Raw genomic sequence first — 138,497 nt, forward strand, 5'->3', positions numbered from 1 at the left:
ACGACTTACGACTTTAGTTTCTTGTGAACTTAAGAGCTAAATTAAACACTATAACTCCTGATATTTCAGTCACATTAGGTGTTAATGTTTAATCCAGTAAAACTACACTATTTATGGACATAAACAATGAACCTAAAAACACAAAATACCAACAAAAAGTTAAAATAAAAAACATATAAAGCCAAGATTCAGATGATTATCAGAAATGTTCTTAGAAAATCCATCACAACCCATCAAACATACATCAAACAGAGTCTACCTGACTGAAATATAATCTATTAATATGATTGTTTATTCATATTTTTATCATTTCCTGGTTTCCCGTCCAGCCTTTTCTCGTACAGGCAGATTAATGTGTCTTCTGTTCACCCTCACTTGTCTGACACTCATGCATGTTTATTTTCATATGACTTATTGATTTACAGAGTCTTTCATTTTCAACAGCTTGTGTGCTTTATAGGCGAGAACATTAAACACTAACACTAAACAATAAGGTCATGACTATGACAAACTTAAAAAGAAACTTGTAAAGAAAAAAAAATGAAAGAAATGTTTCATAAAAAAAAAAGGAAATATTTTGGATTTTGCAAATGATTTTTTAGCATTTCATTTCATTGTCCAGTCTATTTGTATTTTGTGGATTTAGTGAAGGTTTATGACTCTGAACACTAGAAAGTTTTGCCGACTTCCTGCTGCTTCCTCCACAGATCATCTTATAGTTTTGTCACCTTACAATCAAAAACCTTGTTGGAATTGCAGATGATGAACCAACAACAGTTGTGAAACTCTTATCAAGTGGAATAAAAATGTTAAACAGTAAAAAAAATGCATTTACTCAAAACCCATTAAGTGTAACATGCATTTGGTTTCAATCCCTCTTTACTCTAATTCTCCAAAATAAAATTCTGCTACAGACAAATGCCACCTGCACAGTGAGAAGCTGATCTGTGTGTAAACTGACCTCAGTGTAAACGCAGCTCTTTTATGAAGGTTTGTTAGAGAACAAACAGCATCATGAAGACGAAGGAGCACAACAGGCAGGTCAGGGTTTAAACAAAACGAGATCTGAAGCTTTCAGCGTCCCACAGACCTCTGTTCAATCCTCCATTTTAAAACACAAAGTGTGTAGCAAAACTGAAAACCCACTAAGACGTCACGCTCGATTTCAGCTAACAGGAATTAACCAGAAGCACAGGAGATAAAAACTGTTGGTCCTGCTGTCCAACAATGAGGCTTTTTATTGAACGCAGCTCATTGTGACATGATTAACAGCATAAACAACGGAGGAACTTTATATACACAAACATTGTCCAACACACACCCAAAGGTTTGGATTCAGGTGTTTACAAATACACAATATATTGGGCTTGTATTAATTTGTGTTGTTGGCTGCTGTGGTTTCTCATTTTTCTCTCTTTCTGCAGGTGCAGAAGCAGACTTCTATTTTCTACTCTCCTTTTCCTTCTTCTGGACTCTTGACTAAATGTTTACAGTTGTTGCACTGGTGGGCTGAACTTTAATGGTTGGCTGATTTATTTATTTACATATTTATATACATTTGCTAAGTTGTGAATGAGGAAGAAGGATCTGGGAGGAGAGCGTGACAAAATACGTTTTGAGATTTAAGTGCACACACTACAAATTATTGTTTGTTCACATAGATAAATGCACTCTCATCAGTCGCACTGCATGCTCAGATTGTTGGCACAAATATAATGCCATAATTATCAGCAGCTTAATACAGAGAAATCAGACTGGAAGGGCAGTTTTTGAGCAAAACTGCAGGATCCCAGTTGGAAAATGTAAGTGCAGATAAAACCTGGGAGTGTGATGGCTGCATGCCGGCAGAGCACTTGATGTTTCAGATGGTTCAGGGAGCAATGCACAGAGAGGCAGGTGGCAAACAGAGACCAGGAAACATGAAGCAACCAGAGGAACCCAGCAGGGGGCGAGTGGTGGTGGAAACCTGGAAGCTTGATTGCTAGACAAGAAAACCAGAAAGCAAAAAACAAACTAGAAGAGGGCCTAGAAAGAACAGCAAGGCAGAAACAAAACAAGAGTTCAAAAGAAGGGCGACACAGAGACAGTCTGAACTGCAGGACCTTAAAGGCAGGAAACCCAAAGCCATGAAGTCGTTAAGCTGAAAGCACTTATTGTCAGAAAAATTGTTTTTTTTAAAATAGAATTTTAAAGCAAACTTTTGCCGCATTTTTAAATTTGAGCTACCGAATAATAAAACTATTAAAATTAACAAAAAGGTCAGATTTTTGAAGAAACTGGATGTGTAAATCATTGTAGATACAAAACATAAAAAGACCCAAAGTTTCTGAATTTCCTGGGTTGATTGTTTTCTTAAATGAGAAGTAAGATTTGCTTTTGAGAAAAAGTAGGTCAATGCTTGTGTTTCTAGTTAATCCAATATTAAAATAAATGCAAAAATCAAATTAATAAATTAGAATCTATTTTTTACTACAGTTCTAAGAAGATGTTGAAAATGTTGAAAAAGCTTCCATCTGCATCGACCGTCTATGCTTTCAGGCCGGATTTGCTCCATCTGGGCCACTCAAAATCCATCAGAGGGCTGCAAATGGCCCCCGGCCCACAGTTTGAACACCTTTGCTCTGGAGACTGGTGGCCAGTAAACCCAGAAGGTCGGATTTGATGGTTTGGAGACCGTCACTGGTTACACAGCTGCTTGGAGGCTGCTGATGCAGCAGACGCTCTGGACTGAAGATCAGGAGTTTGGTGTCTGCAGGATGTCGGCATCTTAGAGTTTACAAGCCTGCACCTGCGGCAGAAGGAAATCTATTGCCGGGACTTTACAGATTATTGTTTTTAAGATCATAATGTTCTTTGCAGGTTGGGCGTAAGCCTTTGTGTTAAGCAAGAAAAATTCAAGTGAATTATTATCTTCCACAGTAAAATCTTATGGTACAATGAAGCAGCTGACTGATTGATAGGCTGAAATTTCTTCAACAATGTGGCTATTGTTAAGTGGAGGAACAAGAAGGTGAGTTAAAAGTCACGGTCCTGGATCAACTGGTCCATCCACATGCCTGCTGTCATCTCATTAAATGTGGTTTCTGACATAAATGAAAACAATCACAAGAACAAACTTCACATGTTTAGAAAAACTTTGTCCATCCAGAGTAAAGCTTCAGCTCCATCTGTTTTAAACGGGTCAGTTTGAGAGTCTGGAGCAGATCCAGAACATCAATCCTGGAATGGGATTGTGGAAAATGTTGCTGAGCGACTGGGAAAACTTTACTACGAATAAATAATTTCTAATATCTCTGAATTAATTCTGTGAATTTTCTGATCATTAAAGTCCAAACTGTGTTCAGCTCAAAGCTTCTCCTAAAATCCACTTCAAGTTTATTTTCAGGTCAATTAAATCACAATCTTGGATTATTTAAACCGAAAATAATAATGTAAGCTGAATGAAATTAACTTAACATATAACTAGAGATCAAACTTTGAGGTTGTTCTTTAGCTCTTTCTGTTTTTGTGAGTATGCTTCTATTTCTGAACTGCAGATTTGACTTTTTCCAAGCATTTTAATTTTATTACACCTTTACATAGTTTCCAAACTAGCAATGTTTACTTTGCTACTCAAACAGCAAAGTAAACATTTCCATGAAACTGAAAATTTTACAACTTCCTCAATGTGATGGAAAAACACACTGTGTTGATCCAAGATCAATAAGATGTGTGACAGGTGATTGGTGCACAAACAGTGAGCCCTGAGGCACACCCAGCGTTCGCAGCGTTTAAAAGGCAGGAGGCTGAGCTCCTTCTGCATCCAGCCTCAGACTCCTGGACTGACAGGTAGCCTCCTCTCTGCTCACATTCATCTCCTCTCTTATTGGTTTAATAAACTGCATTTATGTTCCAAGACTTAAACTTTTAACTCAACAACAAAACTCTGTTTAGATTTGGATTTTTTCAGGTCAGAAGCTTCCCTGCAGAGGAAAGGCAAGATGTTTGCAGTTTTCCTCTTCTTCCTTGCCATCTCGATGGCGGCTGTTCCTCTGGTAAATTTGAAGGGAGAAAAATAAAACTAATTTGTTTCATCCAACACAGGGAAGGCTGATGTGTTTAGAAAAATTGGGTTTGTAAAGCAGGATCAACAGCAAATATCCAAACTGTTGTGAAACAGAAGAAATGTGTTTTGTCATGAAATGCTAAAATCTCTGTTTGTGTTGCAGAAAGCAGATGACAGTGAAAACCAAGTTGGTGAGTAGAAAAAATGAAAGAAACCTGAAGTGAACCTGAAATCTCTTAACGTGGGGATTTCTTCCTTCCTCCCGCAGAAGAGAGCACGGACGTCACGGATGTCATCTCCAAAGCAAACGCTGGAATAAGTAAGACAGCAATTTCACACAACCCAACAACTTCGAATGTAATTTCATATTTACAAGTCAAGAAAAAAAAAAAAAGAATCATCATCTATTAATAAATCGGCTGATTTATTTCTCAAAAATTAGCTTAATGGTTTGCCTTTGTCAAATCTTCAGGCATGATAAGAAACTGGGGATTTTTTCATCTGTATTTCAGATTAAAAATAAAATAGTTTGCATATTTTCCCTACATTTCATTAGTTACTTTATTGAAATATTAAGAAAGTGATCAATCTGTTTATTTGCAATCTGTACAATTTACTACCAGGATAGCAAAGCATTTTAAAAACATTGTAATAAGGGGAGGGTAAAGTAATTTTATTTATGCAGCACATTTTCATTAACAGGGCAGTTCAAAGGTCTTTACATGAATTAGAAACAAAACAACAAAACTAAAAGTAAGACAAAAAGGTAAAAGTATGAAACTACATATTGGTTCCTCATGTTTAATAAGAATAAGAATAAGTAGCAGTAAAAGACTTTGTAGAGTCCTGAGAGCTGAATACAGCCAACTGGAGCGCTTACATTGGCCAATTCAACACAGTTTGTCTTGTTTAAGAGGCAGAGCTCAAAGAAATAGGAGTTTATGAAAATGCTTTGGTTCATAAGAATAAGTGTTTATCACTCTTTTGTGGCTCTGCAGAGACTCCACTGATCTACGGTGACATTGCACCGAGCAAATCGAGGAACGCAGTCCCATGCACAGCCACCGGCTGCAAATGGCCCAAATCTGGACGCTATGTCTACATTCCCGTCTCCATCTCCTCCTCATACTGTGAGCACAACCAGCACCTGAATTCAAAACTTTAAAATAGAAACAAACTCTTACATGCTTCTTTGTGTTTTTGTCAGAAGACAGAGGGAACAGTAGATGATGTCTGTGTTTTGTAGTTAGGACGTTGGTGTAAAATGTTTTTTGTGTTTGTTTTTGCCCTGCAGCCTCAGCAGAGCGTGACATCATCATCCGAGGCCTGGTGAGCTTCCACTCCTCCACCTGCATTCGCTTTGTCTGGAGGACGAGCCATGTGGACTACCTTTACTTCTACTCTGGAACCGGGTAGGAACGCAGTCACACACTCACATGCTGTGATTTTTACTTCCACACGTTTCCACTGATCTCCTCCTGATCTCCCCGCCAGGTGCTGGTCCTACCTGGGCCGTCAGGGCGGACTACAGGCCGTGTCTCTGAGGAAAGATGGCTGCCTGTACCACTCCACGGTGCAGCATGAGGTCAGCCACGCTCTGGGCTTCCACCACGAACAGGTCCGCTCTGACAGAGACTCCTACGTCCAGGTCCTCCCCCAGAACATCATCCCAGGTCGGCTCACTCACACAACCGGGGCTTAATACTTCTATCTGCAGAACATCTTCAGCAAAGAGGAGAGCATATGGCTAGACCTGAAAACAAAAGTATTTTAAACAAGTCATAGATTTCTGTATTTTCCACATTTGGACAGAAACTCTTTGTATTTGAGTCCATTCAGCCATTCATAGGGGACTTAACACTTTCAAATGACCTAAATCAGACAGAGAACTCAGTGGTTTTTGTGTGGGGAGTTTGGAAACTGACATTTAAACTGTAAGATCACATTGCCTCATGTTCTACTTTTATCTATTGCAATGGACATTTTCCTAAATAAAGTGACAATTTACAAAGTTGCATGTTTTTCTTAACCAGGGAACGAACACAACTTTGAGAAGATACAGACTAACAACCTGGGCACTCCCTACGACTTCAACTCCGTTATGCATTACACCAAGTGAGTCTTTCTTCAAAATGACCTTCTGTTGTGCTACACCAGGCTTGTTGTTTTCAGCCTGAGTGCAGATGCATTCTGTTCATCACTTCCTCCTTCTTCCAGGTATGCCTTCTCCAAAAATGGCCAACCGACTCTCCTTTCCAAAGCTAACCCTTCTCTCGACTTTGGAAGGGCCACATCGATGAGCGCCAACGACATCGCCCGCATCAACAAGCTCTACGGATGCAGTGAGTAAAATATTAAGCTTTTTTAAAATTTCTCTAGCATTTCCAGGAGCTCGTGTCATTGACAGTACTTTTTCTCTCAGCTTAAATTTCAACAGACTAAAGGAGAAACTTCAGCTCGCCAGCGTTACCCGGCTCTGACCTGCTCCTCTCACAAAATCTCATCTCAAAGCAGCAGAAACTCTTTTTCTGCTGTCTCATTTACTATATATCTACATAACTACATAACTGCTGAAGACAGTTGTCTCTTACAGAAAGAAGCAGATTTTTGGATCAAATTAAAAAATATATACTACAGGTTCTCCTGCTGGACGAGTGTGGTATTACATCTCCATCTGCCAGCTTCAGAATACATATTGGTGTTTATCGGTGAAGGATTTCTTAACAAAAAAGTTTTTCTTTTGGGTTTGGATTGGCTTTCTTCTTCTTTTTTTGCATCTACTATAAAAAAGGAATGTTCCAATTGAAAATAAATCTAAGGGTAATTTTGATTAAGTAAATTATGTTGTGGCATAAAAACTGTGGAAGATGGATTGGACTGGTCCTAAGATGTCTCAATAAAAGTCAATTTTTCAAGAATGTACAATCTATGGGAATGCAAAATGTAAAAGTTCCCCAATCACATTTGACCTAAATAAATGTTTTTATCAGCATAATGTTACAAGAGCTCATCCCACATGTTTGGTTCTTGTGACCAACATGTTTGTTTTCTGAGATTTAATGTTGTTGTAATCCACTCAATCAAATACAAAATAAAATGTGATCATTCCAACATCAATGTTTCTTTTGTCTCTGTAACAGCCGAACATTAGGGACGAAGATCAGGGTTTCCTTTGTGCTGCAAATCCACCACAAAATAAAAGCCTCCACACATTCAGTATGAAATTGTTTTAAAAACAAATGTAATGTAAAGCATATAAGATAAATAAAATATATATACATAGCCTATATTTATGCACTTATACTAACCATAATCAAAGTTTTAAATGAGTTTAAATACAATGAAATGTTAATTCTTACTTTATTTTGAAGTAAGAATTAACATGTTTGTGACGTGTGAGACAGATGAGCAATGAAAAAAGAAATAAGTCCATCTACCTCCTTCCAGAGCTGCTATTGCCATCTGAAGAAATGTCCTGCTTCTGGTCAAAAACAACCAATCAGAGCCAGGAGGAGGGGCTTAGCGCTGCTAATCACCCTCCTGTACGCTGCTCAATCTGCTAATGGTGGAAAAACAACTTAAAGTTACAGGAAAACTGTTTATCTGCCGTCATCTGTGGCTATGCTAACTAGCAGGCTATGTTGTGGTGAACCAACTGTAGCTTAGCAAAAAGCAAGTGGATGAAAGTGATTGACAGCACTAAGACCCTCCTCCTGGCTCTGATTGGTTGTTTCTGACTGAGTGGTTTGTTTCTGCACAGGATCTCGATTTTTGCACAGATTATCTGTCTTATATGATACTGTCAGAACATAATGATAATATTAACAAATATGTAAAAATATTTTTTATATAAAAGTTACATTCTGGAGCCGTAAGTGATGAGTTACTGAAACTTTCGTCATGAATACTCATGTTAGAAAGGATGTAGCTTTTAATTTGCTAGTTGAGATACAGAAAAGCTGACTCACAAAATGCCACTGTGCCTCATAATATTAACATATTTCTGTTCTGCATATGGTTGATATCATGCCCTCCCTGCACAAATGGGGGTAGAATTAATAAGAGCCCAACTACGTGCAATGAAAGAACAGGCAAAGTAACAAAGATAAAATAAGCAATAAAAGCAGAACAATAGTAACACAGCCGTCCTAATCCTCCAGCTCCAAGACTTAAAAACAGGAAAACAAATGAGTTTTCAGAAGAGATTTAAAATAACCCACATTTCTGGGAGAAAACAGCCCAACATGTGGGAGAGCTAAAAGCATTTTGTTTTCAGATGGGATTCTGTTTCTTTTCCATTTTATATTTTATTTAGTGACTTTGTAGAAAAAGATCTGCTTCTTTATAAACAGCAGCTGGACATTCACATGAGCTGCATGTCGTTAAAAACTGCTACATTGTGCAAAGACAGGACCAAACAAACAGTAACAAATTTCAGCAGCAACTTGTAACATCATTGGTTTATTTTAGGAACAGATTGTCTAGTTCTGGATTGATCTCATCTGGATTAATGACGGATATAAAAAGCTTGGTCAGCGTTTTCTTGTGTCAGACTGGATCTGAGCCTCAGCTGCTCCTTCAGGTAAACGGCTCTCTGACTCTCCTTTAACTCTCATTTCTTTTCTTCATCATGCTTACATGTGTCGGCTTTTAACCTGAAACAAAAAGAAAACATATTTTCATTACGTTGAAACTTCAGGACCTTCATCATGATCCCGGTTTTTCTGTCCCTCCTCTTCATCTCAGTGGTTAAAATGGTAAGTTCATGACGTTTTACTGATTCACCTCACAGCTTAGATAAAACTGAAGATTTATGAAAGGCTGAGCTTGGTTTCAACAATAAGTTTCAACATTTAAAAGATTTAGAACAAAATGATTTTTGATTCATTTGCCAACAAACATGCAGCAAAGCGTCACCAAAATGATGCAGTTTTCTCACGTCTGTGTTCCAGAGTCCGGTAGTAGAACCGGCTCAGTCTCCCAGTGAGTTTGAAACAAAGATCCTTTTTATCTGACACATCAAATGCATAAATTTAACCAAAGGTTCTGGCAACATTTCTTTCTCAGAAGAGTTTATGGATGTCTTTAAAAGCGTCCCACAACTACAAGCTGACAAAGGTGAGACACAAGCTCACAAAACAAAAAAAACTAGCAGATAATAATAAGAAAAAATGATTATTTTAACAGTAATCCTTAAAATAGCAACAAATACGCATGTTTTTGATGTCAGATTAATTTGAAATTGCAGTCTTGTTTTTGCATTCCTGTCTGTGTCTGCGTGTCATTTGCTGTGTTGCAGAGCCAAAGCGATATGACGACATTGCTATGCCAAAAATCTTAAAGAGGAATGCTGACCCGTGCACCATCATAGGCTGCAAGTGGTTCAAATCCGGAGAGTTCGTCTACATACCGTTCTACATCGACACTAATTACTGTAAGCGTCATGTGAACAAGACAAAAAGACTTACAGATGAGGTCAAGTTGACCACACCCGCTGCTGAAACTTTATGCTTTTTCAAACATTTCCCAAGTGCTGTTAAACAGATCAATGATTTTTCAGTGTGACTTTTCCGAACATCCTACTTTTTATTTTGGATTCTTACCATTTTTTTTCACAAAAACCCAATTATTACCCCCCTTAAGAACTGGCCTTTTTATTTAGCCAAAGCGCAAACCACTGCTGTGAAATCAGGTGCTTTCACTTGTATTCAATCAATGACCAATAAAATTCTCATTAAGGCTTTGAGCCGTCACCTGAGGAAACATCGCGCCAAAAACAAAATAATTCAGTTTAGACTTGACAAAAAGAAATGGGTGATGCTCACAAAGCAGGAGAAGAAAATGTAAAGACTTGCTACAGACTACAAAACGTGACTGAATAGAGCAATGACTCATTTTGTCTGTGGAAGGTTTTGATTTTCAGGAAAGAATTTGGTTTCTGTGAGCAAAAACTAAATAAATGTAAGCATCCAAAATAAACAGAAAAGCTGAATTTAAAAACACATTTTTGAATCTTTGAAAAAAACTTAGAATTTCATAGGGTGCCTAATAATTTTGACCTTATCTGTATTTTTAGTAATATAGGGACTAAGTTTTTTTTTTTTTTTTGCAGCTCCGGCAGAGCGAAACAGAATCCATGGAGTTCTGGAAAGATTCAACAGATCCACCTGCATCCGCTTTGTACCGTTTAAAACGAAGAATTCTGATTACCTTTATTTCTATACTCGACCTAACGACGGGTAGGAACATGAACACACACACACACACACACACACACACACACACACACACACACACACACACACACACACACACACACACACACACACACACACACACACACACACACACACACCTTCGTATCTCTATTTTCTTTGCTGGGACTTTTACTTCCATTCATTTGAGCATTCTTGTTTCCAGTTTTGTTTGTTTCTTTATTGTTTATTTTATTGTTTAAATTCAGTTCTGAGTTTATTACTTTATCTCTTTGGGTGTTCACTTAGATTTTGGGTTATGATTTGGTTACTTCATTTAGATTTTGTCACAATCTTCATGTCCAAAATCCTCCAGTTACAAACCAAGCTGCTGTGATCGCTGGCATTTTTATTATCTCCATCAGATTCTGCTTATCGATGTTTCTGAGGCCAGATGAGAAACACGAGACGATGTTTCCCTTTTGTCCTACTGCTTCACTTCCTGCTCCTGTTTTTGCTTCATTCTTGTTTCACAGTCCTGTTTTATTTGTATCAGGAGAGGAGGTGATAGGATACGAGTTTCAAGTCATAATTCGGTTCAGTGAACCAAATTCTTCAAAAGACAAGATTATGACTAATAATTATCAAAAGGACCAAAATCATCAAGTCAAAAGCCCTCACAGATGAAGAAAAATAAATAAAATGAAGCAAATAAAGTTGTTAATTTTTGTGGAATTTTTTGTAGGAAATAGATGTTATTTATTGTCGATGACAAACTTCAAATTTTGCAAGTTTGCTGTGTTAAAGTAAAGACATGCAGTTTTCAGTTTCTTTTAAATTTATTCTCAGTCATAAAAACGGGATTTGGGACACTTTCTTTCAAGACTCTTGCCATATTTAGCTGAGTTTAATAGATTCAATAAAAGCTGATCTGGCTACCGCTGGATTGTCAGTAAAAGTCTCCAGACGCGGTTCTACTTATTATAAAAGTTTAGTTGTGGAAAAAAAACAAAAAACAAACTAAAAACAAAATATTTGTGCCATTATTAACATTTTCTGTTTAGGAAGATATAAACTTAGCATTGAAAACATCATCCTAAAAAAATTACAAATTGGAGTCAGGGCCAAACAAAATTAATACAAGGACGGCGAATGGCCCCCGGGCCACAGTTTGGACACCCTGTTCTAGAATAAACCTTTTAGATTTCTGACTTATAATGATCAAACGACGGCAGAAACAGCTAGCCATTAGCGGTTAGCGGTTAGCTCTGTGTGTGCCTGTGTTTGTATTCCAGGTGTTGGTCCTACATTGGCCGTCAGGGAGGAGGCCAGTTCATCTCTCTGGAGAAAAATAAATGTCTGCGAACCTCTACGGTGAGCCACGAGGTCCTTCACGCTCTGGGCTTCAACCATGAGCAGGTCCGCATCGACAGAGACCAATACATCCGCGTTTTATTCCAGAACATCAAGCCAGGTTGGTAACATCTGTTTCGATATAAACAGATGGTCCATTTGAATAAGTTGGTTCCAGTTCAGTTGGTGTCTCCTGTTTCTGTTCACACTGTAACAACAACATGAACTTTTCCTGTTTGCTCTTTCACAAAGAGCAAAAGTTTAACTTTTGGAAGGTAGAGACCAACAACATGGGATCTCCTTACGACTACAACTCTGTCATGCATTACAAGAAGTAAGTCTTTCCCATCATGTGAGGGTTTTTTATTTAAAAAGAAAAAATGCTGACACATATTTTCCATGAATGTTTTGCAGGTATGCCTTTTCCAAAAACGGGCGGCCAACCATCGCTGCCAGGTCTCGTCGAGTCCACAGCTTTGGAAACTCATACGGGATGAGCAACACTGACATCAACCGAGTCAACAAACTTTATAACTGCAGGGGAAAATAAAGCATAAACTTTTAACATTTCTCAAAACAAAAAGAAATATTCTAACAGAAGGTTTTTAACACTAATCATTTAACGTCAGTGTGAACCAGAAATGATCAAACTTAGTTTACAGAAACCAGGAGTTATTTTATCTTTAACTAGTTACATTTACTTTATTATGAGTCACGTTTTTGAAAAATTTACTTTTATTAGTATTTTTACTACACTGCACTTTTTACTTTTACTTGAGTAACTTTATTATGAAGTATCACTACTTTTGCTTGAATAAAATTAAGTCTCAAAAATAAACATGTTTTAAAATTCAGCACTGCAGTTTTATTAAAACAAACTGATTTGGATAAATGTTTTGTTGCCAGATTTCTTTTTGTTACTTATATGAATTATTGTCATCTTCATCCTTAAAATACCAAAACTTCCACTTAACTTTATACTTTGACCGTCTGATGATGATGTAGCTTAAATATGAAATGATTTGATTACTTAGTACTTGAGTAAACTTTTTACTTTTTTATTCTTGAGTAATTTCTGGGATGGCTACTTTTAACTTTTACTTAAGTAAAAATATCTTTAAATATTGCTTCTCTTACTTGATTACAACATTTGGGAACTCTGTCTCTCTAATCTGAGTTTATCTTCCATTTTTCCACAGCCTAATGCTGTGAAACATGTTGATTTTTCTGTTTTTTAGTCTGAAGCATAAATCATGTTTTGCATATATTTAATGCTATAGATATTTTTGAAGAGTTGTGTGAACAAACACATTTTGTGATTCTCATGCACTTTATTTTAGCTACATTCAGTGGAAATGCATCATATTTTCCTGAAACACATTTTAAGAAGGTGTGACACGACGTTCTCATCACTGCCTCTGATAACATCTTTGCATTAAAAAGCTATTTTAGTTCCTGTTTGTTTCAGCAGTTTGCTTTCTGCATGTTCAACTTCTTTCAACAGGGTTAGGATGGGATTTTTTTAATCAATCAAATTTATTTGCATAGCAAATTTCAGCAACACGGCAGTTCAAAGTGCTTTACATCACGAAAACATAAGAAAACATCATAAACACATCATTTAGTTGTGGAAACTAACAACAGACATTACATTTTGTCAGGCGTCGTCATTAAAATCATCATTACGCATCAAATATGTTGGGCAATGTTCCATTTAAAGCAGCTGGGCTTTTAGTCAGATTTAAAGGAATTCAGTGTTTCAGCAGTTTTCTGGAAGTTTGTTCCAGATTTGTGATGCATAGAAGCTGAATGCTGCTTCTCAACCTCTGGTTCTGGTTCTGGTTCTGGTTCTGCTCTGCATCCTGAGCCAGAAGACCTGAGAATGATTTCTAAACTAACAGTGTCTTAAAGTTTATGTTCTTTCTGAACCAACGGTGCCGCCGGTTCTGCTGAAAACCTCAGCAGCCAGCCGCCCTCGTCTTCTGGACAAGAACGAGTTTTTATTTTCTGTCCCTTTTTCATCCTGTTTTTGGACGTGTGGACATTTTGTCTTCACAGAGTGACTGCCAGTAGTTTTAACAAAGAGACTGTTTGTGTAATAATCCATCTGTAAAGTTGGGCTATTTTGTTAATAAATTCTGGGAGTTGATTAGAAGTAAGTGATCGGTGATCATTCCTCCTCCTGCTGCTGGTCTGAATTCATTCCTTAATGAGAGACTAAGACTGGCTTATGATGCCAGAGATTCTGGAATTAGTGCTTCAATTCAATTAAAAAAACTTGAACTTTATTACTAATTTAATTAATAATAAATTAACTGTAATTAACTGATTATATAAAGCAGACATTGATGAACTCTGATCCCACCGGGGCTGAATGTGGCTGCTGCTCTTTGTACAATGCTCTTTATTATTAATGCATTGTTTTAGAGTGAAACATGTTTGAATGGCTGAAAATAAGGATATAAACAATGTTAAGGTTTTTAAAAATACATACAGGACTAGATTGATTCAGTTAATGTCCCTTAATAGATTAAAAAATAATTTGAAAATGACTTTTTCTATTTATTCAGGTTATTTTCTTCTGATAGGAACATTTTATCTGATAATCAGGATTATTTAAGTGTGCTTAAAAAAGCTGTTTCAAAACAACGATTGGGAACAGATAGCTGAGTGTTTGTTTGTGTTTTTTACTTTTGTCTCTAAAACCCTGAAGTCATTTCAACACTTCCCTGATCTCATCTGGTCTCTGCTTAAAAATAAGAACTGAGGTTTTGTGCAGAAGTCAGAAGTCAATTTAAGGTGGTACTGTTGTTAGTTCAACTAAGTTTAAGATCTGCAATGAATAACATGCTTTCCCTACAAAAAAGTAAATACATCAAAATAAAATACAATAAACAGGCAACTTTATTTGCTTTGATTGTATTTATTTTGTCACTTTGGTCTGAAAGTACATTTGACTCGACTATTTTGGACCATGTGACAAAAGGTTTGCACAGCGCTGCTCCATGTCATTGTTACAAACCAGATTAACTTCTATCCAAATCTTAATGCCATCATTTAATATCACTGATTCTTTTTCTCTTGACACATCCAGCATTTCAGCTTCAATCATACAATCAGAAATTTAAAGGAAATTTACCAATTAGGAGGTTTTATGATGTTTCACAAGACTCTTTCTTACAAAAATCATAAAATCATAACTTCTGTAACAAGAAGACAAATATATGTCAACGTTTACTCAATGTTTGTTTTTTTTTTTTACTGGATGACAAAAGGAGCATTTAGTTACAATAAATGAAAAAATAAGATTTTTTAAATCAAATTGCTAAATTAGAATCATAAAAGTTTATTTCAAGTTGAAAGAAAATCCTTCGACTTTCCTCCTTAGACAAACTGAACTGAAGTCAGATGGGTAGCCTGAACAGCTTAAAGGGGATTAGCTAGTACACAAAATTCATATTTTGGACATATTTGTACTTCCATTTAGGAATCAACTGCTTCTAAAAATCAATCACTAAAAAATAAAACCCAGTGGTTTTATTGGTGATTATGTCTTTTAGTGTCTGTAAAATGAGCCCTTTTAAAACATCCCGATTGTTCAATCACAATTGATGGGCACTGCATCGTTACCTAGCAATGGGCACTGCATGGTTGCCTAGCAACCCAAGTGATGCCCCAGGCAGTTTCATCAGCTGGTTTTACTACTGTCTGCGCTGTACAATGGCTGCTGGAAAAGACTGTTTTTTTTGGTACTTACCATCCAGAAACCATTTGCTGCATCATAGTTGGTTGTACAGGAGGCCCTAGTTCTGCTTTTCAAAGATGTAAAGTTGTATTATTGTGTATTTTTTTTGCAGCTATTTTCATGTGTGAGTGTAAATGTTGAGTTTGAGGGCGTGGTACTTTAATTTAGATTTAAAGTGACAGACGCTCCTTCTGAATTGAGCTGGAAATACACAGAACTGATCAGATTAAAATCCCATTTCCTAAGAATAATTATGTGAAAAATGCAATGAAAATGTTTGTATAATGAATAGATCCTTCCTAACCTGTCCAAGGAAGCCTAATAGATGAAGAGAATCCAGAACTAAATGTAAATTCATCTCATGAAAGTTACAGTAGATATGTTTTTTTTCTTATTTTCCTAAATTATCTATATACATATAAGCACAGATGCCCAAACTAATCCTGAGCATTTTCTAATGACTTCACATTCACACAAAGACGTCTAGAGTTTGTTTAAATGTTGAAAGATTTTACCAGGATGGTGTCAAAGGAAGGAGTAACATTTAGTTTTATGTTATCACGTACATAAATGCAGAGTTTTGCCATGTAAGGTCCGAGAGGCGATTCACACACAGAGCAGGTTTCTAGTTCTTATGGAGCTCCAACAGTTTGTTCAGCATCAGCTCTGAAGGCCTTGGATGATTCCTGGTTTTAAATAGTTCACTGCCAGGCCTCTGCAGAACCGGTTGCATCATTCCTGATGATATACATTTTTCTGTACTTGAGTCTCTGTCTTTATCGTTACAGAGTCATACATCCTTCAGGGAGACATCCTGGTACCGAAAACCACAAACAAGAACGCAGATCCATGTGTTCTGAAAGGCTGCCTGTGGCCCAAATGTGGACGCTACGTCACGGTGCCGTACTCCATCTCTGATAGCTACAGTAAGACGTTTTGCTTGAAAAGCTTTTAAGGCATGGATAAAAAATACAATGGTTTAAAGCAGGGGTGTCCAAAGTCGGTCCTGGAGGCCCGGCATCCTGCACGTTTTAGTTCTCACTGGTTGTAGTAACAACCTCTCCAGCTTGTCAATGTTCCTCTTAAGGTTTCTAACGAGCCATCATTTGATCCAGGTGTGTTAAACCAGGGAGGGAACTAAAACATGCAGGATGCCGGGCCTCCAGGACCCACTTTGGGTACCACTGTTTAAAGGTATCACAGTGTGAACACAGAGAGTTAAAGGAGCTACTATTGTGCTCTTCATTAAATTCTCCTAGTGTATTTCTGCTATTGCGTCTACATACATTCTCTTAGACATGTTGCTCATGATTTACAAAATATAATATAAAAAAACCTGCCAGTTTCTCTGAAAGCTCATAGAAGGAACATCTTGGCTCCTTTGTAGACGTTTTTTAAAAACCTTGGTGTACCTGGAAGTAACCGACCCACGCCCACTTATTCATGTTTCATTAATCAATAATTAACTAAACAGATTTAAATGTTTTTGTAGCTCAAGAAGAACGCAAGACCATTCTTGGAGGGCTTCAGAGTTTTAAGCGGACCACCTGCATTCGCTTTGTCCCACATAGTAACAAGTATCGTGACTACATCCACTTTGAACCAAAGAATGGGTAGGAACACACTCCTCACACACATTCATGGAGTTTGCATGACTGCATCCATCAATAGTTGATTCTATTGGTTGAACATGTTGGCTTAAGTATGTTGTAATTAACTAAAAGTTGCTGTTTTGATACATAAAAATCTTATGTTATATTTTTCACCCATGAAACCCACCATTCTTCACTTGCACAGTGCATGCAACAGGTTGATGTTGCATTTGGGTTCCTTCTGTACTGAAATCTACAGAGAAAGCACAGGAAGAGTTGTTGTTTATCATATTACATTTGATTAACATCCTGCCTGTTTTTCTCTGGTCTCCATGTTGAACATGTCAGGTGTCTGTCCAGCGTGGGACGTCAGGATGGAGGACAGTTCATCTCCCTGGAGAAACCTGGCTGTTTGTCCCTCCGCACAATTCAGCACGAGGTTCTTCACGCTCTGGGCTTCAACCATGAACAGGTCCGCTCTGACAGAGACAAATATGTTGAGATTCTCTTCAAAAACATTAAGGAAGGTAAGTTTGAAGTTAAAAGAATCTGTTAATTCTGTACTGTATTTTTTTTTGTTTTAGCAAATCTGTATTTTTGAAATATTGGATTTATTCCCAAAACATTGAGTCAGGTCAGCGTTCCAGTTTAATTGATTTTACTAAAGTTTTCAAGCAACATAGCAAATATTTAAGGTTAAATGTTTGAAAATAACTGATAAATACTTTGTCTTTTCTTGACTACTGCACAGGAAAAGAGAGCAATTTCAGAAAAGTAGAGACCAACAACTTGGGAACTCCCTACGACTTCACCTCCGTCATGGAGTACGGAAAGTGAGTTGCAGGAAACTTCTCTCCCACAATGTGATTTATTCAAACTTATGAAATGCAGGGAGATGTAGCCCGCCATGGTTGATTAGTATTTCTGATTGAACTACAGAATAAACAGAACTATGGTGAAATAAACAGTTTAAGCTTCTTGAAGAATTAATCAAAATATTAAGTATGTATTTGTGTCTTTAAGATATGCATTCTCCAAAAATAAGTTGCCTACCATCGTTGCCAAGTCCGATCCTAAGTACGACTGGGGGCGAGCCACTAAGATGAGCACCAATGACATCGCCCGCGTCAACAGGCTTTATGGATGCTGTGAGTAATAAAAAATGTTTTAGTCTTAAAATTCTCTGAAACTCTTTATGTAGTCTCTAAATGTCTCTATTTTCTCTCAGTATAAAATGACTTGGAGAAATCAGCTCAACAAAAGCCAAGAATTGATCTGACACATTTTTAAGAAGGTCTGAAGCCACCTGCTGGTCAAAGGTTGCATTGCATCTCCTGTTGATGGGAGGTTCCTCAGCCAACTTCATGCAACTTTGATTTGAATTTGCTTATTGCTTTTTACTTTACATGGAGCCTCTATGTAAAAGAATAAAATTATCATTTTTATTAAAGTTGTATTCATTTCATTAATATGCACTGAGTTCCAACAGTACAAACACTGTGGATATTCTATAAATCCATATTTTAATGGTTATCATTGAACATTTGGATAAAGGCAATCTGCTTGACAGTTTAGTTTTCCATGAAAATCCTGCTTGCAGTGTCATAAAAACCAAGCTAGCTTCAGTTCACTAAAGTTCAGGTTCACAGACGACTCCATTACAAAGGTCCACAAGACGGAAGTTTATAGCCTTGTTGGTAAAAGGGACAAAAGCTGAAAACATCTCTACTCCCAGCTAGCTAAGCCAGACAAAAACTGGTTTATGAGATCATCTGTCTGCAGACCTTACCAAATAGTCACATATTTAATGCTGTAAGTGGACCATAGACAATCTCATTTGCTTTATTCTTAGCTAAATTCAGTGAAAATGCTTCATATTTTCACAAAATACCTTTTTAAAAAGTCAAATCAATTCAAGTTTATTTGCATAGCACATTTCAGTAACAAGGCAGCTCATAGTGCTTCACCTCATCAGTCACCGATTACGAAACAAGCAAACAAAATCAACCAAATACGCATCTGACATGTTGGTCAAAGTTCCACTAATCAAAGGCAACTCTAGTAAAGGTGTAGCCATACTATGCTCGTCGCTGGCTCTGTTAGCATATTCCCACTGTATCGTTGCTTTAGTTTTTCTACTTGCTTTCTGCAGGTTGTCCTTTGGACCGTTATGGTTTCCTGAATGTGGTTGCTGCTCTCTGTGCTTCTTCTTTACTGCTGCGCGTTGCAGAGTGACAGTCTGGGGTTGAGCCAAAGCACATTGAATTGGCTTAAAATATGAATGTTGTGCGAATAACAAAGAATGGCCTAGTCAAAGTAGAGATTTAAACCAAGTTATGTTGTGGCATAACCTTAAGCAGTACAATGATGCTCAAAAACCTTGTAATATGTTTCAGTTAAAGTAAATGAAAGAAGATCGGGTCAGTATTGATTAGTCAGTTATCATGAATGCTTGATGGCACAACCAGTCAACAGCTAAATGCTTTTCTGCATAGAGCCAGGTTGCTTTAGTTTGTCTCTAAAATTAGAATAAAATATTGACAATCCCTTGTCAGGTAGCAGACAGACATTGTATTTTATTAGCTTTTATCTTATGGACCAACACAGGAACTGAAGACGGCGGAAAATTGGTTTATAGTTTTCAGTTTTTATATCACCCTAAAAAACCCTAAAATTTCTAACTAAACGTCTGTTTAACTCTCAGTCCCTCCACAGACTTCCTGCTAAGATCAGGCGATGTTTTGAAATCGCCTTTGTGGTTTTAAGTGAATGAGAAAGTTCTAACCACAGACTGACACACTTAACTATCCGTTTGTGTTTTAAAGCTGACGTGTTTGCTTTGTTAGCGCCCTTAAATTTTTCATATTATTACATACATTTCAATATCAATATTGGTAATTTTCAAATAATGATTTTGTTTATTGACCTGCGTGTTACAGCAGCATTGCATGCACAAGCATATCCAGCACCTTTTCTGCAATCTGAAAGTTCCCGTAGCTTCTGACCATTACCAATAATGTGAGAATTGACTTTTAACCAAGCGAGACATTTCCTGCCACTGAAGTTATGAGTGGGTGTTTTTTCCTCTTATGTGGAAAAGACAGGAAAAAACAGCTGTGGTCACTTCTAGTGGTTGACCTGGTTATAAAGAGCAGAGCATCGGTTTCATGGAGCGTCAAACAGCCACTTCTTCAGGCCTCTCTGACTTCATCTCTCATTAGGTAATGTTGCACATTGTGAATCTGCACATTACTGGCAAAGAAAACATAATTTAACTGTTTTACTTTCATCTGCTCAGGTGTTGAGCTTCAAAGAAACTCCACAATGACTCCAAATGTTCTCTGCCTGCTCTTTCTTTTGATGGCCGACGGGTCTCTGGTGGGTTTTACGTGTGTTTTGGCTTAAAAATAAGCAGACTAAGGAATATAAATTGAGAGTAAATAAACATTGTGTGACTTTGTGTGTCTGTGTTGCAGAGTGCACCAGCTAAAAATGAGGATCCAGTTGGTGAGTTGAATCAAATCACATATTATTATGTTTGACCAGAGTTGGGTAGTAACTAGTTACATTCCTTGAGTAACTTAAAAAAAAAACCCAGAAAAATGAAATATTTTTACTACACTTTTCACTTTTTAGTAAAATTTTATTTTGAAGTACATCTACTCTTACTTGATTTTCTCCCCACTGAATGAAAAACAAAAATGTTTAACCAAAAAATTGCCAGACTCAGAAACACACTGGTAGTTTTTGTTAGTTTTTGGTGGAAATAAACTGATTTGGAACATTTTGTAGTGTTATTTTTTGTTACTTATATGAATTATTGTCATTTTGGTCCTTAAAATACCAAAGTTTCCACTTAGCTTTCTATTTTGGTCCCTATGATGATGTAATTTTTAAATATTGATGGTTGATAATTTGATGAGTTACTCAGTATTTGAGTTGACTCTCTAATAAATCCTTTTGCTCTTACTAGAGTTCAGTTCCTGGATTCGTCTCCATGTCTGTATTTCCCTGATGGGCATTTCAAACCTAAACTTCTTGTATTCTGTTTCCAGATAAGTCTGACAACATCCTCGAAGTCATCCCAAGACCCAAAGCTCAATTTCGTAAGACTAATATTTAAATGATAAATTCTGTAATGAGAAAAATACGTCAAGACTTAATTGTTTCTCATCATTGGGTGATAAATGGACCATTTTCTTGCACTAAATGAAAAGTGAAATAGCATTGGCTGACATAATGCTGCCAAAAACAAAATATTATCCTTCTCTTGCTATTAGCTTCTTACTTTTCTTTAAAACAGAAAGTGTTTTTTTACATCAGTTCTCGTGTCTCTTTGTGCATCTGCTCTGTTTTCTCAAACTGCCTGTCGATGGTGGAAGATGGCCGCCCGCGCTGAGCCAGGTTGTGGTTCTGCTGGTGGTTTCTTCCTGTTAAAGGGGAGTTTTTCCTCTCCACTGTTGCTACATGCATGCTGAGTTATCGTAAAGCCAGTGACTCAACGCCATCTGAGGGCTCCCTTAGATAGAAAACTAGAATAGATGGATGCATGATTGAATTGAAATATCTTTTTTTGTGAAGTGACTTGAGATGACGTGTTGTGATTTGGTATTGTATCATTAAACTGAATTAAAGTGAGTCTTCATCAGTTCCAGAAACAGTCATACTGCAAGGCGACGTGGCGGTTCCTAAAGCTACCAGCAGGAATGCAGACTCCTGCTACCTGAAAGGCTGCAAGTGGCCCAAACGTGGATCCTACGTCCGTGTGCCCTACTACATCTCTACTAGCTATAGTAAGAACTTCTGTCCCTATTAGCAGGCATGCTAATAAAATATACATATTCTAACTATCAAATAAAACAATGCCATATGTTTACGGTACTACAGAATTAATACAAAAATTTAAGAAAGAAAGGATGCATGATCTAATTCATAGATTCAAAGTGGAAAAGCTACAACTGTACATTAAGTACTTTTTTAATAATTTTTTTTGTTCAGCATGTTGTGCCCTAACACTACAATGGAGTGCTAGGGCCATACTTAGAAAAAATAAAATAAATAAAATTACAAACAAAATCATGAAATTACGAGAATAAAGTCAAATGAGAATTGTGAGAATAAAGTTGTACGATTCTGACTTTATGCTTGTAATAAACTCATAAAATTCTTGTGATATGATGAGTTTATTGTCAAAATTTTATGTATTTTTTATTGCCTCAGCATGGCATTAATAATCTGTTGTACCTTTTCTGTTCTTCATAAAATTACAAGAGTAAGAAACTCATGTTATCGTGTGTATTGGCTTTCTGCTGGCGGCTTAACCACTCATGACTTGCAGAAGATAATTTAATCACTGCCAGTTTTTCTGATTTCTCCTCAAAGATCCTTTGAATCCTCGAAACTGGATGTGGAAACATTTTATCTGCTTTGAAAATGCATTTTTTTAAACCTTGATATACTTGGATACAAGTTACCGGCCTATTGCCATTTATTAGTTTTTATCAGTCGAGAATGAAATGAAATAATTTAAATAAATGTAAAATTTTCTGCAGCTCAAGAAGAACGTAACGTCATTCTTGGAGGACTTGAGAGCTTTGAGCTGACCACCTGCATTCGCTTCGTCCCGTACAGCAGCAACGATCAGGACTTTATCTACTTCAAATCAGAGGAGGGGTAGGAACACACTGTTCTCACACACACACACACACACACACACCCACACACACACACACACACACACACAGGCATACAATCCTGGTACTTATATGGGGACCGATGACTTTGTGTTGACTTCTACTCATTTTAGTAACTGCATTTATGCCCAGTCATTTTCTCTAACACTAACCATAATGACTATTCCTTAAGGATTAATCAACCAAACCTCTAAACAATCTATACATACATTCTGGCTTAGAAACGGCAGATTGAGCCTAAGAATCACATGATCTTTATGTAGACAGTTCTGAACACACTTATAGCCACGCCCTGTTATGCATGTTACTGTTTTTCTCACTTTTTTGTGTGTAAAATAAGAATGTGTCTAAATTTAGACAATGCGGTTTCCCTGATGTAACCAGCATAAAAAGAAGAATATCAGAAATATTATGTGTTAGGGAGGTCTGAGGTTCAAAATGCAGGAAAACATTTAGAATAATTCTCTAAAGTAAATGGAGTAAAACAAATGCAAAACCATTAACATTGTGGGTTTTTTTGTTTTGTTCTCCATGGGGAACATGTCAGGTGTTGGTCCTTCGTAGGACGTCAGAGGGGAGGACAGTTCATCTCCCTGGATAAAGATGGATGTTTGTCCCACCGCACAATTCAGCATGAGGTTCTTCACGCTCTGGGTTTCCACCATGAGCAGGTCCGCTCTGACAGAGACCGTTACGTTTGGATTTATCCCCAAAACATTAACCCAGGTCCACACTCCAGTTTGTGTTTTTACAGTTTCCAGATAGAAAATATTTATGGTTAAATGTTTGAAAATAACTGATAAATACTTTGTCTTTTCTTGACTGCTGAACAGGAGCAGAGAACAATTTCAAAAAAGAAGTGACCAACAACTTGGGAACTCCCTACGACTTCACCTCTGTCATGCATTATGGAAAGTGAGTTGTAGGAAACTTCTCTCCCATGATGTGATTCATTCAAACTCATACAAAAGCTTGGAGATTTAGCCTGGCACAGTTTTTTAGTTTTTTCTGATTGGACAACTTTTTAAACTTTTGGAAGAGGAAGGCCTATCTGGAGAGCCATACTGAAATAAACAGCATAATCATCTTCAAGAATCACTCATACTTAATTTTAATTATATATTTGTATCTTCTTTAAGATATGCTTTCTCCAAAAATGGGTTGCCTACCATCATTGCCAAGTCCAATCCTAACTTTAACTGGGGGCGAGCCACTAAGATGAGTACCTACGACATCGCCCGCGTCAACACGCTTTACAGATGCAGTGAGTACTAAAAATAGTTTAAAAGTCTTAAAAATCTCTGAAACTGTTTTAGTTGTCTCTAAATGTCTCTACTTTCTCTCTCAGAATAAAATCTCCTGAAGAAACAACAACCAATAATCAAGAATCGATCTGCTGCAAGAACATAATCAGCTCATAAAAAGTAAAACCGCAAAAATCTGGCCGCTTTTTAAAAAGATCATCTGGAGCCACCTGCTGGCCAAAGGTTACATTGCATCTCATGTAAATGGGAGTTTTCTAACCCAGATTTATTAAAAGCTTTGATTTGAATTTGCTTTTTGCTTTTTACTTTGCAGAGAGGCTGGAATAAAATCATGGTTTTGATTATAAATGTATGTGTTTTTATTGATCAGTGTATTAACTTCATTGCATTATTAAAGGCTTCTAGACATGGATAAAATTAATAAATTTTTCTGGTTGTTTTTTAAGGTGTCAGTTGAATAAAGTTCAGCATTTGTGTTGAAGTTTCGATTATTTACAGCTAAGAATTAACAAAGTAGCCGTTTATATTCACACCCTTATTCTGAAGTGGGTGGAGACTGTTTATGCAGCATTTTTCATCCCCAAAAACCTTTTCAAACAAAAAATACAAGAATAACATCAAAACACAGACAATGGAGAACAAGATGTCAAATACAAAGTCAGTAAATAAGGGCATTACAGAATATGTCAATTGAATTTAACACATTAGCATTAGCTTCTGCTAAAAACCAGGTGCAAAAATGGACCAGGTCCAGTAAAACACATAACAGCAAAGTTCACATGGAACACCAGAACCAAACGATTAAAATATTGATCAGGAAATCAGTGTCAATACTTCAAACTCTCTCAGTCAAACTAGGAAACCACATCAAGATCCTGAGGGACTTTCTGGTTCTGACCAATAAACACATGATGCCCAAACAAACCGCAGGCGGCAGTGATCGACAGAAGAGTACGGCATATCAGGAGCATCGCAGATAGAATAAAAGAACAAAATTTCCACCAAACTCAGAAATTTCCAAGTGCTTTTTAAAGATTTCTCAGAGTATTCACAAAGTTTCTTCTAGCAAATTTTCAACTTTTCAAACTGAAATTTTCGCGTTCTGTACGAATGTCTTTAGATTAATCTAAAAAACATTTTTTGTTTCTTCTGAAATGTTGACTTTTCAAAAATTTCCAATTCTTGTAGAAAATTTCTGAGATTATTCTGAAAATTATTTTTTTCTAGCACATTTTTGACTTTTCAAACTAGTCCTAGTTTTTTTCTAGAAAATGTCTAAATGTCTCAAAATTTCTGAGTTTTGTGGCAGAAATGCACTCCTCCTTTATCTTCTAGAAAAGGAGGTCATTCTAACTTAAATGGCCTTAGCAATGGCTAACATTAAGAAAGAGCAACATCAAGAAGAAGCTTGGGAAATACCAAGAACTCAGAGAAAAGCAGGGCGTGTCTGACTGTCAGTGCTGGTGGGGCTGTTGCCCTGAAACTGGAGGGATTACTGCAGCATATTTCAGGAACAACCCTGGAGACCTCTGTCCAGAAAAGTGAAGTCTTCTTCCCCCCTGCTAATTTTTGGCTTTGCTGAATTTTCAACCTCATTGTCGTCAAAGCTGACAGGAAGGCGTTAGGTGGGGGTGGAAATGTTGCTTTAGGCTTATATGACCAAAACAAATAATCATGTGTTTCATTTTCTCTGGAACTGTCTAGTTTGTCTAAAAAAAGAGAGAATCAGACAGTTTTAGCCATGCAAGGAAATGAGACAGCAAGTAAAAAAATCCCCCAAGAATCAGGTTAGCGTGTGAGTAGGAGTGTATTTACAAACCGTGCAAAGACGATACTGTAAGGTTAGGAAACATGTGACTGCATTAGATGAATCACTGTGAGTCACTTATGCTGCCATCATCTCCTGCATGTGTCAGTAACAGCATTACTAGTTTACTTCCTATTTTTACTCTTCCTATCAGACAACGTTTTGGATTTATGATTGGCCTTAAAAGGACCTTAAGACATTTTCAGATGAGTTTATAAACTGAGAGGAGATGAAGATCAGCTAATTTCTGACTCCTGGTTCTTCAGACAAGCAGCTCTTTGTTTCTTTACTTCAACATAAAACTTGTGAGGATCATCATCATGACTCCAGCTTTTATTTTCTTCTTCTTCCTCTCAGTGATGGATGTCTGTCTGGTAAGTTTGGGATTTCTGGTTTAATTTCCTCAGCTGACAGAAACCAATTTGAAGCAAAAAAAAAAAAAGCAATTATTGACAAACATACCTTCTTTAAAAAATATGTTCTTTATTAAAGAAAACATTAAAGCAGATTAGTCAACCAAAAGTTTATTAACTGGCTGTTAATGTGTAAATTTGTGTTTATGTTGCAGAGTGCACCTGCTGAAATGAAAAATCAAACCGGTGAGTTGAAAACGAAGCTTTACTCATGTAAAACGCAAATATTTCAAACCTAAAAATTTTCTGATTTCTCCTTCAGATGAGTTCACAGACGACGACCCAAGGCCCAAAGTTGACTTAGGTAAGGCACAGATTATAAATAAAACTTCAAAGTACGCAAATTAAACATTTAAAGAGTGAGTGGAGAGAAAGCAAATAAAACTTCCATCTCTGATAAATAAATTTTACTTAGAGAAATTTGCTTCTGAACTGTCACTTAAAAACATTTAAGTAATTTTGTTTAGGATGACGAGTGCAAATGTCCCATTTCTGCTTTTAGACTTCATGGCAAACAAAACACTTCATATTAGATACAAATATTAAAAATTCTTATAATGATGTTTAATTTACTAAATTAAATTACATGTTCAGTTTGGCTCCATTGTCTGTTTAGTGTCATTGCACTGGTAGCTCTGAAATATCAAATAATTTTTTTTTTAATTTTTCAAAGTTACCGTACATGAAACAAATTTATTTTCAAATGATCAAATGGATCAATTATGCTGCCAATGGACATGCAGCTACTGACTGAAGCACTTGTCCGGAATAATCCAAAAGGTAAAACCAATAATCACAGCTAAAGGAAAAAACCTGATGAGCAGGAAGTAAAAGAAAAACTGACAGAAAGTGAAAAAACTTAAATTAGAATAAACTAACAACAAAAACTATTCAGGAAGAGGAAAACCAGAACAACTTATAAAAACAGACCTGAAAGAACAAACAATGCAAAAACTATGAACCATAAATAAATCATAACAAAAGCCGCAAAACAAAACCAAAACACAGGAATCATGAAAGTTTTTTTTTTACCATCTTATTTCTTATTTAATGGAAACAAATCAACTGCTTTCACAGTGAACATAGTTGAACAACCACAGCTGATCTTGCTGGATTTGTTTCTTTGTCTTCGCTGACCATTTTACAGATTAATTTTATTCCAGTGTATATTTTTACTTCAAATTTTCAATTGTACTAAAATTGATATTAATCTATTCTCTCTATTTTTGTTGCAGAAAATCTCGTTCTCCATGGAGACGTTGCCGTAACAAACACCTTTTTCAAGAATGCAGACCCGTGTACAGCCAGAGGCTGCAAGTGGCCCAAATCTGGCCGTTACGTCAGCGTGCCTTACCAAATCTCCTCTGAGTTTTGTAAGCAGTTTTAGCTTTAATTTACAAACAAAATGTGATCAAATCTGTTATTTATAGAACCAAAGTTTGAATGGATGTAACTTTTCTGTTATCTGCAGCCCAGCAGGAGAAGAACATCATCCTCAGAGCTATGCAGAGCTTCCACCAGACCACATGCATTCGATTTGTCCCAAAACGTTCTGACCAACGAGATTACATCCATTTCTTTTCTCAACGTAACGGAGGGTAGGAAACAAATGTTCATTTAAACTCTGCCGCTACAGGAAGCGGCTCCATCCTTTGTTTCTGCTCCAGCTGCATTTCCATTAACCATAAAATGGTGCAAATTGAAATTACGAAAATAAATTTGCTTAATGTAAACGCAGCAATTTTGTATTTCGCAAACACCGGAAACACTTTTATCACATCACATGAGTCACCTTATCAACAAGTGGATGTTACTACTGGAGCAAACTACAAAGAAGAAGACAACAGGAAGTAGTTGGAGGATGATGTCGCAGCATGATTTTAACATGAACAAGCTCACATGTGAATTTATTTATGTCTTACTTAATATACAAAACTGAGAACTTTGCATTTTCAATATTTATTGTTTTTGTTGCTCTCAGCTTGCAATGTTGAAACCTCTCTCTGTCTGTCTAAATATAATGGTATTTAAAAGTAGCAGTGTCTTTGTGCAGGTGTTGGTCCTACATTGGCCGTCAGAGAGGGCAACAGTACATCTCGCTGGAGAGAAGAGGATGTGTGCACCACTCGACTGTGCAGCACGAGATTCTTCACGCTCTGGGTTTCCACCATGAGCAGGTCCGCTCCGACAGAGACAGATACGTCCAGATTCTCTTCAACAACATCCAGCAAAGTTAGCAGCCAAAGTTTTAACAGTTCATTAAAAAATGTAGAGTAAAAATACTTTTAAATTCTGACATCTTTTAAAATTGTATCCTGATTCATGAACAGGACAGAGGGGCAATTTCAAAAAAGTACAGACGAACAACTTAGTAACTCCCTACGACTTTACATCGGTCATGCATTACGGCAAGTGAGTATTGCTGATTTAAAATACATCCCTGTCTGCTAAAAACGCTTTAAAAACAAATACCTTCATGTATGAAAATATTTCAACTTTTAAGATTTCTTCTTTTGAGTTAGATTAGGTTTCTCTTGAGAGGGTTTTCAGGTTTATCATGCATATACAGAATTTGAAGAGTCACAACTAAAATCGGTAAATTGAAAAGTTTGCATTTTTGGGACAGCAACACAAAATGCCAAATCAGTCTGTCCATTTTCCACTCCATCCCATCATCACTCGTTACCAAAACCCCAAGATGATTCAACTCTTCAGCTGTTTTACATTTTTTGATTAAAGTGGAAAAACAAATGAGTACAACTATCGTGTTTTTGTTTTGTTTGCTTGCTAAAAGGACTAAATCTTATTTGCATTAAAGGAAACTAAAAACCCATTCATGTCTTCATCTCTGTATTTGACAATATTTGAATATATTATGCTTTTAAAACTGTTAACCTGCAAATCCCAGATTCCACAATTTCGTTTGAGGCTGAGTTTATCTTTTAAATCCCATTTAAAAACAGTCCTTTTTACACTGACTTTTAACTCAAACAGTTTTATTTCTTTTTTATGTTACGTTATCTCCCTGTTTCAGACAGTTTTTCTTGTGCTTGTATTTATTTTAGTGATCATTTTATTGAATCATCGTCAATTTGTTTTTTGTTTTTGTAAAACTCTTTTTCCATGGTATTACTTTGCATCTGCTTGTGTTTTCTGTAAGATACGACTTCACCAGTAACGGACAGCCAACCATCGAAGCAAAATCAAATCCTAACCAGCAGTTTGGAAACGCCCGTCAAATGAGCGCCAATGACATCACTCGTGTCAACAGGCTTTACGAATGCAGTAAGTAAAAAAAAATTTTAAAAAAACTGTGCGTATTCTCCTTATTTGTTGTTCTTGTTTCTTTATGAGCATCTTTTTTTTCCCATTTAACCCAGATACCTCTCGACGGCAGTATCGCTACTGAAACACAGCGTCTCAACGCACCAAATATGGAGCTACACTTCTGCCAAGTTTAAGAATAAAATATTTTTAAAAGTCTGTATTTTAACAATCACATTTTTATAAAGAAAAACTATGGCAGCTTTTTAAGTTGATTCAATAGAGATTTATATGCGAGCTCCCCCTGCTGGATAAAGATGGCATAGCATACTGTAGTTCAACAGGAAAGGTTTAATAAATAACTGCTAAATGAATGAATAAAAACTGTTTTGAATTGTATATCTTTATCTTGTACAAAGGAATAATTAAATTTTGCATCACAACTCTAAAGCTCTTTAAGTGGTTTTTTAAAATATATGATTGTTTAAAGTGTGATGATTGTTTTTTCTTTTTTTTCCTGCCGATTTGAAGGACTTCGACTTGGCGGGAAATTTAATGTTTTTGATTCTTTATTCAATGTTACATAACTTTGTGTTTTTGTGTTTAATGATGTAAAGCACTGCATTACTGCTGAAATATGCTATACAAATAAAATTTGATTTGTTTTTGATTTGAAGTGACTCTATAAACATCTATAAGGAGTCAATATTAAAGTGATACTTTTATAATAATGTAGAACAAAAAATGACATCAGTGGTAAAACATAACTTGACCTTCCTCCAAAGAATGAGCATGTTTAAAAACTCAATGCATTTCTTAAGATGATGCAAGAGCACCGTTGGAACTGACAGTAGGTTAAAGTCTAGCCAGTACAATGCTTTAAATAAACAGTCAAAACCACAGAAATGATGCATATGCTTTGGCTTTAATTGTAATTTGTACAGAATAAATGATATAAAGGAAATGTGAAAGTGTAAAATGCATTAAAAGCCATTAAAACTATACCTAGTTTTCTCTCATCATCTAATACATTAGGTTAAATTTAACTGTTTACTTGCTCATATTTTTAACATAGAAATTAAGTGAACTTTTTTCTTTCAGTACATTTTCTTTTTTGTGACATAAAACATTTGGCATTTTTAAAATTAATTATATAGAAAGCCATCTAATATTCTATTTTCAAGAGAGAAGCTGTGTTTTAAAGCCAAATGTATATCTGTTAACTGAGCTGTTTTTCCTAAATACTGTATTAAATTATAAACAGGGAGGCTTAATTATTTATTATTAATATATATATTAATATATTTATTATTATTTATCCCACAAATTAAAAATAACTGAGTCAGATTTTCTGAATCAGATATGAAACATAAAATGGAAAATGAGAGGATTATAGAGATTCTGGCTTGAGCATTTCAGATAACTTACGCTGCAAAAGTGACCCAACAAACCTGACCTGCTTCCTGCATGAGGCGGACCAAAGAAACAATGTCTAATACATAACTTCTACTTTCATGAGTCAGTTATATATTAATAACCAGGGTAAATGTGATATATTTCTCTGATTGCATGTCATTTATGTCTAGAAGGGAAGTTGTTCATTTTTAGGATGTTTAGGCCTGGAGGCCAACCTCTTCAACCCAGGAAGTCCTGCTGAGGGAAGAATCAGAACCAAGTGACATTAGCATATTTGAATGTCAACAGCATGATTCATTTATGCATTGTGTTTTACTCACTGCATTCATAAAGTTTGTTGATGCGGATGATGTCATTGGCACTCATTTTCTTTGAATTTCCAAATTTAAGGTTTGGATTGCACCTGGCAACAATGGTTGGTTTTCCGTTTTTGGAAAAGGCATCACTGAAAATAAGGCATTCGGTCATTACTGGCAATTATCTAGTTTACTGTTTCACATTTATGCACTTTTCTCTAATTAGATGAAAAACAACAACTACACACAGCAGGAGAAAAGAAGTTAATTTATATTCACATAGAGCAATACGTGCATTGTCATAAAAACTCACTTCCTGTACTCCATGACAGAGGTGAAGTCATAAGGAGTCCCCAAGTTGTTTGTCTGCTTCTTTTCGAAAGCAAATTTATAATCTACATCAGAATTCAGAGCAGAGTTAAACCTTTATGCATCATTTTTACACAGACATGTGAGTCAATTTATTTTGTGTGTGTGAACTAACTGGGTTCAATGTTGTCAAAGAGGATCCTGACGTAGTTGTCTCGGTCGGACCGGACCTGCTCATGGTTGAAGCCAAGAGCATGAAGAATTTCATGCTGCACAACTTCATTGTAAACGCAGCCTGGTTTCTGCAGGGACAAGTACTGTCCCCCATTCTGACGGCCCACGTAGGACCAGCACCTAAAATGTAAAAAACCTAAATATTTACAGTTGCACAAAGTTTTGTACTGTCAGAACATGGCCTGCAGTAGTAAGAAAAACTGAGAAGGCGATACATCACCTTCATTCATTCACATTCACACAAGTAAAAGTAAAAAGTTCAGCGTTGTAAAAGTCCTTCTAAAAGTATATTTTTAAAATAGTTACTCAAGTAATTGTAACCAGTTGCTACCCGACTCTAAGACAAATAATGTCTTAAATACATGAAGTTTTACATTAAAGTAAAACTTTAAAGTAATATCACTTTAATTAGTGATAAGAAAAATCTTAAAACAATAAAAAATGTAGAGTTCATTTTACTTTATAGAGTGTGATGCAGTATTGGTGGTGTAGTTTCTATTAAGTGTGTGTGTGTGAACTAAGTTTTTATTCACTTCTAGGGACCTATTTAGTCTACAATGTGGCATTGTGGGGACCACTGTGTTTGTGGGGACATTTTCATGGGGTCACCACGAAAATGAATGGAAGTCAAGGTAAAGTCCCCACAAGTCATAAAAACATGACTGTGTGTGTGGGCATGTGCATGTGTGTGTGCATGCGTGTGTGTGTAGGTGTGCGTGTGTGTGCGTTTGTTTGCAATACCTTGTGGGGACGATTTTCCTGACATATACTACGTTGTGGGGACCAATTGCTCCTTGTGGGGACCGGAGCCTGGTCCCCACAAGGGGAAACCCTGTTTTTGGGTCAGGGGTCAGAGTTAGGACTAAGGTATGAATTGAGTTTTGGTTAGTGTTAGGGTTAGGTATGTGATGGTTAGGGTTAGGAAAAGGGTAAAGGTAAGGTTTAGGCTTTAGAAATGAATGGAAGTCAATGGAAAGTCCCCACAAAGATAGCAACACAAACATGTGTGTGTGTGTGTGTGTGTGCGTGTGTGTGTGTGTGTGTGTGTGTGTGTTCCTACCCATCCTTAGATTCGATGTAGATGTAATCACGATGTCCAGGCTTCCACGGGACGAGGCGGATGCAGGTGGATTGGTTGAAGCCCTGCAGTCCCCTGATGATGATGTCACGCTCTTCCTGAGCTACAGACCGGTGGGAAACATGGAACTTTGTGTAAAGCTACATGATAACAAAGAGAGCTAATTTTATATTTGTTTTCATGAGTCGAAGGTAAAATCAAAGATCCTTACAGAAAGTTTCAGAGATGAAGTACGGCACGTAAACGTAGCGTCCTGATTTTGGCCACTTGCAGCCTCTGTCGGTGCATTCATCTGCATTCCTGCTCAAAGTGTTCGGCACTGCGATGTCACCCTGCAGCATAGCTGTTTCTGCAACACAGCAAAAAGGAAATGCAACATGCATTATGGGGAAGTGTTAATGCTCTGCACTGTCTGCTTGTTGTGAAAAATGTGTCTTTTTAGCTGCAACATGTACTATTAAATAAAGCTAAACCACAAATTTACAAATTTGACTAAGCAAGTGTTTGTATCTGCAATCAGGTTCCTTTTATTGTGACTATTTTGACTTTCTGTTTTGAAAAAATTGTCTTACTCAAGTCAGCTTTGGGTCTTGGAACGATTTCAGAATCACCCACTGACTCATCTGGATAAAAACAAGTAAAAAAAACAACACAGTATTACAGAATTAAAGATCAATGCATCAAATGCTGGTGATTTTACTCCACTCACCATTTTCATAATCGTCAACTGGTGCACTCTGCGACACAAATAGAAACAATTTCAACAAATGCAAACTTTATCAGATCACTCTTTCTTTTAAAAAATAAAACAGATTAAAAGTTCCTAAATATTTTTGGTTGCTTCAAATTTTAAACTTTCCAAAACTAAACTCACCAAAGTGACATCTGCCACTGTGAAGATGAGGATGAAGAGCAGAGCTGGTGTCATGACGGTGACTCTGAAAGCCAAAACTTCAGCAGTGATGGAAGAGAGGCTGACAGAAGTCTGAAACTGTGGATCTGATGCTCAGCTCTCCTGCTTTTAAGATGTTCACTCAAATCAAACACAGACCATATAAGGCCAATCAGTCTGTGTCTTTATTACTGATAGGCTGAGTTAAAACCCACAACATGTAAAACCTCAGTAAGACAATGGTGCTGTTCCAAGAATCTTGCCCGGATGTTCAGGTCTTGAAATATATGTGACTTCACCTTTACCCTGAATGACTTTTTAAAGTTCGATGATTTTTCATACTATTCTAGCAGCAGCAAAAACGTTTTTCTGTCCTTACAGTCCAGACTTCTATACTTTTCAGGTTATTTGTCTCTATGCACCATTCACACCTCAAAGTCACATTTTAATGTCAGACAAATACAAGTATTTTTTTCTAAAACAAAGACATTTGGCCATAACTACCATAAGTAAAGTTCAGAACATTTGTTTTGTGCAGTAATGGCAAAATGCAACATTGCGTCTGAAACATTTCTACCAAGAATATCAAAATCTAAACCGTACAGGTCGGCCATGTTGATTTCATCACCACCAAACAGAAAGTTGATTTAGTTCCTGCACGAATTGTCTCATTTAAAGCCAAACATTATTTCAGCATCATAAGAGGCTTGACCTGAATGTTACTGATGCTGCTGTGATGCACAAGGTGCTTGGGGGTATAAGGACTGTCCAACACATAGAAATGTCTATTTTTTAATCAATGTGCATTCTTTACAGAACAATTTTCTCCTCAAAGCATAGCACTTCCTCCAGTTTGGCTTCAAGATTTTATTCATTTTGGTAGAATATTTGTGCAGTAATTTTCTGTAATTCTCCTCTCTACAGAAAACCTATAGAAATGGTTTTGCTGGACAATTGTTCTTGGCTGAATGCATTTAAATATATAGTCAATATGTTCAGCAGTTACTAGTGAGCTTTTTAAATTTATATATATATATATAATTCCCTTCTCACCCTCCGCGGGTGGTCTCTTTCATCCTCTGAGCTCGGGTCCTCTACCAGAGGCCTGGGAGCTTCAGGTTCTCCTCCAGTATCTTGGCTGTGCCTAGAACTGCACATTTCTGGACTGAGATGTCTGATGTTGTTCCTGGGATCTGTTTGAGCCACTGCTCCAGTTTGGGGGTGACTGCCCCGAGGGCCCCGATGACCACAGGCACCACTGTGGTCTTCACCTTCCAGGCCTTCTCCAGTTCCTCTCTGAGGCCCTGGTATTTCTCCAGTTTCTCCTTTTTCCTGATGTTGTGGTCACTTGGTATTGCTACATCCACCACAACGGCTTTCCTCTGTTCTTTATCCACCACCACAATGTCTGGTTGGTTCGCCATTACCATCTTGTCTGTCTGGATCTGGAAGTCCCACAGGATCTTAGCTCGGTCATTCTCCACCACCTTTGGGGGTGTTCCCCACTTTGACCTCGGGGCTTCCAGTCCATATTCTGCACAGATGTTCCTGTACACTATGCCCGCCACTTGGTTATGTCGTTCCATGTACGACATAACACATATACATACATACATACATATATATATATATATATATATATATATATATATATATATATATATATATATATATATATATATATATATATTTATTTATTTATTTTTTGTAAATGCCTCCAGTTGACACTAGCTATGAGTTGTTGGTCTATATAGAAAGAAATAATTGAAGTGTTGGAGGGTTTAACTAATTTTTTTAGTTCTTTACTCATTTGCAGCTTCCTGTTTGATGGTGACAGTTCTAAAGAAGCTGCACAGAAGGAAATACATGTAGAAATTCATGAAGAAACAAAATTATTTGGTACGCTAAAAATAAAACAAAGAACTGCTTCAAAAGATACTCAGGAAGAGGGGAAATGTTGTAAGTTCATAGACCTTTTTCACCTTATGTTATTAGATTGTGTTTTTTAGACTATATCCTTTTTAATATTAGTAAAAACATCAAACTGCAGCATTTATTTTCATTCATCTTTTGATGACTATTGCTTAGAAAAACTTGATCAAAATAATTTCAGCCCTAAAAATCTTGTTGATTCCGGTGACCTGTCTAAACTCTGCTGAAGGTTCTAGTTTCTGGTGAAACGTTATTAGTTCACTTTCATTATTAGTTCCCTGTTCTGAAAATTTTACTTTCTCAGTTTTTTTTTTGTTTTTTTTCACATTTTTTTCAAGCCTGTGAAAACCCAAACGGTGGAGTTCAGCCACTCCCTGTGAGCTGCATAAAAATGGAGAAGAGACGAACCTGAACTGCATCCTGCATCAAACTCCTGCAGCATCTGGAAGGTTCTCCGCTTCTCTATACACACCATGATAATGTCACTGAACTGATAGTTAACTGTTTTTGCAGATTCTTTGAAATGTTTTCCTATTCTTTGATGCATGTTTGTCACTTGGCACATCTTTGTGGATGAATCACTGTTTGTGATTTGCCTTTAGGTCACCTTCATCATGATTCCAGCCGTCCTCTTCCTCCTTTTGTTCTCAGTGACAAATGTCCTGCTGGTAAGTTTGAAATAATGAGGTAAAACTCAAGTTTACCTCATTAAAGGCAATGAGGTAAACTTTACCTTTAATGAGGTTGTAATTATTGAAAATGAAAGACTAAGTTAAAATAAACTGCCATCTGAACCTGGGAATGAAACTCATAGTAGAAACATATTGTAAATGTAGTGAAAGGGAAATCAAGGGTGAAAAACAGAACACTTCTGCTTTTAGTAGAAAAACTGCTAAAATTAGCTTGGAAAAATATTTTTAGTGGAAATATTATTGTCATTTTGATTTTCGTATTTTCGCTTGTTTGTGTTTTTGCAGAGCACACCACTTGATGATGACAATGAATCTGGTGAGTTAAATAAAATCTGGATTATTATATAAATGTTTAAATAATGTTATTTTTCTGCTTTTTCAGTGGCATCATGTCTTTATACATGAATAAGAGAGAGAATGTTTCAGCTTTGCTAAAAGATAAATGTGCAATGTAATAACTGAATATTCATAATTTAAAGAACATCACGTTGGATGTTTGGTTTGCAGCAGGAAGAACAAAACGGCTTTTGTGTTACGCAAAATGTAGAAAACACAGATGAACACGGTGCTTAATGGGAGATAATCTAAGCTTTAGAGAAGACAGTAGGAGAATTACACTAAAACAGTGCTAAAAGTTAACTTATGTAAATGTAAGTTAGTTGTTGGTTGGGCTTATTTAGGTAGTAGATGCACAATTAAAGCAGTAATTGTTTTAATATTGATGTTGATTTTTGGGGATTTTATGTTTGATTTGCAGTAGAAACCCCTAAGCTGCTTGATGACATCGCCATCCCCGACATTGAGACCAGGAATGCGGACCCATGCACCGCCAGAGGCTGCAAGTGGCCCAAATCTGGACGTTTTGTTAAAGTGCCCTACGTGATCTCCCCTGGCTTCTGTGAGCAGAACTGATTGGATAATTATTTACATTAAGCAATCAATGTTGCCTTAATATTGATTTCATTCAACTGACATTGGTAAAATATTCTATTGACTGAACGTATCTGTAGCAAAGAAACAACGCAAGTTCATCATTAATGGCCTCAAGAGCTTCCATGGCTGCACTTGCATTCGTTTTGTCCCAAAGAGATCATGTCATCGCGATTTCATCCGATTCTTTTCAGGCGACGGGTATGAACACACACACGCAAGCACACACACACACATGCATGCAAATCCATGCAATTCAAACTGTGGACTTTGTTTTAACTGCCATTCAGTTTAGCAGCTGTATTTATGCCTAAACCAGACATGTTTCCTAACCCTAACCTTTGCTAGTCTATTCCTAACCCTAACCTTAGCCCAAACTTAATTCACTCCATACCTCTAAATGTGGCTTCTCTGCTTAAAATAAAGCACGTTTAACATGCCAAAGGAAATAAAACCTTTTCAACAATATTAAAGGATAATTTACTTAAAACAAGCTCCTTCATTATGCTGAAATGTTTGTTTTTCTTATTTCAAGTGTGCTAAAATATTTGCACAAGAAACTCAACCAAAAATGCTTGGAAATATTTTATGTTTTTGCAATGTGCACATAAGAACACGGACGCACTGATCCAGGAAAACTTTCTGTTAGAAAAGTTATTCCAGCTCCTTTAGTGGCTTCATCGAGGAGAGAAACAGCTAAACACAAACAGGAAGTCACAGTGAAAGTTCAGCCAACAGCTTAGCAGCACAACCACAAATAATCACACCAGAAACAATAATTAAACTTCTATTGGGCCCCAGCCTGAGAATGTAATTATTTCCTAAAAATATGTTTAAAATGTTGCCTATATTTCAGATGTTGGTCCTATATTGGACGTCAGGGCAAAGAACAGAGAGTCTCTCTGCAGAAAATCGGCTGCCTGTATCGCTCCACAGTGCAGCACGAGGTTCTTCACGCTCTGGGCTTCAACCATGAGCAGGTCCGCTCCGACAGAGACAAATATGTTTGGATTCTCTTCCAGAACATTAAGAAAGGTACATTTGAAGTCAAAAGAATCCATTTCATTATTCTGTACTTCACTTACACAGATTAAAATAAAGGTTTTAGTAAATTTGTATCTTTAAAACATACTTTATTCAATGATGCAAGTCCAGAGGATTGTTAAACATTACATTCCCACAAAAAGTTTCAAATGTTTGTTAAAAAAAGTAGTGATGGAAACAGAATCACCAGGATCTCTTCACTCTGAAGAGCCATTCAAATGGTTCATTTGAAAATTATACATATTTCTATGAATGAGTCATTTTATCCCTGATATGGTTTAGATTTTCAGGAACCTGACATGTGAGGATGAAGTTCACAAAACATTTTAATCAACTGTGTCAAGTAAAATTTATATTTTTGCTCAAAATGTGCAAAATGGAACCAGTCAGCTTAGCAGAAAAATGCGTATGTATGTATTTTCATAATATTAAGTATATAGCATAAAAATATAAACATTAAATACCCAAGAAGTTCATTACTACAGGTTTTGTGTGAATTAATAGCATTTTAGTTCTATTTGTAATATAGAAACTAAATAAAACAAACAGAAGAGAAAAAAGTACACTTGATTCGCTTTTTTAACTGTTACATCAATCAGTTGACCATAAGTTTAACTAATAATTGTGACTGAATGTTTTCTTTGTTTTGAATCCCTGGATAGGAGAAAGGCACAACTTTGACAAAAAGCAAACTAACAACCTGGGGACTCCATATGACTTCACATCTGTCATGGAATACTCCAAGTGAGTCTTTATGAGCGTGCACGCAGTAATAAAGTATAACATTTCCTCTGCTTTAATCATCTTCACTGTTTTTGTTCTTTTAAAGCAAAGCGTTCTCCAAAAATGGGAAACCAACCATTGTTGCCAAATGCAACCCAAACCTAAAATTTGGACACGCCCAACAAATGAGCGCCAATGACATTGCCCGTGTCAACAAGCTTTATAAGTGCTCCTGGTAAAAACAACAAAGATAAACAACTCTTTATCTACATCAAATTACTTATTAGTTTTTATCTTTCTTTCGTTCGTTGTTTTTTTACCCAGAACTGCACAGACTGAAGAGGTCGACCTCCTGCTGCTGCTGCTGATCTGAGGCCTCACAACAAAAAGCTGAGCTAGCATAAATATAGAATATTCTTCTGTCCTTTTCTTTAAATGAAAAGTGGAAATCACTGTCCTGTCCGGTTCTGGAAGAAGTTTTTGTCAGCAGGTGGATCAGAATTTCATTGCATGTCAGCCTTGGTACTTATAACCACTGAAATAAACAGCAAGCAACTATAATAACTATAATCACCACTTTTATTTCCCTGCTTTTATGTTTTTGCTTTGATCATCAAAGAATATAATTAATTTGCATAATAAAGAAGCATATTTCAAAGAAAAGATGGTTATGGTGGAATCATTGTTGGGATTTTTGCTTGAAATACAGAAGAGGATTAGAGCCTCTGAAAATATATGCAGAACGTATATTTTCACACATACGCACACACACACACACACACACATACACACACACACACGCAGACACACACCCACACACGTTTGTATTCTGCATAATTGACTGTCAGAATGAGAAATTAAAGACAAAATTCTGCAGTGTTTTCTCATATTTATTTCATAGTTGCATGACAGTCAAAACACTCAGACACTTATTATATTTATTTACTTAAAAGTTAAGAGAAGTACATCATGTCAAGAGTACTTAGGTACAAAAGTAAAACCTATTCAACAAATATGTGGCAACAGTGAAAAAATACTTTTTAAAAATAAAATCATAAAAGTCCAATATATTTTTGGCCTCTTGGTTGAGTCAGGTCTGCCTTGTCATCTTTTCATTGGATTGCACAAGTCAAGATAGCTCAGGGTAAATTAAAAAGTTAGTTGATGCCTTTTCATTTACCTGGAATTACCTTGAATTACCTGGAATTACCTGTGTTTGACTCTGAATCTTACTTGCCTGTGAAACCTCCAGATATTCCTGTCTTCTTCTTCTCCTTCCTGTTAGCTTCTTTAAACTCAAAACTACCTGATTAGCTTATTTGAAACTCTAGAAAACTTTGATAGAGTGCAACTTATTTGAGTTTTCAAATTTTCTGTGTTTTCACTAAAGAACACAGAAGATAAAAATATAAATAGATCCTATATTAACCAAACAGTTGAGATCTTTTTACTTTATGTAGCAAAACTTTAATAAACTTGAAATCATTGCCATTTCAAATTTTACAGCACATTTTGCCTTAAAAATTAACTAACTTTAAAAATATTTATTATTTAATCTTTCTGTAAATTGTCACATAAAACATCAATAGATGGCAGTGGTTTCCGAGTGTCGGGATATTAAAATGAAGTACCCCGTCTATCCCTTCACAGCAATAACTCAAGAAAATTATTACACATTTTTTAACACATGCTTCTTTATTAGGCAAATTAATTACATCACTGCAGAAGTAATCACTACAAAGCAGAATTTCCTTTTTTCCTGTAACATTTCCCTCAGTACTTAAGTAATTTGTTAATTACTTAAATACCAAAGTAATTAATACCAAAGCAAATACAATAAAGCAGAAACATAAATGTGGTGATGCTTGCTGTTTATGTCTAAATGGTTATCAGTGATCCACCTTGTGGCAAAAAACCTTTTCCAAAACCAAACCATAATTTCCAGCTGTTTATTAAAGAGGAAGACATTATTTTTTTATGCTAGCTCAGTTTGTTTTTTGATGAAGCTTCTGATCAGCTGCAGCTTCTGCGGCCGGCGTCTTCAAACCATGAACTTCTGATTGTCTAAAAAACAAACATGAAAAATGAGAAGGACTTTCTGATCTACATGTAGACATGTTTATTTGTTTTTCCTTACAGCATTTGTAAAGCTTGTTGACACGGGCGATGTCATTGGCGCTCATTTGTTTGGCGTGTCCAAACTTCAGGTTTGGGTTGCATTTGGCAACGATGGTTGGTTTCCCATTTTTGGAGAACGCTTTGCTTTAAAAGCACAAAAACAGTGAAGATGATTAAAGCAGAGCAAACTTTATACTTTATTACTGCGTGCATGCTCATAAAGACTCACTTGGAGTATTCCATGACAGATGTGAAGTCATATGGAGTCCCCAGGTTGTTAGTTTGCTTTTTGTCAAAGTTGTGCTCCTTTCCTGTTCATGGCATCAGAACACAGAAAATATTGAGAACTCTTAACAGTCGTAATTATGTGATTGGTGATGTCATAACTATTTTTAAGCAATAAATTTGCTGAAACTAAGCAGCTTTATTTTTAAAATCTTATTTTTTTTTAATCTATATAAGTGAAATACGAAATAATGAAATTAATTCTTTTGACTTCAAACGTACCTTTCTTAATGTTTTGGTAGCGAATCCAAACGTATTTGTCTCTGTCGGAGCGGACCTGCTCATGGTTGAAGCCCAGAGCGTGAAGAACCTCGTGCTGCACTGTGGAGCCGTACAAACACCCGTTTTTCTGCAGAGAGATTTTCTGTCCTCCGTCCTGACGTCCGATATAGGACCAACACCTGGGAGGTAAACACAGAGTCACCGGTGGGAAATAAACACGTTTTCAGTTTAAATGTTGTTCGCCTAAAAACCCAGGTCTTTGCTGGATTAAAGTGAACTCAAGCAGACCGAAAACTGCTCCAAAAGCAGGAAGCGGGCAACAGCGCAGGGCACTCTGGGTAAATACAACCAAAACAAACGCACTAGCCGAGCGCTAGTGGGAGAAATGGCTCGTTTTCTTTTGTCAAGAAATCCTGTAGGATTTGTCAGAAATCCTACATTGCTAACATATGATGCTTTTGTTTACATTTTGTAAAGTAGGAAGTTTTGCTGATGTTTTCTTTGGGGTTTTTTGTGTCATTTCCTTCAGAATTATTTGGTGCATCGCCCCCACAGGCCAGGAGGTGAAAATGGTTGGTGTGACAGTAGTGTGAAAGTGAAACCCAGCAGTTGAAAATGTAAAAATGTAACAAATGTAACAAATGTTTCAATTTTGGTTCCCAATCAATCTGAGTCCTCTGACACGTTATTCAGTAATCACATCAGCTTAAATAAATATAAACTTAATCCGTTCTTTGCCAGATCCACTGGTTTTGATTGCAGGATTTTTTTATTTTTTTTTGCAGTGATTTTTGCTTTTTTTATATGTATATTTGTGTGTTTTGAAGTTCACATCATTTATGTGTTTGGCTGTTTGCTGCATGTTTGCACCTTCTTGTTTGTCCCTGTGTGAATGTTTATTCACACAGGGACCTTATCGGTCCATAAGGTAATTGGTTGGGGATAATAAAATAAACTAAAATGTGCTAAAATATATTCCTTCCAAAACAGGTTTTGCATCTTACTTTGGAGCTGTGTGTGTGTGTGTGTGTGTGTGTGCATGTTCATACCCGTTGCCTGAAAAGAAATGGATGTAGTCACGATGTCGAAAGGTTCGTGGGACAAAACGAATGCAAGTGAGCCCATGGAATCTCTTTAGGCCATCAATGATGAACTTGCGTTGTGTCTGAGCTACAAATTAATTAATTTAATTAATTAAATTACATTGAATTAATTGAAAATTTTACATAAATAATATTAAATAAATATTAATGTTGTTAATCATCCAGTCGGTTCTGCTCACAGAAGTCAGAGGAGATCTCGTAGGGCACGTTAACAAAGCATCCGGATTTGGGCCACTTGCAGCCTTTGGCGGTGCATGGGTCCGCATTCCTGGTCCGAGTGTCGGGGATGGCGATGTCATCAAGCAGCTCAGGGGTTTCAACTGCAAATCAAACACAAACCCCCAAAAATCAACATCAGTATTAAAATAATGACAAACCAATTAAATTAATTTGGTTTCAGGGAAGATTCAAATTAATTCCGATAGGAAGGAGGGTTATGGGATACGATCTAAACTTTTGAGAAGACAGTAGGAGAATAACACAAAAACAGTGCTAAAAGTTATACTTACATAAAGTATGTAAGTATAACTTACATAAATACTTACTGTTTAGGACAAAAACAGTGCTAAAAGTTAAGTATACTTTTAGCACTGATGCCAAAGTTTAGATCGTATCCCATAACCCTCCTTCCCGTCGGAATCAATTTGAATCTTCCCTGAAACCAAACTATTCAACTCATTAAACGTGAAACCATCTTCATCCGTTTTCTACATTTTACGTAACACAAAAGCTGTTTAGTTCTTTCTGCTGCAAACCAAACATCCAACGCAAACAAGGCAACCTGAATCTTGAGCAGTTTTGCCACAATGACTTCATCAGAATGTTTCTTTAAATTATGAATATTCAGTTATTACATTGCAATAAAACCTGTACATTTATCATTTAGCAAAGGTAAAACATTCTCTTTCTTAATCATGTATATTAAGACATGATGCCAGTGAAAACACAGAAAAAGTATTACGGTACATAATTTTTATGTTCGATAAACTCACCATCATCCTCATCATCAACTGGTGTGCTCTGCAAATTAAATAAACAAAAATGACAATCATGTGCCTGCTAAAAATATTTTTCAAGGCAAAAGATTATTTTTCTATTAAACAAAATATAAGTTATTACTGCTGTTTTCATTTTGCCTAAATTTAAAATAATTATTTATATTGATTAATTTCCAAGTGCAGATGCTAGTTTATTTTAGCTGAGTTTTGTAATCATTTTCAATGATTATAATAGTTTCACTGAGCATAAACTTGAGTTTTACCTCATTATTTCAAACTTACCAGCAGGACATTTGTCACTGAGAACAAAAGGAGAAAGAGGACGGCTGGAATCATGATGAAGGTGACCTAAAGGCAAATCACAAACAGTGATTCATCCACAAAGATGTGCCAAGTTACAAACATGCATCAAAGAATAGGAAAACATTTCAAAGAATCTGCAAAAACAGTTAACTATCAGTTCAGTGACATTATCATGGTGTGTATAGAGAAGCGGAGAACCTTCCAGATGCTGCAGGAGTTTGATGCAGGATGCAGTTCAGGTTCGCCTCTTCTCCGTTTTTATGCAGCTCACAGGGAGTGGCTGAACTCCACCGTTTGGGTTTTCACAGGCTTGAAACATTTTAAAACCACCACATTTTCAGAACAGGGAACTAACATCTAATGAATAACAGCAGCAACCAGAAACATCACCAGAGCTGGAAGATTCATGTCACCAGAATCAACAACAGTTAGAGGAGTGAAGTTAATATTAATATCAAGTTTGTCCTAAATGAAATCATCACAACAAGTAAGAAAATAAACATGCAGTTTGATTATCTAAAAAGCAAAACATGATTATAATCTAAGGAAAAATATCTAAAAGAAGAAGTCATAACTTGTTCATACTGCAAATCTTCCTGACATAAGTCAACGTTTTGGTAATTTAAATCTGATTTCTTTATAACAGGGGGCCCAAAGTCGGTCCTGGAGGCCCGGCATCCTGCACGTTTTAGTTATCACCCTGGTTGTAGTAACAACCTTTCCAGCTTGTCAGTGTTCCTCTTAGGGTTTTTAATGAGCCGTCATTTGATCCAGGTGTGTTAAACCAGGGAGAGAACTAAAACATGCAGGATGCCGGGCCTCCAGGACCCACTTTGGGGACCCCTACTTTATAAGGTCAATGTTCCAGTAGCTTTCTTTTTTAAAAGAAAGTCTCATGACCAAGATAAATGGAAAGTGTTGAGTTTTCTTTTATCATTTTGTATAGATTTAATGCAACTTCCTCTTTAAGCAACAAACAGCAAATGAATACAAGGAAACTAAACAGTTCAAAAGAATACAGAAGATCCTGTTCAATGCAATACTTCTGTGCCGGGACAAAATGAAAACATATATGTAGTATTTTTTTTATCAGGTTTTATTTATGTAACACTTTTAAATAGTTTCATTCTTGTATCTCTTACCGACATTATAAGTTCACAAAAAAAGGCAAGATGGCAATAATATTGTCAAAAGTCATAACAATAAACACAAAACAATAATGAAGAGAGATAAAAACAACAAATAATGAAATCTTTTCTGTGGTAAGACAGTCCACACATTCTGCTCATCATGGTATTTTTTACCGGTCATAAAGTGAACAGTGAGTATTACTGTGTTAAAAGGCCATGACTGGGCTCCAGCGTATATGACAGCTGGTTTTTAAAACCTTACAGAGGATGTGAGATAAAAGCCCCAAATGTTCTGGATCCAGGTGTTAAATGTGGGAGGCTCTGGTTTTAGCCTTCGAATGGTTGTGCATTTCAGTGTATAAGTAGTATTTTAAATCAAATCCATTCAAATTATCAACAACTTGGCATTATTAACTCAGCAAATGTTTTCCGTTTCTTTTTATTCAGATTCTGTTCCTTTCTTTAGGGTAATTTAAAGAAGCTCACAAAGGGAAGTTGATTTTATCTTTAGGAGGAACTTGGTTTGCTTTTCTTAGACTGTGCTCACCTCATTACCACGAAGCACATTTTCATCACTAGATGCATGCAACACTGAAGCAACATCAAGTCCCAGAACATCATCGACGCTTGGTTTCTATATGTGTGAGAAGAGATGTTCATGTTAAAGCCATTGCAGCAAAATGCAGAAGTAGAAGTAGAAAAATATTGTTGCAAGATTAGGCTTCTTCTAAAGCAGCATTTCAATCTGGTTGAGTTCTGGTCTTGAGTTCATTAAAACACATTGATTAAAGTTTTGTTCAGCTGTTCAGCTCTAGATTTGTTGATGTGCTCTGGATTATATTTCTATTAATGAACCAATTTGCTCTGAGTTTGGTACCAGGTTTCAGGTGTCTGTTTTCAGTTGCAACAAAAAATATATTTCACTGGAGTTGTGCTGATGGGTCAGCATAAGGCATTGCATAGTTGTAAAAGAAAACAACAAAGGCTCCCTCCTTTTAAACATGCCACAGTATGTTCACATTTCGCAGATTTTTCTTCTTCCATTCATGTTTCTACTGCTTCTAAAAACAGTCCAAACACTTGTCAAAAGTTTATGTTTTTTGAAGACTGAAAAATGACCAGTTTCAATAACCTAAGGAAGGTAACTTCACAAATCAGCAAGCCCAGCCTTCACCAAGCAACCCAAACAGATCCCCAGCCCATTTGGTCAGCTGGTTTTCCCACTGTACGCACTGTGCAATGGCTGCTGGAAAAAACAAGTGTTTTGTTGTTGACCTACCATCCAGAAACCACTTGCTGCATTCTTGTTGGTTGTGCAGGAGGCTCCACTTCTGCTTTTCAAAAATGTACAGTTGTATAATTGCACATCTCTTTGCAGCTATTTTCATGTGTGAGTGTAAACATTGACTTGGGGGTCATGGCCAGCAGTACCTTGTTTGGATTTAAAGTGACAGAGGCCCTAAACAGCTCATTCAGACAGGAGCTCAAAGTAGGCAGAACTGAGCAGACATACATCTCAATTTGTGCAAAAAATAAATAAATAAATGAATAAAAAAAATGTAATGAACATGTTTTGTATGTCCCATAAACCTATGCTAACCTGTTCAAGGAAGCATATGATGCGGTACCGTCCATTTAGTGCTTAAGTGTCTTTTGTGGTTTTTCTTGATATTTTCTCCACCATTTTCTTGTTATACTTCCCTAAAGCTCACACAGCTTCCTCTTAACCTGTTATATTCACACATTAAGAAAATGACAACATGACAACACCCAGATTAAAAAAAAAAAAATTGAACATGAAACCTTTTTTTTTTTTTTTTTTTTTTTTAGAAAACGGTCATGATAACAAAGTTACCATGACTCTCAATGCGGGCAGAGAATAAAAGGAAAGACACTCTGTGATCAGATATTTTGTTGTAGAGGTCAGAGTTTGTGTTTTCTTTTCAACTTTTGTCATTTTTTAACTGCATTTTTATGCTGAAGTTTTTGAACTTTAATTTGAGTAAATATCTGACTGAGACACTTTTACTTATAGTTAATTATCTAGAAAAAAAGCTGAGTACTTTGTCCACTTTGAATAAATGAATACATAAAGTGTGTCTGTGTATAGGTAGAATAAAGATTTTTAACAATTTTTGTGTCACCAGATGAAGAGAAAAATGTGTCCCCATAAACACACCAAAGTCTTGATGGCGTCATAAAAACAAATATGTGCGTGTGTGTGTGTGTGTGTGTGTGTGTGCGTGTGTGCGTTTGTTTGTAATACCTTGTGGGGACGATTTTCCTGACATATACTACGTTGTGGGGACCAATCGCTCCTCGTGGGGACCGGAGCCTGGTCCCCACGAGGGGAAACCCTGTTTTTGGGTCAGGGGTCAGAGTTAGGGCTAAGGTATGAATTGAGTTTTGGTTAGGGTTAGGTATGTGATGGTTAGGGTTAGGAAAAGGGTAAAGGTCAGGTTTAGGCTGTAGAAATGAATGGAAGTCAATGGAAAGTCCCCACAAAGATAGCAAAACAAACATGTGTGTGTGTGTGTTCCTACCATTGGCCTGAAAAGAAATGGATGAAGTCCCGCTCATTACATCGTTGGGTAAAGCGAATGCAGGTGTGCTGGTGGAACTCCATTAGGGCCATAATGAGGAACTCAAGCTCTACATCACCTGCAGATAAATTAAACTGATTGAAGTGTCTACTATTCTTAGCTGGATTAAATAACTGATTGCTATGGTGACATGGTTCCAAGATGCACATTTTAAATCAGATCTACCTACTGTAGTCATTGGAGAACTCGACGGGCACATAGACCAGGCTGCCTGTTTTGGGCCACATGCAGCCCTTGGCAGTACACGGGTCGGCATTCTTGACTGAAGGATCAGGTATGGCAATGTCGTCATGCAGAATGGGTGTTTCTGCAGCACAACAGAAAAGCACAGAAAAAAATCCACGTGAATAAGAAAAGCAGAAGTTATAAATAAACGTCAACATTCCTGTGCGAGGCAGAAAGGCGCTATACCTTGTTTCCACATTATCCACCTAATTAAATCCCATATTTGCACAGGCAAGTTAATTGGGACCGTTTCAAAGTTTCGTTTGAAAATGTGGAAATTTTAGTGATTTATTTAATCCATTCTTTTTTCAAACATGCAGCCAAAAAAAGATATAAGCCCAGATGTCTGAAAATCTTGCTGGATATGTGAGCCTATATCCAGAACCGTGCCGTCAAACTATGCTTGGGCTTTTAGCTTGCTTTCTTGGTATTTATGATTTCATGTGATCTATTTTTAAAACAATTTAATTTTCCTTTAATTTAGTGATGAAACTACAATAAATGGCAACAACTAATTGGAAAAAAAGAAGAAAACTTTCAAAATATTTTTGGATAAATGTCAGACAGGTCGGTATTATTTAACTCACCAAAATCATCGTCAGTGTCAACCGGTGCATTCTGAAAAATACATTAACTGCACAGTTAGCTTCACTGCTAATTAACTGTTTTAAAGCAAGATTTATGTTTCAAAGTCCCACTTTTCAGCTTTATTGTGAGCTACATTTAAGCTTAATATCTACATGAATTTGGAAGCTCCCTGTAACATCACTCATCAATCAGACATTTTGAACCTTGAACATGATTCACAGGACATAAAACAGAGCCCAAACTCACTATCCCAAACTTACCAGAGACATATTTGCCACTGAGAGGAAGAGGAAGAAGACAAAAGTTGAAATCATGATGGCATTCACCTATAAAGCAAAAATAATCAGTTTACTATCAGTGAAATGCATGTTTGGGAAATGGCAAGAGACTCTGAGGAGGCAAACTGTCAGGCTGCAAAGCCACTATGTGCTCTAACGTTTGCAACATCTCTATTTTCAGTGTGCATGGCTACCTTTAGACAAAAGCTGGTCAGACTCACATCTTCAACAATCAAACTGTAAGATGTCTGTTGGTGTTGGTGTACTTGGGGATATCTGTAATTTCTCTAAGCATTATTCTTATTAACCTTGGAGGGATTTTGCTTCAAAGCCATAGTGAGTTTTGAGGAGCTTGTTAAAAGTCTGAATAACCCAATAGGTATGTTGTTTTGCTAAAATGTATAATTAAAACATAATTATCCTTAGTTTTGTAATTGTGGCAACATAAGAGCGAACTCTAAATGCAGAAACATAACTGCGTTTAATGAAGTTACTAAATAAAGGTCAGTAACCAAAAAAAGGAGACTTAAGATAACCTAGCAAACAAAAAACCAGAACAGATAACATCTCGCAATGACAGGAAAGAAACACCCAAAAACCAATTAAACCTCTTGCAAAACAAGATCTAATGCAAACTGAAGATTAAAAAATCCCAGAAACCATGATAACAGGACTATACTGATTTCATGAAGGGTTAAACTACAAAACTTAAAAATACATTTTTACTCTGATATTCATGAAAATGCCTTCAGCCAGCCACTAACAATGCACACTAAAATCAACTAATTTTGACCCGAATGTTTACAGTTTAGATATTAGGGATCATTAGGTTCTAATAGGACATCAGAAAAGTTCAACTGAGGTTACCACATCTTCAACAGAAACTAAAACCCTAAAGACCAAAAGCCTTTAATCAGCCCAACAAAACCTGACTCATGTCACAGAATCACTCAGTCGTCACCGCACCAGTTTTGTGCTCCAGCATCTCCACACTTTAAAAGGCAACTTTTAGACACTGTTATCTTAAAGAAAATGCTGACTTTAGTTGAACATTTTAAAGTTCATCTGCAGGTTTACACAGTAGTGTATGATTTCCTTTCCAAATGACTTAATATTTATATGTTGTCCTGACTGAGCATCAAAGCTTAAAAAACAGTCCTTCTGTCAACGAAGGTCAAACTAGCAGCAAAAAGCCAATCTCATAAACTGGATCTGTTATATTGTTTATTTACTTTAAAGAACCAAATGAGTGAGGTGACAATATGTTTCTTTACCTCAATTCTTTAAACTTTAATTCAATTTATTTCAATTTATATCTACAGCCAATCCACAACAAATATCATTCCAAGTCACAATAATTAAGTCCAATTATACAAACAGATCTTAAGTCAGTTACTTACAGTCCAAGTAATCAAACATTACAAGCTCAGTTTGTTATTCTTGAGACTCTGACTTGCAGCAATAAATTCTCCTGAACAAGCATAGCAACAGTTACTATAGATGAAGGCCGGGATTTTAACGTGGTAATTTCAATTAATTAATAAGATGGTGTTAAAACATTTAATGCAACTAATCGCTTTTTTAAAGTAAAATTGTTTTTTTGACATACAAAGGTTCTGACCGGAACCTTTGTATTGACGTTTCTGGTGAGCCTGTAAATGTGACGGACGAGCAACATCCGGAAGCAACAGCGATGGACGACAAAGTCGCTTCTGTTAGTCCACTGTCAGTTTTTTCAAAAAAAGAAAAAAAAAACATCTGATTGGACGCTGGGAAAGACTATTGTTCTGTTCAAGCTGTGCTAAAAGGAGTTAGCCTATCAGCAAAGCTAAAATAGCACCTCAGTGCTAAAGACGTAGCAGCAGCATTAGTGTTTGCACCCACAGTCCATATTTCCAAAGAAGCTCCAGAATGATAAGAGATTCCTGAAATACTGGGTGGAATAGAACTGTGCATTAAACTGATAGTTAATCTAAATAACACATTAAAAACAATATATATCTTTAATATTGAGCTCATTCAATAATTTAGCAGCAAAAAGGTTGTTTGAATGAAAAATGTTTTTTGATTAAAATGCAATTTATTACGGAACCTGCAATTAACTCAGATAAAAAATTTTAGTCGAGTCCCGTCACTACTATCTCAAACTGAGCATGTATGTTGTGACGGCTTAACATGAAGAAACGTCCAGCAGAAGCAGAGCCTGGATCAGTGTGAACAGCCATCTGGGGTGTTGAGAAGGCGCCCATCTGTTTGCAGATGCTTGGGTTGTGGTTACCAACTCATGAAATGAGAGTGAAACTAACTGGGTACTAACCATTAGTTCACCATTATCTAATGATGAACTAATCATCACTTCTAGCTCGGTATCAAACTGTTGGGAAATACATGATAGTTTCTGAGAATGTCTTATCATTTGGACTCAGTATTATAATACTGTCCTACTTTCTGTTTTTCAGTGATTCTGAAAAACTACTCCATGCATTTGTTACTTCAAGGTTAGACTGTAATTCTTTACAACCAGGAAAATGCCATTAAAAGGCTTCAGCTGATCTAAAATACTGTAGCAAAAGCTGACAAAAATTAAAAAGAAAGACAATATTTCTCCTGTTCCAGCTTCTCCTTGTTGGCTCTTAAATTTAAGATTCTCCTTCTCATACATTGAAACCACATATTTATATACACTGGCTAAAGAGACACAAACACATTTTATCCTCAGTCTGAAGTTAAGCTAGACAAACCTTTTCTGATTTTGCGTAATTAGAACTAACAAATTAATTTTTAAATCCTAAATGCCAGAAAACTTGGCGAAAACATTTTTAAAATATTTTTTGTGACTTTTCTCATATTCAAAATTGTTCATGCCTTTCAAACTAACAACCTTTAATGCGGTATTAGTTTTTTTTTTTTATCAGGCCCAAATTTCTGTGTTAAAAATACTTTTTTTTATTGATCTCATTTAATTTTCTAATCTACAATGTTGTGTTTTCATTCCAGATTATGAAACCAATGAAAATATCAACTTGTGATCAATCAATGTGTTTCACTTTGACAACTGAGTTACTGAAATAAGTAGTTTTTTCTCTAATTTACTGAATTTAATAACTGATCAATAACTAGATAACCAGATGTATTATATAGATTTCTCTTCAAGCATCCATCTTTCTACCAGTAGGAGGCAGCATTGCTCCGCTGTTTTCCTTCTACACGGTTTGTGTGTTTCTAAGACGTGATAGTTGGAGATGAACCAGAGAATGTAACACGCCATAAACACAAATGATCAATTTAAGCAGCTGTCAGAAAATTAGAGTAAATAAACAACCCTTTGGAATTATATTAGTGGAACAAAATGAAATTTACTGGATCATAAAATTCACTTGAGTGGGAATGTCGTGTTCAAATAAAGCTAACTCTTCATCAGTCACGCCTTTCTGAATTTAATTTCTTCTCATTTTGTTAGTTTTTTCTCCTCCAGGCATCACACCAGCTCCTACTTTCCCACCTTCACTTTCTAAAGGTGACAGTGACTCAGTGTGTCAGGAGTTACTGCTACAGGGAGGAATTCATAGCTATATGTATCTGGGCCTGTTCTTCTGTGTGGACTGCTTTGACAAATGTTCATTATATTAGCACTTTTTCTCAATTTTTTTGAGTCACAAGAACAAAAACAGTGTAATCAAATGGGATTTTATGTGGCTAAGACACACAAATAAGTGAAAGTAAAATATCTCATGACTTTCAACAGTTATTGAAAGAAAAAATCTAAAAGTGTAGCATGGATGTGTATTTAGAGACATTTGTTTTGGTACTTGTTCTGGAAAAATACCTGATGGGAATCCATTTTGGAAATGAGGTTAACTAGAACAAGAGCACTTTTATTATCAAGAATGATAAAAAAAATGTTTTAACTGTTTCTTAACTCAGAGATTTACTGAGAGAAATTTGCTATGAATCAATAAAGTTTTATTTACTGACTGCACCAACAAACTCCAGGCTGCCGAATGAGCCAAAAAGTCTGATCTGTTCCTACTTATGTTGCTGCATAACTTCACATCTCATGGTTCTGATTAATATCAGTTCATTAGCATAAGGAACCAATGATCATGCAGCAAAACTGGGCTCAGATTTTTCTAAGCTTACATTTTCCCACAAATTGCCTAAAATGTAAGCATTTCTATTTCTTGTGAAATGTGTGTAGATATAATTTCCAGCAGCATCTCCAACATGTCGGTTCTTTTCAGCCTCTGTCTTTTGAAATGTCAGGATTTATGCACCATTTGAGCCATTTTGTAAAATGTAAGGTGCCTTTGCGGTTGGGAGCTGCGACTTGGTTTTAGGGGATCCTGAAGTTCGCCTTAATGAAAACAGGTGCAGTGGATAAATGCATCGGCAGACCCTCAGGTGCTGCCGTGGAGCAAACTGACGCTGAAAATGGATTTATAATCGTATAATTTAGATTTTTTTTAAAGACCCACATGTGGATGGATGAATGGATGAACAAACAAACCGACGGATGGATAGATGAACAGCAGGATGGACGGATGGATGGATGGATGGACGGACTCATGGATGGATAAAACGTGATAAACGGTTTGGGTTTGTTTATGTCTCTGTCTTCCAACTGGTTCTTGGACTGACTGTATAAAAAGTCTCTGTCTTTCCTGTTTGCTACTCAGTCTCTTCGCCTCTCAGCAGTTTATTTGACTCGAGTGAGTCATCTCTCATTGCGTCCCATCTTCGAGCTCAGCAAATTCTCATCTCTTCTCTGGTAAAACTAAAATTAGGAGACATTTTAAAGCCGGCAGACAGAGTAGCTTATTCTGAGAGGTGTCAGTTTAATTTAATGTGCTGCAGGCATCCTCAATGGGAATCAATGGGAATCAATGGAAATCAATGGGAATCTCATTATTATCAGTGGGAACCATTGAACAGCAGCAGTATTTTCTACCATGTCTTACTGACTGATCGCCTTCACTAGCCTTTTTTAATCACAAAAATTACATAAAAAAGTTTAGATAAAATGATAAACACTGGTTTTTACCTGCTATAATGTTTATTACAGTGTTTTTTAAGGAAAATACATCAGTCTAGAACAGCCCGTCTCAAACTGTGGTCCCCGGACCATTAGTGGTCCGTGGGCGCCCCCTAGTGGTCCGCAAGGTACTGCATGTAAACAACCGTTAATTTGCCGTGACGTCAGCTCAATGAGCGACGCTGCAGTTAGCTTAGGATTGTGTTGAAAACCAATATGGATAAGTCGCTAAAAAACCTGAACATACAGGTGGAAAGAAAACAACGTTCATACAATGGGAGGAAGTTAAGTCCTCCAGACTTTCTGAATCTGTAAATAAAAACGCAGAGTAGACTCTGGTTTTGTTGTGGCCAGTCACGTGAACAGAGAAAACAACGATAAAAGAGTTAAGAGACTAATATTTTCATTCAGGTTGTACATATTAAAATGTGTTATTGTGGAGAAATGTGGAGTCAGGTGGTCTGTGAGTTTGTTAAATGGGTTAAGTTATCCTCAGCCTGAAAGTTTCAAAAGCACTGAACTGGTGTAAACAAGGAATAACTAGAGACAAGAAATAATCTAGAATCCCTAAGAAGGACTGAACTAAAATAAAATGGAAACAAAACTGATCAGACTAAAACACAAAAACTAGGAAACCTCCACACAGCTCAGGATCCCAACGGTTTGAGCATCAGAAACAACTACAGTCTGTTGAATCTATTGTTTATCACTGTTTCACATAATTAATTACTGTATTATTTCTATGATGGAAAGCACTTTGAACTGCCTTGTTGATTAACTATGCTATACAAATATCTTGCACATTAATCTTGCATTTTGCAAATAAAAACATATTTCAGAAAACATTTAAACCTCAGATTTGTCTCTGGACAGATGGCAGATGGAAACCCACTCCTCACTTCCTAAACCTCAGGGGAAATGTATTCCTACCATAAGGATAACAAACCAATAAGGATTTTTATTAAAATAAGTAAAAGATGTCGCCGTTTAAATCGTTCCAGCTGCGCTCTGCTTAACACCGATATCTATATTTACATTTTCTGCAGGTTTCAAGAGGCGGGAACAGGTCTGCAGACACATTGCAAAACAGGTGACCTTTTGAGGTGTGAAGCTATGATTTATAGAAGTGTGTGTGTGTGTGTGTGTGTGTGTGTGTGTGTGTGTGTGTGTGTGTGTGTGTGTGTGTGTGTGTGTGTAGGTGTGTGTGTGTGTGTGTGTGTGTGTGTTTGGGGAAAAGATGTCTCACACACGAACACAGCCTGTTTGTGAGTGGGGGAGTAAAGATCTGCGGCTGGTATCATAGCAACAGCACGTTAACGGAGGAGAGGGGAGAATGCTTCAGTGATAGTAGACAGGATACCAAACTACTGAGAGTCTGCACACACACACACACACACCCCCACACACACACACACATTCATTCATTCAGTCACCAGAAGATGCAGATGTAACGGGTCGGTTTGCTGCCACAGCACTGTTTAAACTTTGTGATGTTATGTTGCATCAGTGTGTTTCTTTCTGATCTACTAAACAGATTTAAAATCTTCCAGAAGTTTTATTTTTCTGTTCCAAATCACAAAATCACAGCAACATTTTTTACACCATGCATTTCACAACACATGCAACTTTTAGAGCCTTAGCAGCTGTAAAATTTTTATAAACAGCAAAAAAATTATTGAGACCCAGAAATAGAGTCATATTCAGTTAAAAATTACATCAGATTCAAAACATTGCACCAAGAAGGAATAACGAATAAGATGAGTTAAAAGGCCTGTCAGTCAGAGAGCAGGGTTCAGGAAGGTCTGATCTGTTTTTAGCTCCTGGGTGAGAACGCAGGTGAACCCCATGTGGGAGCATTTCTTTCTGCTTGAAGTTGCTGCAGCACATTTATAAGGTTTTAGGTTTTAGAGCCGCCTGCAGCCTGTGGTTGATGGTGTAATCCTGTTAACAAACCGTGAGTGAAACTGGGGCACGTCTGGCCACTTTTTAAATCAAATGTGGGAAGGAAAAATATCATTTCTTTTCAGTTTGTTTGTAGAGACATCTGCCTCTGCATTGAGCTTCTTAAAAACAAGAGTATCTGTGTTTATGTGGGACTTACAGCCAATGTCCTGATCATGTTCTGCTCCAAATTGCCTTTGGACTTCCTGTTTCTTCCATGACCCAGCCTGACCGTTCAGTCTCACCCCCACAAACACACATCTCCTCTGAGGTGTTTCTATTTGCAGGGTGTGAATGGGATTGGCATCACCTGGGAAAAGGCACATGGACGGACGGGGAAATCTCTGCGGCTTTCATGAACAAAGCGAAGTGTGGGTGCCGTGAAGTCAGAGCGGCTGCAGCAATGATCTACGTCTTGAGTTTGATCTGATATGGATCGTTTTTTTTCTTTGAAAGCAGAAAGAAAAAACTGAACAAAAAGAAAAATTGCAGATAAAGGAAACTCAAAGAGAGTCTGAGAATGTATTCACACCAGCCCTGTTTAGATCGCTTTAAATAAACTCCAGTTGAAAGTCCAGTTCGTTTCAAGTTGTGTGAATTTATAATCAAACTCTGATTCAGACCAAAAATGAGAAATCTGGTTCGCCTGCAAATCTACCTGTTGGTTCAGTTCAAGTGAAATCTGGTGCGGTTCGGATACATTTGCGAACGCTAAACGGACCAGAGACCGCTCCAAAGCAGGAAGTGGACTACTGCGCAGGGTATTCTGGGTAAACACAAATAAAACAAACGCTACAGTCTAAAGCTACTGGGCGAAATGACTCGCTGTATTTTACCAAAGACAAAAGAAAAATTCTATGGTTGCTAAAATATGACGCTTTTCTATCTGTAGTTATATTTCCTGAAGAAAGAAGTTGCGCCCAGTCTCTTCTTCTGAGGTTTTTGTGTCATTTACTCCAGTAGGTCTTGTTGCAGTGCCCCCACAGGCGAGTAGGGGAACAGGATGGCAAAACAGTTTGGTTCATTTGACAGTGCAGTGTGAAAGAGAAACAGCAGCTGAAAATTTTACAAATGTTCCAATTTTGGTCCCCAATCTATCTGGGTCTACCAGACAATCAGGTGTGAAAACATCCTAAAATAAGAAGTCAGTAGCAATGTTGAATGAATCATTTGAACCTATAATGTTCTGATTTTTGCCTTTTGTAACTGGATATATTTTTGTTTTATGTACGTCTAGTTTAATTTCTCAGGTTTTCCGTTTCAGAACTAAATAGCAATAAATGTGACTTTGTGTCAGGTGTAATAAAAACCATTCTGGAAGCTTTACAGACTTTTCTCGTAATTCTCCTTCAGGGTATGTCTGAACAAAAATCAGAGCCTGAACTGAGGCAGGCTGAATTGTCTGAGCTTCGACTGCTCCTCTCCTGCTGGTGAAAAGTAATGACTTCCCTCCGTCTGGATCATATGCTACTTGAAATGCAGCAACAGTTTCACTTAAATTTCAGCTGACACATCTCAAACGTTGCTCTGCAGGAATATTGTCACTGCACTGGTCGTCTGATTGTTACATCGTGGTGTGAAGATGCAAACGTAACGACTTTATTCCTCCTTTTCTCTTCCGTTTCTCCTTGTTTTATTGTTTTATGTTGGTTGTAAAAGAAAGGTAATAATTCCCCATTTACTGGAAGAAATCTACACATTATGAGTAACATAACATAATAATAAATAATAACAAAGAACGATTTCTTTTTGCTGCTCTTCAAAATAGGAAAGTCAAGAGAACATAATTTTATTTGTCCCAGGATCCAATAGGAGCCATTTGAAAAATACTGTAGTCGAATACAGCATTAAATCTGAATTAGTGTTAATGATCCAAATGTTGCTGGACCCGTCCTTCTTTACTTATCGTCGGTCCAGATTTTGTCGTATTGGTCAAAACATGTGTCAAGAAGAGAAATAAAAACGTCTTCAAGTCACTTTAGACTTTACATTGCAGGACCAGATAAACTATGAAAAAATGTGGAAAATAGGCTGATAGTTTGTCTCAAAAGTGAATTTTGGCCATTTTTTGCCCAAAACGTTGGATCACCTCCTTTGGCACATAAACCTTAACTACATCCCATTCCTACAACAAATAAGCAAACTTCTTCCCATAACCTTTATCTACCACGGTATTAATAATTGTGGTCTGAACTGTTGCTTTGAAAAGCAGACAATGATTTACTAAATGCCTTGGCAGCAGACCTTGGTGTATGGCAGGCTTGTGTTCTGAGTCTGTCAATTTGTCAAAAACGCGCTGTGCTGTTCGCTAAATGGTGTCTGAGGCATCTGTTAACGGGGATGGAAGCGCTGAATGATGAGCGGCGCTGGTCGGGATGGAGGAGGAAAGGAGATGCTGGGTATCAAAGTGAAAAGAGGGGAAGGCGTGGAAGGAGGTTGATCAGCAGATGTGTTCAGAGAGGAGGAAGGGTTTTTGGCACGGAGCATCATCTTCCTCCCACTGGGCGTCATTACAGGCTCAGCCTCTGATCAGTGGTTTTAAAGACTCCACAGGGCCTCACGCTGTTAAGCTGATCCAAAAATACACAATGATGACGCGTGTAAATAAAAACAAAAAAAAAATAAACCTTTGTTTTTGCTTTTATCCTCTGAAACCTTTGTCCCTTTGTAACTTCAGTCAGTTAATCCTCAAATACGGAAACAGAAGACAAGCTGGTGTTACAAGTTTTCAATCAATCAATCAATCAAATTTTATTTGTATAGCACATTTCAGCAGCAGGCATTTCAAAGTGCTTTACATGATTTTCAAAACATCGTTTGACAAGGAAACAGTGAGAAAGAAAAATAAAAAGAAAGTAAAAAGAAAAGATGAAATCGTTAAAAAGATTAAAAACATCAAATACGTTGAAAGCATTAATTGCCATAAGCAACTCTAACCAGGTGGGTTTTAAGCTGAGATTTAAAGGCACCCAGTGTTTCAGCTGTTTTACAGTTTTCTGGAAGTTTGTTCCAAATCCGTGGTGCATAGAAACTGAATGCTGCTTCTCCTCGTTTGGTTCTGGTTCTGGGGATGCAGAGCAGACCAGAACCAGAAGATCTGAGGGGTCTAGACGGTTGGTACAGCAATAACAGATCTTTAATGTATTGTGGTGCTAAACCATTTTAGCTAAACCGTTTTCACATTAGCTAACTTCTGAAGGACAGATTCTTCACGGAAGAGCAAATGTTCACATTCTGACACAAACCCAAATGGACTTCAATCTTCAGACTGTTAAAATATTAATGAATCGATGTGTCTGCATTCAATAAGTACTTCTTTACATTAATAATATCAAACATCTCACATTGGTCAGTGCCTCCAGGATTTTGTTTGTTGTGTTAATTTTTTGCAATCAAAATCACAAATTTTGTGGTTCTAAAGTTAGAAATATTTGCAAGGCATTTTGCAGAATTTGCCCTTATGTGTTACGTCAAACATGACGTTTTGTTACTCACCTTATCGATCGGGACTGTAACATCACATAAGGCTGAGGCAGCAGAATAAATACTGCCACCTGCAGGTAAGAGTCATCCTTTAAACCAGGGGTCCCCAAACTACGGCCCGCGGGCCGGATCCGGCCCGCCTCCACATTTGGTCCGGCCCCCTGAACAATACCAGAAAGCATTCAGATTTTTTTTTTTTTTTCATTTACCGTATTTTCCGGACTTTTATATGTAAATTTTTCTTCAACCACCAGGGGGCTCTTTAGCAGGAAGTGAATCATTGGAAGTCTGGGTTACTTGCACGCCAACATTGAGCCCATAAGCAGCAAAATGACTAAGAAACAGATCAGATGTCTTTGGAAAGTTTCTTTACAAAGGGGAAAAGGCCCAGAGAAGAGACAGGAGGATGGATTTATCCCGGACCGGTAGGTGAGTCAAACATTACAAGCCGCTCTGCGTAACATGCGGCGAGCTGCTGCTAATGAGGCAATGAAGCTTCAAGCTGCTTTGCCACGTAGAGACCAAGCAGGCTGTGGATATAAGCAACACAGCTCGGGTGTCATTGTCTCCATCACTCCCTGATGTCTCGTTGCAGAGAAACAAGCTCAGGGCTCCGTTAGTCATTATCGTGAGTTAAAATTTTCACGAAAGTAAAATGTTCGTCTTTGTGGCGCATCTGTATCTTATTTTGAAGGGATATGTAAACGTTACCATAGCGACCAGAGTCAGAGAGCGTTTGGGCAGTGGTCAAGAGGAGATGAGTAGAGCTTGTGAGTCTTGCGCCTGGTTTAGACGGGAAGATTTAAGGATGGCGGCCGATTCTCCAAACCTCTGTGACCACAGAGCTGATAAAAGTACAACAGGTTTGTGTGTCCAAGGCAGGAGCAACACGAACCGATTCCAGTCACGAACATCCCGATTCCAGAAGAAAATCCAGTAAAACCCCCAATATAGCATACAGGAATTTAGAATAACCAAAAACGGATGACGATGTAGAAGCAATAGTGACAGTTTGTGGACTCATTTTAAGAGATAAAAGACGTAACAAAAGAAAAGGCGGTGGATAAAAGACAGCGGGAGCAGCCGCTCTATTTGCTGCACTATGATTTGGAGGTGACTGTGTTTTTTCATAGTTAACATTTTTAACTGAATAAACATAATAATGACCTTTAGATTTAATAATAAACATTTCCACATATCATCTCCGATATCCACCGGACTCTCAGTTCCGCGATATGTCAGCTGTTTGGGATTCCCCTCTGTTCTGACGTCACCGCGCTTTCTGATTGGCTACCTGTCACATTCAGCAGGTTGTATTCTCGTTCCCAGTCAGGGAAAACCCCACAGGCTGCGATAAAAGGGCCAAGACAACCCAAACTGGGTATATTCAGGATTTAGCGGGAACACCAACATGCAGAAGCCTTATCTGACGGTTCATGCCCCCCCCCCCCACCCCCCGGGCCGCAACAAAATGTCCAAGTCTTGACCGGTCCGCGGTAATAAAAAGGTTGGACCACTGATTTAGCACATGCTAGTAGCAGACACGAAGGATCAGCACTTTTACTGTTACCGTTCGGAAACTATGTAATAAGTTCTGTTAAATCTAAACTTGGCAACTTTTTATTTTTCAGCTATAATAAATGTGATATTCAATTGACCTGTTATGACTCAAATTTTGGGTCTCCGCCCCCCTCTGCTGCTGCTGCATCGTTGTGGAAAACCTGGAGCGGCAGAGATATCTGCGGTTTATATGTGTATGTTTACTGGTTTACAAAAAAAAAAAAAAAACTTTGGGGTTGTGGTTTATAGTCCGGTGCGGCTGATAGTTCGGAAAATACGGACTATAATCCTTACTGGATTTTTTTCTGTGAAGAACCCAGAGAATGTTATTTGATTGTACTTTTTAGAAAACTATATATTTTTACATTTAGGCAGTCCTGCAAACGTCACACTTTTTCTGTTACAAACTGACTCCGGCCCCCCACCAGAGAAAGGAAAAGTTATGTGGCCCTCACAGGAAAAAGTTTGGGGACCCCTGCTTTAAACCCAATGTTTTTGGCAGTTTTTGATCATTTTTGTTGAAAATTTTCTTCCACCACCTATGGAGCACCAGAGTGTGGGAGTTACATCCTGAACAGAGATCTGCAGAACAGCGGGGGGCTTCGAGGCATTTCCAAGCCAGACTTGATACGTAATCTCTCCTGTGAGTCCTGCTTCTGCCAAGAGTCCGCCTCCCACTGGGGGACGGCTAAAAGAACATTCTTGGAAGGAAACCAGAAGGTTTGCTAACAAGAAGCGCAAAACAGTTCTTACAGTGTAGCTACACTGCAAAAACACAAAATCAAGTATTGTTAGTCTGTTTTTTAGTTCAAATATCTTAGCAGACAAAACTAACTTACAAGCAAATTTTCAGCAGGACACAGGAGCTTGCTTTGAGTAAATAAATCCTTATTTTATATTGACGACAAGATTCTAGTCCCACTGGAAGATTATTTCAATTTTAACATGAGAAAAATGTCCTTTTACAAGTGAAATAACCTGCAAGATGTGGAATAATTTGCCAGAAAATCTTAAATTAAATAATGTAGCTGATAGCGAAAATTCAACCTGGAAGACTCCATCACCTCCGTTCGCCCATCGGCGTTATGCTCATCTCCGACCTCAGCTCTGGACCTCACCCGGCGTGTCAATCAAGCTCTGCATAAAAGGATCCACACGGAAGCCGTCAGCCGCTTCCCAGCTGCGTTCAACCCACCACCTCCCCTTCTCCACCCTCATCCTTCGGCTCTCCAGGATGGCACCCTTTCCAGACCTGCACCACCAGTGTCGGACCCTGGGGGAGAGCATCCCTAATCGGTTATCGGGATGTTCATCGAGTTCACATCAAATCTCAGCTCAGATCAGCTGCCGGGGCCGAGCGCCAAAGAACTGTTATTCATTGCTGTCATTAAATCTTTTAATTGTTCCTTTTTCTTCGTCTGAGTCTTTCCATATTGAAATGATATAGCAGAGTTTAAAGGGTGTTAAAACATAGAACCATTGAAATCCACAAAATAACTTAAATATCTCAAATATTACAATAACACTTAAGACTGATTTTTATCAAACTTTGTTGCAATTGTGTTTTTTGACTGTAACAACTATTATTCTTATTGTGTCAGCTTTAGATCTCTAATCAGATTTGGGAAGTTACATTTATTTGGTTACCTTTTTGGAAAAAATTAACAAAGGATATTTTTATTATCTATTAATAATCTGCTGCCAACATAACACTAAATGACTACTAGGCGTTAAAAGTGTTGCTTCAGTGTTGGAAAGCAGAAAATATTAGGAACCGTATTGTTATTGGCTTGGAGAGCTGAAAGCAGTTAATCTGGACACCAAATTCCACAGCAGACTCCTGCAGATCTGCTGACTGTCTTCCACCACGTCTCTAAATGGTTCTGTTGGACTGAGATCTGGTGATCATTGGACTACAGGGAACTCACTGTTGTGTTTAAAGCCTTTCCTCCATTGTCTACTCTCTCTCTAGGCGCTTAAGGTCTGTTTGGGTTTTAGCCAAGCTGGCTGTGTGTCCATTGGCAGTGTGATCCTCTACGAATATGGGAATGTGGGAATGTGGAAATGTGGGAACATGGGCAGGTGAGTGCGCAGGAACTGTGGTTGACGTCCGATGATGTAATTTTTCGTGTGTACCTTTGGGTGACCAGTTTCTACGAAATGTCTCTATGTTTGGTTGGTTGTTGCGGTTTGCCCCATCCAGGTGATGCTGTATGCGCTTTTCCACCACAACTGATAAAAAGTTTCGCCATCTCGCCAGCTGCTACAGTTCTGCGTGGAGTGAACAGTGATACTGTTCAAGGAGTTGAAAGTACCACCTTTGCTCATCCAGTGACGTAAACCCACAGGGCCAATCAACAAATTGACTCCTCTGCCAATCAAGTCACTGCAAATGCAGACGAATCCGACTAGTGCTGACTGTGGAAGAACCAGTTTAGGTCACCAACATGTAGAAGGGGCTAAAGAAACCAGTTTGAGATGATTTGATGCATGGTACACTGTAGCCATAAAGGGATGGACATGGTAATAAAGGGTCCAAAGTGTGCCTAGAAAATGTCTCTCTCCCCTGTATACCATTAAGACGAGGCAAGATGGATTCATGTTTCATGCAGTTTATATCAAAGTCTTAACCTAGCATCGGAATCTTGCAGATAAAATTGAGACCCATCCGACCGGCAACATTTTTCCAATCTGGTTTCCAGTTTTGGCGAATCTTTGGGAGATTTCACACCAATCCTGATTGGTTCGCTTTAATTGAACTCTAGTTTGTTTGCATGGAAAATTCGGTTTGCTTAGGGAGGAGTGAATGTGTGATCGAAAACTGAACTCAGGACCTCCTACAAACCTCAGTCTCAGTTTGGTTGAAGTAAACTCTGGTGATGTTTGAATACCGATCATACCAGAGACCGCTGCGAAAGCAGGACTACAGGGCAGGGCATTCTGGGTAAATACAACCAAAACAAACATGCAAGTTTAGCGCTAGCGTGAAAAATGGCTGGTGTTCTTTTACCAAAGTCACAACAGAAATCCTCCAACTGCTAAAATCTGACGCCACTCCATATTTATTTACATTTTATAAAGAAGTTATGCTCAGTGTCTTCTTCAGAGGTTTTTGTGTCGTTTCTGTCAGTGGTTCTTATTACAGCACCACCACAGGTGACGGGAGGGAACAAGTTTTTAATTAGGTTGGCTGGTTTGACACAGTGCAGCGTGAAAGCGAATCACAGCAGCTGAAAACGTAACAAATGTTGCAACTTCGGCCCCCAATCGAACCAAATCTATCGGACTGTCTGGTGTGGAAACATTGATGTTCTCTTCTCAGCAGACAGAATCGGCACCAGTGGATTCTATTCAACACATTTAGCTGGGATATGTTTTTATTGGAGCTTCTGCTGCTTTCTACCAACCAGGCTGTACAAACTCCTCAGACTTTAACATGGATTCAGAGCCACTTGAGTCTATATGATTGGTTGATTTGCCAATTTCATGAACCAGGGTGTTTTCATTTTTTTATAACCAATAAATACATTTATCCTGATATTTTTGATGTAGTTCATAGTATTTGCTGTCCAGTTCTGTTGTCGTTTGGACATTTCAATAATAGATATTCACAGATAGTGGATGTGTTGTCTTGTAGCATGAAAGTAAACATTGCATGGTGGATTTGTGAGCTTTAAAATAAGCTGCAGGGGTTAGTCGATAGCTTTAGCTGACAAATCTCATCTGAAGTAGAAAACACTGAATTAAGAATATTTGTTTTGTTTGTGCAGAGATAAGACTGTTGGCCAAGCAGTGGAAGCAACAAATACAAAAACACAACTGCAGCGAAAATAATTTTCCAGCTTCAGCCACATGATTAAATAAATTCAGTTTTGTTAATTAGACATCTGAGAGTATAAACAAAGCGGCAGCGGCACACATTAAATCTGAACAGAATCCTCTGCCTGGTGCGTGTGTGTGTGTGTGTGTGTGTCCAGGCGTTTCTGAAGCTGAGTTTCTGGGAGAGTCAGAGGGTGTCAGAGCGGGTTGGGAGGAGGTGGCTGGTGCCGACTCGATCTGGGGCTAAATCTGCACCACCACCCGTCTGCTCACACAACGCGCTGTATAATTGGACTCAGAGGAGCGAGGAGATCTGCCCACAGGCTTCAGATTATGCTCCAAAAAGGAATACATTGCCCTACAAACATTTGGTTCTTGTACTGAGCCCCAACCTATAACACCAGCAAAGCAAAATAAAGGGGAAAAGCTTAAAGGCAATTTGTTTAGGGAGGGAAAAAATGACTGATGTTGGAGATCTGGGACAAATTAAATTATAGCTGCTTGATTTCGATTGTAAGAAACACAAAAAAGCAGAAATTACTCCTGTGGGGTGTGATGAACACAGACAAGCAATCAGACATAACCTACTTGTGACATGACAACGATTTATGTTTTTCAGAATCAAAACAGAAATGCCTGAATAGTCTAAATAAGAGCAATAACAGGGAGTGGAGCAGCACAGTCCTCCAGCAGAACCAAAGGCGTGATTAAATTAAAATAAATTTCAATTATTGACATTTCACATGATTAAATTGATTTAATTAACAGGTTCACAAACAAGGAGCTGAAAATTCACTTGAATAAATTCGGATAAATGGATTCCCTTGAAAATTTTCATGGGAGAAAACGCGTTACTTTACCCTTATTTTATCTCACCTTTTTTCAGAATTCTGGCTTTAATCTTCTGAGCTCCAAAGTCCAAATTGTAAGATTAATTGGTTAATTGGTAAATAGTTAATGCTAATTCTTTTCATCTTTGAGATCATCTCCTTTGGTCTCTTTCCTGCAGTCGTTGCTCCAAGGATTTCCAGCAACTCAAACTCAACTTTACTGCAAAACTTTTCTTTACTGCCTGCAACTCCATAAAAAGTAGCAGAACAGTCACTGTCACTACCTGTCCACCCTCCACTGTGTCACATCCAGTACAGGGACAGAAACTCTCCATAAGTCTACAAACAAGTAAAACTATGTGCAACACGTACTGAGTTACTGGGAGATTTAGCTGCCTTCTCTTTTAGGCCGAACCGTTGCTTCAGTAAAACAAGTTCACTTCGGCTTAATGAACCATTTCACCTTGCTGAAGGTTTGTGTGGTTCTTCATCAGTCTAAATCTTATCAATAGATTGTGATCATGACATGATTTATGAATGTCGCCTCCAGTCATGGGCAAAGGATATAGCTTCATTTCTGCAGCATTTAATTTATGAAGATTTTATCTTCATCATTTATATTCATATGTGGAATTTGCAAGTAAAATGAAAAAGCAAAAGTACTCTGAAAGTTTTCAATACTCTGAAAATCCAGACTGATAATCAAACCCTCCAGGATGTTTTTATTTTTGTGATTGTTGCAGCATAACATGGCTGATTTTGTGGCAACCTTTTCAGAAAGTTTTTTTAAGCTTACCTGTAATCATCTAGCTCTCTGCAAAATATGGTACAACAGGGACATCAGTGCAACCCTTCGTCATCTGCAAGCGTCAATAAAAAGCCAATTTGCTCTTTAGTGAGACTTATACAGCGGCGTTGGGCTATTGTAGACAGAAGAACCAAACAATAGAAGAGTCAATTTTGGCAAAAGATTTTCTAGAAAAACACATGGAAATTTTATGAGTTTCTAAAGTCACAAATTTGCTAGAAAAAACTCAGAAATCGTCTAGAAAAAAACTTTGAAATTTTTGAACTTGAGAAATCAAAAGTTTTTGATTTTTGAAACTCAGAAAACTAGAATTTTTTTTATATTAATCGCAAAATTTCCAACTTTTTCTTGCAATTTTTTAAAATTTCCAAACTCAGCAATTTCAAAGTTTTTCTAGGAAATTTCTGAGATCAATCTAAAAAAATCTTAATTTTTCTACCAAATGTTCAGAATTTCAAACTCAAAGATTTCCTTGTTTTTCCTACAACAAAAATTAGATTAATCTCAACACTTCTGAATTTTTTTCTAGCAAAAAACTTGAAAATTCTGAAATGTTCAAGTTTTTCTAGATCTCTGAGATTAATCTAAAATTTGAGTTTTTTGGCATAAATTTATTCCTCCATTTTATACATGTACCTCAGAGGCCCTAAGAAGCCGCCGTAGGATTCCAGTGCCACGGTGTCGGGTTTTGTGTTTTGCTGCATTTACACATTAGAATCAGCTCAGGTGCCTGACAGTCTTGATGACCTGTCAGGTGAGACGTGCCGGGATCCGGGCTCAGCAGCTTTCTGTGTCCCTGTCAGCTCTGATCAGTGTGATGGAGCAGAACGCCGGCGAACAGGGCAGCGCTGAGCCTCACAGGTTAAGGCAGAATCAGGAAAACCAATATCTGCTTTTGCAGACTTTCAACTTGAGAATTTATTTCTTGTCTCCCGAGAAACACTTTTTGCTTCAGGTGATCTTCCAGTGATATCGGCTGAAGTTTTTGCTTGTGCAGGTTTGTGCTCTGTGGGTTGGAAAAAAAACAAGTAATAACCTCTTGATATTTGAAGAAAGTTGCAACCTGCAACACTTATTATAAAGTCAGCGACACTGTTAGAAGAAAAAGAGACCAAAACTGGGATGTTCTCATTTCCTGCCAGTTACAGTGAAATGTCCGGAAAATAATTAAAAAGTCAGAATTGTTTGTGTTTGGTTAAACTTTGTCTTTTGGAGTCTTTTATTACAATAAGAGTTCTAGAGAGATTCTGATATGCATTCATAATTTCTTGTAAGGCATCTAAAAATATATCTTGTTTTGGTTGATTTATAACAAGAGACTGAAAATGTGACAGAAACAAAACGGATGCAGTTGTTTCTCAGAAGGAAAAATTATCTCCTTTCTAAAATAATAACCAATGACATTTTTTTCCCATTTAGGGAAAAAAAGTCGCTTTTCAAACCATCATACTCATGCTACTTCCTGTCGTGTTCTTCAACGTTTCCACCAGTAGTATCATCAGGCTGTTGATCATGTGACTCGTGATGCAGAAAAAGTGTTTCCATTGCAGTTTTGCAAAATATATTTGTATCGATAGGGTGTGTTTTTTTTTTTTTTCAAAATTGCTATATTTCCATTAAGCAAATTTATTTTCAATTTGTGTAATTTTTTATGATTAGCGGAAACCCAGCTCGTGTTGCCTTGTGATGGCCTGGCGACCTGTCCAGGATGTATAATCAAACTCTTAATGTGAAGAGTAGCTGCTCTGTGTTTGTCAGTAAAGCTGTGTGTCAGGATGAAGCAGCAGCTCCTGTTGCACCGTTTGAAGCTTCCTGTCTTTGTTGCCATTAATTTCTCATGGTAACATGGTGAAGGTGAGCCAGCCTATCAGAGAGGCCCTGGAGAACAGCGTGGGAGCCGAGTCTTTGCTCAATGACACCAAGAGGCATGAATGCTGCGACCTTGACAGGACGTGTAAATTTAACTCCTGTTGGATGATTTCTGTCAGGATCTGCTCCTTCCTCTGTTTTCTGCCAAAGCGTCTCGGAAGCGTTTCATAAATTTATCATCCTGAAGTAGATTTGAGAGAGACATGTATTCACTATTCCATAAAATCCTTGCTCATATAAACTGTCTAATGGTAGCTTAGCAACAATAACCCTACATGGCAGCGTTATCAAGGCCTGCTCTGCTAACATGCTGAAGCAGCACACTTGGGGCTAAAATGAAACCCTAAGTAAAGGTTTACTGACTCATGCTGTTCTGTAAACTTGAATATTAGCATTTCAGATGATGTTCATTTCTGAGTGACTGAGAGGAGAATGTTTCTCCCATCAAGCACTGGAGATAAACACCATCCTGCCTGCAACATGCACAGAAACGTGGCAGATGGATGAAAGGAGTTTATTTTAGACCCAATAAATGGATAAGTATGTCCATGGAAAGCTTTTTGGGACTTCAAAGGCTTCATGAACAGGATTTAGATCTGCAGGAATGCATCAACAGCCAATCGGGTCTAACAACATCACATTTTCATGTTTTCCTTACTTTTCTGCACCAGTTTCTGTTGGCTGCTGAATATTAACACTTTCAATCAGCTGCAGATTATAGAACAATGGGTGTGGAGAGAGTGATGTAGCATTATACAGACTTTTACTCCAGTAAGAGAAGCACCACTTCAACTTATTTTTACTTTAAAAGTATCTCTCCAAGAAATTACTAGGAGTAAAAAAGTATTTGGTAAAAAGGCGACTCAAGAACAGAGTATCAAAAATTTTAGAAATGACATCATCTGACAGACCAAAATGAGGAAAAGTTGGAATTTTAAAGACCAAAATGAAAATAATTAACTGAAAATAAATCGAATCATTTTAACGCCTCACCATGTTGTGATCAGTTTTTATCTTAACCCGCCCTGTTTGTTGTGAATCTGTTTTTTGCGGATATTTTAGACTCTGCGTGCATCTTTGCTCCTCTCTGTTCCCAACGTGCTGAACATCGCCCCGTTTGGCATTTCCTCCTGAGTCAGGAGAGAGTTGGTGTAACACTCCTTCAAGGACCTGGGCAGAATGCTAAATCTACGCCACGCTCCAATCGCTGCTCGTTTTCACGCTGAGGGTTTGTGCTTTCTTTATCCCTGCTGCTTCCAGAACAAAGACAAAATGCACAGATATTCAACTTAGTCACAATTTAAAGGCTAATATTATTTCTATAAAGCTTTAAATTTCAGATATTATTTCCTTCTCATCCCCAAATTGATTAAAGCTTAAAACCTTTAAATATTTGCATTTAGGAAATACTTTGATATTTTAAAAAAACGACATTAACCCTGTACTATTTTGCTGCAGTTCTGGTAAACAATGCTTTTAATATTCCACTTTGCATAAATAAATAATGTATAAATATATAATCAACTTATCCTATAGTATCCTCTCACGGTAAGAAATATTAAAAAATGAAACTTTAATTTAAGTACAGTTATTCAGTTGATTCATGCTAAAAGCGCAATCGACCAAAAAAAGTGAAGTTTGGTCCATCTGCAAACCTCTGACTCCGTTCCATTAGCATGAACTCTGGTGCGGTTCAAATGTTTATGTGGATGCTAGCAAATCCCTCCAAAAGCAGGAAGTTGATCATAGTGCAGGGAATTCTGGGTAAATACAACCACAATAAACAAGAGTCTACTGGGAAAAATGTTGGGTCGTTTTTTACCAAAGACAGAAGAGAAATCCTCCAAATGCTAAAATCTGATGCTACTCCAGCTTTGTGTACATTTTGGTGAAGAAGGAAGTTAGGGATCTGTGTCTTTTTCAGAGGTTTTTCTGTTGTTTCATTTAGTGGTTCTTGGTGCAGCGCCCCCACAGGCGAGGAGGGGAACAGGTTACTCAAAGGGTTTGGTTGGTTTGACTCAATGCAGTGACAAAAAGAACCACAGCAGCTGGAAATGTGACAACTGTTGAGATTTTGGTCCCCAATCAAATCAAGTCTAGTGTGAAAACAAGCTGAGTTTGAAGCCACGGCTCTTTGCAAAAGAAGCATGTAAACAATGTCCCTTTTCTTTTTGTTTAATTTGATTCTTTAGTTATTTCAAACCAGCTTTTTTTCCTTTTTTCCTTTATAACAACTCGTGCTGTTTTAAGAACCGCCTGCCTGTTAATGAGCTGCAGGTACGGCATCCTCAGGCTCAGTATTCTGAACATCTCGTTCCTGAGCGTGCCTTTCTGCTGGAGCACCTCAAGCAAAGCCTCCTGACAGACTCATGTATGCAGAGCTGTAAACTCCTCTTTTAAGCTCTCCTCACTTCTCATGCCGTCTTCCTGACTCCCTGCAGGCACAAGTCAACGTCTTCTGCCTTCTCCGTCCGCATCCACCTCTGTAATGAAGTCCATCAGTCGGCCGGTCCAAATCTTCTTTCATCCATTTAGTACAACGGAGGCCCTGTAGAGGCTGGAGGCCACTCTCATTTTCCTTAATACCCTCATCATCACTAAACTCCAATATGTCTAAGACCAAGTGTCTGTTAGTGAGAGGATAATACTGCCGCCAAATCCCATTTGGCTCTTTGCTGTCAGATCAGTCAGAGAGACAACGCAAAAAAATAACCTGGCAGAAGCCCAGGGGAAATATCAGGATCCAACCTGAGACGTGAAGCGAGAGAGATGAAGTGAGAGACAGTCAATGGTGGCGAAACAGAAAGGTGTGAAATAAAAGGACAAGTAACATATTCAAGAAAAAAAGAAGGGATGAAGAATAAGAAGGAAGGGATGGAGGAGGAGTGGTGAGCACTGATGGAGAAATTGCATTTTGATGGAGGCAAATTGAATCACGTCTGCGATGGAGGCCTCAGGACATCCAGGCAGATTGAGGCGGTCATGTCAGCGCGGAGAGATTACTGCCACCTGTGTGATGCCATGATTGCCTGCCGTCAGCATCGGGGATATTTGCGCTCACGCTGCGGCAGTAACTCCGCCCACCGCCGGGGTGACTGAACACGCAGCCGGCATGACAAAAAGGACGGGAAGAAACTCCATAGCAGAGTCTGTCAAGGACAGGTGCATAAAACCCGACAGGATTTCCAGCTGAACCTGCATCAACCTGCGCTAATGGGATTATAGTTACAAGGGAGAAAAATAAAACCTGCAAAGTGGGTAAAAAAACATTTTGGAAAGTAACTCTCAGCACGGGGCGAATTCGTCTCCCATCTCCGTGGATGAGTCCACATAATCTGCTTTTAATTGACACATCCAGTTTTTAAAATGCATGATCTGTGTGACAAACAGCAGATTGCATGTTCCACAGGAACAATTTCCATTTCTGTCGGCTTCTTATTGTCACTCACAGCTCACATGAGTCACGAATCGACTCCGCTGCAGGCCGGGGTGTCTGTTTTTCAGGTCAGTGATTTAAAGTCAAACGTAGTCTGTGTGCAAAAACAAATGCAGAAAGATTTCCAAGCCATACGTGTAGGGCTGGGCAGTTTGGCTTAATCTCAAATTTTTTAATACCAGGTAATTTTTCTGGTACTAATCAATATTTTTCTTAAGCAGAAAAAAGAAAGAAATTACAAATGACAAAATATTTTCAAAAAGTTGCTTTTACCTCTTTGAGTTTTTAATGCAAGAATTTTTAATTATATAGTCATAATGTTAGCAGAGTAAAAACGCAATTCTACAAGAACATTTTAAAATGACAGCAAAAGTAATTTCAATGAGAAAAGTTTCAAGAGTTACAGAGATGCGTGGTTTTCTTCAAAATAGACTCAGTCGTTTGCAATTCCATACTGATGCATTAAAAGATCAAGTATTTCCTTATAAAACTGATGCCAAAGTATAACTTCACAAAAACGTTCCTTATTTTTATTTTTTATACTTTTCGTGAAGGAGTTAGAATAAAATTATTACCTCAGTCTCCTAATATTACCACTTTATTCTGGTAATTTTATTCTTGTGTTGTTATGACTGTATTCTCAAAATTACGATCTTAGTCTGGCCCTAATGTTTAATTACTGAGTTGACCTGAAGTCAAAACCCAAATAAATAAAAGCTGTAAAGATGTTTGTCAAACAAGATGGCCGCCTGGGGCGCGCTGAATTGACCAAATATTTCTGATTATCTTAATCAATAAAACCAGTTAGTCACTCAGCCCTACATAGAGGCAGTGAAGTTAATTAAACAATAAATGTCTGGTTGGACTGAAAGGAAAAGAAAAACATTTGAAACTGTTGAAGCGTTACAGTTACGTAGATCTCTGTTATCCTCAGTCCTTAACATTTTAATTCATAAATACACAACTGAATGCACAGAATATACTTCTACAGTCTGTTTTTTAATGTATCTAATTAAAAACACAACAAAGCGATGAAGGAACGGACAGAGCCACAGACAAATGGATGAATGTCTGTTCAAAGCAGATGGACGTCCAAATGAACCAAGAAAGAAACGAAAGAACAGATAAACAAACAAATGGTTGGATAAATGAACAAATGGAAAGAAGAATAAATGGATGATCCAACAAATGGAAGAACGGCCAACCAAAGGCAGACGGACAGACAAACAGATGAACGACTGGATGGTGAAACAAACCAAGACAACCAACCATCAGCTGGTCAGATGAACGAATAAAAGGAGGAATGAAAGACTGAATGAAAGGAGAAACAGATGAACAAACAAATGAACATATGTAAGAACAAATTCTCTAAGTAACTGGAAGATGAACAGAAAAATAGAGGAATGAAAATCAATCAACTAATTTAAAGATGTACAACCAACTTAAAGAGGCTAAAGAAGTAGTATCGTGTGAAATCCTTCATCAAAAACGTACCTGGAGTCTTTGCTTTGATTCTTTCATGTTTGAGAAATCCTTTAATCTCCATGGCAACCATTCAGCTGTGCAAAACACCAGGGTGGGTCGAACCACGCCTTCCAGGATGTAGGCCCAGTCTTCCAAGCTGCCGCCTCAGAGCAACCAGCCCGGTGACTGACCCACTGAGCTCCTTCAGACTAGCCAGCAGCAATTAGCAAACACCTGGTGGGACAGCGAGCTGCTGCTCAGAGCAACGCGCTGGTAAAAACATTAAAGGGCTAATGCAGGAGCCATGTTGTGTTGACTTCCTGAAGGCGGAGCCTCAGAAAGAACAAGAGTTTCTTAAAGAGACAAACACCCATTTAAAGGCATTACATTATAAAGTAAATTTTCTTTAAGTCATGTTTGATATAACATGACTTAAACAGAAACCTGTGGAACGCCACAAGAAAAGAAAAACTGTTTGAAGAAGCTTAAAAGAGTCAGTAAAACGTGACTGAAACCAACCTGAAGCTTCTCCTTTAACCTTTATTGGCTTCAGTAAATTTCAGGTTTTTACAAACTAAAGTCACTCAGGAAACATACTGACTGCTCGTTAGCACTCAGTTATCCTCAAAAAATGTGTGTTGAAATTCAAAAACCTGAATAATACATAATTATGGTTATTTTAAAATGGTTGGGTTTCAAAGAAGGAATTATGTTGTTTTCTGTTGGAAGCGATTTTTGAATTTTAAAGAAGCAACAAAGATTCTTTTTGTCATTTCTGCAGGGAAACTCAATCCACTGCTGCTATATTTACTGCCAGCTCTCCATAAAAAAAAGACCTAATGATGAAACTAGGGCAGCCCACGGCTGCAGAGCCCTGCTCAACCTGAAGCAATGCTCTCCACAGCCCTTCATGTTCATAATAACAAGTGCTTAAAACAGCAAAAAGGGTTTCTGAACAGCAGAGCTAAAATATGTTTCATTTGAGACGCAGGCTGTATCTTTTTCTCATCGCGTTTTCATATTTATGAGGCAGATGATGATTTATGGCTGCAGCATGACCACTGCTTAGTATGCAAACACAGCCCTAAAGGTTTGCACAGGGTCCGGTTTACACCTGGCTGCCATCTGCGTCTTATAGAGATCCAGGATAAAACACTGGATTCAGAGCCAGAATTTCTCAAAAGCTCCTCACAGATTAAAAAATCTTTAAAATGATCAAATAGTAAAACAGTAAGTGCAAAAAAATGACAAAGCAAACGAGAAATGACTTCATAAAATCTACATAATTAAGACGGTGAGGGCAGTGGGAGCCGTGCCTCAGAGGTCGGGTTGGAGTGTGAAGGCTGTGAGTTCTGCTGGATCGCTGTGATGAATAATTAACCAGAGAGAAATCAGCATCTCTTTAATGAAACCGGACTCTTTCAGCGCTGCGCTGGAGGAATACTCAATCATTTACTCATCCTCTTACATTCATATTTGCACACATTTCCACAGAGACTTCAGTCAAACGCGAAGGATGCGAACGTCTGAGTCATCTGGCTCGGTTATATAGACTTCCTCATTAAAAGAGAAATAAATGTCTCCAGGTTCTGTTTTCTCATAGATTCCAAAGAAATTTCCTGTTGCTATATAAAACAGTATATAAATAGAGAGAGCTACATAAACATGAACGTAGTGGTACATTTGGTCTTTAATTATTAAATAATTAACTCCGTTTGCAGGCCTCTGATACAAATGTAGCCGTTCTTAAAGAAGTTCATTTCTTTAAGGACTCTTAGCTCATACATTCACAACAAGCCTCATATTATCCTTCTTTAACAGGCAGAATAGGATGGAAATACCCTTTATTGTCCATCATTCACACAGAGATAAAGTAATAAGAAGTACGAACTTTACCGTCAGACTAGCTCATATTTACATGTTTTTGGAACAAAATTCACTCAAGAGGCCTAATAAAAACACTAAACCCTCAGAATAAAGCAAACAGGGCAACATTCAAACATTTCCATTTACCTTCTAATTTAAGATTTTCTCCTCAGCCATCTTCCCTTCCTACGTTTTACGCGTTAATAGTTAGCACCTTGTCTTCTTGTCATCCAAGGATCCATCCGTCTTCCTCCTCTCTATATTTGTCTGCCTGGGCGGCACGAAGCAATAACAACATAATGTGAAGAAAATTAAGATGTCATTGCATCGCTTTATCTCTATTTCTGCAGATGAGACGGTTGTTTTGTTTAATAAAGACTCTGCCTTGAGCTGCTCTCCATGCCGTCACAATGTGTCTAAGAAAAGATCTTAATTCTAATACTGGTAAATTAAAAAGTAAAACGATTCTGTTTGTGTTGATGATAAATTATCTCCAATATCTGCTTATAAACACAGCCTGTTTACACACATTTCAAAGGTCTTCCAGGCAGCCGCTGCATTTGCAGCAGATGCTTTTCTCACTAATTAATGCCAGTGAAGACAACTCTGACATTCAACAGAAATGCATCTTCTCTCTTTATCACACTTACACATAGAGAGAGCAAGTTTCTGCCGCTTCTCATCCCTCTGCCTGGCACATGCACACAAGCTATAGGTTAATTGGCTGATTCCCATGTGGATGGAGGGATTGTGATGATGAAAAGTCAGAGAGAGAGAGAGAGAGACCAAGTAAAAGACTAAAAATAATGTTGAGCGGGACAGGAGAGGAATGAGGGGGACACTGGGACCAATTTACCGTCTTCTCCCATCATTAACTGGGAGCGGGTCTGGGTCATTAGCTGATCTGTCCTGTAAGCCGCTGTCACGGAGCAGGATGGAGGAACACCTGCTGAAGGTGGCAGATGGCAGGAAAAAGAGCCAAGAAATAGGCGGCCATTAGAGGGAAGGGAGCTGATTCAGCTCCTGTTATATTTTTTCTAATTAATCATTTAAAAACAGTGTAATGTGGAGTGTGTCATCACTGACAGACGGGTATTTTAAGCCTCCAAGTGGGAGAAATTAAAACAGACAGGAATCTTCAGGATTTTAATAAGGAAAATCCAAAATATTCATACACATATATAGTCATTTTTTTCCCATTTTTGTCATATTTTTGTCTTAAATAATAAAATAATTTTAATATCATGACACAAAGGTAACCAGAGTATATAGAACATAGATCTGAAATAGTTTTCACATTATTATTTTGCATTTACTCAGGTTTTCTTTGTCTCATATTAAATTTGTTTGACAATTGGAAATATTTTAGTGCAACACAAAACAAAGAAACCAATAAAGAGTTACATACTTTTCACAACATTTTGGTTCTAATTGTGAACAAATCTCTGAATCCGTTGTTCATTTTCAAATCCTAATTTAGTGAGCTGGATTAAAGAAACGTTACAATATCCAAATAAAATGACGTAACATATTCAATAAATAAGAAAATATGTCCCAATGAGTCTCGTTTAGAAAACAACCTTTAAACAGGTTTATTTATGAAACCCACATTTTTGTTTTTAAAAATCGTTTTTTATTCATCTGATGTAATATTCTAACTTAAATGTCAAATGAAGCTCGAAAATCATCAATTAACAGAAATAGAGTACCATATTTTCCGTACTATAAGGCGCACCTAAAAACCTTCAATTTCCTCAAAAACCAACAGTGCGCCCTGTTGTCAGAACGCTGGTTTATTAATAAAGTTTGACTGACCTGTCTACCTACCGACCATCTAGAATCAGGTCGTCTGCAGGTCATTTAGCACCACGTTCTCCACCAACATGCTGTGCGCGAACGGAGAAGGGTGACCATCATCCGGCCACGCCCGGGCCCAGTCGCGGCCGGAGTCGGACTGTTTTGTTGACATTCCCTTTAGTGCAGCTCCATCTAGTGGATGCATAACGTAACTCCAACCTCTACTGTAGCGTCTATTCTATCCGCCTTATAATGTGGTGCGCCTTATGTATGAAAAAAGTTTTAAAATAGGCCATTCATTGAAGGTGCGCCTCATAATCCGGTGCGCCTTATAGTGCGGAAAATACGGTACTTGAAACATCAGTCTGTGTGTAGTTAATCTATACCAGGGGTGCCCATTACGTCGATCGTGAAGGGAAAGTGGGTAGAACGTGGCAGGGCAGCCAATCTGACCTCTGGTCAACCTTTGTCACCACTGTTGAAGAAGATTCTAGGTTATAATATTCTTAAGAAAGAAACTCTTTGGCTCGAACTTCTTCATCCCAGGTTCTCCCGGCGGGGCGCGTGTAGCCACACAAAAACAACAACGAGTGCAGACATCACAGAATTGCAGTTTAATCCAATAAAGACAACGCATAAAATTCCAACAGAAACTGCAGAACAACAGAGACATACATTCATTTACCTGACATAAATGGAAAGAAGAAGAAGGAAAGAAAGAAAAGCAAAGACTTGCAAAGACTTCTTTGGAGAGTTGCAAGAGCAAATCTAATTTGTTACTTCTGTGTAGAAGGTTTTATAGTGAAGGCGTATTCTTATCTTTAATTTATTCAAATAAGGCGTATCTTTGCTCATCCAACCAGCAGCTATCTCTGACCCTCTCTCTAAAGCCAGGAACTCCTGCTTTTATGGCTTTTCACAAATGAGTGTGAAAAGCTAGAACTTCTACTGTATTGTTTCCCCACACAGACAAAAGGCAGTTCAAACGATGCTAGCAAACCATCTACTGTAACTACAGGTAACATAAAGGTCAATAGGCCAGAATAAGTTACTGATTTCAAAACTATAATTAGGCTATTTCAATCAAGACATGTTAAGTTTTAAAACTAGCATATTTTAAATTTATTTTCTTAATGCCACCTTACGCATGCGCGTAATACCGTGCCAATAGTTAGACGAAGAAGAAGTAGTTACGGTGTTGCACAGCTAGCCGTTAATAATTTATTTAAACTAAATTTAAGAAAGGGTATAAACATGAGTGCCATAGCTGGTCCAAGTAAGAAGGCTAAAACCTACCACTTCCATGCTGAATGGGATTTTTTTTTTCACTATGTCATATTCGAAATGTGTTTGTCTCATTTGTCAATGTGCCATTGCTATTCCAAAGAAGGAAAATGTGGAGCGGCATTTTCGGACTCTTCATAAAAAAGCGAACTGAGAAGGAGAAGGTGAAAGAACTTAAATCCCAGTTGTCCGGACAGGAGTCATTTTTCTCACATCTGACCACAATAACGAAGGCAGCCACCGAAGCATCTGGTGAGTCACTTGATGGTTGAGCACAAGAAGTCCTTCCAAGACGGAGAAATGATAAAAGAGGCATTTGTTGAAGCTGCTGATTCCTTGTTCCGAGACTTTAAAAACAAATCAGAAATATCATCTCCAATCAAAGCTCTGCAGCTATCGAGGAATAGCTGTGAAGCCATGGCCGAGGATTTGACTCAGAAACTCTGGAAGGATATTGCGGACCGCGAGTGTTTCTCGCTGCAATTAGACGAGTCAACAGATGTGAGTGACACAGCCCAGTTGTGCATTTTTATTCGGATGGTGTTTACTGACATGAATGCAAGAGAGGAGCTGTTGACCGCACTGCCCATGAAAGAACATACACGGGGAGAGGACATTTTCCAGTCTTTCAAAAACTTTATTGAGAGAACCCAGCTCCCGGTGTTCAAACTCGTGTCCATCACCACGGATGGAGCACCTGCGATGGTTGGCCACTCGAATGGATTCATTGCTAAGTGTAGGGAGGATGATGCTTTCCCGGACTTCCTCAGTTACCACTGCATAATACACCAACAAGCGTTATGTGCTAAAATGCTCAACATGAAAGAGATAATGGATGTGGCAACGAAGATTGCCTGTTCTATTCGCGCCAGACCTCTTCAAAGACGACTGTTCCGTGCACATCTGGAGAAGGGTGACTGTGACCACTTTGAGTTGTTGTTACACACTGACGTGAGATGGCTCAGGCGAGGGAAATTCCTGGAAAGATTTTGAGAGCTCTGTCCAGAGATTAAGGAGTTTTTACTTGTAGCCAAACATGCAGAGTACAGACAATTAAATGATGACCAGTGGTTGCTAGACTTGGCTTTTTTAACGATCTGACCAACATGTTGAATGACCTTAACATAGAGCTGCAGGGAAAAGACAAAACTGTGATCAATATGATCAGCTCAGTTAATGTTTTCAAACGAAAGATGCAACATCTGCCCTCAAAGTTGCAGCGCCATGATTTGACAAACTTCCAGAATGTTGCATTGGAGCTGGAGATGCAGGGGAAGACAAGTGAGCAACTTGACAGTGCACGGTACACAGAGCAGATTGAGAACTGTCTGTCAGAGTTTGACGGACGGTTTCAAGACTTTGCTTTGCTACATTTGCTACAGTTGCTACATTCCTGTGCTACCCTTTTTGGGAAGATGCTGAGGTGGATTCATTTGCATCAAAAATTGCAACGATGTTTCACCTGAACTCATCTGGTGTGGAGAATGAAATTTTGACTCTACAAGCTGACATTGAGCTGAAGTCCTGGGCCCATGGTCAGTTCTGGAACTTGCTAACAGAGGGAAAATACCCCAACATGAGGAAATGTGCTACCTCCCTGACTGCATTATTCGGTTCCACCTATTTATCCGAATCAGCCTTTTCCCACATGAAGATTATTAAGTCCAGATACCGTTCTTCAATGACTGATGCTCATCTGGAACCGTGTTTGAAGCTGGCTATCAGCAGCTACTGTCCGGACTATGCAGCCTTGGCTGATGCCATTCAGTGGAGGTCATCAGAGTAAGGCAAGAACAAACAATGTACAGAGTTGTATTGAGTAATGTGGTTCATGCATTTATGCAAGACACACCAATATGTATTGTAGATGAAATTCAAATTCAATTAAAAATACTTTGTTTATCCTAAAAGGGGAAAAAAGAAAGAAAGAAGATACAATATTAATTAAATAATAATAACTTAAATAATGATAGTTTAGAATAAAAAATATGTTCTACATTTTATTGTAGGTAGATCTTTTAGACTTGGTCATCTTAAAAGTAGCTTGCAAGCTGAAAAAGTGTGGGCACCCCTGATCTATACAATGTGTTTCACATAGTTATAAATTTCCTAAAATAAATGGGTTTTTCAATAATATCCTAACTTATTGGAATGGGTTTGTACAATTTACAATCAATATGATGAAATATAATATAAACTTTTAACCAACAGCGTTTCTCTCTATAAATACAAAAAATTAGAAGATTGAGGGATGGGAATAAAATCTATAAAAATAAATATTTTGCATACTGTTTTTATGAGGATGAATTGCATCAACATCAACATGGTTGCTACAGATGATTCCATTTCTTAATGTTGCTGCTTTTTTATCATTGTTTGTCTGTTTCTTGCAGTTTTGTGCCTGTTGATTTGTCTCTACTTGTTCTTTGTCAAACTGTTCCTCTGCAAGATGTCACAGTCACAGAAAAGTAACCAGGGTGCTAATGGAGACGTCTCACATTCAGATGCTCTCAGATTACACAAACCCTCATCTAATGTTCTGCACAGAGATACAAACAGCCACATTTACTCTCTGCACCTCCACATAAACACTTTAACATGCACATGTTTGGGAAAGTGTGGAAGAAAGCGAGCATACGCACAAATAAAACATGAAATATCAACATGAAATAGCATGCAGAGTTAAACTACCAGAAATTCCTCATGTCAGTTTTGCTCCAGAAAAAAAATCTGTTGACATGGACGTTAGTCAACAAAGGAATATTTTATGCATGAAAAAGTACGGATCTGTTCACCAATCTGGAAGAATCTTAAGCCATGTGTAGAAAAATCCCTTTTGATCCCCAAACACGGCTTCTTTTACAGACTTCCAGACAGCGCTTATCCAGAACCATGTCTGACATGTCCCAACATTTGGCTCTATCTTTAAGCACACACATTTTTTATATTTGGTGCAGGAAGTCCTCACCAATCCTTCATGATGTAACAGGAAGTGACAATAACTCGGATTTGGCCCAACTTTTAAAACTTTCCAGGATTTCTTCAACATCTTGTGGCTTCGACTGTCCTGAAGCTACTACTAGCGATAGGTTAACGTGTTTGATTTGGTTGAATTATAAACCAGGCTGTATAAAATCAGTGGCAGGAACCAGACTACAGCACAGGGTATATATATATATATATATATATATATATATATATATATATATATATATATATATATATATATATATATATATATATATATATATATATATTCACACAATTTCATTGTAAAGTTATGATTTTGTTTTTCTTTATGGGCAAGAAGAAAAAAGTAAAGTGCTCTTGGGGTCCCCCTGGTGGCCGCGACAGGTAACGCTTCTCCGGTAATATCAGCTGCCGTTAAATGTCCGGTGCTCATCCTCTAAAACTCCGGTGGAAGATAATTGAGTGAGCTAAACAATGTCGAGAATAGAAAGAGGAGAAACAGAAAAACTTTAAAGGTTTGTTTTTATGTGTCTTGGTAATTTAATGTTTATCAAAAAGATTGTGGAGCTGCTAATATAAAATTAGCTTAATAGCGACCTTGAAAAGGGTAAGAACTGGAGTTCAACAGCCAAACATTTACGCTAGCCTCTTTGTATTTGTGTGAAACTGAGTTTTAACTTTAAATGGGTTGATTCTTATGATTGGCCCTAAATATTTCTGAGTTTTTTTGTTTTGTTTTGTGTTTTTTTGCTTCATAACGTTTGATAACAAGAATTAAAACTTCTTAATGTTTGACATTATCTAGCAAAATGTTTTTACATCAGGCTACATGGCTACTTTATTAATATATCAGTGAGCTACTCTATGCTGTAGTTGGTGATATGTTGTTTGCTGTTGATAATTTAAAGCAAACGTTATTTTTACATCAGCAGAATATGAAACTTCTCCAGAGCTGTTAAAATGATTTGGAGGCTCAGAACCAGCCTGGTACCGGTCCACATTCTCAGGTGAGACAGACTGACCTAATATAAATCACATTTTTAGTTGGTGTAATTACACCTAAGATAAATTAATTTAATGTAAGTATGTATGTATTCCATATAGCGATGCACTGATTGCAGTTTTCTGGCCGATTGCCGATCTTTAAAAAGCCTGACCTGCCTTCCAATTTTGAATGATGCTGTTTTTTGTCTGATTTGTCACTAAGTAAAGCCAGAAAGTCGCTCAGTTGGCAACAGGGGGGTGAATATTGTGTTAACTGCAAACACACAGACATGACCTGGTGGGGCGGTCTGCCTCTCACTGCAGAGCAGAGGAGGACGCAGGCTGATTTTTAACTCTTTGTTGCAGTAGATAAATCGGCTTCACATGTAAGTATCGGCCGATTACCGATCTCCCAAAATTCAAGAAATTGGTGCTGATACAGAGGACATAAAGAGGGTATATCCTCACGTTTAGACCGGTGTAATCTCCAGCATCACACTGTGTGACAGCAGCTTCACATCCAGACAATGAATACAGATTCTAAGAAGACAAACTTAATAGAGTAAGTTCTTTAATCCTTAAAACCTCAGAAAGTTCAAAAAGATTTGCTTGAGACTAGAGTTTATTCTGAAGATTATCCTTTTGGCTGTTTTCTTTTTTTCTTGGTTCTGTTTAAACTCCAAGAATGAGTGAAATGAGTAAACAGAACCTTCTCCCAGCGCCAGAGTCCTGAGCTCTGCTGGCTCCCCGGTCCGTTACCGTCCTGGTCGCAGCTGACGCACGCCACCCGGCTGACATTAGCCGTGTTTAGCTTTGCCGCGCTGCCCACTCTTTTAACTCTATATCTGCGCGTTGGCTGCGGCACAAAGAGCGCGGCAGCATGCCGAGAAAGTGTCCTGTAAGCTGGGATGCAACAGAGCGCGGCAGCCGGCCAAGAGTTGGCCAAGAAAAGCAAAACGCACAGGAGGGATTCAGTCAAGTGCTCATTTAAATATGAGTGAGCAACAGACTGTGGAATTTGAATAAGATTATAAAAGGAAGACCGAGTGGGATGAATTTCAGCTTTCAGAGCATTACATGTTTTGCCTTTCGTGTGTGTGTGTGTGTGTGTGTGTGTGTGCGTGTGTGTGTGTGTGTCTTCATTTCACCCAGCAGCCTCCCAGAGGTGAGATAATGACTCCCAACAATGAGCAGGAGGGAGGAAGTTGGCAGCCCGTCTACACAGAACGCTTCTTATGGCACGGCTGCTCCTCCCCACCAATTTAACTGAACACACACACACACACACACACACACACACACACACACCAAACACAGGTGAACACACACACTTGGATCTGGGTTAGCAGAGCGTTGCATCTAAGTGCATCTATCCTGCAGCGTCCACTGCAGTGCTGCGCATTGCACCTCATTGATTAAATGTACAGACATCATCAACATGCATGAACTGTGCGCGCATTGTGTGTGTGTGTGTGTGTGTGTGTGTGTGTGTGTGTGTGTGTGTATGTGTGTGTGTGTTTAGGCAGCCTTTGGGGATCTGTTTATAAATCTTCAAAGCCAGGATCAGCAGCAGGTTGAGTGAAGACACTGAAGGAGGGAGAGTGAGGCAGATGGAGAAGAAACGGTGATGGGGAGGGATCCAAAAAAAACACAGCATGGCGGGTGGGAGAGCAGATAGAGAGAGGGGAGTGTGTGTGCGTGTGTGTGAAGGGGAGATCCATGCAGTAAGGCAGAAGTTTCAGCTCTGCGCTCCACACACAGCCAGGACGGAGGACAGAAAGCACTAACAGGTGAGCCGCCTCTTCCTCGTCCTCTTCATCGTTCTGTGTGCAGAAGTTGTTCGGGTTCAGGTGTGAACGTTGACGCGCTGAAGTTTTGGATCAGATCAGACATGGGAGTGTGCAGGAATGCAGCATTTCTCTGATTTAAGAAGTGAAGGAGGAGATGTTCCAGATTTCTGCCGTTGTGTTCCTGATGCTTTTCTTCAGTCCTTTGTGAGCGCTGGCACAAAAGCATAATGCTGGCTGAGGATTGAGCAGTCGTGCTGCGTCGGAGCAGCATGCATTATTTATCCGCACCGATCTCCAGAAGCAGCGATGCCCCTCCGGGGGCAGTGGGGCTTCGTACACACTGCCGCGTCCTCACAGTGTCAATATCTGGGATGATTGTTGAAGTGATGAAGTGTTGTGTGAGTGGAGAGCAGACAGACATCTCTTACATTTCCTCCTCTTGTTTGTGGAAAACCTTTGCCCCGAGAGTTCTGTGTGTCAGGATCAGACATCATATGGATTATTAATCGTCATATGGATTATTAATCATCATGCATGCGGGAGACATCAGAGAATCCCTGTGAGTGATCCTGAGGCGCAGAGATGTCCCTTATCTCCAGGCGGGAGTTCCTCTCCTTTTGTCTGCAGATCCAGTATCTGAACCCAGATCAGTGTTAGCGCCGCGCTCCGTTCAGGCAGCGCAGTCATCGTGTCAGCACATTACACATTTGTAAGCACATATGCCTGTGTTATTAACAGCATCTGTAGGAGTGTGTGGGCGCGCGGGTGTGTGTGTGTGTGTGTGTGTGTGTGCGTGTGTGTGTGTGTGTGCGTGCGTGCATCCAGCTGCTTCTGAAGCCATTCCTTACTGTGGGCTGCTGGCAGCTGCTCATGCCATGAGGGCAAACAAAGACACCAAGATTTATGAGACACAAAACACACACACACACACATGCGCACGCACACACACACACACACACACACACACACACACACACACACACACACAGCATAGATGTAATAAACTTATATTCAGCACCTGAGAGCACAAGATGTGATTCTGAATAATCCAGACGAAAACACCTGCAGCAGAAGTAGATTTTTTTCATATAATATGTGACAGAATAGAAATATGTTTTATATTCAGATATTCAGGTGTATCATCAGTAAATTGAAGCATGCAGATAAACACAAACATAAAAAAATATGCAGCTCTGGAAAATCTGAAGAGCCCACTGCACTGAACGCCTTTGAAAACCTCCTGTTATTCCACCAAATGTTGATTCCTGATGTCTTCCTGAGTTAAAATGTTATTAATGTTGTTTCTAAATAAATATAAACTTGTTTTCTTTGCATTATTTGAGCACTGCATCTTTTTTGTTATTTAACCATTTCTCATTTTCTGCAAATAAATGCTAAATGTTTGCTTGGAATTTCAGAGACATGTTGACAGTAGTTCATAAAAGAACAATGTTCATTTTACTCAGAACATAGAAATGTAAAATCAGTTTGCAGTGGCCTCTTAATATTTTCCAGAGCTTTATATATTTCATATAGGATGTATATGTATAAGGGTTCAAAATGAAAAAATACACAATCTTGTTTCTATTAGAGTCTAAAATAGTTAAATTTAACTGAATATGCTGAAAGATTGAAGAAGCTGCAGGTGAAACGCTGATCCCTCAAGCTGCTTCCATGGAGCATCATGACCTCCATCAAACCTGTGATGGAGGTTTGAAAGTAGCAGCAGATGCTTTCAGTCAAATTCACTGTTTAACATGTCAACAGCAAATAAAACCACCTGTATAAATAGACGTGGTTTGGCTCGTTGCTTCCCAAGTCAGAAAAACTTGACCTTTGAGAAGCAATGATTACAGCTAATCAATCTGGGAAGGGTTATGAGGGCATTTCTAAACAATTAAATGTTCATCATTCAAAGAAGTTTGAAACTCAGCACAGCGCTAAGGGAGTGATGCTTTGGGCTTTTAGCCACAGGACCAGCCCTCTTCTCTGTCACTGAGTCGACCTTAAACTACCAAAGTGTTCCAGCGTCCATTATGTGAGTCCAGCTTCTCCCTCCATGGTCATTAGCTGGGAAATGATCCAGAAAAACAGCAGCACCTCTACAAAAATGAGGTAAAACTGAAATAATAAAGGTGATGACTGTCAAGTTAAGCCACCAACCTTAGAGAAATTCTGACCTGCGGCTTTCAGACAATAGAAACAAACAAACAACAAAACAACGTTGGAAGAAACAGTGAGCCAAACTGTTTCCACTTCAGATCAGATTGTTTTGAAACTGATTGTTTCTTTATAAGTAAACATGTTTTTTTCTGACAAACAACCCAAGCAGAGTGAATGTTGTAAAATACATTCACTTGGGAAAGTTTTAATTATGGAACGAATCGCTGCTTCATGGTCAGCCATGAAACGAGGGCATGGTGAAGAGACGTGAACACGCGAAAAAATCTGCATAATCCGGCGCAGACATAAAAGTAACAGAAACGTCTGATCAAAAGAAAGATGGGGCTTTGTTCTAAAAAAAGAAGTCAAGCTTTAACTTTATTTTTGTATCCAGCTGCTTGAACAAGAGACCCTAAGAAAGCGACTCCATAACCAGCAACAGACACAGTTTAACTCTACTTAAACTGTTGGTTCAATGAAAAAACAACATAAACAGTGAAGATTGTTGGACTTCTGCATATGTCCAAATCATGTTGATACTTAAAAGCTCTAATACAGACACTGAGATGTTGAACGCAATCATAGAAATGTGTTTTCTTTACACAAACTGATTGACACATTGTCAAAATGAGAAAAAAACTGTTTTCCTCACTATAAACAGAAACAGGTCTAATAAGAGCAACTTCTGCTGATTATCTCCCAATATCTGCACAGCAGATTCTGTTAAAATGTTCTTTAATCAACAGTTTCACACTCAGCATGAAGGCTTTTGTGAGCAGGGCTTCCTGGCCCTCTGCACTGCAGCAGTTTGTCTTTTTCAGATTTCTCCTCCAACATGTCTGCAGGAAAACGTACATAATGCCATATGTGTCACCATATTTGCTTTGCCGAGCAAAAGTGTGTTTTGTCAAGCTTTTAGCCATCATAGGAGCTCTGATATCTGCACCAGCATCATCTATTGGACACAAAGTGACCTGGATGCTGCTGTGCCGAACCGAAAACCAGCAGAAATTCAGGGATTTTTCACGTCTGTTTGCAGTTCTACCACAAAAAAATATGCTGTGCTGAGCACAGCAGGAGGAGCAGCTAAATGTGTCATGAAGGGTTTAAACGTAACATTTATCCAACGTCAAGAGGTTCTTCATGAGCATCCAATAATCTGAACAGCTGGTGTGATGGAGGGCTTCGTCTGCTGCTGCTGCACGACTTTCTGAAGTTTCGGACAATAAGTCGTGTTTAACCAGCTTCCTGCAGCAACAGTTACTCTGGCAACATGCTCCAAATAAAGCTGAATGTGGATTTTATATATATTTTTTTTTTTTTGCAAAGATGCTTTTGCTGATGTCAAGCACAGCTCTGCAAACAGCAAACGGAGCACTCAAAGCAGTTCACTCCGAGCTTTCCGAGCCTGAAAGCTCAAAGTGGATCCCACACAGGACAAAAGAAGCAGACCGAAACCAGAATGAGATTATTGACCAGCCTCAGGAAAGCACATATTTAAACAGGAGGCAGCGGGAGTGTGAGCATGAAGTGCGATGTGAGAAGTGGATGATGGGAACACAAGTTGGATTATTTTAAACTTCACACCTTGAGGTTTGGATCAGTGAGAGTAAACCCTGAGCAGAAAGAGATGACTGTGCTACAGCGGAGGACGCTTTGAGCTCCACACTGTCACCATCTGATAATCCCTCGGTGCTACACTAATCTGGCTCCTGCAACATCCTGAAGATAACACACACTGTTTCCTGAAACTAAACATCTTCCTCCAATGTTACAGGAAAAGAAATCCTGTGGTTTTCTTTTGCTGGGTCATCGACATGGACCAGAGCGTTCTGCTGCCTTTCTAGCACATTATGCAAATAAGAACAAAAAGAAACAAATCCAGCAATAAACCAGCAGGCTAAACTCCCAGATCCAGGTATGGATAGCAGCAGATAAGTTTTAGTGAAGTTTTAGGGTTCATTCACACCAGTCCTGTTTAGTTCGCTTTAGTCCAACTCCAGTCCGTTTGCCTAGAAGGTCCGGTTTGTTTGGAAGGTGTGAATGCATAATGGAACTCTGGTTCGTCTACAAACCTCGGTTCAGTTCTGTTAGGATCTGTGTTTTCTGTGTAGTTTCTGTCTGTCTAGTCCTGTTTTCCCCTGAGTCTGTCTTGATTGATCCCTGCTGTGTGTCGTTCCTGTGATTACCCTCCCAGTGTATTTAGTCCCACCTGTTGTCAGTGTTCTTTGTCGGATCGTCGTCGTGTCTCACGTCTGTGTCTGTTCCTGTGCTGCCAGAGATTTTCTGTTGTTCCTCCTGGTTTTTTTCATTAAATTATATTTCATCATGACTACCTGGGATTCCCGGCGTCTCTCTCACCACTCCCATCATCAGCAAATCATGACAAGTTCGGTTGAAGTGAACTCTGGTACGGTTCGAATGCATGTGTGAACACAAAGCGGACTGGTGTTCACACTTCCAGCTCTAAAAGCAGGAAGTGCTTTTGGATTCTGGGTAAATACAACCAAAACATACGTGTTAGCTTAGCGTTAGCGGTAGAAATGCCTTGTGGTCTTTTACCAAAGACAAAAGAGAAATCAGGTAGATTAAGTTTGATTGGCGAAAGATATTGCAACTAGGGCCGAAACGATTCCTCGAATGATTCGAGTACCTCGATTACTAAAATTCCTCGAGGAAAATTTACCTGCCTCGAAGCTTCGTTAATTTATGTTTTATTAGTTAGCGCACCGTGTTCCGGCCGGGACTTCATTTGCGTTACGCGGAGCTCTCACTTCCGCCTCTGAGTTGTTGACAAAAGCTAAGTCTCAGCGGCATAAAGTCCAATCTTCAAGATTGGCCCGTGGGGATTTTATTGATTGATGATAATGCCCGACTTTTTATCGTTTTTGGGGAACCAATAAGCATCCTTAAAATGACTGGGGGAATGCCTGGAGTACGGCAGCATTTCTCCTCCGGGGCTGCTGGTTGAAAGCGAACGGCGGGAAGAGCGCTGAGGTGAGCGGATAGCCTGAACAGGGCGGGCGGCTGAGTAGCTGATGCTTACCGTGTAAATGTAGCTTTACCGACGAACCGCACAATAAATTTCATATCCCGGTCTGAAGAAACGGGTGGCGGAGCGCATCGTACATGGCTGGTAGATGAGTTTCTGAGTGTGACCAGTGAAGGTGTCGTAAATATCCCGTATTGCTTCCCCCGTGTTCGTCCCCCGGTCTAACGGTTCGTCAGTCCGCTGGTCTATTTCCTCCCCTCCACCCCATGTTCGTTCATTCGCCCTCTCCTCCCACTCCAGGCGGCATTTCCCGTATTTTCAAACCCAAAGCGTGACAGGTTAGGTGGCAAGGTGAGTTTAATTAATCTATTAAACTCACTGAAGATGAATACATAAACTAAAAGCTGGATTGTAGACATTTTTATAAGCATATTTGTGAGCCTGCCTCTTTGTTATTAAATTCAATATAATTTCAGATTTTTCTATAACTTTTCTTCTGGTTAACTTAGAAAGTGAGCTATTATTGTTACAGGTTAGTTTTCTAAACTACAAAAAAGCAACTGTTAGGGATGCTCAAATATGAAAAATTGGACTGATATTGATATCTGATAGTAACACTGGTATTATGCCAGATTTACCAATATTTCATTTTATAATTTTTTTTTATCCGATTACTCGATTAATCGTAAGAATAATCGATAGATTACTCAATTACTAAAATATTCGTCTACAACAGCCCTAATTGCAACACTGTTACATTTTCAGCTGCTTTTAAAAACCAACCAAACCCTTTGAGTAGCCTGTTCCCCTCCTGGCCTGTGGAGGCGCTGTAACAAGAACCACTGAAGGAAACAACACAGAAACCTCTGAAGACACTGAGCTCAACTTCCTTCTTCATGAGATATAAACAAAAATGGAGTTGCATCAGATTTTAGCAGTTGTATAATTTCTCTTTTGTTTTGGTAAAAAATAAGAAATGTCTACTGCTCAGTCATTTCTAATGCTAAGCTAATGTGTTTGTTTTGTTTGCATTTACCCAGAATGCCCTGCAGTGTAGTTACACTGCTGCTTTAGACGCATTCGCACCAGAGTTGACTTGAACTGAACCGAGACCCAGGCGGATCAGAGTTCGATTTCACATTCACATCTCGCAAACGGACCGGCCTATCTGGGCAAACGGACTGGAGTTGGATTAAACCGGGCTGGTGTCAGAGCTCTCATTTCATTCATCAATGTTGCAAAGCCAGAAGGAGAAGAAGCAGAGGATAGCAGAGAGTCGGTGTCCTGCCAGCAAACACAGCAGGGTTTGATCCATCCGTAACAGACGGGACACGGCGAGGCAGCAGACTGGACTCCCTGACTGCCGCTCTGGCTCATTACGAGTGTGATTACAACCACCAAACACACACCAGTCATGTAAGAGGCAGTGCAGGATGGAAATGCAAACGCATGGTTGAAGAAAGAGACAAAAAATACGCCTTTAATTCACTCCTGATTCAGGATTGTATTTGTCTGACATCTGATTATTATGTGGCTTTCTAAAAATTCAAATAAATATCTAAGACGGAAAAACACATGTTGATGTGAGACCATTCGGCCCAGTTCAGAGAATCCAGTTACCCAGTGGTTTTTAAGATAAATCCACCTAAAAATGTTGGACTTTAAACATATTCTGAACTGATATATTCTGATCTGCAGACTATATCAGGTTTATATTTCATACAGTGTGTTGAACGGTCAGAGTGAGACAAGTGCACTGAAGCAGCGTCGCTCTCCAGAGACTCAAAGCAAACTGAAAGACCTTGAAAGACAGAAAGAAACGAGTGAAAGCCTGAGAGAGATGCCAGCAGCTCTGCAAGGATCTTTGCTTTGAATTACATGATAGCACTGAGAATACCAACAATCCTTTCATGCAGATGATGTAGCCATAGCTTCCAGCAAACAGTTAGGGTGCATTCACACCAGTTCTGTTCAGCTCGCTGTAATCGAACTCTGGTTCATTTGTCTAGAAAGTCCAGTTCTTTTGGGAAGGTGAGTCAAACTCTGGTCTGCCTACAAACCTCGGTCTCTGTTCGGTTAAAGTGAAATCTGGTGTTTCAATGCATGTGTGAGCGCTAAGGGGTCTGGAGACCGCAGACTACAACGCAGGGCATTCTGGGTAAATACAACCAAAACAAACATGTTAGTCTAGCGCTATTGGGAGAAATAACTCCTGATCTTTTACCAAAGACAAAGAAGGGCTCATACAACCACTAAAGTCTGAAACCATTTCATTTTTGTTGACATTTTGTGAAGAAGGAAGTTGTGCTCAGTGTCTTCAGAGATTTTTGTGTTGTTTCCTTCTGAAGTTCTTGATGCAGCGCCCCCACAGGCCAGGAGGGGAACAGGTTTCCAAAAGGTTCGGATCGTTTGACTAAGTGCAGAGAGGAAGAGATCAACAGCAGCTGAAAATGTAACAAATGTTGCAATTTTGTTTCTCAATTGAGCCGAGTCTATTTCACCATCAGGTGTGAAAACAGCCTTAGAAAACCTGATTCTGCTCCAGGTTGACTTTGATGAAAACAACAGTTTGAATGCGGATTTGGATTCATGGAAGTGGGTCTCTATTGTTTGCTCCGGCTGTAAGTCCTGGCATACACCTCTGCGTCTTGTGTTTCATGTTTCTTTTTGTTTGTATTCCCGTCGCTGCGTTGCTGCCATGCATGCGGTCCCCAGGCAGGTCCTGGTGTCTGCAGCTGTCAGACGGTGACATGCTGAGGATGGAGGACAAGAAGCGGCCGAGGAAGGGATTAATGAGCGGGACAGCAGCAGCGGGGTCTGTCACTGCGCCTTCAGATAACCGCTCCCCCAGCTGCCTTTCTCTCCTGTCCCAAGAGGCCGGCTGCAGCTTGTTGCTGCGCATCTGGGGTGGAAATGCTCAGTAGACTCTGCAGATCTGCTCCGTTTGTTTCCTCTTTGTGCGTTTGGAGAGGAAGGAGGAGAAGCAACGATACAGGGTGTCAGACCTCAAAGTGATTTTAAAAAAAGCTAAATTCAGAGGAAGAAAACAGGAACAGGAAGTGTTTATGAAACTCATGTCCTCAGGTTTGACTCCAAAAATGTTCTCCCTTTCTGTATGAGAAAAACAAAAGCTGCAGGGAGACGGTAGAAAACCAGTAGGGACAGGTACACTGCAAAAACACAAAATCCTAAAAAGGTATTTTTGTCTTTCTAGAGCAAATTTATTATCAAACTTGAAAATGGAACAAGACATTTTGTTTTCCCAAAAACAGAATGTTTTTGGAAAAACATTTTGTTTCCCAAACAAAAAATGGGAAACAAAATGGCCAAGCGAAATAAGATAAAATGTCTTATTTCGCTTAGAATCTGTATTTTTACAGGTATTAAGAAATTATATAATTATAACAGGAACCTAAGTTACTTGTAAGTTAGTTTTGTCTTATTTTAAGTGTATTAAGACATTTGGACTAGAAACTAGTCAGTATCAATACTTGGTAAAGATTTTGTTTTTTGCAGTGTATGAGAACCCTAAGAAAAGTACTTGATACGTAATGTGCACGGTATCACGTATCAGGCAACCTAGTGCCATTTAATATCACAATCAAGTAATTATGTTAACTTCAGTTGTTATAAACGATGCTGTAAATATCAAACTTTGCTATTTAGCAATTTGAAATTTTGTCTCTGTCTCTTTAAGAAGCTCCTGCTCTTTTTGACACTGTGCCTTCAGCATGTAATCACAGCAATGCTTCTCATTGAGCCACTTGCAACAGTGAGCGTACGACTGATAGGTGGTTTCTATAATCAACTCATTAGACCCACAGTTCCACCAGATGTCTGCTAATTGCTGCTGCCACTAGTCTAGAGGAGCTGGGGGGGAGGAGATTTGTGGAAAGCAAAGATTTGTGAGAGCAAAGTCGTGAGATTCAAGGATTCCTCAAACATGCAAGAAAAATATCAAAACAATCAAAGGTATGATTTTGATGAAGGGATGAAATTATAACATGATGTGTTTTACATAAAGGCCCCATTTAATATCTCCAAAAGCCTCCATATTTGCTTAATCTTCAGGAAATTTGTTTGAATTTCATGTAGAATTTATTCAGCACAGATTCCAAATTATTTCTGCTCTGCTTATATAAATGGGAGTTATTCTTTGCAACAGAAATCTTCACTCCATAAACAGCTCAGAGTTTAATTATTCAACCTGCGGATCCCAGCCTCCACATCCTTATGTCACCTTTAAGGTTTCTCGTCCTGATAATGAAGCTTCACACTCGGCTGCACGCTTTGATGACCAGCCTCAGTCCAAGTGCGTGTTCTCATTTTGACTTTCAGTCCAGAGGAGAGGGGCTTCACATGCGCCCTCCCTCTGCACCCGGATTTTTATCTCCCAGCAGGCCGCTGTCCGACGGCGGCGGCTCCAGAACATCAGTCACACTCCGCAGCGTTCAAACACACACGGGCAGCCTCCATCGTTATGGAAACAATAAACTACAGGGATTTTCTATCGGGAAATGTGAGCCGAAGCATGTCGGAGCAAACCAAACTGAATTAAGTTAAAATGTTTTTTCACTTGAAATCAGCCACTTACTGATCTGAGAAAACATATTGATTTCTTTGCATTCTTATTTTCATAAATGTTTCATTGGTCAGACCTCAAAGGTCACTGATGCTCTTAATATGTGCATCACACAGAGGCTGAACGTGATGAAATGCAGCTACGCACTGAAAAAACACAAAGTATTTCCAGTCTGTTTTACAGTACAAATGTCTTAGTGCACTTAAAATAAAAAATAACTTGCAAATCACTTTTTAGCAAGAACACAAGATGAGTGTGAAACAGGATTTTCCATATGAACGTGACAAGTAGGATTATTACGACAACAAATAAATAACAGGATAATTGTTATTGCAATAAAAATGTCATTTTGAGACCATTTTAAAGAAGAACAATGGTTATGGCATAATCATAATGATAATGCAAGAACAAATTCTCAAAGAAAGGGAGAAAAACAATAAATTATGCACATGGAAATTATTGAACTAATTTTAATTTATCATATGATTAATTGATTTATTGCAACATTCCTAATATAAAATTTCTGCTAAAGTTAGTGAGGAGCTTTCTGTTTTGGCAGGTAAAATCCCATAATATGCTGTTTCATTTCACAAAGAGCCACAGACCCTCCTGAGGCTCAACGCGACTCCAATTACCTACTGAGAGCATGAATTATTGACATCTTTGTTTGCAGCAGACACTTTGGGAAATAATGTTCGGTTTGATTTCTCTTTGGGTTTTTCTCGTCTCCAGTTTGTGTACAACCTGTCTGCCTCCTCGTGATCCCGTCTAAAAGAGCAGCTCAGAGCGAAGGCGCGCACCGATCTGCCACACATCCCAACCTAAAGCCACCAAGCAGAGGCGTGGGTGTGATTAATTAAAGAATGTCCTCTGTGAGCTCTTTTCTTTGACCTCGTTTGAAAATGTCAGGCACACAAAAGACAGCTGGAAACAAAACAGCAGAACTTTGAATTTTCACTAAATGTGAAAATTCAAACCCTAACCCCTTACCCTAAGAAAATAAATACGTTATTATTCAGAGCAAGCTAAGAGCTGCTTAGAGCCTCCACACCACTAGAGGGCCCTCAAGAGCAAAAGCTAGCATGATAAATTAAAAAATATACATTTAAAATATATAAATTACATACGGAAAAGCAAAATTTTTGTAATTGGTACTTGAATAATACATTAATCTCTTCCTGCTATTGGCCGCTGGCGCCATTATAGAAATGTAAGATATAAAATTTGTGAACTTGGTTTCTGCAAATTTTATTTTTATCAGCTGATGTTAATTTTAAAATAATTGAAATAATGTGGCACAGTTGCATATCACTCTCAAAATCCAATTTTTTATTTGTTTGCTAGTCCTGTAAGTTTAAATTCAGTAGCTATAATAAGATGATGTAAGGTAAATACCAATGCTAAATATAGCAGGTATGTTACACATTTACAGTAGCTCAGGGTCAATATGTTAGTATTGGGGCCCTGAAATTAAAATACGCTTAGGGGCCCAAAAAGAGTTGGACCGGCCCTGTTCTGTTGGCTTTAATTGTTCAGATTCCACCCATAGAGCTTCCAATAACTTGCAAAAGTTTTTATTACATTAGGATAAATCTTCAGCATCATCCTATTTGGTATCATGAACCGTTTTCTCTAGTTACTGTTGCTATCACAACAGTTTCCAGTTACTATATATATAAAAAAAAAAAAAATCAAGGCCAGATGAGAAACATCTGAAATACGTCCTGGAATAAACAAGCAGATAAAACAGAGTCTGAGGCAGAGAGGAGAGGAAGGATGCAGGACAGCAGAGCGCCGACTTCTCTTGTCAGTTTCTACAAATTCCTGCTACCTGAGCAGATTTCACTTTACCGCACAAAAAGACGACAAAGAAACAAGTTCCTCAGATTCCTGTCGGCCCTCTTCCAGGCAGCTGCCTGATAATCCAATGTTATGCAACCAAGATTTCTGTCTGTTAAACTACAACTCAGAAATGATGAACTGTAAGAGCTTACAGAAATATAAAACTCAATGATTCTCTAAACTGGGAAAATAAATGAAAATGTGCAGAGAAGCATTGATCTCAACTCCGGATGCATCCAGTAGTTAATATCCTGATGCATATTGCAAAAAATGATTTTCCTAAATGTGGAACAGAATATGCAAACTGTTGCCGTCTCCAGTTGATTTGCGGCTTTAATTAAAAAACATCCCACTCTGCTAGGAACTCTGCATGAGTTTTATGAAAGCATATTTATAACGAGATGCAGACAGAATCACAGACCTCTGAGCATTTCACTGGAATCTTTAAAATTTTCCAACACAAAGTGAAAGGGAAGAATTATTTTGCATATCAAAATGTTTCTACAAACTTTCCACTTGGACAAACAAACATTTTTGCTTATTTGTCAGATTATATGAAACGTGTCAGCAATGAACAATTTTCACATCAAATTCGGGACTTTGACTAGACCATTCTAAAATATGAAAGTTCTGTATTACAGATTTTTAGGTTTCTTTATTGTCTGAACTTTGTAACATGGCACCAAAACACTTAATCAGGTCAGACTGTAAGTTTTAAAAAAAGAGTTGATAGCAAAGAACAAACTACCAGTGAAGTAAATAATCTACGGATGGATTTATCCGTTTATCGATTATTTTTAACCACTAAATGTTGCATTGCAAAAATAAAGTCTTATCAAGTGTTTTGTTCTAGCTTCTAGTGCAAATATCTTAGTGCAGCTGAAGGAGGCAAAGCTAATTATAACTTTCCAAGAAATAGAAGTTTGCATCATGTAACTAAAGTCAATTAATTTAATATTGATTTTAAGAAAAGTTGATATACTGGCAGATTATTTCACTCGTACTCTGCATAATCTGCCAGTAAGACTTTTGTATCAATATTAAGAAATTATTGACTAAGAATAAGCTCCTCTATCTTCCTGAAATGTTACTTATAAGTTAGTTTTGTCTTATTTCAAGTGTGCTAAGATATTTGCACTAGAAACTAAACCAACAATACTTGGTAAGAGTTTGTGTTTTTGCAGTGTGGAGAAGCTCCAGAAATTAATATTCCTGCTGACTGAAATGATTCAAAGACAACCTCAGCGCTTCACACAGAGTCTGACCAGCAGTGATTATTTTCCTCTGGATCAAACCCGCCTCCCTCAGACGATCTCGGCCTGTTGTTGCCTTTGTGCCTGTGTGCTTTTCACGGCTGCGTGCTGCCGTTCCAGTCAAAGTCATTTTTCAAAGGCGCTCTTTACTCTGAGGGAGACGAGGAATCGGCAGACCCCATCCTGCCTCCGCCTTACTGCTGAGAGGATGGGAGAGCAGAACCGGTCGGCCTTAACCGGAGCTGCTCAGCAGAAAACCGGCTGAACTCACAGCAACACATTGATCAACTGTGAAGGAGTGGAAACGGATACAAAGACGGTTTTTGGCTTTTACTGAATCCAAATCTGTCTGATATTAGCAGGTCACTCTGTAGGACTGTAATCTTTAAAAACTCAGGGAGCAATTTTGTGTATTTTTTAAAAACATGCAGCTGTGAAAAACATTAAATCTGACCTGAAGCAGAGAATATATTCATTAGTAGGCTCTACAGGCTGCCGGCTCTACAGGCTGCAAATAGTTACATTTTTTGAACAATTTTTTAGAAAAAGTTTAATTTTAGAAGTAATTTTACTCCAGTGGACTTTTTACTTTTATTTGAGTAATATTGTTCTTAATTATTTATACTCTTTAGTCAAATTTCTGGATACTTTATTCGATACAAGCAACTTTTACGAAGAAAGAACAAACATTTTAACCAAATATGCATGAGACACTGACTTCTTGGTTTTATACCAGCTTTATTTTCTGATGTTGTTTTCTGTCTGCTGAGCTTGTTGGAGATTAATAAGACACAGTAAACATTACATATGGTCACTGGAGATACTTTACGGTATGGAACAGGATTAGGATCACAGGGAAACATGAATTTCAAAGTCAGTAAGTGGCTCTTTTCTAACATGTACACATTATCTACTGCATTAATTTAATATAACATTTAATTCTGAGAAAAACTATACCTATGTGAAGAAGTATTTCTTCTTCCTGAATGTTGTTTTCTTATATTTTTGTTAGATTTTGTCAGTTGGTGAAATCGTTTTAAAATATTAAATCAGATTTTATGATTCGTTACTCAGAACTTCAGTGACATTTTCAAACATTTTGTAAACCTTTTTTTTTATTTATTTTACTTTTACCTGAACAAACGTATATTGAGTTTCTCTCACTTGGGTATTTTTGCTGCTCTACTGTTTCTGCTGTTGAAGTAAAAGTTGAATGAAGGACTGAGAGCCAAGGAACCATCTGCTAATGATTTCATCATCCAGACAGCTGGAATATCATGTAAATGGAGGAGCATGGAAACAATAACTCCTGTGTGTGTGTGTGTGCGTGTGTGTGTGTGTGCGTGTGTGTGTGTGTGTGTGTGTGTGTGTGTGTGTGTGTGTGTGTGTGTGTGTGCCGGAGCGTATTGTATGTGTGATGAGTGTCTCTTTGTTATGCTGTGCAGGCTGGCGTTCTCGCCGATACAATGCAACAATAGATCTGTGTGAAGCTTTGATCTAATGAGAGAGAGAGGGGCGACAGAGCGAAGTGGGAGATTGTTCAGCGAGAGAAGAAGAGATAAAACTGCACAGAGAGACTGAAGCAGCTCATCCAAGGACGGATTTGATTTCAGCTCACTATAGAAAGTCAGTTAAAAGGTTTTTTTTCTTTAGTTTTCTGAATAAAAAACTTTGCCATAACTTCTTATTATTGGATTAATTGCGAAAGCTGATGTCAAGAAGACCTAGAGTTAAAAATAAATTATTTTTAAATATGTTGTAGTCATTTCCATCCATTTTTTTGAGGACCACATAAACGGAGAACAGCAGAAATTCAAGAAGAAGGCAGTGAGAGATTAAGCAGTTTCTAATGAAGCTTAAAATCTTACCAAATATTTTTGTCCAGTTTTAGTGCAAATAATGTATTTGAAATAAGAAAAACTAATTTACAAATAACTTTTTAGCTAAATATAGGAGCTTGGTTTAAGTAAAAAATTCCATAATAATGAAAAAGTATTAATTTCACTTGCAGATTATTTCACATATAACAAAAACATTTTCCACATGTTACAAGTGAAATATGTAAATATGTAACATGTGGAAAATGTTTTTGTTATATGTGAAATAATCTGCCAGAACTAGGACATTTTCATTGATATTAAGGAACTGTTGACTTAAAACAAGCTTTTATATCTTGCTGAAAGTTTAGTTATATGTTATTTTGGTCTAGTTTTTAAATTTGCATTAAAAACCAAAAATACTTGGAAAGATTTTGTGTTTTTGCATTTTAAGCTTTACTTTCAAGCATACACCACTTTTAAGTTGTTTAGTTTGAAGTTGCAGGCGTCACACGTAACATTGATTTTAGACACACTTTTATTTATGCGTGTGCAGTAAAACAATAATGTTTCCACCACATCTTACTACTGATGATGCGAGCAGCGGCCATATTGAAACGTAAAACTCGCCTTGCCAGTCGTAACTCGGGTTCAGAGTTGCTTCCAGTTTCCCATTCTGACGTTTGCAGACGCTACAGTTGGTTCTTTTAGACTGAGAAGTTGGAATTTCCCAGTTCTGAGTAAAACTGGAATGAAGCATCATTTGGTTCACACACTGAGAAAAAAACATTTAGAAAAAATGGTAATTAATTTAAGTAATTTATTATCCTTAAGTGTTTTAATTAATGTTTCTAATTTGAAAATAATAATAATGATGACTGCTTCATAACAGCTTTCTTAATAACATTAAACCTACTGCAACAGTTTCCTCCCCTCACACACACACACACACACGCACACACACACACACACACACACACAAGGTCAGTTATTTTGCAACAAATTTCACTGAAGTTTCAAGTGGAAGACTTAAAATTTCCAATCATAGCTGTGAGATAAATTCAGCAGCAGTTAAATCAACTCCTTTCACATTTAAATGATGAAACTTGAGCGTGTTCGCGGCAGCAGCCAGAAACTCGACATCATGTTCCAACAGAAGAATTAAAGTTAGCAGAAAGTAGAAATCCTCACAGAGCAGGTGAGAGCTGCAGGGAGGCTTCAGTTTGAGAGCTAATGTGTTTGTTATCACCTGCAGCAGATGGCCCAGCATGCAGGACACACACACACACACACCAACACACGCATACACACACACACACAGGTACAAACTACATGCATATTCCTACATGTAAAAACTCCCAGCAGAGCAAACAGATCTACACATAAAGACAGTCACAAAGTCGGCCTTCTATCACCTGAAGAACATCTCCAGGATTAGAGGACTAATGTCTCAGCAGGATCTAGAGAAACTCATCCATGCGTTTATCTTTAGCCGTATTGATTACTGCAACAGCATCTTCACAGGTCTGACTAATAAATCAATCAAACAGCTGCAGCTGATCCAGAACGCTGCTGCTCGCGTTCTCACTAGAACCAGGAAGATAGAGCACATAACACCAGTTCTAAAGTCCCTACACTGGCTCCCTGTAGCTCAGAGAATAGACTTTAAAATACTGTTGTTAGTTTATAAATCACTGAACGGTTTAGCACCACAATACATTAAAGATCTGTTATTGCTGTACCAACCATCTAGACCCCTCAGATCTTCTGGTTCTGGTCTGCTCTGCATCCCCAGAACCAGAACCAAACGAGGAGAAGCAGCATTCAGTTTCTATGCACCACGGATTTGGAACAAACTTCCAGAAAACTGTAAAACAGCTGAAACACTGGGTGCCTTTAAATCTCAACTTAAAACCCACCTGTTTACAGTTGCTTATGGCAATTAATGCCTTCTATGTATTTGCGAGTGACTGGGAGTCATTGCGCGTATATAAAACCCTGTAAATTCTAGACTAACAGGTAACCAATTAATGCACAAAATCCGCGTAGGACAGCGAAAGTCCTAGCGCAAAATTTTTGCGAAACAGGCGGACGGAGCCTGGTGCTGCAAGGCTGGAGGCCTTGTCCTGTTAGGCTGTGATTTTATTATCTTTTTATTACTTTCTTTTTCTTTCTCACTGTTTAACCCTGTAAATTCTAGACTAACAGGTAACCAATTAATGCACAAAATCCGCGTAGGACAGCGAAAGTCCTAGCGCAAAATTTTCGCGAAACAGGCGGACGGAGCCTGGTGCTGCAAGGCTGGAGGCCTTGTCCTGTTAGGCTGTGATTTTATCTTTTCTTTTTATCTTTTTATTACTTTCTTTTTCTTTCTCACTGTTTAAAATTATGTAAAGCACTTTGAAATGCCTTGCTGCTGAAATGTGCTATACAAATAAAATTTGATTGATTGATTGATCTGTTCATTAGCAGGATTTGTTTACTTACAATAAAAGGACATGCATTTGTGTGTGTGTGGGTGTGTGCGTGTGTGTGTGTGTGTGTGTGTGTGTGTGTGTGTGTGTGTGTGTGTGTGTGTGTGTGTGTGTGTGTGTGTGTGTGTGTGTGTGTGTGTATGAGAGAAGGCAAATTAAGAAGAGAGAATATCTCAGATGTCTGGATCTCATTTTGTATTCAACGATGCATTTAATGACGGTTTTAATACATTTTAAATCTGAAATTAAGCAGCTGATTACGTTTTTAGTCTGGTGGGTGAGGAGGGGACCGATGTCTTTGTCCAGCTGTTATTGGGCGAGAGGCGGGGAACATCATGGATTGGTCGAAAAACTGTTTTATCGCTTTATTGAAATGAATCATTTTTCTTTAATTTGCTTCATTGCGACTTAATTTGGTTTTGAGTTTCATGGTCAGATTTTGTTTTTGATCTTTAAATCCACTTCCTTGATTTTAAACCTCAGTTTTAGACCTAAACGAGGCGACTTACTCCAAGAATCTGGACACTTGGTCAGATTTTGTGTTTTTGCTGTGGATATGTTTTGTTCTCATGTTTACTGAAAACAGCACAAGTTTAGCCAGAAAGTTAGACGTGTGCATTCCAGTCCCGGTTAACTGGAATGCTGCCGTATTTTTATTTCCGGCCTGTTTTTCCTGGAGAGCTGACTGCCAACCACGCAGGCTGCTGCAGTGATGCAGACTTGTTTCCTGACAACAGAAGCTGAAAAACCCAGAAATCTCCACGTTGTGTATTTTACACCAACATTCAAATCAATCTAAAACTCGATATTCTGACACTTCTTGCTGATACGTGAATGAACATGTAGTTTAGAAAGCACATTTTCCTCAACCTGGAAAATTACATAATGTTCACATTTCAGGGTAAACAAGTTATTAATGTAAACTCGCAGTTGTACAAAAATAGCCGTGTAAACACACGCATTTCCTCACACACACGCACACCGAAAGCAGCCTACGCAGTAAGAAAACAACAGAAAAACACACCTCCACCCACACAACAAAGTTATATAGGCCACACAGACATCCGTACACCTTCATGGTTTGTGTTAAATCCCTTCCCACAGGAAATTCTGCATTTCATGTGGCTTCTCATCAACATCCTCCGTTTCTGTGTCTTTTGTTTCCCCTCCTCCTGCTGTCCTCCTTCCAGGTCGTCTCCATCATTCGTTATTGATCTGTCCACAGGGAGGACATGTCCACCGCTCCCTTCCCTTTATTTATAGATACAGGACAGATCTCAGGGAGAGAAACAAGAAGCTTTACTGTTTCTTTGGGAAGTTTTCATCCAGTGTGGTTTTGTTGTTGCTGTGATTAAGGTGAATATCTGCGTGAAATGGATCCACTTAACAAAAATAAAGCTGAGCTCATTTGATTGTTGATAATTTTATTTTCAGTTTTCTACTCGGTGCTAAAAATATATTTGCTACTAGATATGCATTCTTTTGCCTCTTGTTGCCTGCACTGAACAGTAATTGAACAGAAAAGAGTGTGGAGAGACAATATGAAGACATAACAGTCTGACACTGGGAATCCAGCCCAGTAAACATAGAAACTGTCCAGTTATTTGACTGGTTTTGTAACTATTTAACTGGGCAGGGGAGTTTTAAAATCCACTGCAGTATATTTCTTCGGGTTTGGGTGCATTTGTGCGTTCCTCTGTTCTCCCCCGTCCTCCTCTGGGTGCTCATTATGGAGGAGGTTTGTTTGATCTATTCTTTCATTTCAGTTTGAACCTGAAGCAACCGGCTCTCTGCGGAGCGCTCTGTCGACACGGCCAGTTAAAGCTGCTGCCATTACACAGACAAACAAACACTATTTCTCAGCTGCCATTATGCAAAGGAGCTGCGTCCGCATCCCGCACCTTTTCTATCAGGCAGAATCTGCAACGATCTGCAGCGCTGCATGGATTTCTCCCTCTGCTGATCTGGGACAGCTAATCAGACAAAAACAATCAGCTGAAGCTCGGTGCCCTCGGTATAATTAACAACAATAATTAGCTTCTATTTAAAGAGGTTTATTTTGCTTAAACGTACAAGAGAAGCATTTAGTTTCAAGTGCAAATAACTCAAGGCTTCGGCAATGAAAAATATACTTTCAGTTCAGATTAGAGACGTGAGGAAAAGCAGAACACATTACTAAACAGTTTACAGCTAAAGCTGATGTGAGAGAATGTTAGACATCCAGAATGTTAAGCAGAAAGTAATTTATAATAAATCACAACCACTACAGCTTCTCACTTCATGGTTTTGTGACACGTTTTCCAGCTTAGTCAAACAAGCTCCAGCAGCCGCAGACAGTAGATAAATCATGCTAATGACTTCACTGTTCTGTAACTGCATCATGCATGTTTATGTAAATATTCAAATGAAATATAAATCACACAGTTGGGTTTTCTTTAGTCCCACTGAATCTGTAAAAGAAGCAACTTTTAGGAATCAAAACTGAATAAAAGGAAGTTTCTTAATCACCACCAGTGATTTTCAGGCTAAAAGCTTTTCATGACACGGCAAAACTAATTTCATCCAATGACATTATTGCATGGAAAGGAAATCAGGGACGAATTCAACAAAGCTGTTTTGCCCAGTGGATGTGTTGAAATTAGAGGTTGCGCAGCCAATTCAGCAAACAATCTCATATTTAACTGAACTACGAGTGCAGTTAATGGAAAATCCACTTTTATTTACGTATATTTAAATAAATTACAGTCTAAGCAAAATGCTTCATTTTCTAAAAGGCCAGTGCTGTTCGTGATGCAAAAATAAATATCAGCTGTGTTTCTGAGAAGAAAGAATTACTCCTTTCAACATGTGATTTATTAATATTATTAATAAATAATCTATTAATCTGTGTCAAAACCATTCGGAAAACATTGTTAAGTTACTTTTGTTAAAAATATAAATCATCTGAATTCAATAGATCCTTTTACAGTTTGTTCAGTCAACAGATGGAGATTATTGAGTAAATGTGAGTTTTTTTTCATTTTGTACAACAAAAACACAGCGACTGGTTTTCACCTCTGATTTTATTACATTATGTGTAATAAATACTGTTACATTATAACTCAAAATGGTTTTAAACTCACATTTAGCACAGTCAGCTAACTTTCACATCTAAGCAGAACTTAGATGCATCTTTCATCCATCACAGCTGGACGACTCTTTGACATGTTATTTTCTTTTAATTAGCTTAATGAGCAGTTCGCTCTCATGCCTCATTCAGGGTTTTGTAAATGACACAGAATGCTAATTAAGACTGATGAACCGCCCTGAAAGCTGCAGCATCGGCTGAACTCTGCTGGAGCGTCACAAAGTACGATAAGCTAAATCCTTGTTTCTTTGTTTGGTGGGGGGCTGACACCTCCACCCATCTGCTCTGTGTTGCTTCATCACAGCAGCACAACGAGACAGAGAGAGAGACGGATAATTACATCCTCAACTGAGAGCCATGTGGTTAAATGAGTTAATACGGCTCGGTGATTTTTAATGAGCGTGTTCGTACTTCCTGTTCTGTCATTTATATTAAAATCCACTGAAGCACATTTGTTATTATGGGCTGCTTATGTGATTGTTATGCTTGTGAAATTAGAGCCATAATGCTGATGATTCCTGTTCCTTATATCAGTTTGACGTCATATTAGAGCCATTGTAGGTAGAATAAAGGAATACATTCCCGGCAAAACATCTCAGAAACTTCCTAGAAAAAACAAGTCAATTTCTGAGTTCAAAATGTCCAAAATTAAAAAAAAAAACTTTGCAATTTTAAACTACAGAAATTTGCTAGAAAAAACTCCAAAATTTTGAGATTAATATCAGAAATTTTCAAGAAAAAAAACTTGGACATTTCTGAGTTTAAAATGTCAAAGATTTTCTAGAAAAAAATTTTGAGATTAATCTCAGAAATTTTAGTGCAAAAACTTGGAAATGTGTGAGTTTTAAAAGTCAAAAATTTGGTAGAAAGATCTCAGAAATGTTAAGGTTAAAATTTTCAAGAAAAACCTAGATTACAAAGTCGAAAATGTTCAACTTTTGTAAATGTCCTTGTTTTTCATAGAAAGTTTCTGAGATAAAGGTTTTTGGTGGAAATTTACTATCTACAATTTCTTAATATGCCAATGTAATTATCTCTACCACTTATTTATTGATATTCTTATTTTGTGCAGAACAGTTGAATGTAGAATAAATACCTGCTAAATGTAAAGGGAGTTTCAAGGGTTAATTGGATGGAAAATTAGACCTTTTTGCTGTTCTGAGATGCAAGCAGATGTTATTTAATCTGCTCATTTTGAGTCTGTAGACATTAATGTAGTCTTAAAAATATTTCTGTAGTGCAGCTCAGAAGCAAATAATGAACACATACAAAATCTTACCAAGTATTTTTGTCCAGTTTCTAGTGCAAATATCTTCCTCTGGCTCATAACATGGGAAAAATGTTTAGTTATGGGTAAAATAATCTGCCAGTGTAACTGGCATTTTTTCACCAATATAAGGAATAATTTACTTTAAACAAGCCCCTGTAACTTTCACGTCAGGTTTGTCTTATTTTAGACTAAAATATTTGCTTTAGAAACTCGACCAAAATATAAAATAAGATTTAGTTTTCTTGCTGTGAAGAGTTATGGGAAACGTCTTCAGTTTAAAAATGTGGTGTGTTTTCAACTGAGCTCAGTTGAGCATTGGTGCATAAAATGATGTAATGACAAAATATTATCTAATAAATGATACGATAAATAAATGGAAAAAGCATTTAGCATCTCTAAGGCGACTGACATGAGAACTGATGTGTGAGATTCATTAAGTAAGGCCCTCAGGTAAATCAGGGACCCAGATTATAATATTTTCACAGCTTATTTCCCACCAAGTAGCTCTCTTAGGGAATCCTAAACACTAAATCTAACGTGTCTCCTCTTCTAAATAATTTGTCTCTGTTAATCTTTTCTTCAGGTACAATGCTGCTGCATTCGAGCGTTCTGATTGGCCTGCTGTGCCTGGGCCAGGCCGGCGGCGCCTGGGGTTTGGCCCGCCTGCTGGACAACGCAGAGCTGCGCTCGGCCTTCTCCGTGTCGCGCACTAACAGCATGGAAGGGGGACCGAAAATGACCGTGACCTTTGATACGGTTTACGTCAACATCGGCGGAGACTTTGATGCCAAGGCGGGATTGTTTCGCTGCCGCATCCCCGGGGCGTACTACTTCTCCTTCACAGTGGGGAAGTTCCCCCACAAAGACCTGTCTGTGATGCTGATGAAGAACAGGAACGAGGTGCAGGCCATCGTCTACGAGGAGAACGCCGGAGAGGAGAGGAAGGTAGGCTGGAAAAAACAGCTCACTTTCAGCTTACAGGTGTAAACAGAAACTGTATTTAAGCCCCACAAAGATCTCGCATTTTCAATTTAAACCTAGCAATCCTAGTTCCAGCAAGATTGGTCAGCTGGTTTTACCAATGTATGCACTGTACAATGGCTGCTGGAAAAGACAAGTACTTTGTTGTTGTCTTACCATTCAGAAACCACTTGTTGCATTTTTGTTGGTTGAGCAGGAGGCTCTACTAATGCTTTTCAAAGATGTATTGTTGTCCATCTTTGCCATTTTCATGTAGGCAGAACTGAGCAGAATAAAATCTCATTGACTGAGGATGATTTTATAACCCTTTTATAACAACTGAAGGTAACATAGTTACTTGATTGTGCTATAAAGTGCCACTCTGTGGCTGGAAGATACATACTGCCCTTTTATGGTTTCTGAACGTCAGGGCTCAGTTAAAGCCTTCTGTGTTTATGTTACGATGAGTCACAGAAGCTGATCCCTCTGTGATTGGATCATGTTTCTCCCCAGCTGCGATAACACCATCTGCTGAAATCCTCAGGTGCAGAGCCAGAGCGTCATGCTGCAGCTGGAGTTCGGGGACACCGTCTGGCTCCGTCTCCATGGCGATCCCCGCTACGCGCTCTACAGCAACACCGGGCACTACACCACCTTTAACGGCTACCTGATCTACCCCGACACCTACAGCTACCAGACCCACCACCACCAGCACCAGCCCGCCTACAACCCTCAGCAGGACACAGAGGACGCCAAGTCCAGGCCAGGAGACCCCGAGAAGGAGGAGAAGGAGGACAGCCAGGAGTATGATGACGAAGAGGACGACGGGAGATCCGCCTTCTCCGCGGGCCGCACCCAAAGCATCCTGGGAATCGACCAGGTGGGCGTGCCGCAGCACCGGCCGATCAGCTTCGACACGGCTTTCGTCAACATCGGCGAGGACTTCAACGTGACGGAGGGCGTGTTCACCTGCCGCGTGCCGGGGGCGTACTACTTCTCCTTCAACGTGGGCAAGCTGCCCATGAAGACGCTGTCCGTGAAGCTGATGAAGAACCGCCTGGAGGTGCAGGCGATGATCTACGACGACAGCCAGGGCGAGAAGGCCCTGCAGAGCCAGAGCCTGATGCTGGCGCTGAAATCAGGCGACGTCGTCTGGCTCTACTCCCACCAGAGAGACGGATTCGGAGCCTACAGCAACCACGCCAAGTACATCACCTTTACCGGTTTCCTGGTTTACCCCGACATCAGCTCCAGCTCCCCCACCACTGCCACCACCAGCCAATCAGAAGCCGCCAAGAGGCCCTAACTACGGCTGGGTGGCAAATGACTGAGCATCCTGGGTGGGATTCATGTTCACACGTGAAAACACAACATCTCACCAAGAGGTTTTGGTCTGGTTTCTTATTACACTTGAAATAAGACAGAATTAACGGTAGCACTTTATTTGAAGGGGGTTGAATAAGACTGACATGACACTGTCATTAACATGACATAACACCCGTCATGAACATGAATAAGCCTTCATGAATATTTATGACTGTTGTCATAAAGCGTCATTCGGTAAATTATGACACTTTTAATACAAAGTTGACATTATTTAAAATGTCTGTTATGACAACTTGACATTAACCAAGAAATCATCACTGTTTAAACTTTACCTTTAATAACATAAAGTTACCTAATTTTTAAAGTGCAATCAGTAATACTTTTATAACAAATTTATATCAGTAATGATTTCTTGGTTAATGTCAAGTTGTCATAACAAAGACATTTTGAATAATGTCAACTTTGTATTAAAAGTGTCATAATTTACCGAATGACGCTTTATGACAACAGTCATTAATATTCATGAAGGATTATTCATGTTCATGACAGGTGTTATGTCATGTTTATGACAGTGTTATGACAGTCTTATTCAACCCCCTTCAAATAAAGTGTTACCGAACTAACTTACAAGTAGTTTTTCAGCTAAATTGGAGCTTGTTTTCTGTAATATGTGGAATAATTCCTTGTATGTGGACTCCCAAAATTTAAAGTGGAACCATTTTATATATTTTTTTGCACTATCTCCATCAAAATGTGGGATCATAATTTTAAATAACATGTTGAGGCCATGAAAGGTGTAAAATAACTTTGGTGTTGTGTTGTCTGTAGTTTAAATTTCTAACTGTTTATATGAATTGTGTATAGCTATATTGTCTGCTTAGGCAGCTAATATTATGTAATATACACACTTGAGTTCATGACAAATGTCCTCTAGGGGGCAGCAAAAGTTATAATATTGATGAAAAACGTTCTGGTCCTAATGGCAGATTATTTCATTTCAAACAAGACATTTAATCCATCAGTTGTACTTCTTTCTTTTTTTTATTATTTTTTTAGCAATATTCATGAATTATTGACCTAAAACAAGCTCTTATATCTTGTTGAAAAATTGCCTGCAAATTAATTTTGCCTTAATTCAACTTGTACTAAGATATTTGCTCTAGAAACTGGGCAAAACTTCTTGGTAAGATGTTGTGTTTTTGTCACAGAGGGTATCAGGAATAATTCCTTCTCAAAGTCACAGGAGTTTTGGACTCACAACCTCAGAGAAAATCTATTTAGTTTATAGCTAATGGCTTCCCATGTCAGGAGTCCATCTCACTTGAATGTGAATATTTCACTCTATAATGAAAGTTCCACTGCTTGTTTGATCACGCACTAAAGTTGCAAAAGTAAGAAAATCAAAATTAGCCCCGCTTCAAAATAACCTGCCAGCATAATTTCAATGAGATCAAGAGAAAGTGTTAGCATTGGTGGTGGGCACCGCTAGCTAAAATGTTAGCTGTGCTAACCCTAAGGAGCTAATCATAACCCTTCTGCTACTGGTGAAGTGCTACACCAGCACGGTATTTAGAGGGAGCTAATGCTAAAGCGCTAACGTCAATTCATATAATATCTGCCCTTGAAAGACTACAACGCTCAAGCACCAATTAAATTTGACATTATAATTTACTTATTCTATAATTATATGTTATTTAATGTTTATGTTTTTCTCTCAATTTCCATTTTTTATTTTGTTGGAAATAAAGTTGGGGGAGAAACTGACCATGAGGAAAGGAAACAGTTGCTTAAACAGTCTTCCCCCACTTCAAAATAAGAGCATGAATATAAATATCCAACTACTTGAAGAATTTTAAACCGTCTATGACTGAAACTTAAAGTCATGTTGAACTTTATTTAAACTTTCCCAAACAGCCAAATAAATTATCCCTTTAGAATCTAAATGAATTTAGGGGAAGTGTGCTAAATGTTTTCAAAGTTAGCAAAAGTGATAAATGAAACATTAGCTGTGCTAGTAGCAGACTGGCAGAAGGGTGCTCACCACTGGTCAGCACAAATATCACCTATCTGCACTTTACCAGATAATTAATTCTGGTGAAATTAGTCAGGTTCAATCTAATTAAATACAAACTCAAACCAATCTGGTTGCAGTTTTCTATAACAGATCAATATTAACTATCAACAAAACCACAAATGAAGTCTTGAAATGCCAAGTAAATTTAAGTGACACTAAAATGATAATCTGATGTGCTTAATTGTTACGGACTCTATCCACAACTGTACAATAAAATATAAAGTAAAGTTTATTTTAGAAGCTTCTAATGTGACTTCATGTAAAAACTTCAACTAAGCTAACCTTAAAAGACAAGTTTGGTTGAATCGTGAGAGAAAAGTCTCATAAAAATGCAGTAAAAATAAAGCATTTCTCTCCAAGGTTAAAATCATGAAATAGATTTACCAAAGAGTTAAACATTCATAAATGCCCATTTGATCTGATCATTTCTGCAAAGTAATTCAAAGCGGTTTAACCTTCAGTGGTTTGATAAAGGCAGATAATCAGAATTTTCATTCTCTACTGAAATATTCCTTGAAGTGTTGGCTTCCTGTCAAACATTTGGTGTTTCTGCTTGTAAGTAAGACGTCTCTCTACTTGTGTTGTCATTAACCGCATGTAAATTACTGTGAACCGTGTTGGGTTTTTGTGTCAAAATGAGTGTTTTCTTTCCAATATTTGGGAGCTCGATGTTGTCTCTCGGTGGCAGCGGGAGCGAAGGATCCCAGGACAGAACTGACACAGATTTGGAAGAAGAGCACGACGCCGTATCCATACAACTGTTGACCACATACCTCCTTCAAGCCTGCGGGGATCTGGGACATAATTTGATTTCTAATTCTAGCAGCATTTATTTCACGTCTTCAGACAGAGCCCACTGTGGGGAAAATTGAATTGCTTCTCCCAGGCTGCAGTGATGTGCATATCTAATTTCACACCGCTGGGAATAAGATTATACAGTTCAAACTGTCATGAACCCTTCCCTTATCAAACAACTCTGTCCTCTGGAGGACCGCGGGGGTTCAACTTTAGTTTTGTTGAATGTTTAGATGTTTTTATTACATTAGTTGAAAATTTATGAGAAGCAAATGGTGGAAAATTTATGAGATGCAAAGCTCTGACTTTACTCCAGTCAGTCAGTATTTGGCAAAAGAAAAGTGAGTTAGAGTTAGGAATCAGCGGCGGGGAAACATGTTGGGAGAGCGTTCCACAGATCTGCAGGAAACTGTTCGAAAATGTATGTTTGATATGCAAATCTCACCCAGTTTTAAGTGAAACGCCATTTCCAAATCAGGCTGGAAAAAAAGTGCTTGGTGTGATTCCTGTTAGAAACCGAAAAGGCAGGAACAGCAAAGCAAACCACTGAAAACTAATTTCCTCTGGATGTATTTGACAGAAGGAGTGGACCAAACATGAAAACATCTTTACGTCTAAAGCCTGAAAATATGAATTTTCCAGTCTCACTAATTGCTGATTTCCAAAGCTTTAAGGCGGCAGCGACTTTCAGGAAACAAACTTGTGGTTATTTTTCTGTCCCAGAAAACTCTGAGTTTCTCCTTTAGTCTCAGAAGAAAACTCTCAGCCGCAGTGTGAAAGCGGGGCAGATTGATTCAGTCGGCCCGGCAGCTCAGGAAATCATGTTTGTTCTGTCCACAACCCTCCAGAACCCTTTGGGTCCTACAGAACCCTTCAGAACCCATCCAGAACCACCTAGAACCCCTGCAGAACCTCAAGAACTTCCAGAACCCTCCAGAACCCTTGGCGTGAGCAGCGCTCAGAGACTTGTGTTATGCATGCATGTAACTGAAAACAAACATCTGAAGAGAAATGCTTTCTCCTGATCGCATGTCCAGCTTCAGAGGTCGGCAGATGCCTGCTGTGTGTGTTATGTGTACAGTTTCTGTTTCTGATGCTTTAGGTCAAAAATTGTGTATTTAAAAATATATATATTTAATATTCAGATACGAGTCAAAACGTGGTTCAGTTCCAATTTCTACAGTTTTCAAAACAGTTTGTCGTGCCAGAAAAAAAACCTGGATGATATTTTGACTCTTGCTGTCTTCTGTAGTCTGCCTCCAACTATTTGAAATGTTAAACGGATTTTTACATGTAAAGTGAATGCGACAAAATAAAAAAATAAAAAAACATTCGTTGAAATAAACGAGAGGACAAACATCTTGGACTGTCCTGGTTTTATTCTGCAGCGCCACCTGGTGTTTGTGTGATTTCCCTGCATTGTTTTTAGATCCAGAAGTAAATAAGTATCAATAATATTACTTTTAGTTTCTCACATAATAATAATAATAATAAGAAGAATAATAATTTTTTTTTATTTTTAACAAAACATTTATTTACAATGATTTAACAATAAACTTGCATAATAATCAGGTCGATGAAAACCAAATCAAAACAATAAATATTTACATTAGCAGTTTGTTAAAATTTAGTTCTCCCTGATTAGAAATGGTGCACAGTACATTGTTAAAACCCCATAGCTGTATAAAATATTCATATTCCCAGTGGCTCTGTGGAAGCAAAACTCCAGCCTCAGCCTAGCTTTGACGTTGCACTTCCACAGAGCCACGGCATCCAGATGAGGACCAGCCTGGAGTCTGTCTCGTCGTGATAAATAAATCGCCATTTTGGCTTCAGCAATTAAAAAATTTAAAATCTGATCAGAAGAAGAAGAAGAATGCAATGGAAAATTGAAGACAAATATAGAAAAAATGGTCAAATAATGAAGTTTACTGAATAAATGTCCATTATGATGTCTGAAGCATTAAACTTTAATGCTTTTCTTTTCACATATAAATATATTTAGACTGCCACCAAGCTGGAGCTCTATATTTAGTACATCTAAACAGTGATATTCAGTTTACTTGTTGTTGCTTCCTTGAAAAATAGTTTTTATCCTGGTTAAATAAAAGTTATTTCACTATTTATTTTACTTAAATGACTTTTTAATCTGGAAACAGGAGAACTGATGACAGGATTCAATCTGCTGGTTTCCTTTGAGAAATTTATGAATTGAAATCTGAATCTAAACCTGATTCAGGTTTAAGGCAGTGAATGTCACTTATTTTATATTATTTAATTATTTTTTGTTTATGTTAAAAGGCTTTTTGGGTCACAAAAAACTAATTTCATTAATTTATTTGTAAAAGCAATACTAAAAGTGAAACATCTGAGGGGGAAAACAGACAATGTCGTTGAGCTCGAGTTTATAATTTGAGGAAAAATCTGAAAAAATTCACAGTAAATTCAAACTGATGGGTTTGATTTTTGTGATTATTAATCATTAAAGTTGTGACAATGATCATAATCCTTTCACCCTTGAAGTCGAAAAGTTCAAATATATATAAAAATAACATTTTATACACATTTGTGAAAATTAAAGGATGTACTTCTGACCAAACACAAATTAAATATCCACTGCTGAGTTTCACCAAGGAGAGGAAATAAAAACATTTCTTCTAAACCATTTTTATAAGCTAGAGATAAAAAACAAAGTTTTTCATCTCTGCTGTCAGTAGAGCAGCTCCGGATCTGAAGCAAAAACAACTCGAAGCATAAAAACAGGTTCAGGTGGTTTCAATAGGAGCTTTTATTTACATAAATATTCCAGACGGGTTCGTCCAACAGAAAACTGACCAAACTAGAGCGAACAGAGGCGACGTCACTTCTTCTCCTCGGGGGCCGGGGCCTCCAGTTTGGGCGGGGCCTCTTTGGGCTCCCGGTACGCCGGGAACACTTCCCACGGCGTGTTCAGGTCGAACTTCCTGAACTCCTGCGCCAGCTCCACGGGCTCCGCCACCACCCGCTTCAGCTCGTCGTCGTAGCGCACCTGTGGAGCGAAACGGAAAAGTTACTTAAACTCATCTTAACTTATTTATTTTACAGTGCTGATGGCAGAACTGACCTCTACGTATCCAGACAGAGGGAAGTCCTTCCTGAAGGGGTGACCCTCGAAGCCGTAGTCAGTCAGGATGCGCCTGAGGTCGGGGTGGTTGGCGAAGAACACGCCGTACATGTCCCACACCTGTTCCCACACAGACCCAGTCAGTGCCGCCGACCCGCCTCCAGAGCTCCAGCGTTAGCGAAGCCGCGGCGACTCACCTCCCTCTCGTACCAGTTGGCGGCCTTGTGGACAGAGACGGAGGAGTCCACCGGCGTCAGCTCGTCCGTGTACGTCTTCACACGAATACGGGAGTTGTAGCGCAGAGACAGCAGGTTGTACACGATCTGTAAAAAACTACATTTAGTCAAACACCCAGTGATCTGCAGCCATGTCAGGGTCTCTAATGTGAATCGTTGCCCTTTAACCTCTGCCTAACGACGCTCCAGAACTCAAGGCTCAGATCATTACAGGAGCACAAAAACACACTAGTTTAAATAAACCATAAAAAGTTGACAGACTCCTGCTGTTCTCAGGACCATGTAGTCTGTAAATAAACCTTCACATATCTAAAACTCTGAATCTCTCCACAGGTAAATATAACCTGACAGGAAAACCAAATTCTTCTGAAATTATTAATTTGTTTCTGTCATTTTCCAGCTCTATGAAGAATAATTCATACTGGATTTTCTACGTAACAAATATGTTTGTTGTCATATTGTTAAATTTTGCAGAAATCAACATCAAATGACAGAAAACCTGCATATTTATTTATAAAAAAGTTTCAGTCAAACTTTTATTTAATGTCAGTGAGACCTGCTGTAGGTTTAAAACTAAAAATAACGATTTAAGAGCCACAACACGTGAAAAATCTTATTAAAATAAAGCAGCAGCCAGTTTAGTCTCTTCTTCTTCTTCTTTGGCTGTTCTGTTCAGGAGCAGGTTATCAATCTGAGGTCTTCAGGTCCAAACCAGTTCTACTTGTGGCTCCGTTCACTGTTAGCCTTAATGCTGCTCTGACTTTTTATGAAATCTAATTTTCTTTTTTGATGGTGATCGTTCACATTTCCAAATATTTGCAACTTGTATGTGATCTCCAGTGTGAACTGCAAACAACCTGAAAGTGTCCTCATGTGCAGTAGAGGGCGCAATGACGTCACACGTAGAGAGTGTGCTCAGAGACGAAACATGAACGTCAGATTTATTTAATTTTCATCTGTAGTCCCTCAGCAGGTTGAAGTAAGGGATAAAAATACAAGTAAAATGCATAAAAACACATGATTTATGACAGATTTTAATGTGTAGATAAAAGTAGTGTGATTTACAGTAAACATTTATCATAAAAATAAATATTTATCACATCCATAAGAAAAAAAAATATGTAAAAACACTAGCTGGTTTAAAAATGAATCAAGAACAATAGTACAGTTTTGATTATAAAGTTTGAATGTAGCTAAAATCTCCAAACAGTTTAACCTGAACTGTTTGGTCGGTTTTGATCACAGCCAATAAAAATCCCAGCACCATCAGCCCTCCCTCATGACTTTGAGTCAGCGCAACCTTCTCCAAATCGTACATCACAGCAGATCTCACCAAGTTCTCCGTCAGCTACCCTGTCACTCATTACTAGGGCTGAAACGATTCCTCGAATGATTCGAGTACCTCGATTACTAAAATTCCTCGAGGAAAATTTACCTGCCTCGAAGCTTCGTTAATTTATGTTTTATTAGTTAGCGCACCGTGTTCCGGCCGGGACTTCATTTGCGTTGCGCGGAGCTCTCACTTCCGCCTCTGAGTTGTTGACAAAAGCTAAGTCTCAGCGGCATAAAGTCCAATCTTCAAGATTGGCCCGTGGGGATTTTATTGATTGATGATAATGCCCGACTTTTTATCGTTTTTGGGGAACCAATAAGCATCCTTAAAATGACTGGGGGAATGCCTGGAGTACGGCAGCATTTCTCCTCCGGGGCTGCTGGTTGAAAGCGAACGGCGGGAAGAGCGCTGAGGTGAGCGGATAGCCTGAACAGGGCGGGCGGCTGAGTAGCTGATGCTTACCGTGTAAATGTAGCTTTACCGACGAACCGCACAATAAATTTCATATCCCGGTCTGAAGAAACGGGTGGCGGAGCGCATCGTACATGGCTGGTAGATGAGTTTCTGAGTGTGACCAGTGAAGGTGTCGTAAATATCCCGTATTGCTTCCCCCCGTGTTCGTCCCCCGGTCTAACGGTTCGTCAGTCCGCTGGTCTATTTCCTCCCCTCCACCCCATGTTCGTTCATTCGCCCTCTCCTCCCACTCCAGGCGGCATTTCCCGTATTTTTAAACCCAAAGCGTGACAGGTTAGGTGGCAAGGTGAGTTTAATTAATCTATTCACTGAAGATGAATACATAAACTAAAAGCTGGATTGTAGACATTTTTATAAGCATATTTGTGAGCCTGCCTCTTTGTTATTAAATTCAATATAATTTCAGATTTTTCTATAACTTTTCTTCTGGTTAACTTAGAAAGTGAGCTATTATTGTTACAGGTTAGTTTTCTAAACTACAAAAAAGCAACTGTTAGGGATGCTCAAATATGAAAAATTGGACTGATATTGATATCTGATAGTAACATTGGTATTATGCCAGATTTACCAATATTTCATTTTAGAATTTTTTTTATCCGATTACTCGATTAATCGTAAGAATAATCGATAGATTACTCGATTACTAAAATATTTGTTTACAACAGCCCTACTCATTACCACTAACTGGTTCCTACCAATCCAACCTGCCTCTACTCTTTAGCTTCCTGCTGAGCCCAGAAGCATCCGCCACCTGTTATTTTCGTCTCTCTTATTCTCACACGCCAAGCCTTTCCTGCTGTAATGTCCTTCATTCCATTCAGATTAAATAAAGTTAATCTGAATATTGTGGTGTGAGGTGTGGGCGGGTGAGCGGCTACCTCGAAGCGGTTCTGCCGTGACGGGACGTCCACAGCGGTGAGGTCAATCATGTTCCTGAACTGAGCGTTGGTGTGGTCTTTGAGGAAGGTCAGCACCGGGACGACCCCGTCCGGATGGATCATCACCTCCAGCTCGTTGTAACACGTCACCTAAAGCAGAAAAAAAAAAAGAAAACATTTTCATTCATTATTTTTATGAATCAGTTTAAAACCTGCAGCGTTCTGAGTGAATCTGTGGTCTGTAAGCAGCTCTGATGAGCCTGGACTGACCTGAACCTGCTGGATGTATTTCGGCATCATTTCAGCCACGTATTCTCCAAACGCCGCCAGCTGGTTGTGGGTGACGGCATCCTTAGGCCTGACTGTGGCTGCTCACACAGGGGAGAAAAACTTTATGGTTATTGTTGGATAAGTTACAGCAAAACATCTGTGTTGACTTATTGTTAGCTTAATCTTAACATCTTTTTGTTTCAATCTTAGAGACATCTAAGCTTAACTCAGTCAGGTTTTTTATTCATCCAAGCAAAATCACTAAACTGAGGCTGATGACAGCAGCAAACAGAAGCAGAGGTAATAAATCTGCTGGAAAGTTATTGATCTGCCTCTAAACCGCTGGATTTTAACCTGAAACTCTCTGAGATTGGAATTATTTAGATTTTATATCCAGATACAAACCTGCAGTTTCACTGTAAAAAAACACAAAAATCTTACGAAATATTTCTGGTCTAGTTTCTAATGTAGATATCTTAGTTCACTTGAAATTTAACAAGTTGTATGAGGGTGTGAACTGGAACTGAATAAAAACTTTAAAAAAATATCCGAAACGAATTTATTAACCTGAACTTAGAGGTAGGAAATGCTGTACCAGTAAATAAACCAATATCAAGCTTAATGTGTGTCTCAGTCAAAGATTTAATATCACAGAATAAGGCTTTGCGTTTTGTCTGCTCGCTGCATCGTTATGATGATACTCACGGCTGGTCTCAGTGGTGGAGCTCTGTGCTCTGATCTGCTGCGGCAGGAGACAAGAAGTCCGGGCAACTGGAGGAAGAAGAGTGAAAATCAAACTATAACACTGATGCCACGTAAAACCGATAAATACATCCCCACTGATGTGTCTGAGAACTCTGATCTGTTACAATAGCGAACCTACAAATATATGTTTAGGTGTAGCGTTAGCTACATCGAAGGTCAGTCGGAGATTTAGCGGTTAAAAACAAAACTTGGCAATCAAATTAACACATTAAATAATGCAGCGTGATGGAAATTACAACAGCACACAGACTCCGTTCATAAATTACTTCTCAAGTCAACTTACGATTAAAGCTCCGTCCGAAACCTCCACGGACAAACCTTACTAGCGACGCCGCCATGTTTACACTCTGCTGCTGCCCGTTAGAGAAACAGACTCTGAGTCGCCCCCTAAAGGCCGGGAGGAGAAAACGCAGGCAAGTGAATTACACTTCATAAACAAGTGGGTAACCAGAAATTTTACTTAAGGCCAGAAGAACTTTAATATATTTTTTCGCAAATAAAGTAAGAAGTAGCCATCCCATAAATTAATCAGCAAAGCTTTTGCACAAACAAGAAGTCTCACTTCAACATAAACTGTAGGTTTGTGTCTGCTGCATTTTTAGTTAAAACATGTTTATTCTTCATTTAGTTAAGCTACTTGAACAACATGGGATATATGTGAAATTTAAGGTGGGCCAATGGCTTTTCCTTTTTCACAATGTCACCTAAAAATAAGAAACACATGGACCTAACGGACAAAAACAAAATATTGTTCAAATACTATTCTGTCATTTTGAATGAACAAAAACAGACGTACAAGATGTTTCATACAATTTTGGATTCAAAACAAACTTAAGTGCTTGAAATGAGTTGTACTTGATTCCACTAAAGGTTGCATTTTAAACAAAATGCTTAGGTGCAAAACTGTAGATAATGTTCTTATCAGGAAAAAATATTAAATTACTCTCATCCAACAGTTTCAGAACAAATCAACTAGTTATGCGAGTTGAATCTTGAATCTGTTCTCAGACAGTATAATGAAAATGTGGGGTCTGATGAACTCAATGTGCTCATTTTAAGGAATACTGTGGTTTGAATATGCATTTTAAAACATTTTGACTGGTCAATTTTCCAAGTAAAGCATTAAATGAAGACAACAAAAAACAGGTCAGTACTTTGGTTACAAATATTTATTAACCTTCATCTGCTTTATTTTTCAATCCTTTAACAAATATAAAGATAAAATAAAACTTTTCAAGGGTGCAAAATATCTGTTGTAGTAAATTACCAATTCCATTTTCCATAGTATTGTTCCACTTTTCAGTTGAAAGTAAAAAGCAAATGAGTCACAAAACTGAATTGTAATTTTAATTGTAAAAACAAACAATTTCCACGTAAAACACACAAAAATCTGACTTTAAAGCAAATACAAAAACAGGTGAAAATGGAGAACTTTCAGATTGTGTGAAAACAACAGCAACACCTTCTCTCAGTCCAGTTTTCATCCTGAATGTGAATGTTTGACCCGCCGCCAGGCCGGTCTCTCAGCTGGAAGCTCCACACACATCCTGGTAGTATTTCCTGAGCATCTCCAGTTGAGCCGAGCGCACCAGGATGTGCGGCCTGATGGACGCCAGCCGCTGACAGGCTTCCTCTGGAGTCCAGCTGTGGAGCTGTCAGGAGAAAAAACACCTCAGATGTTTACCGATATAAACAGTGAAACAAAATATGTCTGAAATATTTTTATTCTGGCTACATCCTGAGACCACAAGCTGAAAGAAACTCTCCTGACTTGATGGGGAGAAATATATGAACTACAGGAATGAATGCAGTCATATTTGTATATGCAACATCATATTTCTGCTTAAAGGAGACCCATTATGTAAAATTCTAAATTCTTCTAAAAACAGCACCTCTACAAAAAAAACAAAAAACAACCATATATATATATATATATATATATATATATATATATATATATATATAAAAATAATATTTGGTGTCTGGAAAATGAGCTGTGCCAAAAACCTTAGCACATTTGATCAGCTGGTTTTACCGTTGTATCTGCTGTACAATGGCTGCTGAAATAGACAAGTGTTTGTTGCTGACCTACCATCCAGAAACCACTTTCTGCATTCTTGTTTGTCATGCAGGAGGCTTTACTAATGCTTTTCAAAGATGTTCGGTTGTATAATTGTGCATCTGTTTGCATCCATTTTCATTTAAATTTGGATTTAAAGTGTCAGATGCCCTAAAACACCTCATTCTGAAAGGAGTTCGACATCAGAACTGAACAGACTAAAATTTTGTCATCTAAGAATGGTTTTTATGTAAAAAATGTAATGAACATGTTTTGCATAGCCGATAGATCAATCCTAACCTGTTTAGAGAAGCACAAAGGGTCACCTTTAACAGAACCAAAACTAGTTATATTTTCTTCATTCAAATACATATTATTCAAACACAAACTGCCCTTCAGACTGGGAAGGAGGCTGTTTCGTAATGTTTGTATTATAGGTTTGTATTTTCCTGCTTCTGCCATCTAGAGTTAAATTTAACAATATTTTTCTGATGTTTCGTACTGACCCGGATGAGGTACGCAGCCACCAACGTGGCGCTGCGGGAACGGCCTGCCTTGCAGTGGACGTAGACGCTGGTCCCCTGAAGCCTGTGCTGCAGGGCGAACTCCACCCCCTGATGGAGGTTCTGCAGGCTGGGGACTCCGGTCAGGTCCACGGTGCTCAGCCTCAGCTGCTCCACGCCTGCATGTCGCCACTCCTGCTCCCAAACATCAGATCCTTACACTCCGCGCCTCACGTCTGAAACATTTTTACCTTAAATACAGAAGTCAGTTCTCAGGCTGATCCAGGGCTCTTATTTTGAAAGCACAGCACAGAAATGTTTTTAGTAACATGCTTTAATCTTTCACTAACGGATCCCACTCACCTCAGCCGAGTTGCAGAAATATTTCGTTTCATACGTTTCATTCATGGTGACAACTCCCCGGACATTTTCTGTCTCCACCAGCTGCAACACAACAAACAACAAGCAAGAGTTCATAATTATCTGCTCAAATCAAAATCTGTGTGTAATTAATCTGTAAATATGAGTTTGCTATTGAATGTATGTAGCTACTTTTTTTTTTAAGTTTTGCTCATCGGTGTTCTGACCTGTTTGGTCATGGACCTGAACGGCAGCGCCCCCAGGATGACCGTCTCGTCCACCCGGTCGAACCACCTCCTGGAGGAAACCTTCTCCATGAGAACATTGTAGGCCAGAGTCGGGTAGAAGAGCAGCCTGGCTAACGCTCCGGACATGGTGGAGCTCTGAAGAACGACCAACTGCTTCTAAACACGGTCAACTCTGCATTACTACACCATGAAAGTCTTAGAACTACAGCCCGGACACATGGTGTGTTACACCGCTGCGTGTTTATTTCCGGTAACCCTCCGGCGTTCAACTTCCGGAGTCAACCCTTTTAAAATAAACCCAGATGACTTAAAAAATAAATAAATAAATAAAAATAAAGAAAGAGATTGAAAACTAACTTCAGCTTTTTCATATTTTTGATCTATAAAAAATACGATCACAATTATTTACTTTTGCTTAAAGACAGACTTGGGTGAATAAAGCAAGAGTTTTAAAAGAAAATCTGACCTATATCCTGTTCTTTTAACGGAAAATAAAAGAAATTCAGATAAAGAACTATTTTTTTAATTCAACTGGGCAGACATGCAAGACAATTTTTACATTTCAATTTCGGCAATAAAAACGTCTAAAGACTTTTTCTCTGATAAAATGTTTTTAATTTTGAGCAAGTACAGCAAAAATAATGTGCAAAATTGTTTTTTGCACTTTTAATAAATTTAAGAACAATGTAATGTTCATGGTCTGAAACTACTTTCAGACCATGACCATGTTCAGAGATGTTTAACGTTTAAACATCTCTGAACTAAATAATTCAGTTAATATTTGATTTAGCAGTTTGTATTGCATTTATCTTTTCTTTTGCTTTTGGTGGGTCTGATTTCAAACCCAGGCATCAAGTTTTAAACCTGTGCTACAGCCTAAAAGACTTAAGATTCAAGAGGACGACCCTTACATCTACAGCTAAAGTGGAATAACTTAGATTAATGCACATTTACATGAAAGTCCAGTCCTACAGTTAAATTTACAAACGCTACAAAATAAAAACTGTTCCGGTCATAAATCAGACTAAGCTGTCTGTTTTCAATCAGTTATTTCTATTTCCTAAAAGCCAGAAAAATGTTCAAGCAGGCAAAAAAAAAAATTTTTTAAGCGAACCCACAGAATTTAAATATGAAGCGATTTGGTGGTCCTACAGTGTTGGCTTTATTTGTGAAGTCACAGCTGAGGTAACACCGTTTCCTCTTTATTTATGGACAAGAGTCTGACCTGACGGCTTCTTAGCTCGGGTTTTGGCTCGTTCCTCCTGACAGAACCAGTGGGAGGTTTGATGATTCAGTTCACACATCTACAAAACTGACATCCAGTAATTTATTGAAAAAAGCATTTATTATATTTTGACAAACTTTTTCCAAATCAGCCATGATACTGAAGCCATGAGTTATTTCTGTGCTGCATCAACAGTCTTAATGGCCTAAAATCATCAGGGAAGAGTAGATACACACATAAATGCACACAATTACAAAAACTGATTTGGAGAAAAAAAAAGAACAGTGTGAGCACAAAATTATACAAGTTGCAACACATTCAACAAAAAGTGCACCGCATTTATAATACATTTAGACTGTAACCCCTGTCTGCATAACATCAGAAAGCTTAATGCTAGTTCATCTAAATAATATGAAGAATTGAGCAGTTTATAATAGAAAATACTTTATACATCTGAATAACTGGCAGACATCTACAATGGCACAAACATTTTCCAGAAAAAAATAAATTCTGAGTTGGGAAAGTTGAAAATGTGCTAGAATGAAAGTCAAATTTTGAGATTAAATCTCAGAAAATTGACAAAAAAACTCAGAAATTTCCATATTTTTTTCTAGAAAATTTCTGAGTTTTTGACAGAAAATTTACTTTTTTCCTCCCCATCTACATGTGCCCTAATATACTGCCATAGACATCTAAGAACAAAGGTAGTGTTCATTTATATTTTCATTTGGAATGGACAGCACCTTCAGTTCACAACATCATCTTCCTCCCTCACTTTACACTGAATATAAATACCTTCATTTATCCATAAAAGCTAAAAGCAGTGAACAGTAGTGACCCTCCTCCGTCCCGGAGCAGGTTTGGTTTTTATTTGAAGCTTTTGTGACCCTCAGAGTGGGAGAGTCAGTGGTTGGTGGTGGTGGAGTTCAGGATGTCGTGCTGGATCTTGGGGTTGGAGGCCTTGGACAGATCTCGCTGTGGAAAACAGCAGCAGGCGTGAGAACGTCAGAGTGAAGACAGCCGTCAGAAAACATCTAACTGCTGCTCAAAAACCATTTAAAGGGGCAGGACTCACAGAGCCATTCAAATAACGGTTACCTCCAGTTGTTATGAAACATGCCTTAAAAAAAATTGACTTAGTAATTTAACACCCTGAAATTGGGCCTGTCTCTTTAAGAAGCTCCTGCTCTTTCTGAAACTCCTCCTTCAGGAAGTCATCACAACAGCCTTTCTCCATGAACCCTTTAACAGTTTCACGACTATGATGAGCTCAGCAGTTGCACCAGGTGTTTGCTAATTGTTGCTGCCGCTAGTCTGGAGGAGCTGAGTGGGGAAGCGAAGGGGTATGGTTTTAAAGAGGGAATAACATGATATAAAACTCAAAACGCTGATTTTACCTGATACTGCCCCTTTAAATTCTCTTGAAGTCACTATTTGAACTGATTCACATCAAACTGAATTATGTTTTGTTATCCTGCTCTCTCTGTGTAGCTATAAGCTTCGACTGCTGGAGGACACACTGACTGCTCTGCATCACTGCTGCTTTCTCCTACTACTCTCCAATTTGCATCATTAGCCGTCATTTCAACTCAGTTATTTTCTCTCCAAAGAAGCTGCATCTAGTCTGGGGTTCTGCTGAGATAATGCTGATACTCCTGTTATTAATGTTTTATTTTTCATCAATATAGAAAGGAATCCTGCATCAGTTCATCTGGTTTTGGTGAATCTGCTCCGTCTTCTCAAACCTCCAGTTGGTTTTGGCAGATGGCTGCTTGTACCGATTCAGGTTCTGGTTCTGCTGGAAGTTTCTTCCTGTTAAAGGGGATTTTTTCCTCTCCACTGTCGCTATATGCATGCTCAGTATGAAGGATTGCTGCTGCAAAGTCAACAACGATGCCAGGTTTTTTTTTACCGTTGCTCCATGCTGGTCCAATCTGCTGGTTTCTTTAAAAACTTTTTAAACTAGTTTAAATAATAAGCTTCATTAAATGTTCTATTTGATAACTGGGATCAATTGGAATGTATGCAAGATCAAACTGAAACATCATTCTGTAGAGAGCTTTAAGACGATATATGTTGTGAACTAGAGCTATAAAATAAACTGAATTACATAATTACATCATTTTGCATCAGTTCCTGCTAATTCACGTTTATAATGTTTGTGCTTCACCCAAAGTTAAACTTTTCCTGCTTCTTTCAGGGCCTGAATCACAAGCAGGGAGGAGATTTGTTTTAATCTGAAGCATGCAGTTAAACAGGGATTAGTGAGGGGTTTCAGGATCCCCAACAGACTGAACTGATTCAGTGTTGACCAAGTTGAACATCATTAATCACCACTTCTCCCAACAAGCTAAAGAAAACTGCAGCGAGGCAAATGAAGAAACAGAGGGAGAAGATATGTTAGAGAGAAAAGTTTAATTTACCACGAACTCTGAGTATGTGCTGGCTACAGAAGCCATGCTGAAGTTACGCTGTGGGGTCTGCAACGCACCACTCACGGGGGTCGCCTTGCCCTGGGCCTCGTTCTCCTTGTTGCAGTCCTGAGTCCTGGGGTGGGGGGGCTTTCCGCCGCCCGGCGTCCGAGCCGCTGGAGTCTGGAGACGACAGATCGAGTTACAGAGTTCCTAAACGCTGCACTTTCACAGAAACAAACTTTGGTTTGTCTCATTCTGGATGAAATGTTGACCTAAGAAACCTTTGGGGTTTTTTCCTCTATATGAAACATAAATAATTTCAAGTTGGTTTTGAAATTAAAATCATTTCAAAACCAACAATAAGATTCTGCAAATCACAACAGATTCTCTGAAGTGCAATTCGTGAACTTTAAAACCATTTTTCTTTTTATATGCAAAAATGCATACATCTCTTTGTTATGACCCGTTTAGGTCTAAAACTAAGGTTTAAACCAAGGAAGTGGACCTAAAGTTAAACTAAATCTGACCATGAAGCTCAAAACCAATTAAGTTGTAATGTGGCCAATTAAAGAAAAACGATGCAACCTGAATACAAATCAAATAAAAAGGACTTAATTTTTACTAATTCAGATATGTACACCCTGCTAAAAACTATTTTTACCAAGTTTGAACTAGTTTCTAGTGCAAATATCTTAGTACACTTGAAATAAGACATAACTGACTTAGAACTAACTTTTCATTAAGATATGGAGCTTGTTTTATTCAATAATTCCTTAATATTGATGAAAAAGTTCTAGTTTCACCAGCAGATTATTTCACTTACAGGAAAACATTTTCCTGTGTTGTAAGTGAAATAATTTGCCAGAGGAACTTGTACTTTTTAAATCAATATTAAGAAATTGTTTACTTTTAAAATCAAGCTTTTATATGTTGCAGAAAAGTTACTTGTAAGTTAGTACACTTAAAAAAAATGACAAAATTAAGATATTTGCACTAGAGACTAGACCACAAATACTTGATAAGATTTACATTTTTTACAGTAACAGAGCAGATGGATAATTGTTACAAAAGCAACAAAAAAACATTGAAATTCTATAAGCTTGTTAATTTATTCTCATCAGAAGTCAGATTAAAATATTTAATAGTATAGTGACAGATCTGCGTCTCTGTCCTAAAGCAGAGCGAAGCTGGCAGATTAACATGCAGCTGATGCGTTAGCCTGACCTTGTTAGCGGAGAGAGGGAAGCGAGGCACGGGCGAGCGACAGACGGTCCCGCAGTGAACGGAGCGCATGGTGCTGTTGGAGGCCCCGCTGGACATGCTGGAGGTGGCATTCAGCTGGCAGAGGGAGACGGACAGCTGTTAGTGCTGATCGGGTTTCAGGTTGTAAAGAGGTGGGGTTCTAACCTTTCTGGACTTATTGGGCGTTGTGGTGCCCAGGAACCGTCGCTTGGCTGGGGTTCGGACTGCGGTTCCGTACAGCATGTCCTCCTCCGTCTGTTTGCTCTTCTTCAGTTGCTGGAAGGGTTTCATCAGCAGGAAGAGTTAACACGCTTCTTAAACTTGTACCAAAGCTCAAGTCCAACCTTCCTCACCCTCTCGAGTTTCTCCTTTTCCTTCTCGATCCGGTGCAGCTCCCACTGCTCTGCCACGTACTGCAGGAACATCTGACCGTTCACCAGGAACTCCCGGCCCTGCTCGTCCTCCCACGCATCTATCTGGGCTTTCAGTTTCTTCTCCAGCTTGAAACACAAACACACACCACTGTATTAATGGTTGCCAGATTTCACATAATTCCTGATGTCATTTCTTACCTTTGGGAGGTTTTTCTGAAGCTCTGACCTTTGTTTCTCCTCTTTAAGAAGATTTCCTCCTCTGTTAGCGAACCGTGTTGGATCTGTGGCTTTCTTCTACAAATGACAGAAATCCACAGTGTAGAGGTTGGCTGTGTAGCATTGTGAGATGGAAGCTGTGCATAAATATATCCTAGGTAATGCTACGCTATTAAGAGCTATTCTGTGTTTGCTACTATCATGTTAGCAAATGATGCTATGTAATGCTACGGTATGCCATTCTGAGTTATGCTACCTTTATTATAATGCTGCACTATGATGCTAGGAGAAGCACTGTTATTCTGAGCTACACTTATTTTGATGTTTCACTATGCTATGTTTGCTACTATTATAATGCTAAGCTATTCTGAGCTAAGCTGTGTTCGCCATTATGATGCCGCCCTGATATGCTAAACTTTTATTCTATAACGCTGTATTTTGATGCTAGCTAATGCTATGCTACATTATTCTGAGCTATGCTACATTTGCTACGACAATGCTGTACAATAATGCTAGCAAATGATGTTTTTTAATAAAACTGACTTTACTGATCTGTAAACTCTGTTCTCAACAATAGAAATCAGATAAAAACTTGAAGATTCCTTTTTCAAACTTACTTCAAGGTCCAAGTACAGCCTCCAACTTTCTTCCCACTTCTGGACCCCCTCGAAGAGTTCTTTGTGATCCTCATAATGTTGCTTTAGGCGCTGAATCTCAGCATCATGCAGAGCCAACAGCTTCTCATTAAAATCCTCTAAACACATAAATGCAGCATGAGTCAGGAAAAATGAAACAAGATGATGTCATTCCAACAGCAGAACTTACCACTAAAATATGGTGCAAAATCCTGTCGTTGGTCAATGCTGAAAAAACACTTTTCCCAAAACACGGCGATCTCTGACCGAATGGCTTCTGTCACGTTTCGGATGTTGTTCAGCTGAAGCTCCTCCAAGCGATGCACTTCTGTTTGTAACTGCAGGAAAAAAATATAAAAAGTAAAATAAATGGAAAGAAAAACTAAACATGTGGTTCTGATATTCACAGTTAAAGACGCAGTATTTTGTATTTCCAGCCACATAGTGCCATTTCATAGCACAATCAGGTCACTAGGTTACCTTCAGTTGTTATAAAAATGCTGAATATATGAAATATGACTTAAAAGAAACTTGACTTCATAATTTAACACCTTGAAATTGGGCCTCTGTCTCTTTAAAAACTCCACCTTCAGAAAGTCATCACAGGATGGCTCCTCTATTAACCCTTTGGAGATTTTAGCTGAGTTTGACTGAGAAGTAGCTCCAATAATGAGCTCAGCTGCTCCACCAGGTGTTTGCTAACTGCTGCCAGCTAGTCTGATGGAGCTGAGTGAGGGAGTCCTGCTCTGTGAGGTGGAGGCTTAGAAACTGCAGCTCTGAGGAGGAGCTGCGCCTCGAAGGCGGGGCTACATCCACCCAGGCGTTTTGCACAGCTGAATGGTTGCCATGGAAATGAAGGGATTTCTCAAACATGCATAAAAGAATCAAGGAAAAACTCCAGGTATGTCTAATGAAGGAGTAGCATAACGTGATGTAAAGCTTAAAGGACTTTGATTTTACGTGATCCTGCCCCTTTAATGGTAACACAGGATGAGAGCAGGTCATCTCACCGCCTCCAGGTTCCTCCTCCTGGACGCCACCATGTGCTCGTTCAGAAGCTCCCTCTCCTCCTGGGGAACCTGCAGCCGGTCCCACAGCTGCTGGATCTTCTCTCTGTGGCTCTCGCAGATCGCCTCGTTCTCCACCTTCCGCTCCTCCAGCTGCAGCATCAACATGGAGGAATCCAGTAAACCCAGCCTGACCCTTTACAAGCTTTAAGTAAAACGTTAAAAAGTTCCACTTTGTGCTCTTGCCTGACACAGGAGCAGCTTCAGAGACGTGATGTTGTCCCTGGACAGGCAGAAGGCGTCCTCATCCTCCGAGACGACGTCTTTCTCGAAGCTGGTCTCTGGGAAGTGGTCCAGCTCCTCCATGAGCAGAATGATCTGCTTCTTCAGCTCCGTGAACTCAGAGTATCTCCTCGCCTTTCAGGAGGACAGAGCCACAGCGTCACGGTACGGCTCACTCAAATCACAACCGTTATTCACAGAGAAACAGATTTTACCCATCAGCCATCACCACGCTGAATGACGCCACGTGGACAATTTGAGCTCATCTATTTTAGTTTTCAGCTAATGTTTTAGTAAAGGGTTAAATGAGATATTATATGAGACAAATGTGGTTGTACATCGTTTCATTTACACAATGAAAGGTTTTCTGTTTCAGTGTCTCCTGACAGACATCCTGCCTGTAACAAGCATTTTTTATAACCCTGTTTGAAAGATGCAAACAGGATTCCTGCACATTTTTTTATTTTTAAAAAATCACACTGAGCTCTTTCTTGCAGTTTTCAGATTATTCCAGCTGCTTGTGGACAAAATGTTTACCATGAACCTGAGTTATTATCTGTCAGCACATTTTGACTTCCAGTTTTCAGACTGTAGTGCAGCAGCATCGCACCGAGGAACCCAGAATGGAGCTGGATCTTTAGAAACACGGTTTGTTTTATTTGCACAGTAATAAATGTTTGACATTTTAGACCCAGTTCAGGTCCAGCTCTGCCTGAACTTAATGCTGCCCAGAAACCAGAGGAAGCTAAAAGCCTCCTGTGATTCTGACTCCTGTCATTTGATTCAGGGACATGAATCAATTTAAAAACCACTGCATACATGAAGCATTACCAGATATTCACTCTATTTTTGTTATTATGGGTTTTCTTTTGGTAAACATTTAATAAGAAAAATTTAATTAAATGTATAAAATGCCGTAATTCTGGTGTTCAGTGCAGAAAAAAAATTAATGGGCAACAATCTTTATTACCTAGAAAGTGATGTAAATCAAGTCCAGTAATATCTTTAAAGAGGAAAAAAGTATTTTAAAACTGTATATTAATGTTTTCCAGCATGTAAAAGCAGGTTTTACCTGAAATTCCACTTCTCGGCTTTTTGTTAAAGAAAAATATTTTCCTCTTTAAGCAGAAACCATCAACAACAAGCCAACGGTTGGGTCCAAGTTCTGCCCCAAAACTTTAAGCTGACATTTACCATGTCTACCGTTTTCAGTTACTAAAACATTGATGAATTTTAAAAACTGTTTTAAGATGTCCTAACATGTTTTGTCATTTAGAGGCAGGTCAGATCTGCTTCTGGCCAGGATGTAGTGATGATAAAAACCCACAGCCTGACCTGAGAAGAGAACCAGAGCGGTTCAGAGAAGCCGGCTTCCAGTTAGTGGTAAAACGGCTACATTTCCCACCTTCTCTTCGTTCTGCTGGGCGATGTGCTGCTGGAAGTTCTCCAGCTGCTCCAGCGAGGGAACGCAATCCGCAGCAACGCCGTACGGCATGGAGCACAGAACGTCGCACAGGTCCTGGTCCTGATCCAGCAGAGCTTTCAGCTGCTGCATCCGCCGGTTCCGCTCCGTCATCAGAGCCTCCACCTCAGTCCGGATGTTCTTCTCCTGCTGCAGAATGCTAATACCGTCTTCCTCCTGCACAGAAAAGGACTGGAAGGTTAATAAAGACACTTTCACTACTAACAAAACAGCACCAAGAGGCGTAGATCTGCAAAAACTAGACACGCGGTGGATTTTCTTCTTACGAGTCCAAAGTTTTGATCCACTCAGTCATTCCAGTCATCAGCCAAAAAGACGATTTTACCTCAAAAACAGGAATCTGGAGCTCTAAGCAGAGTTTCTCCATCTCTGTCCTGCAGGTCTGGATGCTGCTTAGGAGTCTTTTCTTCAGTGATTCCTCCTCTTTCACCATCATCTCCAGTAGATTCTGCAGGACAAATCACAGGGAAACCAGCAGACGGCTTCAGTGGACATGCAGACGTGATTAAAAAACATTTTGACCAGCAGAAATTCTGGCATTTTTTAAAAACCTGACAGTGTAACCTCTTCTTGAACATGCTGAACATTTGCATTTATTTAAAATTGCAGCTTCGTCTGACAAACATTTCTGCACGTTTATAACATTTTGGACATTAAACACACAATAATAACCACAATGTGTTTTATCATTTACATCAGCAGTGTCCAAACGTTGTGGCCAAAATTGTCTAGTTAAAAGTAAATGTGGAAAAATAAAGTAGACTAGATTTGTTTCTTTTGTGGGAAAAGAATGTTATTCATTGTTATTTATCCAAACATTTAAAGAGATTTTAAGAATGAAATAGATTTCCTATTGTAGATATTTATCAAACCTAAAAGTTGTCTTTTTCAAACATTTTAAAAAAAGTGTTTAGCTAATCCACTAAACAAAGGATACACAGATTTCTACCCAGAAATGATCTGCTACACTGCAGTCTGCTGATCCATCAGTTTTAGTTTCTTAATGACATTTTAGCAGGAGTTTCCTCACCCTAATGTGGTTTTTGACAACATTAGTCCTCTGCAGTCTCTGGTCCTCCGGGATGCCGATCTCCTCCCAAATGTCCTTCAGGTGGCACAGCGCCTTATTCAGACACGACACAGCCTCTGCTGCGAGCACCTCACTACGGCAGCCAGAAAATACAACAATGAGCTCCGTAAACAGTAAATAATCATTTAAATATGAGCCCTAGATAGCAAGAAGGCTAAAAAACAAAAACCTGGCAAAGTCAAAATTTGAGATTCTGGATTTAACGTTATCCTAACACCAGATTGGCTGTTGGCTAACTTGTACAACTCTTCGCCGAAACTTCATTTTATCGTCAGAATAAACGCCTAAACACCGAAATGTAAAGCTTGAATCTTACCTCTTCCTCATTGTTAAACCCTACAGCTTCAGAAAAGTTTATAAAAATGCTTTTATTCGAGAAAACAAGACGCCGAAGATCTCCGCTCTGGCTGATTTCACCTCAGTCCGTTTGTTACAGCAATTCAAAATACGCGTTTCACTGGTTTCTGCTTTCTGATTGGCTCTTGCTATGGGGGCGCTTAATATAGCAAACCGGAACGAACCGCCGGAAGCGCCTTCTGTTCACCGCCCATACTCCAACCGCTTTTTGCTTACTCCCATGTTAAAACCACACATACACTACTTCCATAGTGGGTGTGTCGTGTTATTAAATTAGAGATTAAAATACATCTGATCGAAACGGCTATAAATGTGGCTAATATTAAAGAAAATTAACACAGATGTTAAAAAAACACATTTATTCACATTTTTACAGTTGTATTGATAAAGGTGACCAAGCATTAGCAAACATTCTGAGCTGACAGGAATGTATGACATGAGGCGTTAGGAACGTGTCCTCTTCCAGTCAATAAAAAGTGAAGTGTTCTCCATGGCTTCAAACGTTGTTGTCCAGTAGAGCTTCCAGGAGCCGCGAACTGTTTGTAATTGCAGTTGTTACCACAATGAATTTATAACCTGGAAAACATAACAGCAGTGTCATGATTAATTGCCTTTTCACTAAGAAAATATTTAGTTAAGGCAAGCAAACACAGCAGGGGCGACCCAAGATTGTCTGGGGTCTGGGGCCTTGGGCAGGTATTTATTTGGAGGCCTACTTCCTGTTAAGCCTCCTTTCATTTTTTTAAATGCACAAAACAGAAAAAATAAAGCTAAACCAGCAGGTAACAATAAGGTGGCTTTCTGTTCACCTCATGATCTCAAGCATTTTAAGTTACAGCACCTTTCTCTTTTCCCAGAAAACGGAGAGCTGAAATCTCAGAGAAGGTGCATCCACCAAGGAACATGACCAGAATGATCCGCTGAGCATCACTTTTAGACTGGGGATCAGCTCCTGTGCCGCCCGATATTGGACACAAAGAAATAAAAACAATCAATGACAAAGATCTGGAATGGATTTTATTGCACAAGCAGCTTCTTCACATTTTAGATTGCGTGAAATTTCAAAGGGATCTAACCTGTTACAGCGAATTCATGCCCGTTGATCAGCCTGGTTACTTCTTCCAGCCCCGTCCAGCCATCCCGCTCTAACACCTGGGTAAAAACCAAAGAAAATAGGAAAATTTTGTTTTACTCTTGTAAATAAATTCCCATTCGTTGGAGTGACAGGACTCACCTGCTCTATAATTTTACAGCTCAGAGGGACATAGGCGCCACTGAAAATATAAGCCATGTCCCGAGGAACACGTAGGTCATATTCTTCATCCGACTTTGGTACCTTTATCCAAAATAAATTCATTAATGCCAAGTTTCCTCATGAGAGAAGAGGAAGCTTAAATAGCTGGGATGATCTTTGTTCTTTACCAGGTTGAGTTTTCTGCTTAAGGCTCTAAAGTGACTCTTCTTGGCCAGAGAAGAAAAGGCATCGGTCAGTTTCCCTACAAAACAAAACAAAGGTATTCAAGGGTACAGTTACTGGGCCTGAGAATCCACAAGCTAAACATGTGACCACAAGAACCTGTAATACTGGAAATGTTAAAATGTGTTTGTCTGAATGTCTCAGAAACACTTTAAAGAGACAAAACAACCGTTTTCAGATAGTTTCAACCTGAAATGCAGAAAACAATGAAGCAGCTTAAGCTGAGCCCACAAGAAAAAGAGAACAATATCTGATTCAATCTGTATGCAACAAGTTAAAGAATGCTCATCATTGTTTATTTTCCTGTCTGAAGGTGTTGAACTGAACCCGTTTTACCTGCAGTTCTGTCGTTGACCAGTTTGCCCACTTTGCTCTCCATGACGGTGAGCGTCTCCCCCGGCTGCTGCTCCACCAGCAGCCCCAGCTGCTTCAGGTTGGAGAACGTCAGCAGGTGATCCGCGCCGTAGCTCTGACGGAAACCAGCACAGGAGACGGGACGGATTAAACACAGAGCTGTGGGACCACATCATGTCACGTTTCTTAGCATTTTACAGCTTGACTGTCCAGAATGTTTGTTTCCATAAAGAGAAAATGAGAAGCTTCTTTCACAAACATTCCTGCACCTTTTTGCAGCCAAAGGTCAAATTTATGATGGCAGGAGATTGTAAAAACATTTTATGAAACACACGGCTTACAGGTTGAACCATTCGTGTTAATTTGATAACTGAACAAGTCAGCAGGGTTCAAATTAAATCACAACTTATGAAGATTTTCTACTTTATTATAGAAAATATTTGAAATCTTAAAGAAGTTAATTTTTTGTTTTAAATGATCTATTCTGAAACCGTCAAAGGAAACGTATCAGTATTCTCATGTTTTGTAGGTAAATGCACATTTCGATATTTATCCTCATCATTCCTGGAGGCTCTCATTGGTTTTAGGAGCCAGAAGCTCAATTTGAGAAAATGTTAAACTTCAACGTTATTTTCACTGGAATATCTAAATTTATATATACATATATATATATATATATATATATATATACATATATATATATATATATATATATATATATATATATATATATATATATATATATATATATATATATATATATATATATATATTAAGAACAACAAACAGGAAAATTAAAGTTTGAACTGTAGCCATTAACCAGAATAATTAGTCATGCATGAAAAAACTAATTAATTGTTGCAGAATAAAATATTCTGTGTTGCTTTCCAAGGGCCAGACATAAAGCAATCCAAAGGAATAATTTATTACATATTTTCATCTATGACAACCGAAACTAAATTGTAATAAACATTCAGTTGACTTGATATTAAAACTGCATCTCAACAATTTTAGCAAAAGCTGGTGACAAATATTGAACTTTGTTTTAAGTTGTTTTAAATGTTAAATAAATTTTAAATCCAGGGGTTCAATGTTTTAATATTTTATAAAGTGACAGAAGCCTGATTTTTTTTTTTTTTTACCAACTCCTCAAAATGGGAAAGAAAAGAGAACATGACACCAAATTAAAGCGAATGTCTTGATCTTCATAGCTACTCATGTAAATTTGTCCAAATCTGAACTACCAACAAAAATCTGGGAGAACTGAGACAAACGAGGCTGGTACAGAGTCAGTCTCCATTAAAAACCAAAGTAAAAAAAACTAAATAAAAAAAACATTTATTTGGGATTTTTTTTGGACATCTGTACCAGAGTGTCACTATCTGCAGATGACACCGTAGTGTGTTACATTAAATAAATTCTCTGATTTTTTTTTTTGCAGTGTCTGAAAGTTGTTAAATGCCACTTTGCTTGTTTCTAATTATCTAAATTTTGAGTATTTACATTTTCAGACTGAGTTCTTTGGAAACTGGAATCTCCTATAGTTCTCATGACTATTAATCAAAATAAATGTCATTTGCTACTTATAGTGACTCATGCAGCATCAGAAGGCAGCTCCACCAGTGATTATAGGTTAAAAAGCATCAGGAGTGATTCTGAAATATTCCTGGTGTTTCTGCTTCTCACACAGGAAACAGAGTGCGTGTGTCCTCTCACCTGAAGGTACTGAGCTTTTAATGACTTGAAATCTTTTGGCAGGAGTCCTGCAAGAGAAGAGTCACAAAACTGTCATCACAACATCGAAATGAACAGACATTCCTGCGTTGAATCACAAACGGGAATTCACCGTTTTCTGTGACCGACAGAAGACACAGCAGCCGCAGACTTTCGATCATGGAGACCTGAGGACCAAACAGAGACCAAAGCTGAGATTTTCTCAGAAGGTTTTTGCTTTTAAAGTTTCCTTTATTCAAAACCTGTGAAAGCGAAGCCCACCTGTCTGTTGATGTGTTCCTCTATGAAGGAAATACATTCACGGATTTCAAATCCTTCAAGTAAACCTGAGGAAACATGAAGACATTAATATAATAAACCTGGAAATACAGCAGACAGTTAAACATGAATTATCTTATGCTTATAAAATATTGATGGTCAAAAATGTTAAAAACACAAAATGAAGTAGCAGATTAGTGTTAGAGAGAAACTGCCAGTGATATTTTATATGTTAAATAATAACAATACTTTTGTTTAGCCAGGAACTTCCATTGAGAAAAAGCATGAAGTCCAAATAGCAGAAGAGGAAGATGGAAACAATTAATAGTTTAATAAAAGTTTCTCTACTTGCAGAACTAAAAAGAATCAGTTTACATCCAGACATTTGGTTTGACACGGTTTCCAGTAGAGATCATCTCTGTTTTATATTCTAATACGCTATTTAAAAGTACTTTAACTCATACATCTGTTAATATTTCATTCCTAGCAGGAAGTTGTGTTGTTTAGAAGTCATCTGATTGGCTGACATAGGCTACTCTGCCCCCTAGTGGACTGGCATGATTAAAACAACTATCACAGGCAGATTTGTGTGAGTTCATGTGGATGAAAACTTTTCAGGAAATAATCCTGTGGAAGGTTGTTTTAAATAATGAAGCAGAGATATTCACTTTTATTAAGTCCCCACATGTGTTACTCTTGTAGTCGCCCTGTACAATTTAGGAATAAAATCTGTATTTCCCAATGAAGATGAAGTTGTTGTATCACAAAGAAAAGCCTCCAGTGAGACACAAACTACACGCATTAATCTCACAGTGTTCAGTCTTCAACAGCTCCTGGAAATCCTGCTTCGTCTTCTTTTTCATGATGGACTCGCTGGCACTGATGTCTGAAAGAGAAACGCTGTTAGCAGCGGCAGCTGGTGATTCTGGATGTGCAGTAATCCTCTGGAGGTGCAGCGTGGGAAGTTAGCGCTCACGTAGGCTCAGCAGCCGATGCTCCTGCTTCAAACCTTTCAGCTCCTCGGACACAAACGTCTTCATCTGCTGGATGTCCATCCCCCGTCTCTTCTGCAGGAGGCCAAGACACGAGGAGGATTAAAACCATTCGCTCTGACTCTGTCGGTCACCACGGTTACCGTCCCAACATTCACTCACATCATACGCAGTTTGGAGGTTCCTGGCCTTCTGACTGAGAAACCCAAAAACGTTGGAGAAATGCTCGTTCCGGATTTCATTAAACACCTGAGAGAAGTGAACAAACGTTGACCTTCAGTCCCAGATGAGAGCAGACGGACACCTTTGACCTCAGCCCTACCTTATCCTGAGAGTTCAGCATGACTTTTAGACTTTTGTCAGAGGAGGTGACTTCAGGCCCGAACTCCACACATCCTGCAAAACAAGATGCAGAGCTGAGCCGGCAAAGAAACCTGCAGAAAGCGCCAGACTGTTGGACAATAAACAGGAATTTTTAGCTACTCGCACATAAAAATGGCTGCAAACGGTCGCAACCATGCAACTTTGAAAAGCAGAAGTGCAGCCTCCTGCACAACCAACAAGAATGCCGAATCTGGTTTCTGGATGTTAAGTCAACAACAAAACACTCATACAGTAAAACCAGCTGACCAAATGTGCTAGAGCTCTGCTTGGGTTGCTAGGTAACAGACTGGACTTTGCTGGGGTTGCTAGGCAGTGACACAGTGCCTGTGGGATGTGACTTAAAAATTGGAAAGTTTTTGGAACGGCTCATTTTCCAGACACCAAGGAGACAAAAAAAACCCGGCTGGGTTGTTTTGTTAAAGCGCTCAGACTCTTTCAGAAACTGTGGAGGTCAAATTGGAAGTGTAAAAACATGAAAAATGTGAATTTTGCATAATTCGTTCAACTAACACGTTTCTGTTGCAGTTCGATGACTGAAGAAACTTACAGATTTTTTTAAAAATGTGAGAACAAAGTTTAGAATGAGGGATTGTTTAGGGAATGTAATCTAAAGACATTGCTGTGTAATTTTAAGTGTTTGGGTCTGTGGTCATTTTTAAAAATATCATTTTGTCATGTTTTGTGGACTGAAGTCAGATACCCACCACATTTGATCCTAAATATATCATCCACCAGCCCCTCGTAGACAACTTGTGAGCATAAAGGAGTGATGAAGTCCACATCTGTTAAAAACAAAGTGACATTAGAGCGGAAACAGAGCACAGCCTGAATCCAGTTTGATGATCTGCAGCTTCTCACCTCGATCAATAAGGAAAACATTCCCGATCTCAGCATGCCGAGCTTTTTGTTCTCCCTGCTCTACCTGCTCCCTCCACGACTCGTAGGTCATCTGCAGACAGAGAGGCAGCAGATGTCTTAACGGAGATGAAGCCACCGGATCTGAAAGTTAAACTTTTGATCTTTGATCATTCTGGACCTTGGAACAGCGTCCAATCCCGTAGACCTTGGAGAACGGTCCGAAGAGGGAGTGAAGGAGGTGCAGAGCGCTCGCAGCTGTCCTCACCCAGCGCTGGTCTCCTGCCTGTGCAAATGAAAGGTTCGTTAGCTAAACTTGTTGTCTGTATGGAGTCATATAACCTCAAAAAGATGATGTGTTTACACATGCTCATATCCAGGACTGGTTCAGCATTAAGTTGTTCATTTCTGACTAAATCTGAGGTCTATACGTCTTTAAACTTTTTATGTTTTTCTTTATTTTTAAAGCACTCAAGTCTTAAACAGCTGGAACTATTTAAGAATCAGGAAAATGGTCAAAATAGATTAAACAAAAACAATCCATAAATAAATAAATATCATCTGACTAAAAAAATTAATTAAGGAATTCTATAGTTGGTAATTGAACTGAACTGAGCAAACGCAGGGTGGACAGATGGACAAGCAAAACCTAAAGAATAAGATAAAGTCTGGAGAAGCAGCTCTTTTGAAATTCCAAACTTTTCCAGGCTACATACAAACCTGCATACAGCGTCAATACAAACTTAGTAGTAATTATGAGGGTTAATCATTAAAAGAATAGGTTAACTGTCTCAGCTTCTCTGTTAGGCTCCACATTTACCAGAAAGTTGTCTCTGAAGAACTCTGGAAGCTCCAGGCTGATGATGTCCTCGTCCAGAGGAAGGAGGTAGAAAGCCCACTCATCAGTGGTCACATCTGCAGGACGACACACACAACTTCAGCATTCCCCGTCACCTTTCACTGCTGACCATCAACACGCCGAAGCAACAACTGACCACCAAAGACTCCCTGCTCCTCCAGAACTGCCTCACATGCGTAGAACTGAGCAGGAAGGAGAAAGGCAGTGAGCAAATATCAACATTCACACAACTTAAACAGCATGTAGAGTACATTTGATCAAATTAAGTCAGGACTGCATTATTTTGAAAAGCAGTGTAACAATTTTCTCTTTAAAAACTTTATACAAACTGGACTGAATTGAGACCGATTCAAAAAGGATTGCAGATTTAAACTGGAACAATTTTACTCTCATGTTCCCATAACTTATGAAATAATGAAAACATGAGACAAACTAGTGTTTGACATCAGCAGCATGGTAGAACAAACCTTTTGTGGAGTGAAGATTATTTTGTATCGTCGAAATTTTCCTGCTGCCTTGTCTGCATTAACTACATCTGAAAGGAAGGAGCATAAGTTGTAAAACACTGTGTTATTTAGTGATTATAATCTAGATCACTACGAGCAAGACAAACTAAACTTTTAAACCAAAGTTATAAACAAACATGCATATT

At 38.5% G+C, this 138,497-nt stretch overlaps 13 protein-coding genes and 2 long non-coding RNA genes across 19 annotated transcripts in view; 8 read left to right on the top strand and 7 right to left on the bottom strand.

Moving 5' to 3' along the window:
- The first annotated feature begins 3,729 nt into the window (after positions 1 to 3,729).
- On the top strand, positions 3,730 to 7,158 carry LOC106923717 (high choriolytic enzyme 1-like). Of its 2 annotated transcripts, XM_014996947.2 has the most exons (10): positions 3,730 to 3,828; positions 3,934 to 4,034; positions 4,209 to 4,236; positions 4,314 to 4,364; positions 5,044 to 5,175; positions 5,340 to 5,457; positions 5,540 to 5,718; positions 6,079 to 6,160; positions 6,263 to 6,387; positions 6,468 to 7,158. In XM_014996947.2, exons 2-10 carry the CDS (start codon positions 3,981 to 3,983, stop codon positions 6,470 to 6,472), a joined length of 774 nt encoding a protein of 257 aa, XP_014852433.2. In that variant the 5' UTR covers positions 3,730 to 3,828; positions 3,934 to 3,980; the 3' UTR covers positions 6,473 to 7,158. The 2 variants fall into 2 exon arrangements, with proteins under 2 accessions (XP_014852433.2, XP_087860617.1); XM_088004491.1 differs by lacking the exon at positions 6,468 to 7,158 and having other exon boundaries at positions 6,263 to 6,395.
- Positions 7,159 to 8,744: 1,586 nt separating this feature from the next.
- LOC106923718 (hatching enzyme 1.2-like) lies at positions 8,745 to 12,484 on the top strand. Its single transcript, XM_088004643.1, has 8 exons — positions 8,745 to 8,802; positions 8,998 to 9,028; positions 9,113 to 9,163; positions 9,345 to 9,490; positions 10,130 to 10,284; positions 11,535 to 11,713; positions 11,845 to 11,926; positions 12,007 to 12,484. The coding sequence occupies exons 1-8, from the start codon at positions 8,755 to 8,757 to the stop codon at positions 12,140 to 12,142; spliced, it is 828 nt and encodes a 275-aa protein (XP_087860769.1). The 5' UTR covers positions 8,745 to 8,754; the 3' UTR covers positions 12,143 to 12,484.
- Positions 12,485 to 15,228: 2,744 nt separating this feature from the next.
- On the top strand, positions 15,229 to 17,497 carry LOC106923721 (high choriolytic enzyme 2-like). The gene is made up of 4 exons (XM_088004644.1): positions 15,229 to 15,259; positions 16,105 to 16,263; positions 16,830 to 16,950; positions 17,278 to 17,497. Exons 1-4 carry the CDS (start codon positions 15,229 to 15,231, stop codon positions 17,483 to 17,485), a joined length of 519 nt encoding a protein of 172 aa, XP_087860770.1. The 3' UTR covers positions 17,486 to 17,497.
- Positions 17,498 to 17,676: 179 nt separating this feature from the next.
- Positions 17,677 to 18,379, top strand: LOC148160295 (uncharacterized). The gene is made up of 3 exons (XR_015762567.1): positions 17,677 to 17,762; positions 17,953 to 18,077; positions 18,158 to 18,379. It is a non-coding gene; the product is annotated as an uncharacterized LOC148160295 (long non-coding RNA).
- Positions 18,380 to 20,049: 1,670 nt separating this feature from the next.
- LOC106932790 (high choriolytic enzyme 1-like) lies at positions 20,050 to 24,235 on the top strand. Its single transcript, XM_088004490.1, has 10 exons — positions 20,050 to 20,150; positions 20,228 to 20,307; positions 20,406 to 20,436; positions 20,985 to 21,035; positions 21,579 to 21,722; positions 22,482 to 22,602; positions 23,170 to 23,348; positions 23,456 to 23,537; positions 23,762 to 23,886; positions 23,971 to 24,235. The coding sequence occupies exons 2-10, from the start codon at positions 20,254 to 20,256 to the stop codon at positions 23,973 to 23,975; spliced, it is 792 nt and encodes a 263-aa protein (XP_087860616.1). The 5' UTR covers positions 20,050 to 20,150; positions 20,228 to 20,253; the 3' UTR covers positions 23,976 to 24,235.
- A 1,542-nt stretch (positions 24,236 to 25,777) lies between these two features.
- Positions 25,778 to 30,041, top strand: LOC106932798 (hatching enzyme 1.2-like). The gene is made up of 9 exons (XM_015011679.2): positions 25,778 to 26,068; positions 26,263 to 26,293; positions 26,370 to 26,411; positions 27,343 to 27,480; positions 27,579 to 27,705; positions 28,161 to 28,339; positions 28,438 to 28,519; positions 29,268 to 29,392; positions 29,488 to 30,041. The coding sequence occupies exons 1-9, from the start codon at positions 26,015 to 26,017 to the stop codon at positions 29,514 to 29,516; spliced, it is 807 nt and encodes a 268-aa protein (XP_014867165.2). The 5' UTR covers positions 25,778 to 26,014; the 3' UTR covers positions 29,517 to 30,041.
- A 236-nt stretch (positions 30,042 to 30,277) lies between these two features.
- On the bottom strand, positions 30,278 to 33,728 carry LOC106932797 (hatching enzyme 1.2-like). 2 transcript variants are annotated; one of them, XM_015011678.2, is made up of 9 exons: positions 33,579 to 33,728; positions 33,414 to 33,441; positions 33,277 to 33,327; positions 32,916 to 33,053; positions 32,687 to 32,807; positions 31,568 to 31,746; positions 31,397 to 31,478; positions 31,108 to 31,232; positions 30,278 to 31,021 (listed from the first exon to the last, which is right to left on the bottom strand). In XM_015011678.2, the coding sequence occupies exons 1-9, from the start codon at positions 33,630 to 33,632 to the stop codon at positions 30,954 to 30,956; spliced, it is 846 nt and encodes a 281-aa protein (XP_014867164.2). In that variant the 5' UTR covers positions 33,633 to 33,728; the 3' UTR covers positions 30,278 to 30,953. The 2 variants fall into 2 exon arrangements, with proteins under 2 accessions (XP_014867164.2, XP_014867163.2); XM_015011677.2 differs by having other exon boundaries at positions 30,278 to 31,024.
- Positions 33,729 to 35,793: 2,065 nt separating this feature from the next.
- On the top strand, positions 35,794 to 39,580 carry LOC106932799 (low choriolytic enzyme-like). Its single transcript, XM_015011680.2, has 9 exons — positions 35,794 to 35,977; positions 36,131 to 36,196; positions 36,506 to 36,536; positions 36,978 to 37,118; positions 37,231 to 37,351; positions 38,007 to 38,185; positions 38,857 to 38,938; positions 39,024 to 39,152; positions 39,242 to 39,580. Coding segments are annotated over exons 2-9 (738 nt in total). The 5' UTR covers positions 35,794 to 35,977; positions 36,131 to 36,142; the 3' UTR covers positions 39,243 to 39,580.
- A 1,013-nt stretch (positions 39,581 to 40,593) lies between these two features.
- LOC106932787 (high choriolytic enzyme 2-like) lies at positions 40,594 to 44,225 on the bottom strand. The gene is made up of 9 exons (XM_015011663.2): positions 44,145 to 44,225; positions 43,926 to 43,991; positions 43,638 to 43,665; positions 42,825 to 42,965; positions 42,592 to 42,712; positions 41,543 to 41,721; positions 41,265 to 41,346; positions 41,055 to 41,179; positions 40,594 to 40,981 (listed from the first exon to the last, which is right to left on the bottom strand). The coding sequence occupies exons 2-9, from the start codon at positions 43,977 to 43,979 to the stop codon at positions 40,959 to 40,961; spliced, it is 753 nt and encodes a 250-aa protein (XP_014867149.2). The 5' UTR covers positions 43,980 to 43,991; positions 44,145 to 44,225; the 3' UTR covers positions 40,594 to 40,958.
- A 3,396-nt stretch (positions 44,226 to 47,621) lies between these two features.
- On the bottom strand, positions 47,622 to 48,549 carry LOC106932789 (uncharacterized). The gene is made up of 3 exons (XR_015762568.1): positions 48,492 to 48,549; positions 47,849 to 47,986; positions 47,622 to 47,737 (listed from the first exon to the last, which is right to left on the bottom strand). It is a non-coding gene; the product is annotated as an uncharacterized LOC106932789 (long non-coding RNA).
- A 57,262-nt stretch (positions 48,550 to 105,811) lies between these two features.
- Positions 105,812 to 107,489, top strand: c1qtnf4 (C1q and TNF related 4). Its single transcript, XM_088004489.1, has 2 exons — positions 105,812 to 106,168; positions 106,728 to 107,489. Exons 1-2 carry the CDS (start codon positions 105,812 to 105,814, stop codon positions 107,487 to 107,489), a joined length of 1,119 nt encoding a protein of 372 aa, XP_087860615.1.
- A 5,653-nt stretch (positions 107,490 to 113,142) lies between these two features.
- On the bottom strand, positions 113,143 to 117,839 carry ndufs3 (NADH:ubiquinone oxidoreductase core subunit S3). Its single transcript, XM_015011674.2, has 7 exons — positions 117,721 to 117,839; positions 117,378 to 117,443; positions 116,673 to 116,770; positions 116,403 to 116,552; positions 113,679 to 113,804; positions 113,482 to 113,601; positions 113,143 to 113,406 (listed from the first exon to the last, which is right to left on the bottom strand). Exons 1-7 carry the CDS (start codon positions 117,773 to 117,775, stop codon positions 113,239 to 113,241), a joined length of 783 nt encoding a protein of 260 aa, XP_014867160.1. The 5' UTR covers positions 117,776 to 117,839; the 3' UTR covers positions 113,143 to 113,238.
- A 749-nt stretch (positions 117,840 to 118,588) lies between these two features.
- Positions 118,589 to 120,865, bottom strand: ptpmt1 (protein tyrosine phosphatase mitochondrial 1). The gene is made up of 4 exons (XM_015011675.2): positions 120,587 to 120,865; positions 120,363 to 120,443; positions 120,003 to 120,194; positions 118,589 to 119,089 (listed from the first exon to the last, which is right to left on the bottom strand). Exons 1-4 carry the CDS (start codon positions 120,731 to 120,733, stop codon positions 118,961 to 118,963), a joined length of 549 nt encoding a protein of 182 aa, XP_014867161.1. The 5' UTR covers positions 120,734 to 120,865; the 3' UTR covers positions 118,589 to 118,960.
- A 1,068-nt stretch (positions 120,866 to 121,933) lies between these two features.
- On the bottom strand, positions 121,934 to 131,142 carry prc1b (protein regulator of cytokinesis 1b). Of its 2 annotated transcripts, none has more exons than XM_015011670.2 (14): positions 130,892 to 131,142; positions 130,516 to 130,648; positions 129,811 to 129,933; positions 129,408 to 129,641; positions 127,967 to 128,137; positions 127,724 to 127,873; positions 126,904 to 127,051; positions 126,696 to 126,832; positions 126,061 to 126,156; positions 125,842 to 125,988; positions 125,654 to 125,764; positions 125,471 to 125,584; positions 124,324 to 124,426; positions 121,934 to 122,807 (listed from the first exon to the last, which is right to left on the bottom strand). In XM_015011670.2, the coding sequence occupies exons 1-14, from the start codon at positions 130,900 to 130,902 to the stop codon at positions 122,722 to 122,724; spliced, it is 1,764 nt and encodes a 587-aa protein (XP_014867156.2). In that variant the 5' UTR covers positions 130,903 to 131,142; the 3' UTR covers positions 121,934 to 122,721. The 2 variants fall into 2 exon arrangements, with proteins under 2 accessions (XP_014867156.2, XP_014867155.2); XM_015011669.2 differs by having other exon boundaries at positions 124,256 to 124,426.
- Positions 131,143 to 131,276: 134 nt separating this feature from the next.
- vps33b (VPS33B late endosome and lysosome associated) overlaps positions 131,277 to 138,497 on the bottom strand; it is an 8,541-nt gene continuing 1,320 nt past the window's right edge. For both annotated transcript variants that reach the window (XM_015011672.2, XM_015011671.2), the window contains exons 6-24: positions 138,313 to 138,380; positions 137,982 to 138,027; positions 137,807 to 137,901; positions 137,168 to 137,272; positions 136,990 to 137,080; positions 136,836 to 136,913; positions 136,070 to 136,143; positions 135,910 to 135,996; positions 135,732 to 135,822; positions 135,567 to 135,641; positions 134,759 to 134,823; positions 134,610 to 134,664; positions 134,480 to 134,526; positions 132,746 to 132,878; positions 132,355 to 132,428; positions 132,167 to 132,268; positions 132,009 to 132,084; positions 131,774 to 131,884; positions 131,277 to 131,508 (exon numbers count right to left, since the gene is read on the bottom strand). In XM_015011672.2, coding sequence (XP_014867158.1) covers positions 131,429 to 131,508; positions 131,774 to 131,884; positions 132,009 to 132,084; positions 132,167 to 132,268; positions 132,355 to 132,428; positions 132,746 to 132,878; positions 134,480 to 134,526; positions 134,610 to 134,664; positions 134,759 to 134,823; positions 135,567 to 135,641; positions 135,732 to 135,822; positions 135,910 to 135,996; positions 136,070 to 136,143; positions 136,836 to 136,913; positions 136,990 to 137,080; positions 137,168 to 137,272; positions 137,807 to 137,901; positions 137,982 to 138,027; positions 138,313 to 138,380 — 1,553 coding nt within the window. In that variant the 3' untranslated portion in view covers positions 131,277 to 131,428. The remainder of the gene's footprint in view (positions 131,509 to 131,773; positions 131,885 to 132,008; positions 132,085 to 132,166; positions 132,269 to 132,354; positions 132,429 to 132,745; positions 132,879 to 134,479; positions 134,527 to 134,609; positions 134,665 to 134,758; positions 134,824 to 135,566; positions 135,642 to 135,731; positions 135,823 to 135,909; positions 135,997 to 136,069; positions 136,144 to 136,835; positions 136,914 to 136,989; positions 137,081 to 137,167; positions 137,273 to 137,806; positions 137,902 to 137,981; positions 138,028 to 138,312; positions 138,381 to 138,497) is intronic.

The sequence above is a fragment of the Poecilia mexicana genome, unplaced genomic scaffold (assembly GCF_051168715.1).
Source record: "Poecilia mexicana isolate PSO_F unplaced genomic scaffold, ASM5116871v1 scaffold_3, whole genome shotgun sequence".
In the NCBI taxonomy this organism is placed as follows: Eukaryota; Metazoa; Chordata; class Actinopteri; order Cyprinodontiformes; family Poeciliidae; genus Poecilia; species Poecilia mexicana.

Excerpts from the sequence above, each read along its gene's own strand:
- LOC106923717 (XM_088004491.1), top strand. The coding sequence starts at position 3,981 with ATGTTTGCAGTTTTCCTCTTCTTCCTTGCCATCTCGATGGCGGCTGTT. Across the intron at positions 5,458-5,539 it reads TACTTCTACTCTGGAACCGG|GTGCTGGTCCTACCTGGGCC; the intron begins GTAGGAACGCAG and ends TCTCCCCGCCAG. Across the intron at positions 5,719-6,078 it reads CCCCCAGAACATCATCCCAG|GGAACGAACACAACTTTGAG; the intron begins GTCGGCTCACTC and ends TTTCTTAACCAG.
- LOC106923718 (XM_088004643.1), top strand. The coding sequence starts at position 8,755 with ATGATCCCGGTTTTTCTGTCCCTCCTCTTCATCTCAGTGGTTAAAATG. Across the intron at positions 9,491-10,129 it reads CTAATTACTGTAAGCGTCAT|GGACTAAGTTTTTTTTTTTT; the intron begins GTGAACAAGACA and ends TTAGTAATATAG. Across the intron at positions 11,927-12,006 it reads TCTGTCATGCATTACAAGAA|GTATGCCTTTTCCAAAAACG; the intron begins GTAAGTCTTTCC and ends AATGTTTTGCAG.
- LOC106923721 (XM_088004644.1), top strand. The coding sequence starts at position 15,229 with ATGGGCACTGCATGGTTGCCTAGCAACCCAA. Across the intron at positions 15,260-16,104 it reads ATGGTTGCCTAGCAACCCAA|TCTCTGTCTTTATCGTTACA; the intron begins GTGATGCCCCAG and ends TCTGTACTTGAG. Across the intron at positions 16,951-17,277 it reads CACTTTGAACCAAAGAATGG|GTGTCTGTCCAGCGTGGGAC; the intron begins GTAGGAACACAC and ends TGAACATGTCAG.
- LOC106932790 (XM_088004490.1), top strand. The coding sequence starts at position 20,254 with ATGACTCCAAATGTTCTCTGCCTGCTCTTTCTTTTGATGGCCGACGGG. Across the intron at positions 20,308-20,405 it reads TGATGGCCGACGGGTCTCTG|AGTGCACCAGCTAAAAATGA; the intron begins GTGGGTTTTACG and ends TCTGTGTTGCAG. Across the intron at positions 23,349-23,455 it reads TCCCCAAAACATTAACCCAG|GAGCAGAGAACAATTTCAAA; the intron begins GTCCACACTCCA and ends ACTGCTGAACAG.
- LOC106932798 (XM_015011679.2), top strand. The coding sequence starts at position 26,015 with ATGACTCCAGCTTTTATTTTCTTCTTCTTCCTCTCAGTGATGGATGTC. Across the intron at positions 27,481-27,578 it reads CCAAATCTCCTCTGAGTTTT|CCCAGCAGGAGAAGAACATC; the intron begins GTAAGCAGTTTT and ends TGTTATCTGCAG. Across the intron at positions 27,706-28,160 it reads TTTTCTCAACGTAACGGAGG|GTGTTGGTCCTACATTGGCC; the intron begins GTAGGAAACAAA and ends GTCTTTGTGCAG.
- LOC106932797 (XM_015011677.2), bottom strand. The coding sequence starts at position 33,632 with ATGACACCAGCTCTGCTCTTCATCCTCATCTTCACAGTGGCAGATGTC. Across the intron at positions 32,808-32,915 it reads CTTCATCTCTGAAACTTTCT|CTCAGGAAGAGCGTGACATC; the intron begins GTAAGGATCTTT and ends ACCGGTCTGTAG. Across the intron at positions 31,025-31,107 it reads CAACAAACTTTATGAATGCA|CAGGACTTCCTGGGTTGAAG; the intron begins GTGAGTAAAACA and ends TTCTTCCCTCAG.
- LOC106932799 (XM_015011680.2), top strand. The coding sequence starts at position 36,143 with ATGATTCCAGCCGTCCTCTTCCTCCTTTTGTTCTCAGTGACAAATGTC. Across the intron at positions 36,537-36,977 it reads TGATGATGACAATGAATCTG|TAGAAACCCCTAAGCTGCTT; the intron begins GTGAGTTAAATA and ends TTTGATTTGCAG. Across the intron at positions 37,352-38,006 it reads CGATTCTTTTCAGGCGACGG|ATGTTGGTCCTATATTGGAC; the intron begins GTATGAACACAC and ends CCTATATTTCAG.
- LOC106932787 (XM_015011663.2), bottom strand. The coding sequence starts at position 43,979 with ATGATTCCAGCCGTCCTCTTTCTCCTTTTGTTCTCAGTGACAAATGTC. Across the intron at positions 42,966-43,637 it reads AGTTGATGATGAGGATGATG|TTGAAACCCCTGAGCTGCTT; the intron begins GTGAGTTTATCG and ends TTTGATTTGCAG. Across the intron at positions 42,713-42,824 it reads CGAGATCTCCTCTGACTTCT|CTCAGACACAACGCAAGTTC; the intron begins GTGAGCAGAACC and ends ATTAATTTGTAG.
- c1qtnf4 (XM_088004489.1), top strand. The coding sequence starts at position 105,812 with ATGCTGCTGCATTCGAGCGTTCTGATTGGCCTGCTGTGCCTGGGCCAG. Across the intron at positions 106,169-106,727 it reads ACGCCGGAGAGGAGAGGAAG|GTGCAGAGCCAGAGCGTCAT; the intron begins GTAGGCTGGAAA and ends TGAAATCCTCAG.
- ndufs3 (XM_015011674.2), bottom strand. The coding sequence starts at position 117,775 with ATGGCGGCGTCGCTAGTAAGGTTTGTCCGTGGAGGTTTCGGACGGAGC. Across the intron at positions 117,444-117,720 it reads TTTCGGACGGAGCTTTAATC|TTGCCCGGACTTCTTGTCTC; the intron begins GTAAGTTGACTT and ends TTCTTCCTCCAG. Across the intron at positions 113,805-116,402 it reads CACGGCAGAACCGCTTCGAG|ATCGTGTACAACCTGCTGTC; the intron begins GTAGCCGCTCAC and ends AGTTTTTTACAG.
- ptpmt1 (XM_015011675.2), bottom strand. The coding sequence starts at position 120,733 with ATGTCCGGAGCGTTAGCCAGGCTGCTCTTCTACCCGACTCTGGCCTAC. Across the intron at positions 120,444-120,586 it reads TCAGGTCCATGACCAAACAG|CTGGTGGAGACAGAAAATGT; the intron begins GTCAGAACACCG and ends GTTGTGTTGCAG. Across the intron at positions 119,090-120,002 it reads TGGCTGCGTACCTCATCCGG|CTCCACAGCTGGACTCCAGA; the intron begins GTCAGTACGAAA and ends TTCTCCTGACAG.
- prc1b (XM_015011669.2), bottom strand. Across the intron at positions 129,934-130,515 it reads TTGTCAAAAACCACATTAGG|AATCTACTGGAGATGATGGT; the intron begins GTGAGGAAACTC and ends TTTGTCCTGCAG. Across the intron at positions 125,585-125,653 it reads CGCCCAATAAGTCCAGAAAG|CTGAATGCCACCTCCAGCAT; the intron begins GTTAGAACCCCA and ends TCCCTCTGCCAG.